The 142,976-nt window shown below is 41.3% G+C and overlaps 4 protein-coding genes across 12 annotated transcripts; all 4 read right to left on the bottom strand.

Annotated features, from left to right (window-relative positions):
* Positions 1–22,390: 22,390 nt before the first annotated feature.
* Positions 22,391–24,575, bottom strand: LOC136764450 (galactose-specific lectin nattectin). Its single transcript, XM_066718521.1, has 5 exons — positions 24,252–24,575; positions 23,933–24,060; positions 23,144–23,284; positions 22,911–23,022; positions 22,391–22,830 (listed from the first exon to the last, which is right to left on the bottom strand). Exons 1-5 carry the CDS (start codon positions 24,307–24,309, stop codon positions 22,739–22,741), a joined length of 531 nt encoding a protein of 176 aa, XP_066574618.1. The 5' UTR covers positions 24,310–24,575; the 3' UTR covers positions 22,391–22,738.
* Positions 24,576–35,131: 10,556 nt separating this feature from the next.
* On the bottom strand, positions 35,132–74,399 carry LOC136764443 (uncharacterized). Of its 2 annotated transcripts, none has more exons than XM_066718508.1 (13): positions 74,086–74,399; positions 60,649–60,719; positions 60,335–60,501; positions 54,885–54,946; positions 54,451–54,593; positions 54,100–54,284; positions 53,916–53,983; positions 53,588–53,745; positions 50,904–51,548; positions 41,325–41,560; positions 40,960–41,024; positions 36,282–36,427; positions 35,132–35,707 (listed from the first exon to the last, which is right to left on the bottom strand). In XM_066718508.1, the coding sequence occupies exons 2-13, from the start codon at positions 60,689–60,691 to the stop codon at positions 35,616–35,618; spliced, it is 2,010 nt and encodes a 669-aa protein (XP_066574605.1). In that variant the 5' UTR covers positions 60,692–60,719; positions 74,086–74,399; the 3' UTR covers positions 35,132–35,615. The 2 variants fall into 2 exon arrangements, with proteins under 2 accessions (XP_066574605.1, XP_066574606.1); XM_066718509.1 differs by having other exon boundaries at positions 51,465–51,548; positions 74,086–74,381.
* Positions 74,400–76,265: 1,866 nt separating this feature from the next.
* LOC136764442 (mucin-22) lies at positions 76,266–96,840 on the bottom strand. 2 transcript variants are annotated; one of them, XM_066718506.1, is made up of 10 exons: positions 96,482–96,840; positions 85,762–85,838; positions 84,461–84,666; positions 84,173–84,240; positions 83,873–84,030; positions 82,627–83,610; positions 78,609–78,805; positions 78,372–78,436; positions 77,224–77,369; positions 76,266–77,043 (listed from the first exon to the last, which is right to left on the bottom strand). In XM_066718506.1, exons 1-10 carry the CDS (start codon positions 96,547–96,549, stop codon positions 76,916–76,918), a joined length of 2,097 nt encoding a protein of 698 aa, XP_066574603.1. In that variant the 5' UTR covers positions 96,550–96,840; the 3' UTR covers positions 76,266–76,915. The 2 variants fall into 2 exon arrangements, with proteins under 2 accessions (XP_066574603.1, XP_066574604.1); XM_066718507.1 differs by lacking the exon at positions 96,482–96,840 and adding an exon at positions 96,337–96,474.
* Positions 96,841–104,973: 8,133 nt separating this feature from the next.
* On the bottom strand, positions 104,974–134,962 carry LOC136764441 (uncharacterized). 7 transcript variants are annotated; one of them, XM_066718503.1, is made up of 21 exons: positions 134,783–134,962; positions 126,832–126,902; positions 122,169–122,335; positions 121,318–121,382; positions 120,464–120,615; positions 120,002–120,118; positions 119,533–119,649; positions 119,056–119,172; positions 118,043–118,159; positions 117,586–117,702; positions 116,573–116,689; positions 116,108–116,224; positions 115,095–115,211; positions 114,642–114,758; positions 113,629–113,742; positions 113,176–113,292; positions 110,321–110,437; positions 109,872–110,059; positions 108,627–108,691; positions 107,839–107,972; positions 104,974–107,414 (listed from the first exon to the last, which is right to left on the bottom strand). In XM_066718503.1, exons 2-21 carry the CDS (start codon positions 126,872–126,874, stop codon positions 107,299–107,301), a joined length of 2,331 nt encoding a protein of 776 aa, XP_066574600.1. In that variant the 5' UTR covers positions 126,875–126,902; positions 134,783–134,962; the 3' UTR covers positions 104,974–107,298. The 7 variants fall into 7 exon arrangements, with proteins under 7 accessions (XP_066574600.1, XP_066574597.1, XP_066574599.1 ...); XM_066718500.1 differs by having other exon boundaries at positions 113,629–113,745; positions 115,095–115,208; XM_066718502.1 differs by having other exon boundaries at positions 113,629–113,745; positions 116,573–116,686.
* Positions 134,963–142,976: the final 8,014 nt, after the last annotated feature.

Genomic DNA, 142,976 nt, shown 5'->3' with positions numbered 1-142,976 from the left:
GCCTGTAATTGAACCCACAATTGCAGATGCTCCAGATACTCAACTAGTCTAAAGAAGGCCAGTTTTATTGCTTCATAAATTAGCACAACAGTTTTCAGCTGTGCTAACATAATTGCAAAAGGGTTTTCTAATGATCAATTAGTCTTTTAAAATTCTAAACTTGGATTAGTAAACACAATGTGCCGTTGGAACACAGGGCTGATGGTTGCTGATTATGGGCCTCTGTACGATTGTAGAGATTGTAGAGATTCCATTACAAATCAGCCATTTCCAGCTATAATAGTCATTTACAACATTAAAAAAATGGGATAGAGCCCCTTAGTATTTGGCAAATGGGGAAGTGTGTACCCCTGTTGGAAGTTATTGTATGAAGCACATAATTATGGTTGGTCCGTGCCCACCTTGGTATTACCAGTAGGAACGTTGGCATATGCCTGTGTGCTTGGTCTTGATTTTATCACAAAAAGTGGAATACAAATGGATGTTCAGAATCAGATTTATAGTTTTTCTGGGGACAAAAGGGAAAGGAAGTTTCCTTTCCAAGTGGGTAGAGTTGAGGAAGCTGCTTGGTCTTTCTTGGATAGGGACATCTCACCTGTGACTAGTGTGTATTCCGCTATTAAGCCCCCGGATGCATTCTATTTGTCTAAAGTTGTAATTCCACAAAGGGAACAACAGGAACAGTTAATTGAAGATGCTGTTAGTCAAGCTGATTTGTCAGTGAATGAATCGGGAGAACTTAAACAGATCTTAAACGGCAGAAACACCCAACAGTATGTACTCTTACTTTGGGGCAAACTTCAGTCTTGCAGCATATAATCCATACTAGAAATCTGGTGTCTATTAGACAAAAACCTTATAGAATATCCGCCAGTAAACAGCAGACTGTGAAGGAACACATCAGTTATGTTGGAGAAGGACCTCATTGAACCCTCATTTTCTTCTTGGGCTGCACCTGTAGTTTTAGTCCTAAAGAAAGACGGGTCCACTAGGTTCTGTATAGACTATAGGAAATTAAATGCGGAAACTGAAGATGCATTCCCCATGCCACCCATCACTGAGATTCTTGAATCCTTGTCTGGAGCCACTATTTTTACCACTCTGGATTTGAATAGTGGATATTTGCAAGTGGAGATGCGAGAGGATAGTAAAGACATTTTAAAGTAATGCCATTTGGTCTAAAGAATGCACCGGCTACCTTCCAGCGCCTAATGGAAAGGGTGCTAGGAGAGTTGAAGGGAGATCAAGTTCTTTGGGCATGTGATGACTGGAGATGGGATTGAAGCTGATCCTGAGAAGGTGGAGACTGTTAGGATTTTCCAGAACCACAGACTGTTAAAGAGCTCCAAAGGTTTTTAGGCATGGCAGAATGGTAACATAGGTTTGTGACAGGTTTGTTTCACAGATAGCTGAACCTTTGAATGCTTTGAAGAAGAATGCCACTTTTAAGTGGTCAGCGGCATGTGGAAGAGCTTTTCAGACTTTGAAGGATTGTCTGACTTCTCCAGTGTTGGGTCATCCTGACCTACAATTTCCTTTTGTGTATACTGACGCCAGTAGTCTTGGTCTTGGTGCTATTTTAACCCAACAAGCCCCTCAGTTGTCGGAGAAGGTCATTGCCTATGCCAGCAGGTCTTTGACAGTGCCTGAAAGGAATTACTCTGTGACTGAACGGGAGTGTTTGGCTGTGGTTTGGGCCCTAGAGGCAACACTATTTGGGCCCTAGAGGCAACACTATTTGAAAGGAACATGCTCCACTGTTGTAACTGATCATTCGTCACTGTTGTGGGTCTTCAATACAACCAAAACTACCGCTTGATTAGATGGGCAATCCACCTACAAGAATTCAACTTCTTGGTAGAGTACCAGAAAGGATAATTGAATTGTGCTCCTGATGCTCTCTCACGAGCGCCTGCGGATATTAAGGAAAATATATTGCTGTACAACCAACAACTAAAACTCATGTAGTATTTAAGCCTTTCCCACTCAGCAATGAGGACATCTGGAAAGCCCAGCAGGGTGATTGTGAAGTACAAGAATTGTATGATCAACTTCTTGCTGAAACTGAAGACAATAAACCAGGTAGTGATGCTGCTGTTTCCTATAAAATTCTAGAGGATAAGGTCTATAGGAAAATAAAGCACAGAGATCAGGGTCATCATCAGGGTTTGGTTGTCTGCAGTATTGTTGGGAGATCAAGGATAGGGTAGTGGAATTGACTTATCTCTTTTGTTCAACTGTATGGCAGACGCAGCTGTGAGACTATAACATCAACATTAGGAATTAATTCAAGGAGAACTGCGGAGAAGTATTCTGGGACATGAGGATCTTAGAAAACAACTGTGGTAACGATTTTGTTTTGTTCACGGGATAACTGGAGTATCAATCAATGAGTGGCGGGCGCATATGGGTATACTAGTATGTTGCAGATATCTGTGTTGTGGTGGGTACATATATGCTTGCTTATATCTGTCTGCCCTGACGTTATGTGTTTCCTATGAAGTCTTGCTTATTTGCACAATTCTAACATTGCTATGCTAACTGAAACGTTCTAACTAATGCCTGCATATTTATGTTTGCTTGTGATTTGCATATTTGCACATGTCTAGAGTGGTTATGCTATTCTCTAGGTATGTTGCATATTTCCACATTACTATAGCTGTGTTATGCTACCGTTCCCTATGAAGTCTTGCCTATTTGCACACCATTCTAGAGTTGTTATGCTAAGCTAATGAGATGTAAGAAATAGATAGTACATATGTTTGTGTGTTATTTGTAATATGATTAAGTGCATATTCTTAGAGTTGTGATGCGTTTAAATATAAATTCGACCTTTACAGTGTATTGTCTTATCTTAAGCTAGTGAATGCCAGATAATGTGGGTGTAAAGGGTTTCACGGGGGGGTTCTGTGAGTAGAAACATTGTTTTGCTACATGGTCCTACGTAACTGGTTTTTGTATGGTCTTTTATTTAATTTGGTGGGACTAAAATGCTCACCTGGCACCCAACATTATTTAACCCATACAAATTCTGTTACATATACAATCACCTAAAGGATTATTAGGAACGCCATACTAATACTGTGTTTGACCCCCTTTCGCCTTCAGAACTGCCTTAATTCTACGTGGCATTGATTCAACAAGGTGCTGAAAGCATTCTTTAGAAATGTTGGCCCATATTGATAGGATAGCATCTTGCAGTTGATGGAGATTTATGGGATGCACATCCAGGGCACTAAGCTCCCGTTCCACCACATCCCAAAGATGCTCTATTGGGTTGAGATCTGGTGACTGTGGGGCCAGTTTAGTACAGTGAACTCATTGTCATGTTCAAGAAACCAATTTGAAATGATTCGACCTTTTTGACATGGTGCATTATCCTGCTGGAAGTAGCCATCAGAGGATGGGCACATGGTGGTCATAAAGGGATGGACATGGTCAGAAACAATGCTCAGGTAGGCCGTGGCATTTAAACCCTAGAAATGGTTGTGCGTGAAAATCCCAGTAACTGAGCAGATTGTGAAATACTCAGACCGGCCCGCCTGGCACCAACAACCATGCCACGCTCAAAATTGCTTAAATCACCTTTCTTTCCCATTCAGACATTCAGTTTGGAGTTCAGGAGATTGTCTTGACCAGGACCACACCCCTAAATGCATTGAAGCAACTGCCATGTGATTGGTTGGTTAGATATTTGCATTAATGAGAAATTGAACAGGTGTTCCTAATAATCCTTTAGGTGAGTGTATATACTGTGGGCGAAAATGCCTTGTTGATGCTAGAGGTCAGAGGAGAATGGGCCGACTGATTCAAGCTGATAGAAGAGCAACTTTGACTGAAATAACCACTCGTTACAACCGAGGTATGCAGCAAAGCATTTGTGAAGCCACAACACGTACAACCTTGAGGCGGATAGGCTACAACAGCAGAAGACCCCACCGGGTACCACTCATCTCCACTACAAATAGGAAAAAGAGGCTACAATTTGCACAAGCTCACCAAAATTGGACAGTTGAAGACTGGAAAAATGTTGCCTGGTCTGATGAGTCTCGATTTCTGTTGAGACATTCAGATGGTAGAGTCAGACTTTGGCGTAAACAGAATGAGAACATGGATCCATCATGCCTTGTTACCACTGTGCAGGCTGGTGGTGGTGGTGTAATGGTGTGGGGGATGTCTTCTTGGCACACTTTAGGCCCCTTAGTGCCAATTGGGCATCGTTTAAATGCCACGGCCTACCTGAGCATTGTTTCTGACCATGTCCATCCCTTTATGACCACCATGTACCCATCCTCTGATGGCTACTTCCAGCAGGATAATGCACCATGTCACAAAGGTCGAATCATTTCAAATTGGTTTCTTGAACATGACAATGAGTTCACTGTACTAAACTGGCCCCCGCAGTCACCAGATCTCAACCCAATAGAGCATCTTTGGGATGTGGTGGAACGGGAGCTTCGTGCCCTGGATGTGCATCCCACAAATCTCCATCAACTGCAAGATGCTATCCTATTAATATGGGCCAACATTTCTAAAGAATGCTTTCAGCACCTTGTTGAATCAATGCCACGTAGAATTAAGGCAGTTCTGAAGGCGAAAGGGGGTCAAACACAGTATTAGTATGGTGTTCCTAATAATCCTTTAGGTGAGTGTATATACACACACACACACAACCACACACACATTTTTTGTATTTATGATGTTTTAATTATGTATTATGCTTAATATATACGTGAATTTGCATTACTCCAATAATTCAGCCATATACGACTAATCAGGACAATTGGCTGCGCTGGCTGCAGGTGACTTAAAATGAGTTTTAAAAACATGTGTATGTCAGCCCGCATAGTGGTTAAGACTTCCCCCTCTAAACCCGGAGTTGTGGGTTCGATTCCTGATGGGCAGATGTAATTTCCTCCCTCCCCGCTACTTCACTCTGTGGCCTGTGGAACTGCCACTCAGCTTCCAACAAAGCCGACTTCATCTCTGCCTCTTGCCTCCCACCAGTCTCTGGATTTTCTCGCTCTCACTGAGACATGGATCTCCCCGGACAACTCTACCACCCCTGCTGCCTTATCCTCTCTCTGTCCTGTCCCACTCCCCTCGTCTTACCAGCAGGGAGGAGGAACAGGGCTCCTGCTCTCCCCTTCTCTCCTCTTCTCTGTCCCCCCTCTCTCTCCTCTATCTCAACCCACAGTCTTTTCCCTCTTCTGACCCTCTCATCCCCTCTTGCATCTCTTCCTGCTTGTCTGCTATTTCCGCCTGGATGCACTCACACCACCTCAAGCTCAACCTCTCCAAATTGGATATTTAGTTTTTCCCCCACCTCTTCCTCACCTTCTGCTGACCTCCCCATCTCGATCCCCTTGGAATCCACCACACTCTCTCCTTCTTCTGCTAAAAATCTAGGAGTCACCCTCGATCCTGCGCTCTCCTACACCCAGCACATCGCCACTCTGACACGCACCTGTAGATTCTTCCTGAGCAACATACGCCTGATCCGTCCCTTCCTCACTGACTACTCGACTCAGCTACTCGTCCAGTCCCTGGTTCTCTCTCGCCTGGACTACTGCAACTCCCTCCTGGCCGGCCTGCCTGCATCTACTACCCGCCGCTCCAGCTCATCCAGAACTCTGCGACTTGTCTGGTATTCTCTTTGCCATGGTTCGCACACACTACTCCACTGCTCTGCTCCCTCCACTGGCTCCCGATACTGGCACTCATTCAGTTCAAGACTTTGACCCTCACCTACCGCTGTCTCGACCACACTGCACTGAGTTACCTTCAGTCACTCGTCTCTCCATACATCCCCTACAGACCACTGCATTCCTCCAGTGCCAGAAGACTAACTCTGCCTCCTCTCCACTCTCCTTCCTCCAGAACCGCTCCTTCTCATCCCTGGCCCCTAAATAGTGGAACAACCTGCCCACCAAAGTCAAAACAGCAGAGTCCTTGACCTCATTCTGGCGCTTACTCAAGATGCATCTTTTCCGACTGTACTTGTAATATTAGTCCTCTATCCCTGCTAGATAGCACTTCACAGTTTTTATTATGCTTCTCGCATTCTTGATTGTTTTCCTCCTTGCTCCCTTTCCCGTAGCCCTTGACTGTGACCCTATATCTTGACAGCACTTGGCTTTCACCGTCCAGGATGTAGGAAGTCACTTACTGTACTTGTGTAAATTGTAAATTGGAATTTGTAAAATGTATTTTGAATTGCTGTTTTAGCTAAATTATTTTTTTAATGATTGATGCCTTGTATTTAAGGTTGTCTGCCAAGAAATAATAATAATAAAGTATTGAAACTCACAACTTAATTCATGATTATCTTAGTTTGTCCAATTACTTTTGAGACCCTAAAATTGTGGGGACCACATATAAAAATTGGTGTAATTCCTACACCGTTCACCCAATTTGGATGTAACTACCCTCAAATTAAAGATGAAAGTCTACACTTAAAGCACATCTTGATTGTTTACTTTCAAATCCATTGTGGTGGCATGCAGAGCCAAAATGATGACAATGGTGTCACTGTCCAAATATTTATGGACCTAACTATATATATGTGTGTGTGTACTGTATATGTGTGTGTGTAAGAGAGAGAGACAGGGAGAGACATTCTTTGGAAACTGCCTATTGAAGACTAACCCTTTTATTTGCAATGAAAAATTAGTTCTGCATTCCTCTATAGAAAAGTTTAATATAACTCTGCAGTACAGTACAGGATAGCTGAGGTCACCATCCCACATCCTAGAGAACAACAGTACAGTAGTGTGTATGTGCATCTTATCAGATACCTTATCACACTGCACCACACCTGTCACACCCTATTGCTTTATCTGTCTATGTCATAACCAACACGCAGGGATATTTTTGGCTGTATGATTCATGGGGCATTGGAATGCGGAAAGGTCAATTTCCATCCCAAATTCCAGCTTTCAAGCAAAGGGCAGCAGGTTTTCCACAAGGACTTTTCTGTATTTTGCTCCATTCATTCATTCTACCTTCTATACTGACAAGTGCCCTACTGCCTGCTGATGTATAAAGAATCTCCCGAGTGTTTTTTTTGCAAATACAAATGGGATTCAATGTGGGCTTTTTGGAGTACCATACAAGGCAGGTTTGTGAAGTACTTGGGATATTGTTGTCACACTTTGACCAGTCTTGGCCATAAAATCCTGTACCTCCTGCAAAGTTGCCATTAGCCTCATTGTAGCCTGGTCATCCAGTTTGGAGGGGTGGCCTGATCTAAGCAGGGTCTTGGTGGTGTCACTTACCTTCTAGTTCATCTTGACCGTGCTCCAAGGGATATTCAAGGCCTTTTATATTTTGTATACCCATCCCTTGATCTGTGCCTTTCAACAACTTTGTCTCTGAGTCTTTGCATGACCCAGTAGTGGGAACCTACAGGAACTGCTGAATTTATCCTGAAATCAAGTGAATCCCTCTAATTGTATTTATGTGGAGGCCACATAACTCATTAGATTTTGAAGGTGATTGCTCACACCTGAGCATATTTTGGATACATTTTCTACAGACTTTCTAGAGATTTCTATAATATATTTTTTAACTTGGAAGTTGTGGGGTTGGATGTGTGTGTGTGTATATATATATATATATATATATATATATATATATATATTACATGTATATATTTTTAATTACATTGTAGTTCCAGGTTATAAGGCAAAAAGGTGAACACTTTGAAAGGGTGTGTACCGGGGATGTAGGGGGGTGGGGGGTCGTCAGGGGGGCCGCGAGCCACTGGCCCTTTGGTCTGCAGAGCACTAAATGTCCTCTACACCCCCCGCAAGTGCCCACTCCACGCCCAATGGCCACAAATGCTGTTCTGATTGAGCAATGGTAGGGGCCTGGTTGCCTATAAACAGGCGTAGCTATCTAATGGCTTAGTAGATAGGTGCATGTCTGTGCAGTAGATGGTGGCTAGGACCCCACCATGGCCTGATGGATGGGCCTTCTGGCAGTAAGAGAAGTCATTAAGGGAGGCTTCTACTATCGAAATTAATCTTTTAATCTGGTTTCAGTCAAGGTACGTATATCTATGTGCATGTCACTTATAGTGCAGTGCTGCTTTGCTAGGTAGCTTATACATGGGAGAAGTAGGGTGATCAGGTAATTTCTGTTGTGCAGTTATATACAAGCCTGGGAATAATGACTGTTTTAATAGGATAATTATTCATTGTGTTGGTATTATATTTAATTTCAGGACTATGTATTTTATTGGATGCCCCCGGGCAGGGATCTAGGGTCAGGGTAAAGCTATGCTGGGAGTTACAGGCAGAGTGCATGTAAAACTGCTAGGCTGCAGACTGACTGGTGCTCTGAAGAGTCAAGTTTTCAGGTGACTATCTATGTTATCAGATAAGGGATCCCTTCTATGGGATGGATCCCATCTCTTCTCTAAAAGCCGGGTATTTCCCAAAAACAGACCCTCTCTGCTGCGCTCTGTCTTCCGTGTCTTTTTGGTCTCTTAAACTCTATGTATTTCTGTGTCTCCACCATGACCACATGCAATCTGCAGTTTCAAAGAGTTTGATTTTCACTCCCATAACTGGAGCACTTTTTTATTGTTCCAAAAATAATCAATGCTTTAATCCTGATTATCGATTTTAAACAGCTGTTTAAATCCTCCTGACAATTCTTATGAAAGTGTCTTATGAAAAGAAAAGAAAGTGAAAAATGAAAAGAAGTGCTTAATATATATTATTTTGTATTAAAAGCTCATAGTGTCTACCTTAAGAAAATACAATTATTGTCACTGGCGCCTTCATGTAGGCATTTTGCAGCTGATGGGGAGGAAAACAAGTGCTTTTAAATTAGCAAGACCACTGCATACAGTGGGGGAAAAAAGAATTTGATCGCCTGCTGATTTTGTACGTTTGCCCACTTACAAAGAAATGATCAGTCTATAATTTTAATGGTAGGTGTATTTTAACAGTGAGAGACAGAATAACAACAAAAAAATCCAGAAAAATGCATTTCAAAAAAGTTATAAATTGATTTGCATGTTAATAAGGGAAATAAGTATTTGACCCCTTCGACTTAGTACTTGGTGGCAAACCCTTGTTGGCAATCACAGAGGTCAGACGTTTCTTGTAGTTGGCCACCAGGTTTACACACATCTCAGGAGGGATTTTGTCCCACTCCTCTTTGCAGATCCTCTCCAAGTCATTAAGGTTTCGAGGCTGACGTTTGGCAACTCGAACCTTCAGCTCCCTCCACAGATTTTCTATGGGATTAAGGTCTGGAGACTGGCTAGGCCACTCCAGGACCTTAATGTGCTTCTTCTTGAGCCACTCCTTTGTTGGCTTGGCTGTGTGTTTTGGGTCATTGTCATGCTGGAATACCCATCCACGACCCATTTTCAATGCCCTGGCTGAGGGAAGGAGGTTCTTACCCAAGATTTGACGGTACATGGCCCCGTCCATTGTCCCTTTGATGCAGTGCAGTTGTCCTGTCCCCTTAGCAGAAAAACACCCCCAAAGCATAATGTTTCCACCTCCATGTTTGATGGTGGGGATGGTGTTCTTGGGGTCATTCCTCCTCCTCCTAAAACGGTGAGTTGAGTTGATGCCAAAGAGCTTGATTTTGGTCTCATCTGACCACAACACTTTCACCCAGTTCTCCTCTGAATCATTCAGATGTTCATTGGCAAACTTCAGACGGGCCTGTACATGTGCTTTCTTGAGCAGGGGGACCTTGCGGGCGCTGCAGGATTTCAGTCCTTCACAGCGTAGTGTGATACCAATTGTTTCCTTGGTGACTATGGTCCCAGCTGCCTTGAGATCATTAACAAGATTTAACTGATCTGAGTAAACATATTAGGACCTATATTTAACCTAAAAGCTTAAAGAAGCAACAGACCACAAACTGTTCGATTCACAAGCACAAATTTGTATTGAACTTACTCTGACTCACCTCAACAGTGAGTCATAAGAACATAAGAAAGTTTACAAACAAGAGGAGGCCATTCAACCCATCATGTTCGTTTGTTGTCCATTAGTAATTAATTGATCCAAGGATACTATCCAGTCTATTTTTGAATGTTCCCAAAATTGTTGGCTTCAACCACATCACTGGGGAGTTTGTTCCAAATTGTGACAACTCTGTGTGTGAAGAAGTGTCTCCTGTTTTCCATCTTGAATGCCTTTCCATTTGTGTCCCTGGGTGCGTGTGTCCCTGCTGATCTGTAAAAGCTCCTCTGGTTTGATGTGGTCGATGCCTTTCATGATTTTGAAGACTTGAATCAATTCCCCACGAAGTCTCCTCTGTTCCAGGGTGAAAAGGTTCAGTTCCCTCAGTCTCTCAGTAGGACATTCCCTTCAGACCTGGAATAAGTCTCGTTGCTCTCCTCTGAACTGCCTCTAGAGCAGCAATATCTTTATTGAAATGTGGAGCCCAGAACTGTACACCTTGTTCTCAATTCTACACTTTTGACAATATACCCTAACATTCTGTTTGCCTTTTTTATTGCTTCCCCACATTGTTTGGATGGAGAAAGTGAGGATAGATCTCTCTCCTTTCGATCTATCTGGGTTTTTTAACCCATGCACTTTAAATTGTCGGCACCTGCGTTTGCACAGGAGTCGGAGCCTGCATGCTGCCCCAATTAGCACCACCAGATTCCCCACATTTACACGCGTATTAGAAAAGTCTAAATTACGTCTAAAACAGACAGTGACTCTGCATTGTCAAAAAGACGTTGTATGTTGCTTATATTTTGTTTGTGTGTAAGAGTCACCGAGGGAAAATGTACAATTTCACACAGAAACTGAAGTCAGCTAAATCTCCTGTTTACGATGTCATAGACTGATGTGGAAAGAGTACCAGTTCAGTAAGTGTCCGAAACAAAACATTTTGATTGTGTTAAGGAAGTGGTTGTCTAGTGTGTTGCTCTGGGTTTTGTAAACGCGCACACACGTAATCCCTTAATCACACACTAAATCACACATAGTACTACTACAAATAATAATAATAATGTTAATAGTAATACTTATTACTTATACAATATATGTTGGTGTCAACACCTACTGGGTGTTTAGGGGGGACATGCCACACGACCAGGCCACCTATTTTGTTTAACGAGAGAGAGGACCTCGTTCACCCACGCTAATTCCCTCCTGGCTCGACTGGACCCCAGAACACAAAAAGGCAAGTTTCCAACAATAATCATTTATTACTTATACAGCTAGGACAGGGCATGAAGACTGTACCATAGCAGGAAACACAAATAAGGAATTGGGAAGCTAAATGTATAAAACCTAAATCTAAAATTGCATTTAATAAATGGGGCACTAAAACTAATACAAACTCTAACCAAAATAACACAAAATAAATTAAGAAAGCAGCTAAGCTAAAAAAACATAAAAACCAATTTCCTATGCTAAAAATTATTATAGCAACCAATAATCTACAATCTCTTGGTCCAATTATAAACAGGTGCAATGGCGCAAGACAGAGTCCCCCTTCTTTTTGGAGGAGACTGCCGCAGGCCCATTCAGCGATGACCTGAGCCCCGTCAGCCAACTGCGACCTACACCATGCTACAGGTAAGAGCACGTATAATTATTAAATCTTAAAAATTGTACAAGCCCAAAATGATTGTTCACTCTCTCAGTTTACTTGCAGGCACGGATCCACAGGGGGCTATAAACAAGAAAATCTGACGACAGTTTTCACAATCCAGCACAGGGACCCTTCTCCGTCCTGGTAAACAGCACTAGGAAATCACTGTCTAACCAGTCTCAATAAAGAAGCCTTTAATCTTCATTCCATGCATGTGTCACAGGAATGACTATATCCCACTGTCTGAGCACCTTCTTAGTTATTTGAACACGGGTTTTATTTTTTGTTATTTTGTTATTGAAGCACTTATATATTTGTTTTATTATATTTTTTAGTTGTCACATTTGATTGATCACCTTTTTTTTGTGCACGGACAGGACTGGTGGATAGTCTCGTTTATGACCTGAGAATGTTGAGAATGTGTGTTGAAGCTCATTGGTTATCGGCCAGGGGAAAGAAAAGTATCTGTACTGGATAGGTTGATGAAATAGAAGAGAGGGCCTTTTTGCATTTAGGTTGGATGGAGACTGGGAGAAGGAGGATCCGCTAGGGAGGAAGCGAGCGCAGGGGAGCATTGCGGGGAACGAGAGGGAGGCGGACCTGACCGAAGGCAGAGACTTGAGGTCCGCGCTGGTACCGACATCGGAGTGGAGGACCGACAGACCGCCCGACCGCCCGACCGACCGACTGACTGACAGGCGGACAGAACGCACAGAGAGAAGATCGCAGGATCACACCAGAAGTCGTTGGCTATAGCGGATAGCCTGCATGGAGATAAGGAAGTGCTGACACTTATTTAATTTGACTTTGAGCCTGTGATCACCAATGCAATAGTTTATTCTCGTGATTTCTCCCTACCTATACTGGGCAGTTTTCTCTATCTTAGACAGGGTTTTAATATTTTAGTATTTTAAATCACGGTCTGTTTTAACCTAAGATTGATGATTTTATTGAATTTGTCCATTGTATGGGAGAAGGTTGTTTAGTAAAGTGCAATAAACCAACTTTTTTTATTCAATTTTATTCTAGAGAGGCCACGCAGGACCATCCTTGTTTGCATGTCTTTGATGTATGCTGCCCTTACCCCCTTGGTGGTCCTGGATGTGTACTGCCAGCCTACAAGCTCTTGTGGTTTCACTAGATTGTTCTTTTATCTTATTTTTTGCTACTTTGCACCCTAGCCAGTGGGTGTTTATTATGTATTTAACATTTTAATAAACCCTGTTTCAAACTTTATGGAGTCTTGTCTCCGAGTGTTGGCCTCTGGTGCTACTTCCCACTCTCACAAAATAACGGACCTTGGGAGAAATCTAATTTGAATTAAATGTCTTACTGGGTCCTGGTGCCCTAATCTTACCACCAGGTAACGTAGTTGACTACAGTGTACCCCCTGACACATGCTCCTTCACTTTGAACTACCCTTAAGAAACAAACCAGTATATTTCATGCTCTGTAGACTTCTTGGACATATCCAACGTTTTAAGCCTCCTTCTCTGTCGTCGGCACTCGGTTTCCAACGGTAATCCTTCTTCTGGGGAGATCTTCACTGTTCTTCACAGGGAAGTGATAAAGACTTGAATCTAATAAGACACAAAATGCTTGAAAGTTTGTATTATGTTTATTTATATGCCTACAATAATCTCTAACAAATTCAAACAATTAAAAGTGGTCTGAAAGCGCTTTAATAGTTATATTTACATTCATTTAAATGTCTTATTTTTATCCCGTGTTAAATGAATGTACTAAATATAAGCAACAGGGTATATTACTAATTCACATAATTGTGTGCGTGTTTGTGTCTGGAAAGGGGTATTTAGACTCCCTCTGGAGGTCTGGACCTTGATTATATCTTGACCAAGAAATGTGGACCCTGACAAAAAATAATTTGCTTGTTGCGTATTGTTGCCATGAATCTTTTTTGTTTTAGTCCAAGACCATTTGTAGTTCTTTTGGGTAATCTCGCAATACGACAGAACTGGATAGGAAGTATCGGACATTATTAGACTTACCAACATATTACTTGTGTGAGACATTCAAACATGACTCCTTCAGGATGCATTGTGTGAAGAAGGCGTCTGGTGGCTTGAGTTTCCACAAAGCCCTGTTGAATGCATTTAAGGTGCACCATTTTATACCCATGTAGCCATGCGACAACCAATGGGAGGCAGATGTGCTCGCCAGTTTAAAAATAAACTGCCAGCAAGCGGGCAGTGTGCACACAGTGTAGGTCAGCGACAGCGCGCCAGACTGAGCGACTTGCCAGTGGAGGGAGTGGGCAGTGTGCACGTAGGGTTACAGTCGCGGCCCCTGCGACATTTTGTCTCCGAGCGGAGCCCCGCCCCCTGTCGCCGAGAGTGGCAGCTCTCATTGGAAATGAATGGGAGCTCTGTTGCGCTAGCGAGCGGGCAGTGTGACGCACCTTGAGTCCAGCACAGTGCAGCGCAAAGCTGCCTCCCAGCCCATTTCATTGGTCAACTCAAGCAAGCAGTCACTTGAGAAGGTCGGTTATCTTTGCATTGTACGATCTTTGCGGCACCAAATAGTTATTAGGCAATTATTTTATCACTTTTAATATACACATCGAAAAAAAAATACAGAGGTTCGGACCTCGCTGTCCTCAATGGTGGATACGGCCATGTTCAGGCCTACACAGGGCAGGCTTCCTGTAAAAGCGAGTGCGAGTGAAATCAATCAATCAATTTCCATAATAATTTGTTTGCATACACAGCAATTCCTTTTTTTAATGTATTGTCTTTTCCAGTGATGTCTTCAGGCCTTTCTCCAATTTGTTTTCTGAAATATACAATTATGTTAGTTTCAGCATCAGAAATTAAACGTTAATGCTCTGTCCACCTATTCCTGGGCATTGCCAGCTTCCTGTTGCAATCAGCAGAGGAATAGCAACCTATGGGAGATATTCAGTCTCACTGGCTCCTGTGAAGACAGATAATAGTAATTAGTTTCCTATCCATCAGTACCAGCATCAATATTTTTAGCATTAGTAATGTAACTACTCTTCATACCCCAGGACATTACACTGCTTAATTTATGTATTTCCTCTGAGGGTAGCAGGGGAAGCCCAGGCCACAGACCAGTTCCAACCAACCCCCCCCCCGCTGGGGGGGTTTCCCATCCTAATATCTCATTCAATTATTTATTAAAATATTTTTCATCACGTTATAACTTCAGTAACAGCCTTATTTTCAACTTTGGTATGCTCTGCAGTCTAACAGCTATTCTTTCTCCTATTCTTGATTTCTTACATGAAATGTATTCAGACTTGTATCAATATATTTTATTTATATTTATATAGATGTCACTCCATTATTCGTTTATTGAAGTAATATACACTCACCTAAAGGATTATTAGGAACACCTGTTCAATTTCAATGTATAAGGGGTGTGGTCCTGGTCAAGACAATCTCCTGAACTCCAAACTGAATGTCTGAATGGGAAAGAAAGGTGATTTAAGCAATTTTGAGCGTGGCATGGTTGTTGGTGCCAGACGGGCCGGTCTGAGTATTTTACAATCTGCTCAGTTACTGGGATTTTCACGCACAACCATTTCTAGGGTTTACAAAGAATGGTGTGAAAAGGGAAAAACATCCAGTATGCAGCAGTCCTGTGGGCGAAAATGCCTTGTTGATGCTAGAGGTCAGAGGAGAATGGGCCGACTGATTCGAGCTGATAGAAGAGCAACTTTGACTGAAATAACCACTCATTACAACCGAGATAAGCAGCAAAGCATTTGTGAAGCCACAACATGTACAACCTTGAGGCGGATGGGCTACAACAGCAGAAGACCCCACCGGGTACCACTCATCTCCACTACAAATAGGAAAAAGAGGCTACAATTTGCACAAGCTCACCAAAATTGGACAGTTGAAGACTGGAAAAATGTTTCCTGGTCTGATGAGTCTCTGTTGAGACATTCAGATGGTAGAGTCAGAATTTGGCATAAACAGAATGAGAACATGGATCCATCATGCCTTGTTACCACTGTGCAGGCTGGTGGTGGTGGTGTAATGGTGTGGGGGATGTTTTCTTGGTACACTTTAGGCCCCTTAGTGCCAATTGGGCATCGTTTAAATGCCACGGCATACCTGAGCATTGTTTCTGACCATGTCCATCCCTTTATGACCACCATGTACCCATCCTCTGATGGCTACTTCCAGCAGGATAATGCACCATGTCACAAAGGTCGAATCATTTCAAATTGGTTTCTTGAACATGACAATGAGTTCACTGTACTAAACTGGCTTTATATCACCTTCAAAAGATATAAAACACATACATCTGTGGCATGTTTTATTGACCCTGCAGTGTCTCAAACAGCCCTTATAACCTCTTATGATGGTATTTTTATAATTATGAACCTTATTATTTAGAACAAAATATCAAATAATCCCACTTTATTTCATTATTTCACTGCCTCAGTTTTCTTGATCCCTTGTGATCAAGTTCTTCTCTAAATTCGTATTATTCTGACAAAGACTTATGGAAACGTTGTCGGTTTTATCTTGTGTTTCCTTGATTCCACCAATTCCTATGATTCTGTGGAGACCATTCCTTAGTCCATCCATTATCAATCATGGACTGTTCTGTCTTTTTATTCTTGTCTTTAAGGAAATCTATAATACTCTGATCAGACAATTATATGAATATTGATTAAATTATTTTGTATACAATATTCTTTTCGATGTCTTTCACATGGACTTTACACGTCAAACAATATAAACCCCTATCTGTATCCGTAACCACCACAAAAAATCTACTTTAGAATACAGATCTGTCACACAAAACACAACACAAATGTTTATGACCGACTCTGGGGTCCGTAGATCCACTTAGGACCACTGAGTCAAAGACACAAAACACTGTTTGTCACAAAATATATAGTTCAAAACTTCCCGAGGTATTCCAAAAGACACAAAACACTGTTTGTTACAAAATATATTGATCAAACCTTCCCGGGGTAATCCACAATTAAACACAATATATCTGCGCCAGAATTAATTCTGTGCAGACCCACTCGGGACAGCCAAGTGTAAATTATTCTCTAGAATATAATAAAACCTGTATAGATCAACTATTCCAACAGTTTGTCTGGTTTTAGTTTCGTTTTTATATTGCTATAATGTGGAAATGTGGGACTTTCCCAGATAAGTCTCTTTTAATCTATATAGGTGGTAAATTAACCTACTCACCCATTTGGAATTCCCGGTTTTCCAGCAATATCCTGCCAACTACGCCAATTGAAGAATCCCCTAAATTATTTTCAGAAACCAGACTGTAGAGTTGATTGAATTAAACAGAGTCTTTCTGGGAGGAAGGTTGACTGGTGACACGCAGGTCTTTATCTCAACTTATGTATATGTGTGCCAGTAAGGTGTAAAGAGAAGCCCCCCAATATAATGTCAAGCCTCAGCCCCCCATTGAGAAGAGGCTGGCACAACCCCTGCAATCAAGGATCCAATCTATTTTGAAATAAATATAACCCATTAATGCATGGCCTTTCACGGAGTAAAGACTGCAAGTACGATTTTACATCTCCCAGTCAAAATTGATACAGTTTTATTGTTTTAGTATTTTACATTACAAAGATAAGACAATTTTAATTCTCGTGATCAAAACTTAATTAGAATCAATCACCAAACTACAGGTACAGAAAAAGGGTCAGGGCAGGGTTTATATACAGTGAGGGGCCAGCGGAGCAGGTCCCACGATGTGTAGTATAACTCACAGAGAGTTGTTTGAGACACTGGCCAACATACCAGCAGATTGGATTTATAATAAATAACACACAGTCGTGGTCATCAATGGTCCACTCACTGAACCAGCGCACTGTGATAGTGGCCGGTCATACTTGTAGCCAGATGCATTGTTGGATACTGGTGTTTTTAACACTCAATACAGGAAAGATTGTGAGATTCAGAAAAGTTTTCTTTAGAATGCCTTGTAAGATATGCATTTATGAGGTTTCAACATGTTTTTAATGTCACAAGCTATAGGGTGACTTAATAGTGACACTATGCCACCTTGTGTTGAGTCAAGGAACTCACGCCACACTCTCCCCGCACAGAGCCTTCGGATCTTGGCACACCAACACAGGACAGCCAGGTAAATACAGTTATATTTATTTTTACAACACACACAGGACAATTTGATAAGGGAGATAACGCTATCCTCAGGGCAGGTAGTCGGAGGGAGCGCAAAAAGGAACAATTTTACATTTTCATAAAAACTACCTAAAACCACCTTTATACAATATGGCACCAACTAAAACCCAATATAATAATGAAAAATATTTGTATTTCTAAACTAAGATCTGGAGCTATCAATCTCACACAGCTTCCTGAACAAATTAGTGGTTCCACTTATATCAACACCAACACCAATAGATAACAACTGATTCTCCTCCCCGTGTTGAATTCACCAGACACATGTAGGACTCCAATCACCAACAAGCAAGTAGAATTGCAAAATAAAACAAATACCACTGTTAACAGTAATAATCCGTCCAATTGTCAAAAGCTGCAGCTGAAAGATAAAATGACAGGTGACATGTGTCAATAAACACATCCCAGTTCATTAGCTCCGCCAGATAGGAACAATGTCTCGGCGCGGGGAAAAGAGAGATCCAAAGTACAGTAAAGCCAGTTCAACACACTCAATCCGATCACCGTCTTCTTTATCCCAGAAAGAGCGAAATCCAGTTCACCTATCTCGCCACAGTCTCGATCCTTGTAGCCTGTCCCGTAGGGCTCCCCTACACCGCCGCTCCGCCGTGATTCCCTTCAGGTCCGCTCGATACCACCACCACAAACATAAGTGATAATATCATACAAAATTAAAGATAACAGCAAGAACACAACAATAAAATATAAAAATAAAAGCGTCAAAGCAAAGTTGCAAACAATATAAGAAATAAAATAAGAATAATAGTGTGTCAGGTTCCGTCTGTGACATTAATTTCCCCGAAGTTAATTTCATTATAGAAAAACTGAGCTTTGTGAGCTGCATTTCCTAGCACTGATGAAAGCTGAAACGTTTGCTGCTTTTTCTCTTGAGCCTTTAAGACCTGATTCCACAAAGAAATACATGTCTGACTTTGTTTCCTTTTCAATGCTGCTTTCGGACAGGATCTCTTATTAACAGACACACTATACATTGCACTCGCTGTCACTACAGTTCAGCCAACGCCATTTAAGAGATCATGCCCCACTGCTGAGAGAGGCTGAGCTGACCAGAGGGGTGAGGCTGTATTTGCATGTTATGTGTGTTGATGTGGAGGGGACGATATATTGTGTAGTACCAGTTTACTGTGTAAAGATCCCCGCGTGTAACTCAAGTTGTTCCATCTGTTATGTTTTACATAGAGACAATAAACCATTGAAATTACACCTCCGAAATTAACTTTGAAAAGGACAAAACAATACAGTCGGACAGTGCCACACAAGGATCAATTGTTTGGAGCAGTAAGACATTTAAAGGTGTTTGAAAAGATCGCAAAAATCCTACTGTAGGAAAGACATATGCACATATGGTGCAGCGGGGAGAAACTGGAAGGAGCTGCACAGGGCTGCAGGATGACAATGTGGTAGATGGGGGGAGGGGCACAAGCCACAAAGGGCTGCAGGGGGATCGCTGGGCTAACAAACAAGGCTATGGGTGAGGCAGGGAAACAGCTGCCCGGGGCTGCAGGGAGGGCGCCAGCGAAAGAGGGGTTTGGGAGGGTGGGGCCCACTGCCAGCACTGGGCACATGAGCTGGGGTCATGCAGAGCAAGGCAAGTGATGGGGGCAGTGGGGGCCATGGAAGAGGAAACCGGGGTCCTAGGGTGGGACGCGGCCAATGCTAAGCGGCACACCACTTGGGACAGAAGGCAGTGGGGAGACAGGAGGGAGGATAGAGGAAAAAGACGTAGAGTAGACATGGAGGACAGGCTGGGCCCAGGGGAGTGGAGGGGGAAGGGGAGGGGAAAGGCAGGGGAGGAGCGAGGGGGGGAAGCCAGAAACAAGGATGCTGGACAGGAACAAAGAAAGCAAAAACATATAAACAGCAGCGGTGGGGGATAGTGGGCAGGAGCCACCGCGGGAGGTAGTGTTGTACTGTTGTTGTTGTTGGTGGCATTATTAAGCGAGCTGGGGGGTGAGGCCAAAGGAAGGATGGAGACGTCATCAGGAGCGGGGAGCTGACGTCCAGGTGGTGGGAGGAGGGGGGCGCAGGCCCAGCATCATTGAGTGTACCTTTGTGGAGGAAAAGACCTAGAGCAGAGGAAGACGGCAAGAGTGCATGAACCGCAAAAACCTGGGTAGGTGAGCCCGGAGTTGGAGCTGGCATTGCTGGAGCTGGAGCTGGAGCTGGAGCGGAGCTCATCGGAGCACTCCAGAGCCTGGAGCTGGAGCTGAGGTCATGGAGCTCCTCCACTCATTCCCCACCTCCATTAAACTCACCCAGATATTAACTCCAGTTTCCTTAAATTAACAAAATATATAACTTCATAGGTATTGTTGTGTGTTGGGGGTTATAAAATAAGATCAGTTCTCACTCCAGCTATTATAAATTAATATATTATGTTTTATTAATTGTAATTATATGACACCTTGGGTGGCACGGTGGCGTGGTTGGCACAGTGGTTAGTGCTGCTGCCTCACAGCTCCAGGGGTCATGGGTGCGAGTCCTGGCTTGGGGGGGCCTGTCTGTGTAGAGCATGCATGTTCTCCCTGTGTCTGCATGGGTTTCCTCTGGGCACTCCAGTTTCCTCCCACTGTCCAAAGACATGTGGGTTAGGTTAATTGGCTATGCTAAATTGCCCTGTGTGTGTTTCCCAGCGATGGTGTGGTGTCCTGTCCTGGGTGTATTCCTGTCTTGTGCCCTATGCCTGCCAGGATCAGCTCTGTGACCCTCACCAGGATGTGAGTGTTTTCAAAAATGGATGGCTGGATGGATATATGACACCTTCACTTTCTCACTCTGTTCAACAAGTGATTCTATAATATTAGGGCATCTCTCATAAACCACTTGCAAAAGAAGTAAAGTCCATTTTAACTCTAATGTTCTACGTATTTCCAAATTATTTGATTCCAACCCAATTAAATTAAATTAACCTCATTTTACAGCCATCAGTTATCTGAAATGTCCTGACTAGTTTGTCCAAAAGTTGGTTGCCAGGGAGTTCACATGCTGGAGTCATGTCCCATGCACCTTGTTTGAAACTTTTGAGATACGAAAATACTGGGGCGGTTGGGGGTGGTGGTGTTGTGAAATGTCAAACATCTCATTCCAAAATTATGGCCATTACTATGGAGTTGGTCCCCCCTGCAGTAACACCCTCCACTCTTCTAGGAAGGCTTTCCACTAGCTGTTGGAACACTGTTGAGGGGATTTCAGCCATAAGAGCATTAGTGAGGTCCGGCACTGATGTTGGGCGACATTTCATCTTAACAATAACAGCACTTACAGCTCACCAGGGCAGCTCTAGCAGGGCAGACATTTGACAAACAGACTTGTTGGTGCCACGTTGAAAGTCTTCATTCTACTGCCAATGATTGTCTAAGTAGATTGCTGTGTGGCTTGATTTTACAGCGGCTCTCAAAAGTATTCACCCCTCTTGGACTTTTCCACATGTCATTTTGTTATAACATGAAATCAGAATGGATTTAATCAGGAGTTTTTGCCACTGATCAACAACGAAAATGTTCAGAGTTGTTCACTCCTGAAATTAATTTATAAATTCCACTTGGTCTGAGCAACAACTTGACAGTGTTCATGCAATGACCTCGAATTAACCCATTCAGACGCCAAAATGGAGGTTTTCTGCAGACTTAGTTTTGTGCTCGTAATAATTATCTTCAGATTTTTCACAGTTACAAACATACATACACCATTCAGATACACTGAAATACAGAAGGTATCAAGAACTTATCAAAATGTCATAAAGTTAGTGGTATTGTAGCAGCTGAGTTATGGTTAATGACAGCAATAGTGCCATTAGCCCAGGTGAAAAAAGCAGTTGAAAAACATGATATGAATGTTCTTGTACTTAAGGAGGCAAACATTATTGAATGAATCAATGATTTGCATTTTCTTACACTTTGCACTCGAATTGGATGTCATGTATCACATTGTTTGCTTATATTTCCACATTCGTGGAACACACACAAAGACAGAGATAATTGCATAACTTTGTTCTGCTCTAATTAAGTCTCATCACTGCAGGACAATATAGAAATTAGTTTCTAGGGTTTCAGCTTCACTCCAGTACATTCTTTGATTCTTTGTATTAACATTTTAAACACTTACTCTCTTTTTTATTGCATAATACACAGATAAAACAAGACATTTTCAACTCAATAAAGCTAGTAATGTAAACTTAAAATAAATAGGTCAAATATGAGGGAATGTTGGGGGGGACAATATAACCCAGGTATTGTTTGAATTATTTTGTGGCGATTATTTTGTGTATCTTATTGTTCATGTGTGTTAGGTGTGTAATGTGTTTTGTTGCCTTCTTTTATACAATCATACTTGGGTATGTGACAATCTAGGGTTAAATTAATTAATACAATTGCAGGTGTCCAGGTTCTTTCTCTATCTGACTCACCGACATTAATTCATTTTAGTTTTATTTTCAAGTATCTGTGTGTGTGTTCAGTTTCGTACACTTCAGAGAGCCCCAACTACCAGAGCTTAAACTTATATCAACTCTTCCTGAAATAGGCACACACTATGAGATCAGATAAACAGTACAGACAGATATATGGACAGACACACAAACACAAAAACACAGATGACAGCCAGGCTGCAGTCTGAATGCTTCAGAGCACTTTATTGGCAAGATGAGCTACAGAGATACAATACAATCAGGGGGTGACTTTTCACACAATTCAATCACATAGTGTTTATGTGCAGTGTTAGAAGGCAGTGTTATATGTCAGTGTGTACTGTGTGTGCAGTATCTGTCTCTAGTGTGTCTGTGTGTGGAGTATCTGTCTCCAGAGTGTCTGTGTGTGGAGTATCTGTCTCCAGTGTGTGTGTGTGTGTGGAGTATCTGTGTTCATTGTGTCTGTGTGTGGAATATCCATGGGCAGTGTGTCTATGTGTGCAGTATCAGTATGAAGTGTGTCTGTATATACAGTAACAGCGCTAGCTCACTCTTTGTTTTCCTCAGCTCTGCGAAGTGGGAATCTGCAGACGAAGGGTTTGAGGTTATTGCAGTCATGGTCGTTCCATTTCTCATTCTCTGAAACACATCACATTTTCAGTTAGATATATTCTCTAATACACAGGCACACACAGGCACACACAGGCACACACACTTACGGGACCAGTTCATCTCAGTGCAGTGCTCTTCCAAATATTCATTATTGGGGTTCCCAGGGGTCCAGTTCTCATAGGTCCAGTTACTCCCATCAATCCACATAAACTTATTAGACTGGAGGAATAGGAAAAGAGGAGAGTGAGTGTACAGCAACAGAGGAGAGACAGTTCAATTCAGCAGGGTCTCCAGCCCTGGTCATGGAGAGAGACAGTCCAGTTCTACTCTGGGTTGCTACCTGAGGAAAGCGGAAGCCCCCTAGCCAGGTTCGAGGGTTCCGCCGGTTGCTGCGAGAGATAAGCAGGAAGATCTGCCTGTCCTCATAGCGTGAGTGGACCGAAGCCAGGTGAGCTGACCTCCTCTGAGCCCTGCAGGTCAGCTGAGAGAGAGAGAGTGAGAGAGAGTCTGTCTGTACATTGATATAAAATCTCTGCAGGAACTGTGAAGTCTAATTTAATTCTGTATATTTTTGTCTTGATGTTTTATATACTTCATGTAATTTTTACTCTGCTTCATTGTGTCTGTTTTAGCAAAACCTGTGTGAACTTGCCGTGTCAATAAAGTTGGCTTTGAGTTTGAATTTGAGAGGGACAGAGTTCATACAGTACTGATTGACTGGATACTGTTGAGACAGAGGGAGAGATGGGGGGAGTTAATTAATTAGTGTTCAGACACATTGATTAACTGGACACTGTACTACTTTAAAACTGCACCAAGAGAGAGTGTCTGCCTGAGACTAGGTATTTGCAATTATAGCAAATGTATCTATTGATCTAAATGTACACACACTCACACTCATACTATACTATTTTCTGTAGTTTATTGTGCTGTACTACACAATAATACACTATACTTTAATATATTACAGTGTATTGTGTACTATATTATAATATACTATAGTGCATGTTGTGCTGTACTATACTGTATAATACTATACTCTATTGTGTGCTGTTGTTCAGTACGTAAAGCTTTTTGGCTGGGTGGTAATTAGGTGTGATGCTGATGACAATGACAACAATGTCAGTACCTCAGCCTGTATGAAGCTCTTTGCAGTGTTAAAGTAGTGGAAGCAGCTCCTTCCGACTCTCCTCCAGTGTCTGAACCCCCAGACTGGACAGCGCGCAGTGCAGCTTCCAGCTGCACAGTCAGGGAGATCTGATATATGAAAGAGAGAGAGAGACAGAAAGAAAGAAAGAAAGAAAGAAAGAAAGAAAGAAAGAAAGAAGGAGACAGTCAGTAAATGTGTCAGTCAATGTATCACTCAGTCAGTGTGTCAGTATACCATTGTATCAGTCAGTGAATCAGCCAGTAGGTGCATAAGTTAGTGTTAGAGTGCATGTCTTTACCTGTAGTCGATGCCATGGCAACAGTGCCCACCAGACACAGCAGATACAGTGACTTCATCCCGTAGAAAACTAACAAAAAGTAGATAGTGGATACTCTACTATACTATATTGTATTGTACTATACTACTGAAGAGTCAAAAATAATCCATAGAAAGAGTTTCAGGGTCTATAAAAGGAATGTATTAGGAGCAGCTGGAACAAGGTACATTTATGGGGCTAGCCCATAAACAGTCCTAAAGAAGTAAGAAGTACACACATTTTTATGCTGGCAAGACAAGAGATAACAAGAATCACATGGTGTCCTGTGTATGTCTGCTTCATTCTGCCTGGAAACTCCGGCAGAGTACCCGTATATGGTCAAGCATGAGCACAGTTGTTGTTGACATATACGGGGACGCATAGGCACCGAGGGGGCTGAGTTACTAACCCTAACCCCCTACAACCATTGTCAGATATAATCACTAATATAAAAACCGCTGCTTTTAGCTTATAGCTACATTCTAGGCCAGGGTTCGTCAACGGGACAGAACATAATTAGCAGACGGTGTTTTCTCCAGTAAAAGTGTGGGGGGGTGGGGGAACAAAACGCAATTTATAGTTCTATGTGGGAGAATTTATCAACGCAACTAACAGGGACTATTGTAATTACTGCAGTATAAAAGACAATCTAATTGGAATCGTGTTTTTTGTTTTATTTTCTTCCTTGAATGATTAAGTAGTTGGCGCCTATGCGGGGACATCATATGATGTATTAGCCCAAAACTGCTAGCTTAAATTGGTTCTTATCAAACCCTCCTCTTCTGGGTATCAAGGTTGAACTATGGCACAGTACAGTAACACAGTAAGACAGTGACCTTGTTCACGGACACACAAGGAAAAACATGCATGTCTTCAGTCCCTCGTCGGTACATGAAGGGAATGAGTGAAAACCAAAACAATATTTCCGGTCTGTCTATATGCATCACAAGTGATAGTCCACCAATTGATCAATACATACACTTGTACATACATTTGTACAGCAATCCTTATAAGCACTTAATTGACCACAGCATTCAATAACATATCACAGTTGCAAATGATAGAACTTGCATAGTACAAAGTTTCTATAATGTGAAAGTCAGGAAGTTAAATCCTAATATGGTCTTCTTTCGGCCTGGCACAGTTAGTTATCTAAAGAAATTGGTTCATCAGCACAGAAATAAAAAAAAAACATGCCAGGCTTGCTGTGCAGCTGAAATTCCTGAAGGACACAAACTTAATCAACAGAATGTCAACTGGAACACTGTGTACATTAACAAACTCAGAGAGTGAGATAGAGAGAGATAGAAAGGGAGGAAAGATTGACATTTTTCAGAATTAACATTAAAAAAGAGAGCATAACCTAACACATTATTATAATTCTAATAATAATTCTGGGTTTTCAGATCCTCCTATTGTTCAATTCATGTTGATCCTATTGTTGAAGTCACCAGAGCCACAAACAAATCACAAAGCAGCGAGTTGGGAGCAGACCGCTACAAAATACATAAGAGAATGTGTGCATGCAAACCATGAAGTGGAGTTCTCTAAGGCTTGCCTAAAGCAGAAGCACATTCCTAGATTGATAATCATTGCTGCATACTAAAGCTACTGCTATACCCCAGACAAAGCAATCCCCCTTAGTGCCGTGATATCATCCTTTGTCCACACTATTGTCCAGTCCACTTCACAGTGACCTTGGCAGTGTTCACCCTTATTCTTCTTTACTTTTGTTTCTTCTAGTCCTCTTTACAGTTAGTATTCACTTCCCCATTCTCTTTTCTTTCATTCACAGTGTTCTGTACTGACTGTACCAGCTCTAAAGCACTCATGTCGGTCTCAGATATAATATTTTGGCAGTGATCCAGGCAAAAGGATTGATCAGTCTGACAATGGAGCCCTCCACAGAGGTACTGTTTGAGAGGGGACACCAGTGTTCAAATTGAGCGGGGGCTGGGGGGTCCGGGACCCCCCATAAGAGAGAAAACTTTGAACTTGGGGGGTCCCGATATTTCATTGAGTACAAATATTTTTGTCAAAATGAGTGCATTGACACGAGACAACTTTGTCGGCTTCTTCAAATTTTCATCAGTGTTCCAGATTCTATATTTTTTTTCTTCAGTGACGTTCTAAACATGTGCATGTGGGGAGCACGTCAATTCATCCCCATCATGGACCCACGCAAGTGTTTGAACTCACAGTTTTATTAATCAGTTTACAGCAGGCAACTGACACAGCGGAGGCTTCTGGAGTTTTCACCAACAAATTAAGTATATACAAAATTCTTCTCTGATTTAAGATTGTTTACACTTTAGTTACTATAACTATCAAATGTTTCACCTTCGTGCTGAACAGCAGCTAGTTTGTGAAGTAGCTGCTAGCTGATTTTTTTAAATCTAATCTATCAGACAATTGTAGGTAGCTATGCAAATGCTACAAAGCAAACTTTGTCATTCTGAATGAAATTATTCAAGTTATAAATTTCTCCTCATTATGACTGAAGAGAAAATACACTAATCTTTAATTTAATGTCAGCCAATTTGCATGTCATCTGTTTGCACTCTGCTAAGAAATGTTTTACTGCCTAAACCTAAATCTTCCTTATTTTATCATTGTGAGATCTAGGAACACTAAAAACTAATTTAAATTATAATTACTGTCAAGTATTCAGGAAATGTAAAATTACACTATGTTGCATAAGAAACACAGCTGTGATGCCTCTGCATGTTTGTTCAGCTAGATCTAGCAGAGGTTAGACAATGGTAACTAGTTAAATATTGAATTGAAAATGCAAATGCACAGAAATGGACAAGGGAAAGGGAGAGAAAAGGAGGCTGATAAATTATTTGGTGAAGGGGTGATGTTGAAACTATCAAGAAAAAGTTTGTGAACATCACTGAGTTGTTTGGGGTTAATGGTTTCATTGAAACATAGGATGTTTTGTTTAGGTATGGGTATCATTGTAATGGTTATTATAAGAGATTAACATATTTATGCCCATAGTCGTTTCTTGAAGGATAATGTCATTAGAGTTAAGTGATAAGGGCCGCATTGTGTGGCAGCTACAGAGTGTTCAGGAGGATGTATCATGGCAATGACGCAATGGGCATGAGTGTGAACCTGTCCTGGCAACAATATAACCAGGCATGGGCTGGAGGGGTTGGGGGTGACCAAGTGTGTAGCAGGGGGTGGGGATTTGGGGGGACTGTAAACCTAATTGTTAATTTTCAGTTTGGGGTGGCGTGCGTGCGTATAGAATCAGAAAGTCTGCCAATCGTGTCTGCAACCATCCCACAGTGTCTGACACAGAAAAAAAACGAAAGATTCAAAGCAAAGATTACAAAGAGTGTCACTAATTAGGGGTGGCCAATTTAGCTGATGCACTTAACCACACCACTCTTGGTTTTGTGAGGGAAGGAACTGGTAACACCTTACAATAAATACCCCTTATCAGACATTAACTCATATGTTATTTAACATGAACAAGCCAGTAAATAATGCATCAAGAAGTTATGGAGTCATTTGTTAATGATAACTAATTAACTACTGCATGAATTAATGAATTGGTTTGTCTTTCTTCATGTCTGAATATTCAGAGGTAGTACTTAAGGTGAAGAAATAACGGTTAACATGAATAAACATTACTCATTTCAAGGACAACATATTTAGAGGTTTGCTAATTCTAAGAGTTATCAAAGTAGTCACCAGATTTTCCGTAACGAATGTAACAATCTTATGAAATAACATTAAATACCTTTGTTTACATAAAGGAATACATTTACTAAACATGATCAGTGCTTATTCATGTTAACTAATTCATCAGCAAATTGTTTATTAGATGTCTTCTGGGACCTTTGTGCATCATGGTTAATGAGATTTGTGGGGCAATGACTTAGTCCAAATATTTAACAGGAATATTATATTCTCACAAAGTAGTAGTAGTAAGTATTGAGATTAACAGTGTTCTTGCTAATTGTTTAAACTCTACACAGCACACAGAATATGATGTCTTATTAAACACATTTTTCAGGAATTATGGGATTGCATTGTGTACTACATAGTAGAAAGAGAGAAGAAAGTATGGTGAATACATGGGTTGCATCCCAAATCACACATTTGCTCCCTACACCCTTTGACAAGTGAACACTTTGCTTGACATTGTGCTGACGTGTGAGTATGCACTTGAATGAGCGAGGGTGTAGGGTGCAGGGGGGTCCATGACAATTCGTCCCCATCAATTCATTCCAGTGACAATTCAGCCCCATGTTCTCCACTTGGGCATTTGTAACCATTCACTGCATTCACTTATTGTAGAGCCATAGAACACATGTATACACCGATCAGCCATAACACTATGACCACCTGCCTAATATTGTGTAGGTCTCAAAACAGCCCTGGCCCGTCGTGGCATTGACTCCACTAGACCTCTGAAGGTGTGCTGTGGTATCTGGTACCAAGACATTAGCAGCAGATCCTTTAAGTCCTGTAAGTTGCGAGGTGGGGCATCCATGGATCACAGTTGTTTGTCCATCAAATCCCACAGATGCTCAATTGGATTGAGATCTGGGGAATTTGGAGGTCAAGTCAACACCTTGAACTCGCGATTCATCAGACCAGGCCACTTTCTTCCATTGCTCCATGGTCCAGTTCTGATGCTCACGTGCCCATTATTGACGCTTTCGGCAGTGGACAGGGTTCAGCATGGGCGCCCTGACTGGTCTGCGGCTACGCAGCCCCATACGCAACAAACTGCGATGCACTGTGTGTTCTGACACCTTTCTATCAGAACCAGCATTCACTTTTTCAGCAATTTGAGCTACAGTAGGTTGTTTGTTGCATTGGACCACACGGGCCAGCCTTCACTCCCCACGTGCATCAGTGAGTCTTGGCCGCCCATGAGCCTGTCGCCGATTCACCGCTTTTCCTTCCTTGGACTACTTTTGATAGGTACTGACCACTGCAGACTGGGAACACCCCACAAGAACTGCAGTTTTGGAGATGATCTGACCAAGTCATCTAGCCATCACAATTTGTCAAAGTCGCTCAGATCCTTACGCTTGCCCATTTTTCCTGCTTCTAACACATCAACTTTGAGAACAAAATGTTCACTTGCTGCCTAATATATCCCACCCACTGACAGGTGCCATGATAACGAGATTATCAGTGTTATTCACGTCACCTGTCAGTGGTCATAATGTTATGGCTGATCGGTGTATATAGTAGGCAGGCTATATAAATATTGTGTGTGTGTATATATATATATATATATTTACAAAAACTATTTTGTATTATTTATTATAATCTATGATTTTAATTGATACATTCATTTGAGACTTTAACCCCAATAATTAAGTTGTATACAATTATTCACGACAGCTAAAGGCTGTATATCAGTTGGGGCAGTGCTTAAGGAACACTGGTGATCTGGGTTTGATTACTGATCAGTACTATTTTCTTATGTGTACATTATTGTATTATTGTTATTATATACACTCACCTAAAGGATTATTAGGAACACCATACTAATACTGTGTTTGACCCCCTTTCGCCTTCAGAACTGCCTTAATTCTACGTGGCATTGATTCAACAAGGTGCTGAAAGCATTCTTTAGAAATGTTGGCCCATATTGATAGGATAGCATCTTGCAGTTGATGGAGATTTGTGGGATGCACATCCAGGGCACGAAGCTCCCGTTCCACCACATCCCAAAGATGCTCTATTGGGTTGAGATCTGGTGACTGTGGGGGCCAGTTTAGTACAGTGAACTCATTGTCATGTTCAAGAAACCAATTTGAAATGATTCGACCTTTGTGACATGGTGCATTATCCTGCTGGAAGTAGCCATCAGAGGATGGGTACATGGTGGTCATAAAGGGATGGACATGGTCAGAAACAATGCTCAGGTAGGCCGTGGCATTTAAACGATGCCCGATTGGCACTAAGGGGCCTAAAGTGTGCCAAGAAAACATCCCCCACACCATTACACCACCACCACCAGCCTGCACAGTGGTAACAAGGCATGATGGATCCATGTTCTCATTCTGTTTACGCCAAATTCTGACTCTACCATCTGAATGTCTCAACAGAAATCGAGACTCATCAGACCAGGCAACATTTTTCCAGTCTTCAACTGTCCAATTTTGGCGAGCTTGTGCAAATTGTAGCCTCTTTTTCCTATTTGTAGTGGAGATGAGTGGTACCCGGTGGGGTCTTCTGCTGTTGTAGCCCATCCACCTCAAGGTTGTACGTGTTGTGGCTTCACAAATGCTTTGCTGCATACCTCGGTTGTAACGAGTGGTTATTTCAGTCAAAGTTGCTCTTCTATCAGCTTGAATCAGTCGGCCCATTCTCCTCTGACCTCTAGCATCAACAAGGCATTTTCGCCCACAGGACTGCCGCATACTGGATGTTTTTCCCTTTTCACACCATTCTTTGTAAACCCTAGAAATGGTTGTGCGTGAAAATCCCAGTAACTGAGCAGATTGTGAAATACTCAGACCGGCCCGTCTGGCACCAACAACCATGCCACGCTCAAAATTGCTTAAATCACCTTTCTTTCCCATTCAGACATTCAGTTTGGAGTTCAGGAGATTGTCTTGACCAGGACCACACCCCTAAATGCATTGAAGCAACTGCCATGTGATTGGTTGGTTAGATAATTGCATTAATGAGAAATTGAACAGGTGTTCCTAATAATCCTTTAGGTGAGTGTATATATATATATATATATATATATATAAATACATTTTATACAATTTCATTTGTTTGCATTTAAAAAAAAAACAATCCCAATCTCGCCAAAATGCCAATAGAAGCCGATTGTAAAACCGTATAATACTGAGCATGTGCAGGGCATACAAACTGAACATTCCAGTCTTCTGATATATTTATAGGGAATTTCACATTCACATGTGGAATCGTTTCAAACATTCTGTAGAAACTTTAAAGTAAAAATGAAAAAGATGGAATATTGTAAAAGATAAAATGCAAACAAAATCGTTCTAAATTGGATGTAGGAATATTATAACTATGTCGACTACAAAATACCTTTATTGTATTTCACAAGTCGACATTAAATAGTTATGTAAAATTGTTACGCATCCAATTAAAAACAATTGTTTGTGTAGGCTAGTTATTTATTTCTTCCATGTTTCCCCCACTTCCCCACTTCCTTCAAAATGTCTGCAAGATTTCTATTTGATAGACTGACCAGATTTTCAAAATTAGAACCTGGGACATATATGAAAAAAATATTTATTAAACACTTACTTAAAATGATGTTATTTGTTCAAGTGTTAATTTCCACATATCTGCTGCTGTAACTGTTACATATTTATTGAGTAACGTTTACAAAAATAACAAATGTATACGACTTTTCCCTCATGATCCCGATTACACTGACAATAAGTATCCCAGATATTGTCTATTATGATTTATCTGCGAATTAAATTCGTAGTTCTGCAATTAAAAGTGTCAATTTTCGTTACTTAAATCTGTCCTGTGTAGCCATGTGTCTTAGCAGTATGAAATATACAGTCGCAGCCTGTAGGCTATGTTGCTAACTGGTTATAACTAACATGGCAGAACTTACTCTTAATGACATTTAAAACTTTATAATTATGAATACGCCTACAATACTCTGGGATCCATAACTTACTCATACTGTGTTTAACAGATTCAGTGTCAGCACTGTTCCCTGTGTAACGCACCCCCAGTGGGTGTTTTAGCTATCGGTTTCACTACCACCCCCTTTTTATACCCTGTAACGTCCGAACTACAGGATTAAACCAAGACAGAAGGATACCAATTTTACTATACAAAACCAGGTAAAAAGTACAGAATGCAAGAGAACAGTTTATAAAAAGAGTAATTTGGACACCATATAAAAGTAGAAATGAATCCTTGGGTTATGTGGAAAACAAGGTCAGAGGCAGTGTCAATATCAGTCAAAATACACACCAAATCATAAGAAAACCACCCCACACTTCAAAAGAGAACGTAACATTCATCTAAATAAACCACTCACTCATAAGGCAACCAATAAATGCAAAATAATATAAAATAACCACCCAATAAAACAATATAAAGATACACCACTGACCTACACTCACCCAACCCTGCCCCAGATGTAAATGAAAAACACTTGTTACACACCTAAGCTAATGCCTAATAAATCGTAAAAAATAGGCAATTACTAAATAACCCTATTATTTCTATAATAAATAGTAATCTAAAATGCAATGACCTAAAATAGAAGCTAAGATAGTTAAACCATACAAGGCAATACAATTAAACCGTAGAAAATACATCTTAGGGCAAAATTACATTACAATGACTAAATGTGTATGGCTAAGCTCACGGTCAATGTCACAAGTGACTATATTTCGTTTTTATTCTTTCTATAATCAGTTCTTGTCTCGGTTAATGTTTTGGTAATGTATTGTCACCAAGTATATGTGTGGTTTGTGTTTCTCATGTGCGAATTTGATTTGTAAAACCCTAAATTGATAGGACACTTACCTTGAAGGATTGATCACTTGCAGATTGTCTCGATTGGGCACCTGTTTTCTCTAATTACATTAGCAGTTTAAAAATGACACTGGGGGCACCAAAGGCTGGTGATGTGAAAGAGGAGTACCCTGAGCAGTTACGGACCCGAACGAAGCGAAATGAAGTTAAAGCGGAATCGGAGGCAGAGATCCATGCCTAGTTACAGGAGCCGAGGGGACGCTGGTTTATGAACGAAGAGAATAGTCTGTTTTCGTAAACTGAGCAACTTTATTTTTCTTTTTAACGCATTTTATTGAAGGACGTTATTTTAAGGTTCTGTCTTTACTCTGAACTGATTTTAATTGGTTGATTTCTCTCCCAGGTTAGAACAGATAACAGTACAGCAGGGAAGGATAGTTGAGCTTATTCCAGCTTTCAGTGCGCCTCTAGAGGCAGTTGTGGAGAAGAGTTCCAAGACTGATTCTGTTTAATTTTAGATTTGGTTCCTTTGTTACTTTTTGTGTTGGTTGAAGTTCCTTTCTTTATTCGTTCACTGGATAATTTGTTTAATAGATGGTTATTAATTACTATTATTGTTAGTTGTGTTCAGATACTGGGGTGTCTTTTTTTTTTTTTTTTTTTTTTTTCTCCCCCCTTAGTCTTGGGCTGACATCCCCATTGCTCCTCTCATCCCGCTGATTCCCGTCGAGATTTAGGTTTAATAAAATTGCTTTTAAAACATTCAAATCTATTCTGCTATGGTATTTTATGGGGATTTCCGAATCTGTTAGAGATCTAAGTTTTAAGGACCTTCTCTCTAAAGGTGTAGTCAAGAACAGACCATTCTAAGGGCCATTTGTGGCATCTCCAGCAGAGGGGAGTGAAGAACAGACTACTTCGCTGTCGGGCTCCAGCAAAGGGACCGCAATACGGAGTGGGGTCAGTCCAAGCACGGCCGTCGAGGATGATCAATTAGGCGCTCCCGTGTCCGCAGGGCAATTACCGACTCAAAGTGCGCAATCTTCGCTGTCTGGCTCCAGCCAAGGGTCCGTAATGGGCAATAAGGTCGGTCTTAACCGGCAGGCAGGGCGCCAAGCCAAGCTACAGTATCCCCATGCTGAGAGTGTACAAAGTTTAAGTATAACATACATTCAAATGCAGTAGTCTACATTACAATAAGTTTCACAACAGTAGCTTTAGACTTACTAACATAAAATACATTGTATTATTTACTACGGAGACATTAAACGTGATGGGGATTTGGCTATGATTAATATGAACCTGCTGTAATATATGGCACCCTCTGGAGCGCATGCGCTAAATCCATCTAGCGCGGTCTGTGCATGTGCGAAATCAAGGTGATGGCTAGAGGATGCAAGAGAGCCAGAGGGTGTCGGATTCATCATTACACTTGCACATGTAAATAGTTCAGAGAATTTGAGTCTGGAAATCTGGACGTTTCATTAAAATCCACGACTGGCCCGGTAAAACACGGATGTATGGTCACCCTACTATTGAGGAAATAGAAATTAGCTCATAACTTGTCAACTTACCGCAAAATGTTCGGTTTGTGAGCCTGCACATGCGTATCTTTTACAATAGTGCAGTTTGTGAACAACTCGTTCTTTCCAGTTCAAACATATCTAACCAATCCTGATTCGGTCTGCATTTTTTGGTTTCATGTAACTGAATCGGTTTATCAAATGATTGAAATTAAATCAATTCACCAAACTGAACTGAATCAAATTAATCGAGTCACTAAAAATAACAATGCAACACAATTTTTGTTCCTGTGTAGTAAGTGTTATTTCTTAATTGCTTATGCCTCAAAAGTATAGAAAATTACTATTATTCCCCAAAAAACTTTGCTTTTGTGACCAGGACAGTGATATTTTGAAATGTACCTTTTTCCAGTGAGAAAACTGGCGAATTTGTCTTTTTGTTCACATATTTCCTATTCATCCCAAAGGTGGGATGGGGTTGAGGTCAGGGCTCTGTGCAGGCCAGTCAAGTTCTTCCATCACAGCAAGGGGGGTGATTACTTATGCATTCAAGTATTTTCTGTTTTGTATTTGTAATTAATTGTGGAAAATGTGCAGATTATATTTTTCACTTCACTCCAGATGAAATCCATGTTGTAACACAATGAAATGTGGAAAAGTCCAAGGGGGGTGATTACTTTTGAGAGCAACTGTATACAATATAATTTAAGCCATGATGCATAAATAATCACCCTGAATTGCACAATGACCCCAAATGGGTATGGTACGACAGCCATAGTGGTGGTTCCGTGTTTTGGTGTGTATCTGCATTCCCAGTTTCATCATGAAAGGAAAGCACAGGACTAAGAAGACTCCACAAAACTTGAAAAGTGCTGGAAACCATCGGATTTCATTTTAATTAGGAAATGCCAAAACTACAACTAGTAACTATTCAATGCATAATTTATTAACTTTTTAGTTATTTTATTGCATCATAATATTGTTACCGTAATAGTTTGGCTATTATTATTAGCATATTTGTATTTAATCACAGACTGGGATTTCTAAGGAGGCATAGTTATACGCCAGATGCTAGCTTTCAACCAATGCAAATAAAACTTCTTTAAAATAAATGGTACTAAAATCATGTCATTTTCAGAAGAATGTGCAACAGTGGTGAAAAGTAAAAAAGTTGGTTACATGAGCTGAATGCGGGTCAGTTTCTTCATTTTGTAAGAAGAAGGGGGTGACATTTTAACCCTAAGATCTCCATGCCTTTTGTGGGGGGAAAAAACAATAGCATGATTTTGACTCAGGTCTCCTTGGGGGGGTGGTCAGGGTGTTTCGTGGAAAGGCAGAAGGACCATGGGAGAGTCTAGTGCAGGAACTGCCTGGATGAGAGGAGCGCAGTGAAGATAGAGACCAGTAGAGCTATGAAGGGACTGGAGGGGCCTGCAGCATTATTGGCTGTGAAGGAAATTGAGAAAAAATCACAAACAAATACAAAATACCCAAATTAATTACAATACCAAAGGGCATAGGTTTTAATTCAGAATTAGGGGATATGCGGTCTAAATTGTGGGGGGGGGGGAAGTGACATTATTGGGGGGGACAATTTAACATACTCTCAACATTGCAACTTGGGCACCCCCCCCTAAATCTACAACAACTACAGCTAGCACTACCACCACAATTGCAAACACCAAAAAAGCAGGAAGTGAGAGAGACCCCAGTTTGTACAGAAGTGACACATAAAAACAATAAAATATATTGTTCTGGAAAGAATTAAGAGACCACTATTTTTTGCTTAAATCAGCATCAGCATGTATGGCAGCCATTTCTTTCCATTCATATTTTCATTTGGGATTTGGGGGAAATGTTGTCAGTAGGTTATATAATAAAACAAAAATGTTCAGTTTACCTAAACACATACCTATAAATAGTAAAACCAGAGAGACTGATAATTTTGCAGTAGTCTCTTAATTTCTTCCAGAGCTGTATGTTAAAAACAAATTAATCAATCAACAGTCTATATACTTACAAATGTAAATGGAATTCAGATCAATTGCAAATGGAAATGTTCCATTCTGTGCTGCTTTCATGAAAGTCTGGATGATGTCATTATTTGGGGGGATGGAGGTCTGGCTGGCAAACTCCACTTGCAGATTGGTAATGGTCGAGCCGTTGCTGCAAGAGAGAGACAGATAGATAGAAGGAATGCAAACAAGAACACACAGGCACACTACAAAGTTGCCTTAGTATAGGACTTTGTTAAGTCTGGGCTTATTATAAGACAAACCTCTCCAGCGATGTGGTTGAAGCTGAACATTTGGGAACATTTAAGAGAGAGAGAGAGAGAGAGAGAGAGAGAGAGAGAGAGAGCTTTTCCACCGACAAGGAGCCAGTGCCTAATTTGGAACCATTTTTTGGTTTTCCACCGCAAAAGAACTGGTCATGTGACCCGGGTTGGTTTGCGCATGATTAATACATTATTAATAAATTCATTTTCTTAGCACAGGGCAAATTACACAAATTATACATATTTCACAGTAAGAGAAGGTAAAATACACAGTAAGTGCTGTTATAGATATGCGCTTTGCGCGCAATCACACACCAGCAGTGCTGTGAATGGATTCTTCTTATTATTATTATTATTATTGTGTATTTGTTAGCAGATGCTCTTATCCAGGGCGACTTTCAGAACATAAGAGCATTGCTGCGTGTCTGGCAACAGTGATTTGGGACCATCATCCCAGACTTCATCAATAAGCAGTTTCCCATCAAACCATTATCATCACCCGAGATCGTCCGACAGTTTATTGATCTGCCCACGACTGCGCCGCCGCATACATAATCAATAGGCTAGCCTATAGTGATTGTTTTTTTAATCAAGAATAAAAGTAAAAATATTCCACAAAATGAATGAAAATGTGAACTGTGTGCACGATGATGAATGCATGTTAACTATCTTGTATTTTTTACAATACAGTAAAAGTGACTGAAATGGTGAATCGGTGTAAATCCCTTAATGCATCAATAAAAACAAACGGCTGAGTTATCTTTGCACATTCGTATAGTTGTATTTTTGTTTCTGCTACATGTGTGATCTCGCATTTTTTGTTTTGTTTCTACAGTGTATCTGTGCTGTGTGCAGACGTTGAATGAGTTTTATTGTGATGTTAAATAGGGTTTAAAGATGCAGTCGCCTTGGTTCTGATTATTACTGCTGTGTTTCTCTTCTACTCCGTGCTTGGGAACGCCCACATCCAGTGACGTCAGTGTTCGAGTCCAAAACCGGTGGAAAAGCGGGCCAGTTTCCAAAAAGTTCACCTGCTTCCCAGGCTGAGCACCGGCTCCAGCACCGGCTCTTTGTCGGTGGAAAAGCGCCAAGAGAGAGACAGAGTTCGGGAGGCGGCCACTGGACAGAGGCAGGATCCGGAGGACTGGGAGGCAGCCACCGGACAGAGGCAGGGTTCGGGTCAGGCAGAGGAGGTGCTGGACACTCGGAAGGCAGAGCCGAGCAGGCCTCAGGAGGCAGAGACTTGAAGCCTTGACAGGATGAGCCGTGGAAATCGAAACCTCAAGAGGCAGAGTTTTGGAAGGCGGAGCCGTGGAAGGTGGAGTCCTACAAGCCTCAAGAGGATGAGCTGTTGAAGGCGAAACCTCAGGAGGCGGAGTCCTGGGATCCTCAGGAGGTGGAGCCGTGGGAAGCGAAGCCTCAGGATGTGAAGCCTCAGGATGCGAAATCCTGAAAGCCTCGAGAGGTGGAGCCGTGGAAGGCAAAGCCTCAGGAGGCGGAGTCCTGGAAGCTGAAGAAGGCGCGGAAGGCGGAGCAGCAGGAACCGTGGAAGGTTCAGAGGGTGGATCTGTGGTAGGCTCCAGGATAAGCGAGGCTGGCGCAGGTGCTGGTTCGCAGACCGTGGGAGGCATAAGCACTGGCTTGACGGCAGCGGCCGGGACTGGAACTGGGGCCTTGGGCTGGACGGCGGCTGTGGCGGCGGCCGGGCACTAGGGCTGGGCGGCGATGGCTGGGACCCCTGGCTGGGCAGACGGGACCAGAACCGGAAACTCTGGTTCGGCGGACGGGAAAGAGACCTCTGGTTCAACAGACACTGACGGGAATAGGACCGGGACCTCTGACCTCACTGACAGGTGAAGTGAATAACACTGATAATCTCATTATCATGGCACCTGTCAGTGGGTGGGATATATTAGGCAGCAAGTGAACATTTTGTTCTCAAAGTTGATGTGTTAGAAACAGGAAAAATGGGCAAGCGTAAGGATCTGAGCGACTATGACAAGGGCCAAATTGTGATGGCTAGACGACTTGGTCAGAGCATCTCCAATACTGCAGCTCTTGTGGGGTGTTCCCGGTCTGCAGTGGTCAGTACCTATCAAAAGTGGTCCAAGGAAGGAAAAGCAGTGAACCAGCGACAGGGTCATGGGCGGCCAAGGCTCATTGATGCACGCGGGGAGCGAAGGCTAGCCTGTGTGGTCCGATCCAACAGATAACCTACTGTAGCTCAAATTGCTGAAAAAGTGAATGCTGGTTCTGATAGAAAGGTGTCAGAACACACAGTGCATCGCAGTTTGTTGCGTATGGGGTTGCATAGCCGCAGACCAGTCAGGGTGCCCATGCTGACCCCTGTCCACTGCCCAAAGCGCCTAAAATGGGCACGTGAGCATCAGAACTGGACCACAGAGCAATGGAAGAAGGTGGCCTGGTCTGATGAATCACAAGTTCTAGGTGTTGACTTGGCCTCCAAATTCCCCAGATCTCAATCCAATTGAGCATCTGTGGGATGTGCTGGACAAACAAGTTCGATCCATGGAGGCCCCACCTCGCAACTTACAGGACTTAAAGGATCTGCTGCTAACGTCTTGGTGCCAGATACCACAGCACACCTTCAGAAGTCTAGTGGAGTCCATGCCTCGACGGGTCAGGGCTGTTTTGGTGGCAAAAGGGGGACCTACACAATATTAGGCAGATGGTCAAAATGTTATGGCTGATCGGTGTATATATATATATATATATATATAGAGAGAGAGAGAGCTTCTATATTTTCCTTGAAAGTAATCTCAACCCTTTTACAGCCAAAGCTTTCTAATATAATGTAAAAATGTGCTTGTTCAATGGGGAATCGAATTCATATATTTCCCTTTTCAAATGTTTCTGCAAGTCTAAAAGTGCTGATATACAATTCACCCGAAAGTGAAGCACATTTAGTAGGACATCTGCAATAAATCACAATAAATTGTATGCATTAGTTATCAATAGAAAATTGAGATTTATAACCTGAAAATGTGTATTACATACACACACACTGCATTTGTTGTAATTTTTAAAGTCTGAACTTTGCATTTTTATTTTTTGAGTTAAATGTGAACAGGGTCATAGTGTAAGAATTATAAGTCACCCTGGATAAGGATGTCTGCTAAGAAAATGAGTAATAATAAATAAACTCACTTGTTTATTCTTTTTTGCAGTATCCAGGTTTGTATTTATGGATGTATTATTGATATTCTGTTCCCTTTACACTGTGTGGTTTTGGTTTCACTTTATAGATTAATTGTTTCATTATTAGCATGTGGTTGTTTCTTTGAGCCAATCACCTGTTTCCCCTGGGACTGCCTGCATGCTTTTGCTGAAATGTTTCAGCTGCACCACGACCCATGTGAGTGAATTTAAACTGGTTGTTCCAGTTTAACAAGAGTTCCAAGACCCAGACCATGAGAGAGAACAAAGTGTGAGAGTGAGGGGAAATGAAGGTGGGCTCTCCCTGGGCAGGAGAAGTGGGCTGGGAAGTACATGGAGACAGGGCAGGGAAGAGAGGTGGCCAGAGAACTGGACAGAGACAGAGGAGAGCAAGACAATCAGAGGTAGCAAGAGAGCGAGAAGGAGCGCAGACTGAGACACAGTGCTACAGGGGAGCCAGCCAGTGCAAATTGTTCCAGTTGGAGGAGGGTGTGGTTGAGTTCTCTGACTCAAATTTAAATCAAGGTGACAGTCAGGTGATCCCATGCCAGTGCACCCATGGCATGGGACAGTATTCCAATATGAAAAGGACCTCAAAATAAGCATGGGTTTTTAGTGCAACTGGAAGGCCTGATCTGCTGCAGGATGGAAACTAGTGCATAATTTGTAAATGCCAGATCTAAATATGAATGTCAGAGAGTGGATGTACAAGGGCTTGAGGTGCAAACATAGCTCTTTGAGGGTGAGCAGAGGGGTGGTGGGGTGAAGGGGGGTGTGGTTGCCAATTTGTCAACTGTGGGAGGGGGTGTTATCTCTTTAAGTTGTTGCCGTCTTCACAAGTCCTTTAAACATTATTTTTTTCAGTCTGAAATTAAGCCCTGACAATAACTAACAGTTATGTAATTTTTAGGTTCACGTCTGCCATTTTAAGAACTTCCACTCCAGACTTACACATCTATTAAACATACATGCATTGGGAAACTGTGCGATTAGCATTGCAGAGGGTAGTAATGGGCACTGAACAACATTAGATTTTTAATGCTTGATAGACAACTACATTAAAGAAAACATGAAAAAAAGCTGTACTTTTTTTGGAATTGTCACAAGACAGATAAAAAGAATATGGAGCACACCCACAATAACACTAATAATACACATAATAATAGTTTTATGATAATTATAATATACACATGATTGATAAATAAATAATTAAGTAAATCATTAGAAGAAGTTCTATACATACGTGAACTTCTGCACGAAGGTACTGATGAAGCTGCTGCCAAACTGTGCACTGAAAATCTTATCACACTGTGAATGGGGGAGGGGGGAGACCAAAAGAAAGAGAGATTATTAATAGATTTATTTATCAGGTTTGGTAGCAGACATTAATAGAACACTAGTCACAAGTGGACTCTCCCTCCCCTTCTATCCCCCAAAACGCCTCTTCTCCCACTTCCTCCTCTCCTTCTATTCCCCCTCCTGCTCTCCTTCCCCCAATCCCCCTCTCCCACACCTGCCTTCTCCCTCTCCCAATCTCCCTCTCCCTCCCTCAATCACTCTCTCTCAGAAATTACACTTAGTGCAAAAAGGATAACATTTTATTTTTACCTCGCTTATCAGCTGTTGGGACAATTCAATAAATTCCTTAGACTTTCTGTCACTCAATGCTGAGACAAAGTCTCGAAATATTCTGAAGATCAATATGACTGTGTTCTGAGGCACTGGGGTGGAGAGTATGGCATCTGTGGAGCTTGTAGCAGCAGCTGTAGTGGCAGTTGAGGTGGCAGTTATACTGGTAGGTGTAGTGGTAGTGGAGCTGGGGGCCGTGGTCATGGTACTGGGTGCTGGAAAGAATGTATGTGAGAGAGAGAGACAAGGGATTAATATAGTACAATACTGACAGACTGGCTGGACAATACAGTACATTAACACTGCACCGAGAGAGAGAGAAAGAGAGAGAAAGAATATATATGATAATTATATATGTGTAAATATGTATAAGGTGTATAAATATATGTATATAGATACCATGATACTGAAGAAAAAGTTAAAATATTTCCTGTTTGGGGGCTGACACTGCAGGATAAATGGTGCTGGGCAAACCACAGTACCCTCTCATAGTGTCCTATATAAAGCTCCTAAAGCTCCTAAAGAGGAGCTCATAAGCCACATCTCTCCAGTACAGAGGGGGGAGATGTGCGCCTTCTAATTTTTATTTTTACCCTGATACCATTTAACTAGGACATTATCTATTTAAAAAAAGAATAATAATGTACACATAAGAAAATAAAAGTACTAACCAGGAATTGAACCTAGATCACCAGGTTCACAGTGCTGTTTCTTAAGCACTGTACTAACTTTAATATGAAACCTATTTTAAGCAGCCTGCAGCCATCACTGCCAGCTGTCCTGACTAATTGTATAAAATTAGTATTGGGGTTATAGTCTCAAATTAATGTATCAATAAACAACATACATTATAATAAATAATACAAAATAGTGTGTGTGTGTGTGTGTGTGTGTGTGTATTTATATATTTATATAGCCTGCCTGCTATATATACACATATGTGTGTTCTATGGCTCTACAATAACTGAATACACTCATGGTTACAAATGCTCAAGTGGAGAACGTATAATGATTGGGGTGAATTGATGTGGGGACGAATTGTCATCGGGACAAATTGGTATAGGGGCGAATTGATGCGGGGACAAATTGTCGTGGGATGAATTGTCAGAGATGAATTGACGTGCTCCTGAGTTATGGTATTGCAGAAGAAAGACAGATCTCAGGAAAGCAGATATCGCTTTACCCTGGACAATAACCCCTACAAGCACTGCATCAGATATACTTACCTCTGACCATCAGTGCTTCTGGGAAATTCAACCTGGCAAGCATGCAGGGCTTTCTATGCAATAAAGAATCGGCTAAACAATATTAAACTATGGATACAAATCTGGCCTGATTACAAAAAAATTTATCAAATACACCCATAGAAATATTTCATCCTGAAATTTGTAAACACCTCTTGCAGGTTCACATGAGTGCCGCCAACAGCACATGCAGGGCCAAACTTGGCCATTTTCCATTACTTCATTCCATACAGAAATGAGCACTAAACAACTGGGTCCACCTGCAGCAGGCTGACCCACAGTCCTACCACCACACAGCCCTACGGAGCTGCACACAGCCCCCACAAGAGCATGCCCTCAGAAATATGGTACCAGAAAAAAACTCCCAGCACAAACAATGAAACAAATTAATCTAAATCTGGAAGAAGGGGGGAAGGATTCTATCTGTGTTCTGTGAATATTTGTTGTAAGCTTTGGCAACACCTGAACGTCATGCCAATTAAGCTAATTTTAATGAATTTAATTTAATTGAGAATTGCTATTATTGAGCAGCACCTATATTGAACACAACCCAATAATTCACTCTGATGAATACCCTAGTGTGTATCTGGTTTCACTCTGGTACAGTTATTTGTGTGTCTTGAGGATTCTGAAGCAACAGAGACTAGAGATACGCCGATCCGATAATCCGTATGGGTTTCGGTCCGATACAGGCCAAAAACACTGGATCAGATATCAGAAATAATACATGTTGTAATCCGATACAATCAACGACAAATCTAGCCTTAAACTTCGCCTTAAAGGGGAACTCTGCCGAAAATCCATATTTTCTCAGGTTATTCTATAAGTAGAAACAAATTCTGTGCAGTGAGTTTTTTATGTCAAGCTGATTCTATGTATTCTATGCTGCTTTCCTGAGAGTCAATAGGGATAATCAGAAAAAGCACGAAAATCATTAAAAATAACGTTTTATGCACATTCGATTGGACCCATCATACTATTTTTCCGAAAGAACCATCGGTTTGTAGTCATAAACACAACTGTCGCTATTATTGAACATAATTATTTTATTCCAGCACCGCAGTGCGGCTACAGCGCAGTGCGAACTGCGCACACGTGTTCTCCACAGAGCTGCACTGTGCTGGAGCCACACGGCGGTGCTGGGATAAAATAATCCTGTTCAATAATAGCAACCTCAGGAAAACTCAGTCACATAGAGGGCATAGAGGGCATAACAGTCACATTAGAGCAAGGGTCTTGCAGGTTAAGGATGTGGAAAAATAATTACTTTTAATGACTTTTCATAGTCTTAATGACTGACTTTTTAATGACCTGGTGTTCTACGATTATAATAGTTGCATTGACAAATTCCATACAAGCACAATCGGTGGAATTCTGCAGATCTGCGGATATCTGCGGAAATCTGCGCTACAAGAATGGCTTCCTCACAGAGACGAAAACACTGTTAAAGTGTGTAATATGTGCAGTGCAATTAAAATGCCACACATCTACAGCTGGTGTTTTAACCCACCTAGTACTAAAAAAGGAAAGACGAGCAACAAACACATTCATATTATTAAACTACACACACAGCCAGCTACTGCCGTTTATTATAACTCGAGCGCACAGGTGTGTTTCTGAGCACAGAGCAGTGTCTGTGTGTTGAGTGTGGTTTGGAAACATGGCAAATTAAATCATTTAGTTAAGTAGATTGTATAAATTAGTTACATACATACATTGCCACAAGGACGCTAATGTTAATGCATTTTCGGTGCAGCTCACATTGCTAAACTGTTAGGCTATTGAATGAAAAATAAATTAAAACAAATTGAAGATCTTTAAGTGAAAACTTAAATGTATGATTAAGGAATAACACAGGAGATGCTATTCACATTAATGTTAAGTTGAGTTACATTCTACATTGAAAATTATATTTTTTTACTGGAAATGCTTATATATATATATATATATATATATATATATAGTGAGGGAAAAAAGTATTTGATCCCCAGCTGATTTTGTACGTTTGCCCACTGACAAAGAAATTATCAGTCTATAATTTTAATGGTAGGTGTAGTTTAACACATTTAAAAAAAGTTATAAATTGATTTGCATGTTAATGAGGGAAATAAGTATTTGATCCCCTATCAATCAGCAAGATTTCTGGCTCCCAGGTGTCTTTTATACAGGTAACGAGCCGAGATTAGGAGCACTCTCTTAAAGGGAGAGCTCCTAATCTCAGCTCGTTACCTGTATAAAAGACACCTGTCCACAGAAGCCATCAATCAATCAGATTCCAAACTCTCCACCATGGCCAAGACCAAAGAGCTGTCCAAGGATGTCAGGGACAAGATTGTAGACCTACACAAGGCTGGAATGGGCTACAAGACCATCGCCAAGCAGCTTGGTGAGAAGGTGACAACAGTTGGTGCGATTATTCGCAAATGGAAGAAACGTAAAATAACTGTCAGTCTCCCTTGGTCTGGGGCTCCATGCAAGATCTCACCTCGTGGAGTTTCAATGATCATGAGAACGGTGAGGAATCAGCCCAGAACTACATGGGAGGATCTTGTTAATGATCTCAAGGCAGCTGGGACCATTGTCACCAAGAAAACAATTGTTACACACTACGCCGTGAAGGACTGAAATCCTGCAGCGCCCGCAAGGTCCCCCTGCTCAAGAAAGCACATGTACAGGCCCGTCTGAAGTTTGCCAATGAACATCTGAATGATTCAGAGGAGAACTGGGTGAAAGTGTTCTGCTCTGATGAGACAAAAATCGAGCTCTTTGGCATCAACTCAACTCGCCGTGTTTGGAGGAGGAGGAATGCTGCCTATGACCCCAAGAACACCATCCCCACCGTCAAACATGGAGGTGGAAACATTATGCTTTGGGGGTGTTTTTCTGCTAAGGGGATAGGACAACTGCACCGCATCAAAGGGACGATGGACGGGGCCATGTACAGTCAAATCTTGGATGAGAACCTCCTTCCCTCAGCCAGGGCATTGAAAATGGGTCGTGGATGGGTATTCCAGCATGACAATGACCCAAAACACACAGCCAAGGCAACAAAGGAGTGGCTCAAGAAGAAGCACATTAAGGTCCTGGAGTGGCCTAGCCAGTCTCCAGACCATAATCCCATAGAAAATCTGTGGAGGGAGCTGAAGGTTTGAGTTGCCAAACGTCAGCCTCGAAACCTTAATGACTTCGAGAGGATCTGCAAAGAGGAGTGGGACAAAATCCCTCCTGAGATGTGTGCAAACCTGGTGGCCAACTACAAGAAACATCTGACCTCTGTGATTGCCAACAAGGGTCTTGCCACCAAGTACTAAGTTGAAGGGGTCAAATACTTATTTCCCTCATTAACATGCAAATCAAATTATAACTTTTTTAAAATGCATTTTTCTGGATTTTTTTGTTGTTATTCTGTCTCTCACTGTTAAAATACACCTACCATTAAAATTATAGACTGATCATTTCTTTGTCAATGGGCATTTCCATATAAATTTGTTTGAGTTATTTAAATTGTCATATTTTAATCCAGTGTATGACACTAGAATTATATATAATTATATATATTGTGTTAACTAAATATATATATATATATATATATATATATATATATATATATATATATACTCACCTAAAGGATTATTAGGAACACCATACTAATACTGTGTTTGACCCCCTTTCGCCTTCAGAACTGCCTTAATTCTACGTGGCATTGATTCAACAAGGTGCTGAAAGCATTCTTTAGAAATGTTGGCCCATATTGATAGGATAGCATCTTGCAGTTGATGGAGATTTGTGGGATGCACATCCAGGGCACGAAGCTCCCGTTCCACCACATCCCAAAGATGCTCTATTGGGTTGAGATCTGGTGACTGTGGGGGCCAGTTTAGTACAGTGAACTCATTGTCATGTTCAAGAAACCAATTTGAAATGATTCGACCTTTGTGACATGGTGCATTATCCTGCTGGAAGTAGCCATCAGAGGATGGGTACATGGTGGTCATAAAGGGATGGACATGGTCAGAAACAATGCTCAGGTAGGCCGTGGCATTTAAACGATGCCCGATTGGCACTAAGGGGCCTAAAGTGTGCCAAGAAAACATCCCCCACACCATTACACCACCACCACCAGCCTGCACAGTGGTAACAAGGCATGATGGATCCATGTTCTCATTCTGTTTACGCCAAATTCTGACTCTACCATCTGAATGTCTCAACAGAAATCGAGACTCATCAGACCAGGCAACATTTTTCCAGTCTTCAACTGTCCAATTTTGGTGAGCTTGTGCAAATTGTAGCCTCTTTTTCCTATTTGTAGTGGAGATGAGTGGTACCCGGTGGGGTCTTCTGCTGTTGTAGCCCATCCGCCTCAAGGTTGTACGTGTTGTGGCTTCACAAATGCTTTGCTGCATACCTCGGTTGTAACGAGTGGTTATTTCAGTCAAAGTTGCTCTTCTATCAGCTTGAATCAGTCGGCCCATTCTCCTCTGACCTCTAGCATCAACAAGGCATTTTCGCCCACAGGACTGCCGCATACTGGATGTTTTTCCCTTTTCACACCATTCTTTGTAAACCCTAGAAATGGTTGTGCGTGAAAATCCCAGTAACTGAGCAGATTGTGAAATACTCAGACCGGCCCGCCTGGCACCAACAACCATGCCACGCTCAAAATTGCTTAAATCACCTTTCTTTCCCATTCAGACATTCAGTTTGGAGTTCAGGAGATTGTCTTGACCAGGACCACACCCCTAAATGCATTGAAGCAACTGCCATGTGATTGGTTGGTTAGATAATTGCATTAATGAGAAATTGAACGGGTGTTCCTAATAATCCTTTAGGTGAGTGTATATATATATATATATATATATATATATATATATATATATATATATATATATTCATTTAAATGAGTTTCACTAAATCCAATCCAGACTATTTTTAAATGTTCCCAAACTTTCAGCTTCAACCACATTGCTGGGTAGTTTATTCCAGATTGTGACGACTCTCTGTGTAAAGAAGTGTCGCCTGTTTTCCGTTTTGAATGCCTTGAAGCCCAATTTGCATTTGTGTCCCCGGGTGCGTGTGTCCTGCTGATCTGGAAAAGCTCCTCTGGTTTGATGTGGTCGATGCCTTTCATGATTTTGAAGACTTGGATCAAGTCCCCACATAGTCTCCTCTGTTCCAGGGTGAAAAGGTTCAGTTCCCTCAGTCTCTCCGAGCAGGACTTTCCCTTCAGACCTGGAATAAGTTTGGTTGCTCTCCTGTGAACTGCCTCTAAAGCAGCAATATCCTTCTTGAAGTGTGGAGCCCAGAACTGTACACAGTATCCAGATGAGGTCTAACTAGCGCATTGTACAGTCTGAATATTACTGCCCTTGTTTTAAATTCTACACTTTTGACAATATACCATAACATTCTGTTTGCCGTTTTTATTGCTTCCCCACATTGCTTGGATAGAGAAAGTGAGGAGTCCACATAGACTCCTAGGTCTTTCTCATGCGTTACTTCATCTAGATCTGTACCTCCCATAGTGTAATTATAGTGGACATTTTTGTTACCTGCATGTATTACCTTGCACTTGTCCACATTGAATTTAATTTTCCAGGTGTCAGCCCACAACTGAATATTATCTAAGTCCCTCTGAATAGCCTGTGCTGCCAAGATTGTATCTGCTGAGCCACCTATTTTAGTATCATCAGCAAATTTGACAAGTTTGCTAACTATCCCAGAGTCCAGATCATTAATATAGATTAGAAAAAGCAAAGGCCCTAGTACTGATCCCTGTGGAACTCCACTAACAACCTCACTCCAGTTAGAAGTGACTCCTCTAATCGACACCCTCTGTTTCCTATACATCAACCAGTTCATAATCCATCTACTTACATTACCCTGAATGCCTACAGCTTCCAATTTGAGGATCAGTCTTTGGTGTGGAACCTTATCAAAAGCTTTTTGGAAATCTAAGTATATCATATCATATGCTTTCACGTGATCTACAGCTGCAGTTGCATGTTCAATTTTTTTTGTAAGTTAGTAAGACATGATCTGCCTCGTCTAAACCCATGTTGACTATCTCCAAGAATATGGTTTTCATTGAGATGCTCCTCTATTTTCTGTCTAATCATTTTTTCCTACATTTTACAGGTGATGCAGGTGAGACTGATTGGTCTGTAATTTCCTGGCTCAGTTTTGTCCCCTTTCTTGTGGATTGGTATGACATTTGCTGTCTTCCAGTCAGTTGACACATCCCCTGTTCTAAGTGTCATTTGGAATAATCGAGTTAGAGGCCTATAAATAATTTCCCTCATTTCTTTAAGTACTGTTGGAAATATCCCATCTGGCCCAGGTGATTTGTTTGTTTTTAATTCTTCTAGTCCCTTTAGTACCTCCTCCTCATTTATCCTGATCTCTCTTAGGGTTTGACTGGACTGATTGTCAACCTGTGGCATGTCATCTGTTTTTTCTTTTGTAAAAACCTCTGTGAAATACACAATTAGAATATTTGCCTCATCTTGTTCGTTTTCCAAGATACCTCAATTTTTGCCCTTTATCTGTTTCACCTCCTCCTTTATTGACCTCTTGCTGTTGTAATATTGAAAAAAGCTCTTTGCATTGGTTTTAGCTCCAATAGATGTTTCTTTCTATTTCCCTCTTTGCTTTCCTGATCCCTTTCTTAAGATCTCTTTGCAGCTCAACATATTCTATGTATTTTGTTTCGTCACCATCCCTTTTGTATGAGCTATACAACATTTTCTTCCTCTTTATATTTTTTTGCATACCTCTATTAAACCATTTTGGCCATAAGTCATGTTGTTGTGGGCTTTGTATTTTTTCCTTTAAGGAAATAGAGAATTTGTTTCACATCATCCATACATATGGCATATTAACAGCTAGTACTAAACAAAAATATCAGATTGGTAGATATTAAAGGTTGAGGTATCGGTATCGGATCGGAAAAGAAAAAGTGGTATCGAGCCATCCCTAACAGAGACACTTGGATCCCAAAACATGTAATGTTCCTTGCATTGACACTTTCAGGGGATGAGGTGAACACACTGCTAAATTTATAACAAACCTTGCTGTTGTTTCTAACAGTCGTTCATATGGGGGGCCAAATGTAAAACAGTGCACTTTTTTCCAGTGTCTTTTTTTCACATATTTAACTTAAACCTTGTGTTTTTTCCACATTTAGTAAATACTTAAGCCATTTTTTCCACATTTATAAATATTTCATTTTTTTAAATAAATACTTAAATAAATGCTTAATCTCCATTATTAAAAAATAAATATTTATCGTTTGATTAAATATTGAACTAAATTCTAAATCTCTGAGTCACAAAATAAATATATAGTTTAAAATATATATATATTTAGTCTAAATATACATGTTGAATATAAATTGTTTCCTTATCAATGCAGTGTGCAGACAGGATCTATTTTCTTAACAACAGAACACATCATATATTGCACTGGCTGTCACTACACTACACTACCGCCATTTAAGGGATCATACTCCACCCTCACTGCTGTGAGAGGCTGACCTGACCAGAGGGGTGGGGCTTCATTTGCATGTTAGCTATATATTTATTTAGCAAACTCCACATTTAACATTTATATTTAACATTTATATGTAACTTTTACATGTAACATTAATATTTAACATTTATTTAAAAACTAAATATTTATTTTGTGACTTAAACACAAGGTTTAATTTAAAGGTTAGACATTACAATAATAACGAACGTAAACATCTTATTTACGGTTATTATGTTTTTAAAAATAGTAGCTGCGGCTCACCTTCCATTCTCGCGCTCGCTCTGCACAGCGTAAGGGTTCCCGCGCTGATGACGTGTGATTGTCTGCGCGAACAAGTTGCGCGGCGGTATGCAAATATAGATTGACAGACAGGAACGACATCCTATCATTACATTCGGACCGAATGCAATGATTGGTCGATCCTTTTTTAGTCCTGTCCCTTCCACAGAAGATATATGTATATTTTTTTTACATTTAGACCACTTCAATTATTGATTGCTATCAGGATGTGAAGAGACTTTCAACCAGTTTAACAAAAATGTTTCTGGAAAAGATTGCATACCCTACCGTTAAATGTGTGAAAAAAGACACTCATAAAAAAAGTGTGTGCTGTTTTACATTTGGTGCCCCATATGTTCACAAAGTCCCAGCAGAGGTGTGGTGGAATGGTACCAAAGGGGGTTACATAGGGGCATTATATTTATTAATCAGGTTTAGTAAATCTAATCTCCAGTCTTGGTTCCTTATGACTTTATTGCATTTGTTTGCTGCCAGTTGCATTCCGTACCTGTATCTGTGTGGGTCGTTTCCCCAGTTGCAGTTGCCGCTGGGGGGGTACTGGCTGTTGTAGTTGTATCTGTGTGGGTCATATTCCTAGTTGCAGTTGCTGCTGGGGGGGTACTGGCTGTTGTAGTTGTATCTGTGTGGTTCATATCTCCAGGTGCAGTTGCCGCTGGGGGAGTACTGGTTGATATAGCTGTACCTGTGGTCGTATTCCCAGTTGCAGTTGCTGCTGGGGGGGTACTGGCTGTTGTAGTTGTATCTGTGTGGGTCATATTCCTAGTTGCAGTTGCTGCTGGGGGGGTACTGGCTGTTGTAGTTGTATCTGTGTGGTTCATATCTCCAGGTGCAGTTGCCGCTGGGGGAGTACTGGTTGATGTAGCTGTACCTGTGGTCGTATTCCCAGTTGCAGTTGCTGCTGGGGGGGTACTGGTTGATGTAGCTGTACCTGTGGTCGTATTCCCAGTTGCAGTTGCTGCTGGGGGGGTACTGGCTGTTGTAGTTGTATCTTTAGTCGTATCTCCAGTTGCAGTTGCTGCAGGGGGGGTACTGGCGGTTGTACCTGTACCTTTGCTGGTATTCCCAGTTGCAGTTGCCGCAGGGGGAGTACTGGGTGGTGTAGCTGTGGTGGGAGGAGCCTCCGACGTCACTCCTGTGAGCAAACAGGTGGAACAATATAAAACACACAAGGATTTGAGAGAATACTTTTTCAAAATTAGACAGTTTGATTAGTTAGATAAGCTAGATTATTGACTATGTATAGATATAAGATATACAGTATATAAAAATATATACAGTATTCATCCCCTTAGACGTTTTCACAATTTGTTGCATTGTAACCTGAAATCTTGATAGATTTAAATGGGATTGTTTTCTTCTAATCTACACAATGTACTCCACACTTTCAATGGGGGCACACAAATCATTTTGAAACATTGACCCGAAAAGAGATCAATTTCATTCCCTTTGCTTTGATACTCTGGTGGAATATGAGTTACCCTGGATAAGGGTCCCTATCAATAAATAAATAAATAAATAAATAAACAAATAAAGTAAAAATAATAATTAAAAAAGCACAGGTGTAACCAATTGCTTTCAATAATTCTCACAATAGGTTGAATGGAGTTGATCTGTGTGCAATAAAAGTAATTCACATGATTTCAGATCACACATTTGGGTAGTGCATTCAAATCAAAGATACTAACTACCATGACGTAAGACACATTTCAAAACAACTCTGGGATAAAGTTATGGAAAGGCACAGATCACGGGAGGGATATAATAACATTCTAACATTCTACTACTACTGATGCTTCTACTACTACTACTACTACTACTACTACTACTACTACTATTACTTCTAATATAATATTACTTCTACTACCACCAATACTACTACTTCTGCTACTACCAATAGTAATAAAAACAGCAATAATGACAATTGAAATAATACGATCTACGACAATGACAACAATGTAAATAATGACTGCTAATAATAATAATCACTAGTAAGAATAATAACAGACTACAAATATTCTACCTGTCAGAAAGAGTTAATTCAGTAAATCGTTGAGCACTTCTGTTTGTAAAGACGTTTCTGTTTAGTTTAGTTTAGTTTAGTTTAGTTTAGTTTTCCTCATAACCACACATTTCTCTACCCATCTGACATTGCCTGTGTTCCCACATTTTTGTTTTGTCTCCTTGCATCTTTTGGTGACCGTCCAATACTTTAAATACTTACAAATGTGGATTCACATAAATGCAGCCAGAGAAATGTTGTGCTGTGCCTATTAAAGCATCACATTGCATTACGGACTCTACTGATATAATCAATGCCGTGTAATTGCATATCATCATTATTTATACTGGCTGCCTAAACTTCATTGCTCTGTGGACTGTCAAAAATAAACACACAACAAGGTTTGAATCAATCTGCCTCTCTCTAACTGGTTCCTATCCTGTGGTGTTGTTCATTATAGCCAGAACCCACTTTATTGTCAGAGATTCCTGCCCTTTTATTACACTATCACTACATATATTACACACACCTACTAGTGGTACTACTACAGGGATAACTACTAATATTAAATCTAGATACTACTACTGACAACAACAGCATTTGTTCTGACCTCTCTGTTGAATGGAGTTGAAGACCATGGCCAGAGGGAACTGGACAGTGCTAATGGAATTGTGGTTTGGATTGTTTGCTAGGCATGTGTGACAGGCTGCTGTCTGTTTTGGCTGCTGCTGACGCTCGCTAGTTAGGTGCTCATAGTATGGCTGTGTTGTCCGCTCCCTCGCAAGCCCGGACACTACCGGAACTCGAGACTCTCTCTCCCCATTGTTTGTGTCCGGCTTTCACAGCGTGTTTTTCTTTTATTACTGTTTGTGCTAAGAGAAGGACCTGTTACAACTGTGGTTAGACTCCAGAGGAGTAGGAGTCAGAGATTATTTTATTTTGTTTCTCTCTGCCTGTTTCTACTGATTCACCCCAGCACTGAAAATATTACATTCACCTCCATTTCACTTTATTTTTGACTGCTTATGCTTCCTAGACCCCTTCAACATACCAAGCCTCCATGGTGGACTTCTCCCTACAGTACCACAAATGTATGCAGAGCAAGAGGGAAATGCTATGTGTGTGAACGAGTGATATGTGGAGAGGAAGGAAGAGATCATATCGAAACTGACCTCTGTGCTCAAAGAAGCAGGGGTCGAGGGGTAGTGCAGTCTGGTTACTGTAGATGGCCACCATCAGCTCTGTGATAGCACTGTTGATATGGGGGACAGGGTAGCTACTGTTGAACACCAGGTCAAAGTCTACAAGGAAGGATCCTGAGAGCTGAGAGCTGAGAGACAGGGAGAGAAGGTTAATACAGTACACTACAGTATAGATACACTGACTGACAGGACACTGCAGTACTACTGTACTAAGACAAAGAGAGAGAGAGGTAAGAGACAGATTAGTTTAGACTTGCTACTCAGAAATAAACCTAATAAATAAAATACAAAAATGTACCTCAATGTGATGACTTCAGTGCGAAGGAACGACTCTTTAAACTTTGAATTTTTAAAATTATTTTCGATCTGCAGAGAGGGAAGGAGAGAGAGTGAACGAGAGGGTTAATACAGTACAGACACACACACGCATACTCCCACACACAGACACACACACACACACACACCCATGCACACTCACTCACCTCAACTGTGAAGTACTGTGCTGTGTTCTTTAAGGCTGCTGTGCTCTGATTGGACAGATCTGCACTGAACAGCTCCATCAGCGCTGCCTGCAGCTCAAGCCTGGTCTCCATGACAGCTGTTGTCATGATAATGTTGGCTGTGGTCGCGTTCATGGTGATGGGAGGAGCCAGAGTGCCAGGGGTTACTGTGGAGTGGGAGGATGATGAGAAGGGATTATAATTGTTAATCAGTCATGAAATAACAATACAGCCTCTCTATCCACTCTGATGTTCTCAGGCATCTCCATGTTACTGCAGATGCAGAATGCACTGGACACAAAGTGATGGAAACCCTGGTACAGGATGACCCACCTCCTCTCCCCTTAATTGAAGGCAGGATGATAGGCAGAAAGGATTGTGAGGAAAAGCGGAGCCTGGAGACGACCTCATCAATACTGGGGACTGAACCGGTGCTGTTGAATACCAAATCCAGGTCAACCTGGATGGAGCCGCTCCTGAGAGTGAGAGAGAAAGGGGGCAGTGGTTAAAAGTGAATAGACACTGGACTGGACTGGAGAGGGAGAGAGAGAGAGAATGTATATGATAATTATATATGTGTAAATATGTATATAGATACCATAATAAAGAAAAAAGACAGAGAGAGAGAGGGATAGGAAGAGGGAAACAGGAAGTGAGCCTTTTCAGAGTCACAAGAGAGATGCAGCCTGAAGAACCTCAGATAAACATAAATAGATACATAAATCAATGAAAGGATTAATTTGAATGAATTAATGAATAAAACTCACCCAAAGCCGATCACTTCTGACAGAAGGAAAGATGAATAGGATCCTCTGTAAATCTTATTAATCTGCAGAGGGAGAGTGTGAGAGGTAGAGAGAGAGAAATAAAGAGATCTATATTATATAATATCTATATTATTCCTGTTCCTGTAGATGTGTGTTTCCTTTTGTATTGCTTTGGCAATACATTATATATGGCATGCCAGCAAAGCACATTAAATTGAATTGAAATTAAGAGAGAGAGAAATCTTACCTGCCCCAAATCAGAGTCAACTAAATTATAAAGATAACCAAAACCTCCTATCTAGAACAATAGAACATTAGAACTTTAGAACCGCAGTAGAACTCACCTCTCCCTTCTAGTCCTCTACCGCCCTCCCGGTCTTGTCTCATCCCTCCCCTCACTGTCCTCACCTACCATCCTCCTGGGAGACTTCAACATTCACCTCTCCAACCCCTCCCACTCTGCTGGATTTCTTCCCCTCCTCCACTCTTTTAACTTCTCTCTCTTCCCATCTCCCCCGACTCACAGGGCAGTCTGCCAGCTAAACCTCATCTTCTCTAGAGGCTGCTCCCCTCTCCGTGGCACCCCTGGACATCTCATACCACCATTGCATCTCCTTCTTCTTTTCTCTCCCCTCCCTCCTCACCTCACCCACTCCCTCTGTCACCTTCCGCCGTAATCTCCGCTCCGTCTCCCCCTTCACAATTGCCTCCACTGCTCTCACTCTCTTACTTTCCATTGATTGTTTTTCCCATCTATCTGTTAACTGTGCTACCTCTACTTTGTTCTCCTCCCTCACCTCCTCCCGTGATTTTCTCTGTCCTATCACATCCCATCCTGTCTGTCCCTCACCTCCTCCACCTTGGATCTCTTCCATTCTCTGCTCAACCCAATCCAGTCTGCGCGCCGCTGAACAGAAGTGGAAGAGATCCAAACTCCCAGCTGCCCTCAAACTTTACTGCTCTCTATTGTCCACATTCTCCTCCTCACTCACCTCAGCCAAGAAGTCTTACTTCCAGTCACTCTTTGAACCCCCACAAACTCTATTCCACCTTCTCCTCCCTCTCCCCACCCCCCCTCATCTCTCACTGCAGGTGATTTTGCCTCCTTCTTCTCCACCAAGATACAGAAATCCGCAAGCTCTTCAACAGTCCCCCTGCTCTCCCACCATGCCCAAGTCTCCCACCAACCAACCTTCCTTTTCTTCATTCTCACCTCTCTCAGACTCTCCTCTGAACTTTCCTCTCTCCTCCTAGGTCACAAACCTACAACGTGTGCCCTGGAACCTCTCCCCACTCGCCTCCTCCAAGCAACTGCTCCTGATCTACTCCTGGTTCTCCTCCAACCTCAACGACAAGAACCTCAAGTGACATGTTGAGATTCCTCATCCACCCCCCAACTTCTCCTCACAGGCGCACCCCAAGGCCCTGGGCCCCCTCCTGTTCTCTGTCTACACTCGCTCCCTTGGCCCCCTCATCGCATTTCATGGCTTCTCTTACCATTTCTTTGCAGATGATGCCCAGATCTTCCTGTCTTTTCCCTCCTTTAACCCTCACATCCCCTCTTGCATCTCTTCCTGTTTTTCTGCTATCTCTGCGTGGATGCACTCGCACCACCTCAAGTTCAGCCTCTCCAAATCTGATCTCCTCTTTTTTCCTTCATCTTCCTCACCTTCTGCTGATCTCTCCCTCTCAATCCCCTTTGAATCTGTGACACTCTCTCCCTCTTAGGAACCTAGGAGTCACCCTCGATCCTGTGCTCTCCCACACTCTGCACATCACCACACTGACACACACCTGCACTTTCTTCCTAAGCAACATATGCCGAATCTGTCCCTTCCTCACCAACTACTCGACTCAGCTGCTTGTCCAGTCACTGGTCCTCTAACGCCAGGACTACTGCAATTCCCTCCTGGCCGGCACTGTATTATTGCACTTTGTATAGCTCTTATATTTTGTAAGTTGAACTGGACAAGGCCATCTGCTAAGAAATACATAATAATAATAATAATAATAATAATAATAACATTGGAACAATGAAACTAAATCCCAAAGTAAACTGGATTGCTATCTGGCCCTAAACAGAGAATACACCCTGGCAGAGTATCTCTTCACTGTCAGATACCAAGTACAGGCTCTGTGACCACAGCCTGGCCATAGAGACGGGCCGACAGAGGCAGACCTGGTTGCCCAGAGAGGAACGGATCTGTGGTCACTGTGAGACAGGAGAGGTGGAGACAGAGATGCACTTTCTCTTGCACTGCAATTAATATACTCAAATTAGGGAAATATTATTTAATAAAAATAAAAATGATCTTTTTTTTTCAGAATTGATAAATGAAAAAAATCTATCCTCCTGGGGGAGGGACACACAGTCCCCCTGGCTGCTCAATATGCAACCACCTGCCAGAGACTGAGGGGTACAGTGTGAAAATGTACACAAGCACAGCCTGTAAACGTATTAGTTCGGTTTTTGATTATAAAAATTAATAAAGTAAATATTAATGTATTAAGATTGTATTAAGATTTTATATTGTATTAAGATTGTATTTATAAATTATATCGTACTTTTATTTTTTTAACTAATATATTTTAAGAAAAACACAGACTTTTTTCATATCTTTTATGTTTTCCACATACAGTATGTATGTAATGTTTATTGCTTCGGCAATACTGCAGACCTGTTTGTCATGTCATTAAACCACCCATGAATTGAACTGCATTACATTATTTGTCATTTAGCAGACACTCTTATCCAGGGCAACTTACATTTGTACTCATTTATACAGCTAGACATTTTACAGAAGCAATCTAAGTGAAGTACCTTGCTCAAGGGTACAACAGCACTGCCCCACCCAGGATTTGAACCCACACACGTCTGGTGTACCTTCCAGAGCCCTAACCACTACTCCACAGTGCTGCCTAGGGCAATTGCATTGGAATCCACAGAACCACCCCAAATAATGCATGCAGTGCTGAACTGGGAGTTTTCCTGTTAATGAACCCAATCCAGAAGAGTGCAGCCACATTCTGGGTCCACCTGAATCAGGTCAACACACAAAGCTATTCTGATGCATTCACCCCACACTTCTCCAGTCAGCCACCAGAGGTCATCATCCCCAGAATTCTAACTAAAGCTTCTGACATTCCACACCAAAGTGTGCAATTATCCAAATTAACATTCTTAATCACCATGTGCACTTCTTCCATCAACCCTCTTCTCCAATTGGACTACAATCCCTCCTCCATCTCCAGCCTCCCTCTGCTGCACACATATAAATCCCTTGGCTGCAGTCACTTATTGGTGGCATGTCTGAGCCTTGTAGTCCAGTGTTTAGCCTTCTTGGGTACCAGTACCTTGTGTTTGACCTTTGACCTTTGACCTCTGACCCTTGGATTCTCCTGACCATGAATACTGCTTTACCCCTATTGTTCCTGTTTCCTGGCCCTTGACTTCTTGCCCGACCTGACCTATCTCCTGTGCTCTGCACCTGGGTTCATCACACCTGGTGTTCCCTTCATGACAGCAACTGTGACACAGCCCTGATGAGCACCACACTCCCCCAGAGGCAGACCCCTTGGGCAGCTTGTACTGGCACTGTCACACTGCACAGAGAACAGTGACACTGAGCAAAACCAACACACAAATACAGAACTATATAAGAAACATAAGAACGTTTACAAACAAGAAGAGGCCATTTGACCCATCGTGCTCATTTGGTGATCCAAGGATCATATCCAGTCTATTCACATTGAGAAATGGAAAGTGTAAATTGTATCACAAAATAAATTAGAGTGTTATCTTTTCCAACTGTCAGATTATTCAATCAAGATTAAAAACAGAAAAAAATGACAAACATTGACAAAGCACAGACTCAGTGGCCACAGCCTGGCAGAAACAGATGCATATTCTGCTGTCCTGCTCCATATGCATTCAAACACATACAGGAGATATAGGCTACATGCCTGCAAGAACCAAATACTAGAACCACCTGTCTGGGAGAGGAGGAGTGGAGTGCTGGTCTAGCAGCCAAATATCTGTCTGCCTACCACTGGTGGACAGCGGGACACCCTAACTGCCTTCAGCAAACTGTTACTCCCATCGCTCTCGCTCTTGCAATTGAAGCACTTAATCCCCTTGGTAATTACAAAAATAGTAAGTACAAAAATAGTATAATCATGATTGTCAATCTTACATTTTAAACAAATGTTTAAATCCTCATGACTTTTATTAAGAATCATGTATGCTTGTCTCAAAAAGAGACTAAATGCTTCAATTGGTATAAGAGGACTGGCCATCGGGCAATTCTGGCAAATGGCAGATGGGCCGGTCCATTTTTTAGTTTGGTGGACTGGTCGCTTCCCATGTGGGCCAGTCACCCTGTGTAGACACCCAGACCGCACATCACCAACACCCTTCCCCACCCAGACTGCACTTTGTCAGCACCCAGAACCACACTTTGGAAACCCCCCTCCCCCCCAGGACAACACTTTATTGGGACCCAGTCCATATCACCAAATCAGTAGATGCCAAAAACATCACCACCACACTATTAATGCGAGAGGCTGAGTGTATGCTCTTGCACCCTATCACCTCTCCCATGGCGAGGACACACTCCTCTACGGAGAAGGAGACCTCAGAAACGATTTTCAGTCCACACCGGCACGTCAGCTGCTCAAAGGGGATTCCCTGACCCAGGGCTTCCCTAGTCGAGGCAATCATAAATAGCCCACCCCCCCGGTCCGGCAACAATCTATGTTTTGTAAGTCGCTCTGGACAAGGGCGTCTGCTAATACATAAATAATAATAATACTAATTATACTATTTAATCCACCTCCTGGAACTCAAAGGGACAATCCAAAACACTAAAAAAACAATAACAATGCATAAAACCAAAGCAAATCAAACATGGGTAAACAGTATAGACATCCAGTGGCATGCACTCACTTGCCTACTCACACGAGCTCCGCCCTCACATAAGCGAGAGACACAGAGAGGGGTAGAAATAATGAAATTCAAAGTGCTCATGAAGTGCTGATACACCACAAGTTTTAAACTATCACCCAGCTGCCATCCTGACACAGAATGTTACATATTTCCATCTGTAATTGACATATTATATATGTTTATAATATATTATAGGAATTAACCCCACCCTATATTTTGAACATACAAAGTAAAAAGATGGAAAACAGATTAAACTATATTTCAAAATGTTATTATAGGCTTATGCATCTTATACCATCACTGCACAATCAGTGACGCTAACCTACTAAGTCTATGTAACTATGTGCTTTATTGTTGTATTATTTATTATTATCCAATTCCTTAGCAGACACCCTTATCCAGGGTGACTTACAACATAGACGAGTTCGGGGCAGTTTATCACTATTGCATACACACAGAGACACTCTCACACACACTCACTCATCACTCACTTGCACACACTCACCGTAGATGTTATGTTGGAGGCCAGGGCTCTGAATACTGTAGAAGTATGATTGTTGAGATCCAGGGTGTAGGTCTGACTGAGTGTGAACTGGATCTCCAGCCTGGTGCCATTGGCTGTTGGAGTGGTTAGGACAGGGTCTGCAGTTGTAGGAGGTTGAAACACCACCACTAAGATTAATGAGAGAAAGAGAGAGAGGGTTAACACAGTACACTGCAGACACACTGACTGACTGACCATTACATTGGACCATAACAGTGGTCTGTGAGAGAAACACTCACACTTTTAAACACACACACACACACATGCAGACTCACCTGTCAGTAGTACTGTAAGCAGTGCTGCCTCAGAAGCTCTCATCCTGACAATTGTGAGACTTGGTACTAACCTAAGGTAGAAGGAACAACCATTGAAAATTGGAAAATTGGAAAACAGTACAGTTCCTTAACAACAACAACAACAACAACAACAATAATCATCATCATCATCATAACAAAAAACTGCTGTTTGATGTTGATGTATCAATATTGATAAATTGATTGAAGTCTCTTCTTATACATTATTATTATTATTATTATTATTATTATTATTATTATTATTATTATTATTATTATTATTATTATTATTATTATTATTATTATTTCTTGGCAGACGCCCTTATCCAGGGTGGCTTACAACATAAGTGCAATACAAAGTGCAAGAATACAGTTAAGTACAAGGCATCAAACATTACAAATTCAAATTTACATTAAACAGAGCAATTCAAAATATAATACATTTTACATCATATTAACAACTCCACTACATTGCTAACTTAAGTCTAAGTCTACTGCAGGCACAAAGACGCACACAAGTCTATTCCATGCACACAGAGACACAGACACACTTAGACACACATAAAAAAGTTGTAGATCTTCAAAGCATTGTTTTCTGTAATCTGCAACCATATTGGACAGCTTTGAAGTTGGGTTGGTAATGCACCGGCTCTATAGCCAGAGCGGAGCTGGACAGTTTTTGTTAGTTGTGCCCCGGAGCCGGAGTGGAGCTGGAGCTGGCAGTGCTGGAGCCGGGGCAGAGCTGGACTCATTGGAGCACTCCGGAGTCTGCAGCTGGAGCTGAGGTCATGGAGCTGCTCCACTCTCTCCCCCTTCCATTAAACTCTCCTATATATTAAAGTACAGTTTTCCTGAATTAACAAAATATGTAACATCATAGGTATTGTGGGTTATAAAATAATATCAGTTCTCACTGCAGCTATTAGATCATAATTTATTATGTGTATTAATTGTAATTATGACACCTTCACTTTCTCACTCCACTCAAGAAATGATTATATAATCTTAGTGCACATCTTTCGTGAACCAGTTGCACAAGAAGTGTTAAGTAACTCCAAATTATTTCAACCAAATTCTCCATCTGCCTAAATTAACCTAATTTTATAGACATCTGTTAGCTGAAATGTCCTGACTTTAGTTTGTCCAAACGTTGCTAGCCAGGGAGATAAGGTCACCTTCAGGATTCATGTCCGCTGCACATTGTTTGCCACTAGGGTTGCCACTTTTGAGATGCAAAAATACCATACCGCTGGAGGGGAGGGGCATTGGCAAAATGTGATATGTGATATATAGTAACAATTGTAAGTCACTCTGGATAAGGGTGTATGTTAAGAAATCAAGTAATTATGAGGACCGAACAGTACATCCCCACATGAAGCTGCCACCACCATGCTTCACAGTTGTGATGGTGTTCTTAGGATGATGAGCAGTGTTAGGCTTGTGCTAAACGTAGCGCTAAGTGTTGAGGCCAAAAAGCTCTATTTTGATCTCATCAGACTATAGAATCTTTCTCTATAGGTCTCAGTCTCCCACATGCCTTCTGGCAAACTCTAGCCAAGATTTGATGAGAGTTTTTTTCAACAATGGCTTTTGTTCTGCCACTCTCCCATAAAGGTCACTTTTGTGAAGCACCCGGGCTATTGTTGCAGTATGCACAGTGTCTCCCAGCTCAGCTGTGGAAGACTGTAACACCTTTAGAGTTGCCATAGGCCTCTTGGTGGCCTCCCTGACTAAGACCCTTCTTGCCCGGATACTCAGTTTTTGAGGATGGCCTGATTTCGGCAGATTCACAGTTGTGCTATATTCTCTCCATTTCTCAATAATGGACTTTAGTGTGCTCTGGGGGATATTCAGTGCCTTGGAAATGTTCTTATATCCTACCCCTGATTGGTGCTTTTGAAGAACCTTATTCCAGATTTGATTTGATTTGATTTGATTTGATTCGATTTGATTGTTCCTTCATTTTCATGATGTAGTTTTTTCAGGAATTGTACTAACCAACTGTGGGACATCCCAGAGACAGGTGTATTTAACCTTAAATTCATGTGACCTTAATTGCACAGAGGTGGACTTCATTCAACTAATTATGTGACTTCTAAAGACAATTGGTTTCACCACAGCTCAATTATAGACTGTATTGCAATTTTATAATAAGGGCCTCTGCTAATAAATAAATAAATAAATAAATAAATAAATAAATAATAATAATAATAATAATAATAATAATAATAATAATAAAGGGGGAGTTTACTTATGCAATCAATTATTTTCGGTTTTGTATTTGTAATTAATTTAGGACAATTTGCAGATTATATTTTTCACTTTGACATTATGGATATTATGTGTTGATCCTTGTCAAAAACTCCTGATTAAATCCATTCTGATTTCATGTTGTAACACAATGAAATGTGGAAGTCCAAGGGGGGTGAATACTTTTGAGAGCCACTGTATACACCTGTCACCAATGGGTGTGGCTGAAATAGCCAAATCCACTAATTAGAAGGGATGTCCACATACTTATAGCCATGTAGTATAAAAATACCGGACAGTCTGATAAAATACTGGCCGGATGGCAACCCTAACTGCCACAGACATCTTTATAATTTTCTACTTTTTCATGTATGAATGGTTAAACAGATGTTTGTTATTAATATTTTGGTGTTGTTAAACAGTTATTTTAAAAGTTATAATGATCCCATCCTAGTTTGCACTGTTTTTTGTGGCTCCGGAGCTGGATCTGGTTAAAAGCAGCCAGAGCTGGAGCAGCAGTGTGGAGCTGCACCAGAGCCACTCTGTAGCTGGAGCCAACAAACCCTGAGCATTGCCAACCCTACTTTGAAATGCTTCCAAAATGTTCACAAAAAATTTACAGATAGAGCGAAAAACCGCTACGCCAAGAGACCAGGCCTCCTGATGCAGGAGGCTTATCACTGTACTGATTTTACAGAGGAGGTACGTCAACTGTAACAAGCGGGTCCATGACAATTAATCCCTGACCATTCGCCCCGGTGACAATTCGTCCCCACGATAATTGGTCCCCACGTCAATTTGTCCCGGCGATAATTGGTCCCCACAATTCACCCCCATCATTACACGTTCTCCAATTGAGCATTTGTAATCATGAGTGCATTCACTTATTACAGAGCCATAGAACAATAGAACACACACATGTGTATATATAGCAGGCAGACTATATAAATATATATTTAAATATACACAGACACACAACTATTTTGTATTATTTATTGTACTTTATGTTTTTAATTCATACATTCACTGGAGACTATAACCCCAATAATTCAGTTTTATACAAATAGTCACCACAGCTGGCAGCGAGGGCTGCAGGCTACTTAAAATGGGTTTCATGTTATTAATGTATGTCAGTTGGTGCAGTGGTTAGGGAACAAAGCTGAGAACCTGGCAATCTGGGTTTGAGTCCTGATCAGAACTCATTCTTTTCTTATGTGTACATTAGAGGTCTTCACGGGTCCACCCGAACCTGAGGACCTGGGACCCGACCCGGGACCCGTACAGGTTCGGGTCCATATTTCAAACAGTCAGCCGGGTCCGGGTCGGGTCCCATTCTTGTTCTTCGGGTCCTGGGTCTGTTTAACATTGTGTGTGATACCCAAGTGACGCAATGACTTTACCAATTGACGATTGGCTCTTTTATTTAGAAGGCGGGAATTATTATTATATATTAATATATTATTTCCTGGATTTACACAGTATCAGAGTAGAACGAACAAGTGTGCAGGTGAAAAAAAAACACACACCTGATGAACAGATGACATTTTGCATATTTTAGAAGGAGGGGGGAAACCAGTGAAAAAAAAAAAATTCAGGATTTTTTTCTGTACCCTATTGGTGGGAGTAAAGTGTGAGAGAAAGTGTTTTGGATCACTGAAGCTTTCTGATAAGCAGATTATTCGTCCCCACGACAATTGGTTCCAGCGATAATTGGTCAAGCGATGCGTTGCTCCACACCCTTTTGCTGGAAAGATTTTGTTTTGCTTGGGTGAATTCAGCAGCAGACTGGCCATCTGGATCACTGGGAGAATTCCCTGGGGGCTGGTGTTCTGAGAAACTGAGCTTCCCTCTCAGGATGAGCACTACCACTCAGGATGAGCTGCCCCAATTCAAAACATTGGGAAGCTCATCCTGTCAGATAGAAAGGACCTATCAGAATGGGCTACCCTCTGCTTTTAAACATTTGTGATGGATTAGCTTCCTGGTATGGTCAAAAATCTGAAAACTCACACTACCAGATATAGTTGTAAATGTTTTTATTGACAAAAACAAACAAACATAAACCTAGCCTGTCTCTGGGATCTCAAATAAACATCAAATGAAAAGAACTGGCCAGGGACAGCTATGTCTGTTTACCCTGTAACAAAAACCCTTCTGTTTCCTCCACCAAGCCACACTGTGTTATTTTTGTTTTTTAAATACTTCTCCCCAAGTGAATTCAATTTTCCAATTACCCCAATCGGACCACACCAATCATAGCCTAAAGATGCCCTACCAAGATGGCAGCCCTGTCTTCAGCCTCCTTCCCCAAAGATGGAGTGCACCTTCCTCAATCCGCAGGGTCCCAGAGCCTCCCACTCCACTTCTTGGAATGTACACTCCATCACACATTCTTACTGTATTTTAATATAATATGTATTTTAACTGGTCATGTCAAAAGTACAGCATTCAAAGGCTACACAGAGAAGCTTGAGGTCTGTAGTGTCTATGCATAATTTTATATCTGATACTTATGTGATGCAGTCCATTGATGATTTCTGTAAATTAAAAGAACATGCAAGTTATGTGTGTATCCACTGTAAACATCAGCCAAATATCTGAAATTCGGTGATTAAAAAAGGATGTGCTTAAAGATGGTCATAGGTTAATTATGTTATATAAGGCAAGGGTTCTCAAACTGTGGTCCATGACCCCCAAGGGGTTCACGAGAGAGTGTTAAAGGGTTCGCGGTAAAATGTCCCTCAAAGAAAAATTATGTAAGCGATCAAGCATTTTGGCGAATATACTGCCATCACCTCAATACCCCCCTTCTGCCCCACCACTGTGGCATGGGTGTACTGTCTGCAACACTCCCTCCCCCCCCCCTCTTGCAAGTTTTTACCGTCCCCCCCACCCCCGTCATCGTTTGGTAGGTGGGTACGTTCTGAAAAACTAAGCTTCTCTCTCAGAATGAGCTACCCGGTACCTCTAAAAATATGCGCTACCGCTCAGTATGAGCTGGCCCTATTGAATACATTAGGAAGCTCATTCTGTCAGACAGAAAGGACCTATCAGAATGGGCTACCCTCTGCTTTTAAAGATTCATACTGTATTTTAACCCTTCAAAACCAAGGAAGCTCATCCTGTCGGACAGACCTGTCAGAATGGGCTACCCTCTGCTTTTCAACACTCGTACTGTATTTCAATAGAATATGTTTTTTTAACAGGTCATGTCAAAAGTACAGCATTAAAAAGCTACACAGAGAAGCTTGAGGTCTGTAGTGTCTAGATGCAAAACTGGGGCTGAAAAGGGAGAACAATGTCCCCTGTGGTGGATCATGTTCAATGACAGTTTAAACTTTTTGCACTTTTATTTTTATTGTTTAAACATTTACTATACTTTAACATCCCTATTAGTTAACCAACTGTAGCAGTAAGATGATGCCAGATAGTTTGTTGATTGATGTACAGTACTGTGCAAAAGTTTTAGGCAGGTGTGAAAAAATGCTGTAAAGTAAGATTGCTTTCAAAATTAGACATGTTAATAGGTTATAATTATCAATTAACTAAATGCAAAGTGAGTGAACAGAAGACAAATCTAAATCAAATCAATATTTTGTGTGACCACCCTTTGCCTTCAAAACAGCATCAATTCTTCTAGTGTACTAACAAAGTCAGGGATTATGTAGGCATATAATCAGCTATATGATTATACAATTATACCAAACAGGTGCTAATGATCATCAATTCAGTATGTAGGTTGAAACACAATCATTAACTGCAACATAAACAGCTGTGTAGGAGGAATAACACTGGGTGAGGAACAGCCAAACTCAGCTATATATATCAACGAGGTGAGGTTGCTGAAAACAGTTTACTGTCAAAAGTTATACACCATGGCAAGACTGAGCACAGCAACAAGACACAAGGTAGTTATACTGCATCAGCAAGGTCTCTCCCAGGCAGAAATTTCAAGGCAGACAGGTGTTCCCAGATGTGCTGTCCAAGCTCTTTTGAAGATGCACAAAGAAGCGGGCAATGTTGAGAACCATAGACAGTGGTCGGCCAAGGAAACTTACTGCTGCAGATGAAAGACACATCATGCTTACTTCCCTTCGCAATCGGAAGATGTCCAGCAGTGCCATCAGCTCAAAATTGGCAGAAAACAGTGGGACCCTGGTACATCCATCTAGTGTCCAGAGAAGTCTGGTCAGAAGTGGCCTTCATGGAAGACATGTGGCCAAAAAGCCATACCTCCAATGTGGCAACAAGGCCAAGTGACTCAACTATGAACAAAACAAAAACACAGGAACTGGGGTGCAGACAAATGGCAGCAGGTGCTCTGGACTGATGAGTCAAAATCTGAAATATTTGGCTGTAGCAGAAGGCAGTTTTTTCAACGAAGGGCTGGAGAGCAGTACACGAATGAGTGTCTGCAGGCAACAGTGAAGCATGGTGGAGGTTCCTTGCAAGTTTGGGGCTGCATTTCTGCAAATGGAGTTGGGGATTTGGTCAGAATTAATGGTCTCCTCAGTGCTGAGAAGTACAGGCAGATACTTATCCATCATGCAATACCATCAGGGAGGCATCTGATTGGCCCCAAATTTATTCTGCAGCATGACAACGACCCCAAATATACAGCAAAAGTCATTAAGAACTATCTTCAGTGTAAAGAAGAACAAGGGGTCTTAGAAGTGATGGTATGGCCCCCACAGAACCCTGATCTCAACATCATCAAGTCCATCTGGGATTACATGAAGAGAGAGAAGCAACTGAGGCTGCCTAACTCTACAGAAGAATTGTGGTTAGTTCTCCAAGATGTTTGGTCCAAACCTACCTGCCAAGTTCCTTCAAAAATTGTGTGCAAGTGTACCTAGAAGAATTGATGCTGTTTCAAAGGCAAAGGATGGTCACAGCAAATATTGGTTTGATGTAGATTTTTCTTCTGTTCACTCACTTTGTATTTAGTTAATTGATAAGTATAATCTATTAACATGTATATTTTTGAAAGCATTCTTACTTTACAGCATTTTTTCACACCTGCCTACATCTTTTGCACAGTACTGTACATGCCAGCCATATGAGTTATTTCAATCCTATTAAATTTTTGTTGAATAGGAACTACACCATATGATATTTCATATTTTCTTCATATTTTACTATGTACTTGAGCTTTTGTCCTCAAAAGGGAGTAGACCTACATCTCAGCAATTTATAACATGATTTTTATATTTCTTGTAGTGTGCATCATTATAGTTATTGTATTTGGCCTCTCGTGATAAATATGCCTATTTAGGCAGAGATCTGCACTTTTATATTCAACAGGTTATTTTTGGTTAGGTTTGAAGCTCTACTCTTTAGTCAGTCCTTGATGCAACAATCTGACCCTTCCTCACCAATTACTTGACTCAGCTGCTCGTCCAGTCACTGGTGCTCTCCCGCCTGGACTACTGCTACTCCCTCCTGGCTGGCACACGCTACTCCAGTGCTCCGCTCCCTCCACTGGCTCCTGATACTGGCACGCATTCAGTTCAAGTCACTGACCCTCACCTACCGCTGTCTCGACCACACTGCACCAAGCTACCTTCAGACCTTTGTCTCCCCATACATCCCATCCAGACCACTGCGGTCTTCCAGTGCCAAAAGACTAACTCTGCCTCCTCTCCACTCCCCTTCCTCCAGAGCCGCTCCTTCTCATTCCTGGCCCCTAAGTGGTGGAACAACCTTCCCACTGAAATCAAAACAGCAGAGTCCTCGACCTCCTTCCGGCGTTTACTCAAAACACATCTTTTCATACATAATTTAGCCATTCCTGTAAGATAGCACTTATACAATGTTTTATCATACTACTTTTCTTGCATTACTAGTACTCATATTGTTTATTTTGATTTCCCCTATGCTCCCTTTCCCTTGGCCCTTGACTGTGACCTAACATCTTTTCTGTACTCATCAGCTTTTACAATCCAGGATGTAAGACCCCTCTCCCTTCTTGTGTCCGACTTCTACAACCACAAATAAGGATTAACTGGTCTTGGGGGAGCCCCATAGATCCACAGGGGACCCCAGGAGTCCATGCACTCAGTAGCGCTCACTGACCAAACAAATGCATCTGGCCAGCAGGACTCAAATCTGCCCTTGGGAAACTAAAGGGAGCCAGGCTCATGAGGGCTTGGCTTGCACATCTGAGAAAAATGCCTCCAAAGCAGTAAGTCCCACCATAGCAACTACAGCAGCCAGCTCTAAAAGGAGATGCAACCCATCGCAGATGTGGACCCTACCCATTGTCTGCTAGCCAGGGAGAGCACGCCACCTCAGTCACTATCTTGCATGCTGATGTGCTGGAAAGAGGCAAGCAGAGGTGGAGACAAAGGGACACACGCACCCGGGGACGCAAATGGAAATTGGGCTTCAAGGCATTCAAAACGGAAAACAGGAGACACTTCTTCACACAGAGAGTAGTCACAATCTGGAATAAACTACCCAGCGATGTGGTTGAAGCTGAAAGTTTGAGAACATTTAAAAATAGTCTGGATAGGATCCTTGGATCACTTAGATATTAATGAACACCAAACGAGCACGATGGGTCGAATGGCCCCCTCTCGTTTGTAAAAAAAACGGCCCTGGACTTTGACCCTGACAGGCTCACAACAACCAGCTTGTGGATATGCCCCGCCGAAGTGCACATTCATACACCAGCTCCTAATACTACCACCTAGCTGCATCATAGCTATTAGACTCGGGTTTCCCTCCAATATTATGATGCAGCTAGGTGGTAGTATTAGGAGCTGGTGTATGAATGTGCACTTCGGCGGGGCATATCCACAAGCTGGTTGTTGTGAGCCTGTCAGGGTCAAAGTCCAGGGCCGTTTTTTAGTCCCAGTCCGTCCCTGGGTGAATTGGTAGTAGTGAATTAGGAACAAGTGATGAATGACAGAGCAATAAATGCTTTGAGCTGGAAACGAAATTATAATGATAACATTAGAAGACAGTATAATCCACAAAAGCAAGAGTAGAATAAATGAATGAACAAGTAAGTAAAAACTGAAGTAAAATATTAAATTAATACATTGAATTGACACATTGATGCACACATTTAAAATTCAATATCAAAATAATTGTATCTGTACATATATACAGTAGATCTGGAAAGTATTCATAGCGCTTCACTTTTTCCACATTTTGTTATGTTACAGCCATATTCCAAAATGGATTAAATTATTTTCCTCAGAATTCTACAAACAATACCCCATAATGACAACGTGAAAGAAGATGGTTTGAAATCTTTGCAGATTTATTAAAAATAAAAAAGCACATGTACATAAGTATTCACAGCCTTTTCTCAATAATTTGTTGTAGCACCTTTGGCACCAATTACAGCCTCAAGTCTTTTTGAGTATGATGCTACACGCTTGGCACACCTATTTTTGGGCAGTTTCTCCCATTCTTCTTTGCAGGACCTCTCAAGCTCCATCAGGTTGGATGGGGAGCGTCGGTGCACAGACATTTTCAGACCTCTCCAGAGATGTTCAATCGGGTTCAAGTCTGGGCCACTCAAGGACATTCACAGAGTTGTCCTGTAGCCACTGCTTTGTTATCTTGGCTGTGTGCTTAGGGTCACTGTCCTGTTGGAAGATGAACCTTTGCCCCAGTCTGAGGTCCAGAGCGCTCTGGAAGAGGTTTTCATCAAGGATGTCTCTGTACATTGCTGCATTCATCTTTCCCTCGATCCTGACTAGTCTCCCAGTTCCTGCCGCTGAAAAACATCCCCACAGCATGATGCTGCCACCACCATGCTTCACTGTAGGGATGGTATTGGCCAGGTGATGAGCGGTGCCTGGTTTCCTCCAGACAGGAGTTCAATCTTTGTTTCATCAGACCAGAGAATTTTGTTTCTCATGGTCTGAGAGTCCTTCAGGTGCCTTTTGGCAGACTCCAGGCGGGCTGTCATGTGCCTTTACTGAGGAGTGTCTTCCGTCTGGCCACTCTACCATACAGGCCTGATTGGTGGAGTGCTGCAGAGATTGTTGTTCTTCTGGAAGGTTCTCCTGTCTCCACAGAGACAGGCTGGAGCTCTGTCAGAGTGACCATCAGGTTCTTGGTCACCTCCCTGACTAAGGCCCTTCTCCTCCGATCGCTCAGTTTGGCCAGGTGGCTAGCTCTAGGAAGAGTCCTGGTGGTTCCAAACTTCTTCCATTTACGGATGATGGAGGCCACGGTGCTCATTGGGACCTTCAATGCTGCAGACATTTTTCTGTACTCTTCCCCAGATCTGTGCCTCGATACAATCCTGTCTCGGAGGTCTACAGACAATTCCTTGGACTTCATGGCTTGGTTTGTGCTCTGACATGCACTGTTAACTGTGGGACCTTATATAGACAGGTGTGTGCCTTTCCAAATCATGTCCAATCAACTGAATTTACCACAGGTGGACTCCAATCAAGTTGTAGAAACATCTCAAGGATGATCAGTGGAAACAGGATGCACCTGAGCTCAATTTTGCGTGTCATGGCAAAGGCTGTGAATACTTATGTACATGTGCTTTTTTTGTTTTTTATTTTTTATAAATTTGCAAAGATTTCAAACAAACTTCTTTCACGTTGTCATTATGGGGTATTATTTGTAAAATTTTGAGGAAAATAATTAATTTAATTCATTTTGGAATAAGGCTGTAACATAACAAAATGTGGAAAAAGTGAAGCACTGTGAATACTTTCCGGATGCACTGTATATATAAATATATATTTTATTTGTATGGATCACATTTGATACCCCTTTTGCAGTTACGATAAGCCTTCTGTATTTGAAATGGGAACTATTTAAGTGTGAAGATATGCAGATGTAACTCTTTAATATTTGCTTAAATGGCTTGCTTTATATTTGTTGTAACTGGCCCGGTACAGGCTTTTAGACAAATCCCTAAGAGGAGGAGAGGAAGGAGCTAGAACATTTGCAGGATGTTTTCTTGTGAGTATTTCCTTGATTTAATACTGCTAGAATATGACCACTCCCACAGCATTGTTGTGCGAAATATGATCTGCCAGAAGGTCTTTTGCCACTCCAAATCATTTTGATTTGATAACATGAAAGTTTAGCAAGGTACAGTAATGTCACTAATGCTTTATGCAAGGAACAGCGTAAACATGTTTTCTTTAAATGGTCCCTAGAAGTAGGAGCAGTAGTACCAGCAGCAATTGAAGCAACAGCCGTAGCATTAGTGTCGTATTTCTCATATTTCTCGTCTGTCTTGTTTCAGTGTATACTTGGCCATCTGTTTATGTGATAATCATGTGATGTCAGTGTGACTCAATATCTGACAGTGTTCGATTTAGTTAAATAGAAAAATGCACTTTTAACCTTTGTAGCCTATTTCTATTCTAATCTTTATGTTCCATGTAACAATAATGCTGATTATAATAATGATAATGACAACTGTTTGTCTACAATGTTTATTAGCCGTTATTAGAGTTCACAGTGTTTAGCATCAGAACGTGATGTCATATACTTAAATGGAAAAATGTATGAGATTAACTCTGACATCTCTAGATTTTGGGATTTGAATAAATAGATAATGAAATATGTGAACATTCCAAAATGCAATGTAAAACATACCTGTAAAAGGATTTAGTTTTAAACTTCAGATTTTACAACTAACCTGAGAAACCTTTTATTTTACTAATGTATTAAAATATTTAAAACTCCATTTTTGTTTCCTTCATTCATTTGCAGGGGCTTCCTCTATATACTGTAATGTTGTGTGGGGTGGTGTGGTGCAGACCAGACAGATCTACTCTGTCCCTCCCCAGATCCCAGGGGAGAGAAATTATGGGGGAACACCTGACCCCCCTGATTTGTATCAGAATAGGAACTATTTATTGAATATGCACAGTAGATATTTCTGTTTACTTTATGTATCTGTTGCCATTAAAAAATAAATGAAATTGAGAAATATTTAAACGTATGTAACACAATAAAGTCCCAATGGCTTTTACTGTGCAAACATTCAGCATGTCCACATACAAATATAGAGAAACCAGGCAGAAGTGAGTGCATAGGGAAATACATGGACTCTCGGAAAGACTACCACACCCAAATGCTGCATCATAATAAGCCTGTGATGTCATGTAATGTGTGAATTTCTATAGAAACAACTTACTTGGTTGGAACAACAACTTGAGAGTGTTCACACAGTTGACCTTACCTGAACCCATTCAGATGCTAAGATGGGGGTTTTGCTAAGTAACTAAGTAAACAATGTACTGTGTTGTTTAATGCTCATTCAAAGTACATCCAGACTATTGAACTTTTGTCTATATGTTTGTTTCATGCAGAAGAATGTTTGCTTTTTCACCTTCCACCATTTTGAAAATATTGCGAATACACTTGACAAATTGTATCATTACTGTGCTGTACTGTACAATGCTGGACTGTATAGTGTAATGTGCTGGACTGTGCGGTACTGTAGTGTAGTGGACTGTGCTGTACTGTAATATACTGTAGTTTGCTATACTGTAGTGTGCAATAACATAGTTTATGGTAATTTACACTTGGTTGTACTGCAGTGTTCTGAGCTGTAGTATAGTGTACGGTGGTGTACTTTACTGTAGTGTGGTGTAGTGTAGTGTAGTGTAGTGTAGTGTAGTGTGGTCTGTATTATACTTAACTATGTTGTAGTGTGCTGTTCACTGTACTAGTCCCTCTTTCATTGGACTAAAAGTTTGCATGTATATGTCCCTCTGAGAGAGGGGGTAGGGTTGGTTAATGAAATAAGTTGTAAGGAACACACCCAAAAAGCAGTTGATGTGGTGAACATAAATAAATAAATAAATACAATAAAAATAAACCAAAAATAAATCTTACAAACAAGTACATTTCAATCGTTGTAGTTTGAGTTTTGTAAAAACAAACAAAAAAACATCTATTTTTTGCGGGAAATACTACAATAAACTAATAAAAACAAATACATGTTATAATAAATACATAAATAAAAGTTAAAATTGGATTGCGCTCAAATATTTGAACAAGATAAATACATTAAGCATACTCTCTCTCTCTCTCTCTCTCTCTCACACACACACACACACAAACAGGCTTACATAAAATACAATTAAACTAATTTAAAAAATCATAATCTCAACTATTTGTCAAATCAAATTAATAATAAAAACACACGCGCACAAAGCGCTTACTTACAGAGAAGAACAAATGTTCACGATTTGAAATCAGAGAGTCCAGTCAGGTTCCAATTGCTCTGCTATTACAGCCCTGGTGAAGGACACTTCTATACTTTAACATACCCTGATGCTTTCACCTGTCGCATACCTCACATGGCAGATAAGGTGGAGGAACGATAACAATGCAAGAACATTGTGTAATATAACAAAAGACTGAACTTTTAAAACAACTTTTGTTTGAAGTCATGACATCCTCATTCCAATCATTGTAAGTAAAAGCAAAATTGTTCTCTCTCTCTCTCTCCTTCTCTCTCTCTCTCTCTCTCTCTCTCTCTCTCTCTCTCTCTCTCTCTCTCTCTCTCTCTCTCTCTCAACCTTTTGCAACACAAGCACCCATTTGAAAAAACAGATCTGTCAGATAAGGTAATTATCAATATGTTTCTATGTCTTATCTTCCAATACTGATTTACTAATTTAAAACACTTGTCTCCAGACCTAGTCTTGTTTTTATTTATTTATTTATTTATTTTTCTGTGCGTTGTGTTTATTTGCTCAGACAGTTCAATTTAATTGCTTATACTACCTTGTGTGGAAACAGGTGTCACATGCAGTAATATCTGCAAAGGTCTGTTGTACAAATGTAAAAAGAAATTATTTAATTTGAAATTAATTATATTAGTTGTTCAGTAAATCTGTACCTAATACGTGATAATTGCAACCTTTCATAATCTTACAGAGATGACAGTATGAGCTTCAGTTGAACTGCAGATCTGTTGGAACATGCGAAAAACAGTTACAAACAATTGATGGAAATTAGTTTAAATTATCAGTATCAATTTTGTATAATTTTACATCACCACCTGATGTCTTGTACTCTCCATTTGAATTAATCACCTGAAATGTTGGCTTCAAGCCAGGCTCTTTGAAAAAAGTTTAAATTCCTCCTCATGTTACATTCTGTCTTCAATAAGAGCCAACAGTCATCCACAAGGTCACAGATTTTTTTCTTCCAAATGGACCTGACAAAGGGGTATCATATTTCCTCATTTATATTGTAGATCTTTCAGTAGCCAGTTTAATATATTACATTATTAATCAGTATTTAATGAATATTAATTGAATCAATATTCTTTCAATGAATCCCACTGCACCTATGTTTCTTGGGACTCAGAACCCTAGCTTCTGTATCTCGGATGCCTGTTTCTTTATATTATTTTATTAACATTATCTAATAAACATTGATTCACTGTGGTCCTGTGGATTCCTTACACATTCTCACACCATATATTAAAATAAAATATAGCTTTGTTCTGTAAGATTAAGCAGTTCCCTCAGGCTTTCACTCAACGTACACACAGCTCAACCTGTCATCTCTCTTCACATTACATTGTCTTAATGTTACCACTGAAACTTTGCCAAATTTCACATGCTTAAATGCCTTTAATTTATCTTATTGAAATTAATTAATAAATTGAACTGACAGAATAAGCATAAGCATACTAGCGTATCTAGATTTGTGGAGCAAAAGGGTGATAGATCTGATTACAGAAAGCTCCCAAACGCATCGTGTCTCGCTGCTTCTTGTTTTCGGACTGGGATTCATCAACATGAACTGTTTCTACTTTCATATATATATATTTTTTATTGTTCTTATAATTATCATTATTATTACTGTATTATATTTTGGAAATAGTTTTTCAAGTCCCAGCCTACTGATTGTGAGCAGCAGCTCAGGAACACAGAAAGCACTTTTGGTCATGAAATGAAAGGTGGGTCATGCATTAATTAAACAATTAATACATAAACAATAAAACACACTGATGATTTTCCTTTCAATGATAGTTCAAACTTCCTAATACAGCAGGGTTGTGTTAGAGAATTATTGTACTTGCCTGAAATCCCATTTTAACAGTTTTCTCTCAGCCCAAAATCCTTCACAGACAACACAACCATGTTTCACCCTGAAATCACACTGATTGCAACGACCCCGAATAATGTTGATACCACAGCAGTAGTGATGGTTCCCCATGCATGTTTTGGTTCATATCTGCATTCCTAGTTTACTTATGAAAGTGTTCAAGATTTTGAAAGGAAATCGCTGAGATTATAAAATGACGATAAAGTGAGTTTTCTCAAAGGAGTCTCCTCGAATCTGAAATAATTGTACTGATTTTGAAAAAAAATATTTGGTCAGAAAAATGCACCAGAAAAATAGTTTTAATTAGGACATTACATTATTTGTCATTTAGCAGACACTCTTATCCAGGGCAACTTACATTCATACCCATTTATACAGCTGGGCATTTTACTGGAGCAATCTATGTGAAGTACCTTGCTTAAGGGTATAACAGTACTGCCCCACCCAGGATTTGAACCCATAATCTTCCACTTATGAGTCCGGTGCCCTAATCACTACTCCATAGTGCATGCCGAAATTGCAACTGTTAAATGCAATATATCTATTTACTTTTTCATGTGTCATGTGGATTTGCTAGTTTTAATATTAGCACATTACTGTATTTAATCACAAATTGGGATTTCTAAGGAGGTGCAGTTACTCAGATGTTAGCTTTCAACCAATGCAACTAAAATGTGTTAAAATAAATGGGACTAAAATTATGTCATTTTCAGAAGAATGTGTAACAGGGGTTAAAAGTACAGCTTTGGTTGTGGCTGATATCTTAATTTCATAGAAAACAAGGCTGACGTTTTAACCCCAATTTCTCCTGGTCATGGTAGGGAGGAGTGGATTAAATATACTCTGGTCTCCTCACGGGAAAACTGTTGTATTTCCTGCAATGCCCAAAAGACCGTGTGGCTTCTGGTGGCACGATCTCCAACAGGAGAGTCTAGCGCAGAAACAGCCTGGCTGAGAGGAGTGTAGCGAGGAGAGAGAACAGCATAGCTGGGAAGGGACTGGAGGGGCTGAGAGGAGCTGCAGCACCTGTGGTATTCTGGGATGTCGTCACATTGCGGGCTGTTGAGGAAAGGAAGAGGGGGAAAAAATTGCAAAAGGATGCAAAATCAATTACACCTCCCACTACCACCACAAATGCAGACACCAAAAGAGCAGGAAGTGAATGAGCCCCCAGTTTGTTACAAGAGTAAGACACTAAACAAAAACAAGAAAATATATATCAACGTTCTCTATACTCACAGATGTAAATTATATTAGGATTGATTGGAAATGAAAATGATTGGTCCTGTGCCGCTTTCCTGAAAGTCTGGATGATGTCATTGTCCGGGGGGATGGAGCTCCGACTGGTAAACTCCATGTCCAGAGCAGTAATGATCGAGCCATTGCTGCAAGATAGAGACATGGATAGAAGGAAATGCAAACAAGAATCACATAGACAGGCACAGAGCATATCATAAAATACTGAGTTAGATGGTAAACAAATCAGAGTTAATTTTTTAGTTAGCTGACATTTTAAAGCTTGGCTTAATCTAAGACTTCGTTAAGTCAGGCTTATTATAAGAAAAAGACAGACTGGACAAAGTGATATGTTACAAACACACTTCTGTTTGTGCTTCAGGGTTGCTGTATTGTTCAAAGGGGATCATGTGTAAATAAGGCAAGGTTGGCATCATATTCTTGCTTCAGATTAATCTGCATCTGCGTTTATTAAGAATGGATCATTAACTGTGTCTGAAGCAAGAGTGTAGGAGTGGAAACAGGTTATCCTGTCAGCTGACTGAAGTCATGCAGCTATATTGGAAGCTGTAGTAATATTCCATCTGAAAAGGACCTCAATAAGCAAAAACGATTAATGAAGGATTTTAGTGCTACTGATGGAAGGCCATTATCATTTAGCCCAGCCTTGGCCTGTGGCTAAACTGAGTTCCTTTGCACTTCAGTACAATACAGTCCAATGGCATGTTTATATTGCTAGGTATGAATGTTTGACATTGTCTTGTAATTTTGTATTAGTGCTAATTCATGCCAAATCCCATTGTGCAAGAGGGCACATTTAAACTCTGATCAGACCAGCTGCTCCCTCAGTGGAAGCAGTAGTGGACTGGTCTACTGCAAGACAGTAACTAACAATTCTGTCATTTTCAGGTTCACTTCCGCCACATTAAGGGCAACTTCCACCCCATACTTACACATCTATAAAACATACATGCATTGGAAAGCCAACCACATTAAAGAAAACATGATAAAAAGCCATTTTTTGTCACAGGTCAAATTAAATGAATAGGAAGCAAAAACACCCACACAAAAACAGTAATATAATAATAATTATAGACACATAATTACATTCAAATACATTCAAGTTTTTTACTAAATAAATCTATACATACCTGAACTTCGCCAAGAAAGTGCTGATGAAGATGCTGCCAAACCGTGCTTGGAAAATCGTATTACACTGTGAATGGGGGTGGGGGGAACAAGAGAAAGAGAGATTGATTGACTTATTGATCACAGCTTAGAGCAGACTTTAGTAGAACACTGTAGTAACACTGTATCCCTCCTCCTTCCCCCTTCCATCTCTCTCAGAAATGACATTCAGTGCAGAAAGGATAAAACAGTATTTTTACCTCACTTGTCACTTCCTGGGCCAATTTTATAAATTCCTGAGAGTTTCTGTCATTCAATGCCAAGGTGAAATCCCACAATATACTGAAGAACAGTATGACTGTGTTCTGAGGCACTGGGGTGGTAAGGATGGTATTTGTGGTACTTGTAGCAGCAGCTGTAGTAGTGAAGCTGGGGGCCATGGACGCAGTAGTGGGTGCTGGAAGGAATAGGAAGGTACAAACAGACTGGCTAGACAATACAGATCATTAACATTGCAGGAGAGAGCAGGCCATATATTGGACATATTACATTACATTATTTGTTATTTAGCAGACACTCTTAGAAAGGAGAAAGGAAGCACTGCCCAAGGGGGAGTGGTTTTAACTAATTTCCATTGGAACCTCATTGAAACATCTTTCTATCAAAATTGCCTATAGGCCCCTCTGTCCGTTACTCAACCAGACCCATTCCTGTTTCCTGTTTTATATAACATGATGCACACACAGGAACTTTCTCTTTGCCGGGAGACTTGGTCTCCCACGTGACCTTGCAACCTGTGGGCAGTGCATCCTTATCGTTATCTTTTAAGTCAAAAGCACTGCCCAAGGGGGAGGGGTTAATGTATAACCAAACCGTCACAAGGGAGGAGGCAGCGACCTAGTAAGGGAGCCTGCCCATTGGCATACCTGTTAGGGGGGCCTCGCTGAACCAGCTCTAGATAGAGGCCACAGGGGCCCCTTAGGGTCACATCTGGGCTGCCCAGAAGCGAAGAATGGTGTACATAGTAGGGCAACAAAAGTCACTTCTTGTGCCTTCCACTCAACCACAGTAGCAGTGGCCTCCTGCTCCACTAGCGTAGCTAAGGGTGGGGACACAGATCTACACCATACAACGTGGGCCCAAACCTACTGTTACAGAACTTTTAAGCAAATTGAACAGAGCGGGGCGACAACAAGTATTATGTTTTTATTAGGATCCCCATTAGTTGATGCATATACATCAGCTACTCTTCCTGGGGTCCACACAAAACACATAAAACATGACCAACAAAAGAAAACATATTTACAAACATAGCAGCTGACTCCTGCTCCATTGGCACAGCCAGGAGTGGGCCACAGACCTACTGTACAAATTAACAGAATGGAAACAGAGCGGGGCAACAAACATTCTCGTGCCCTCAGCTTCCCATCACATTGGCCTCCTGCTCGATTAACGCAGTTAGGAGCAGGCCACAGATGTGTCATAAGAAAATATACACACAGTGGGCTAGCAAGACACTGGGATAGCCTCTGCTGGATACAACAAGTATATACAGGATGGCAACAGGAGAACACTCATGTAGCCACCGCACAGCACAGGAGCAGTAACCTTCTGCTCAACCAGAACTGCTAGGAGCGAGGCGAAAGCAATCTTTACTGGATCCTGTTATCAAAGAAACTATATACAGACCAGGGCAACAGAGACCAACTCACATGCCCTCCTCTAATGACAGGAGCAAAATCTCTCACTCAACACAGTAAGGAGCGGCCAGCTCTACTGTATTGTAACAAAGTAACTATATATACCATGAGGTGCAGGGAACCATCTCTTGCACCTTCAGTGCAACACAAGAACAGTTGCCACCTGCTGCCTTAGCGTAGCTAGAAGCAGGACAACAGCAAGCTCAACCATGTCTTAACAACTAACTATGTGCACAGAGGGGCAACAAGAGCCAGCTCAAGTGCCCTCTGCTAGAAACAGCGGCAGCAGCCCCCTGCTCCACTTAGCTAGGAGGGGGCCACAGACTTGCTGTCCAAGGAACTATGTACATAGCGGGGTACAGGGACATACCTGACGGTTGCGTGACAGTCCCTGGGAGCAATGTTTACAGGGCAGTCACAAAAACCAGGAGCAGCACCCATGGGTGCTCGACTAGAAGGCTTAATCTGGTAGGAAGGGAAGCGGTTCAGCATAGCTCCATCCAAGGTAGTCACCAGGATGCACCAACAGGGGCAAACAGGGATACAAGAGGCCAGCAGGAACCTGTCTGTCACAGGCTGCTGAGGCTCAACAGAAGCCAAAAACTGTGTTCCCAATGGAGGGGGCTGGTCTGTTCACATCCAGCCTGTAGAACCAAACAAAGGTGTGCGGCAAGGCCCAGCTCACACCCGTACAAATGTCTGCCATGGGGGCGCCTTGAAAAAGGGCCCAGGATGTGGCTACATCTCGAGTAGAGTGTGCCACCAGGTGCTCAAGCATTGGGACTGCAGTCGATTTGCAGGCTATGCTAATGGTGTCCACAGTCCAGTGCGAGTGGCGCTGCTTTCTAAGCACCTGGCCCTGTGTCCACACTCCGTACGACACAAACAACTGGTATGAGCTTTGAAAGTCCTAAGTGCACTCCAAATAGCCCAAATAATAACCATATACAGAGCGGGGGTGACAGGAGATCTGCTCCTGAGGGCCTGCATGGGGCATAGATGCAGCTGACTCTCCTCCTCCGAAGAGAAGGGAGGAGGATGGAAAGCCATCCACTCAATAGGCCTGTTCATGTGGAGACAGCACTATTGGGACCCATCTCCCACAAAACAGACACACACAGGGTGTACAGACAGGGTGTGTAACTTGCTCATGCATTTAGCAGATGTGATCACCAGCAGAAACAGAGTCCTTAGCAACACTAGCCTGAGGTCAGTTGATTACAGTGGTTCAAATAGGGCCTTGGAAAGTGCATCCAGCACTACATTAAGGCATCATGTGGGCGGGGAGGGGAGTGAGGTGGCCACAGCCTGCATGCTCCCATCTGGAACTGCGTAGCCAAAAAATGAGACATGGGGGGCTCGCCATCAATATGGACATGAATGTGGAGATGGCCACCAAATACACTTTGAGTATGGACGGGGGTTTTCCCTGGTCCAGCAGCTCTTGCAAAAATTGTAATATAGCCCCAATATGGGAGGTGACTGGGTCTTGACACGAAGTTTGAAATGTCCGCCAGCGGTAGGAATACTGCGACATTGTAGAGGGAACGCTCGCCGACTGAATAGTGGCTACTACCACATTTGACAGACCCCAGGCCATCAGGTGGTCTGGGCTAGGCCCAGAGCTGGAGCATGCCTGGGTTGGTTTATAAGGAGACAGGTCTGTCACACCTGATACAGCACGTCGATCCCCTAGCTAAAAAGGCCACGGGGCCTCTTGGGTCCACATCTGAGCCACCTACAGTAGGAGCAAGGACATCAGTCACACTTTACGGGGAACAGTAATGCAGAGAGGGAAGGGCGATGTACTCCTCTGCTGGACACAGTAACACTGACCTTCTGCCAACTAGCACAGCTAGGGGTGGGGCAATAGCAGCTTTTCTGTGCAGTAGAATACAAAGCAGGCCATCAAGAGCCAGCTCTTGTGCTCTCGCTTAACACAGGAACAATCACCCCGTCCTTGACTAGCATTCTAAGTTCCTGTGGTGGAAAAAGCCCTGTGGACTAGAAACCAGCACAGTGTCTAGTCTGTAATTAATACATATATATTTTTTAAAAATTAAGATTTATTTTTCCTGTGTATATGAAACCGAAACTGAGCTGATGTGTAGCATGGCAGAGGACTGTATAGTTATACTTCTCTGTAATTTTGTACTTTGTTTGCACTTATGTTGTAAGTCGCCCTGGATAAGGGCGTCTGCCAAGAAATAAAAATAATAATAATAATAAAAGACATGACAAATGTAGCAAACCGGTAGTGAACAGCACTATTTGTGCAACCAGCCGACCAATAAACACCAGTTTTTGCACAAAAAGATAACAACATATAGAGCTTATCTCACATCTCAATGATCCAAGGCACAAGAGGCAAAGAGGAACTTCCTGTGTGCTCGTTATGTTATATACAAACCGGAAACAGGAAAGGGACTGTTTGAGTAACTGACACAGGGGCTGTTTTGGTGTTTTTCGATTAGGAAAATATATAAAACCCTCCCCCTTGGGCATTGCTTCCTTTCTCAGATAAGTGGTCTGCAGTCATGGTTCCCTTTGACTTTGGGCTACCAGTTGCATTCAGTACCTGTTCCTTTGGTCGTATCTCCAGTTGCAGTTGCCCCAGGGGGGGTAGTGGCTGTTGTACCTGTACCTTTGGTGGTATCTCCAGCTGCAGTTGCCCCAGGGGGGGTAGTGGCTGTTGTACCAGTACCTTTGGTGGTATCTCCAGCTGCAGTTGCCCCAGGGGGGGTAGTGGCTGTTGTACCAGTACCTTTGGTGGTATCTCCAGCTGCAGTTGCCCCAGGGGGGGTAGTGTCTGTTGTACCTGTACCTTTGGTGGTATCTCCAGCTGCAGTTGCCCCAGGGAGGGTAGTGGCTGTTGTACCAGTACCTTTGGTGGTATCTCCAGCTGCAGTTGCCCCAGGGGGGGTAGTGTCTGTTGTACCTGTACCTTTGGTGGTATCTCCAGCTGCAGTTGCCCCAGGGAGGGTAGTGTCTGTTGTACCTGTACCTTTGGTGGTATCTCCAGCTGCAGTTGCCCCAGGGAGGGTAGTGGCTGTTGTACCAGTACCTTTGGTGGTATCTCCAGCTGCAGTTGCCCCAGGGGGGGTAGTGTCTGTTGTACCTGTACCTTTGGTGGTATCTCCAGCTGCAGTTGCCCCAGGGAGGGTAGTGGCTGTTGTACCGGTACCTTTGGTGGTATCTCCAGCTGCAGTTGCCCCAGGGGGGGTAGTGGCTGTTGTACCAGTACCTTTGGTGGTATCTCCAGCTGCAGTTGCCCCAGGGAGGGTAGTGGCTGTTGTACCTGTACCTTTGGTGGTATCTCCAGCTGCAGTTGCCCCAGGGGGGGTAGTGGCTGTTGTACCAGTACCTTTGGTGGTATCTCCAGCTGCAGTTGCCCCAGGGGGGGTAGTGGCTGTTGTACCAGTACCTTTGGTGGTATCTCCAGCTGCAGTTGCCCCAGGGGGGGTACTGATTGTTGTAGTTGAACCTTTGGTTGTATTCCCAGTCGCCATTGGCGGGGTACTGACTGGAGTAAGTGTGGTGGGAGGAACCACAGTCGTCACTCCTGTAAGCAAACAAGTCGGAAACAAAAGAATATGAGAGAATATTTTTTTGATATACAGCATATACATTGTAAACAATACATTAATCTCCTTTTCACAATACCTTTGCCTGTTTGTGATTGCTAGACCCTGTCAATATACCAAGCCTCTATGGTGTACATCCCCCCATGGTGCCACCAAAATATATAGAGCAAGAGAGAATGACTGTGTGTGAATGAGTGAGAAGTGGAGAGGGAGGGAAGGAGAGATCATATTGACACTGACCTCTGTGCTCAAAGAAGCAGGGGTTGAGGGGTAGTGCAGTCTGGTTACTGTAGATGGCCACCATCAGCTCTGTGATAGCACTGTTGATATGGGGGACAGGGTAGCTACTGTTGAACACCAGGTCAAAGTCTACAAGGAAGGCTCTTGAGAGATGAGAGCTGAGAGACAGAGAGAGAAGGTTAATACAGTACACTACAGTATAGATACACTGACTGACAGGACACTGCAGTACTGTGTCAAAGAGTTTAGGTTTGCAACTCAGAATGGAAATATAATAAATACATAAAATACAAAATTAACCTGAATGTGATGACTTCAGTGTACAGGAACGACTCTTTAAACTTAGAATTTTTAAATATATTTTCAATCTACAGAGAGAGAGGGAGAGAGAGAGAACAAGAGGGTTAATTCAGTACAGACACACCGACTGACTGGAAAATACAGTGTGACATACACACACTCACTCCCACACACAGACACACAGATACACACTCACATTCACACACACGCACACTCCCACACACAGACACACACTCACATGCACACAGACACACACTCACATACACAGACACTCGTACACTCATTCACCTCAGCTGTAAAGTACTGTGTTTCGTCCTTGAAGTCTGCTGTGCTCTGATTGGTCAGATTTGCACTGAACAGCTCCATCAGCGCTGCCTGTATCTCCAGCCTGGTTTCCATGGCAGCTGTTGTCATGGTCATGTTGGCGGTCCTTGGAGTGACATTGACATTTGACACGTTCGCAGTGATTGGAGGAGCCAGAGTGCTGAGGGTTACTGTAGAATGGGAGGATGATGGGAAAGGATTATATTTAACAATACTATTTAAGATATTGTTTTCGAGTGTTGCCACTTCTGCCACTTTTTTATGTTTGTAGTTTTATTTAGTTTATGTTATTTTGTTGTTGTTATGTTTTTACCTGCACCTTGAGATTTGTTCAATTTGGTGATTTGTATTCTAAAGATAATTGTAAAGAAACACTCTGGGCCCTATTCATCAAAGAGTCGGTTTCAAAAATCCTTATTATGGACAGAATAAGAACGGTTTAAGAACTGGTTGTGATTCTTCAAATTTTGTTTTTCCCCACAACTGAGTGACATCATGTCATGGTAAATAGCTATTGTTTTCCACGATCAGACAAATCCTAAAAGCAGAGAGTTTCCTAATTAGCATATAATTGCCTATGGAAGTAGGGAAAGGGGAGTGATTAATCAAACATTTCAGGTGCAAAGAAGGACTGTTTTTCTGTCCTACTTCTTCTGTCCAAGTTACAGCTGTCCTTAACACGGACAAAACACAGATGGGGCTGTTGCAGAAAATGCAAATGCATTTCCAATGGTAGCCCTCACCGACTTCAGATAACAGAGAACAACTTCATACAATGGTAAATTACTTTTGGAAAATATTGTATGCATACTTGTTAAGACCATTATTGTGTACACACATACACCAGAGTTTCATATGGGAAAACAAATGCTAGTTATACCAGTGGTTTTATTTTTCTTACACAAAACACCCTGTCAGGCACACACACACACACACACGCATTCTTATTCACATACACTCACTCTCACACACCTCAGTTTTTATATTCGCACACTCACTAACATACTTTCACACTGTGGGGTGTAGTGTTGTGACGAGGGGCAGAAGTGAGTGCATCTGTCTCTCATCAGGAGCTGCATATCAGGGGAGACTTTGGGACTTTGGAGTGTGAGCCCACCACATACATACACATATTTATAGTGCATATAGAAGCATAATGTCCCATAGTCCCTTTGAGAACTGTTTTCTAATTGAATGATAACTGTGTGTGTCTCTCTCTCTGTGTGTGCATGCTGCTGTTTGGGGTGTGGCTTGTACAGACTCACCTGTCAGCAGTACCGTAAGCTGTGCTGCCTCAGAGGCTCTCATCCTCACAACTGGGAGATTCTGTAGTAACCTGAGGCTGAAGGAACAAGCATTGAAAAGATGGCATTCAGTATAAGCTCTGGAAACAGTACAGTACAGTACAGTTCAGCAGGGTCTCCAGCCCTGGTCCTGGACAAAGGATTTTAGCTGTTTATAAATAAGAGTGAGTGAGTACCAGAATATTCTGCATCCCCTGGAATCCGGCATTGCCTGACAGATTACATATGCGCAGTTTCAAACATTCCAATATTACTACTTGTAATACTACTATTAAAATCAAATTTAAATATACTTCTCAGAAAAAATAAGGGAACACTTAACATTGATTTCTGAACTTGGAGTGTTCCCTTATTTTTGAGAAGTATACATCATTATTATTTACTGCTGAAGTAACTGCTACTAATAGTACTACAAATAAAATTATAATAATAATACAAGAATAATAATAACAAGAATAATAAAAATAATACACAGTGGGAAAAATGTAATAATGGCTGTAATCTTCAATGTTAATAAGGTGTGTCTTTGTTTTTTGTTTATTTTTATAACAGAGGTCATCTCTCATCCTGTGGTGTGTGTATTTTAGGTTTGGTATTCCTTTGTGTTTTGTTAAGCAACAATCTGATTAGATGTGTGTGTGAGAGCGAGAGTAATAGAGCGCATGTTAGGAGACCTGTTTTACATTGACTTACTTTAAGTATTAAATCAGAAGTTTGGTTCACAAAACTGTACTGAGCAGTTGTTTCATTTTTTGTAAGATGCTTCTTCTATTCATAAATGTAACAGCTATAAAGTATAGCTTTGTATTTTGTTATTATTGAGTCAAAGAATTGATATAATCTGAAGGGCAAAGACCGCCAAAGTGCTGTCTGATGTGGTCATTCAGTCAGCAACAGTCAGCAACAGCTCCCTCTATGAGGTCGCAGTACTCTTATTGTTTCCATTCCTTCCAGACATGGTGTCTATAGAACTCAAAATTTTGTCACCTCCCCATGGCAGTTTGTGCAGGAGCTGTTGGATGCTTAAAAGTTCGCATCCACATTTCCACTTTTCATGTCCAGATCGATTGTGAGTCACCAGGAGCCCATTTCCTGCCTCCTAGATCTTGAGCGGTGTGCAAACACTTGGGCCTCTCCACTTACCTGCTTGGCACCTTGGTGTAATGCCGAACGCACTTTCCAAGCCCTCATTGAGCCACTTAATTTAGTTGATCTGGAACTGCTCTCTTTTAAGGCTGCATTTTTGCTGGCCATTGTATCTGCAAAATGTGTGAGCAACCTGCACGTACTGTGGTGTATTCTTCTTGTGCCCGCTTTGCTGTAGATGGTTTCAGGCTCCTGCCTCTGTTCAATCGGTTCCAAGTGATTGGTTCGATTGGTGGTGTGCATGAACCTACTAGTTCATATGCCCCAGTCAGTGTGGTGTTGTCTAGTTGAGCTCTTTTCCTGGAATATCTTTACTTCTCAGTAGAGCATGGCCATGTGGCCCCTGCTCCTGGTCTGTTGATTGTTGGTAGTAAACATTAATTTATGTATTATGCATATAAAGAATTACAGAAAACCTTGGCAACAGTTTTTTTGGATTACCTCGCCAGCAGACCTAGGACAAAGGTTCTTCTTGTTGTCACTTGCTGTTACAGTTCTGTCTCCATTATTAGCATTGAAATGTGATTTGTTTTGTTTTTAAAAGAAAAATATTGAAAAAAGAAAGGATTGGTGGTAAAAAAAAAGTCTTCACCTTCCTTATTTACGTTGGTAACACATTTTCCTGAATTAAAGCAAGTGATTTGTTCAAATCATACACTTGCTAAAACAAACAAATCAACCAAACAAAAAACAACATATTTCTTTAAAATAGCAAATTTTATAAGAGGATACATGCAGTTCCAACAGATCATCATAAATGGAAGGGCAGTGTGGGACTTGAATCATAATTGTCAAGACACAGAGCACCTACTACTCTTGTTTGATCTATTGAGATTGCCTTGCCAACAGTAGATCTTGAAAGTGCTTGGACTTAGGGCAAGATTAAATAAAAAATGTTCACGCTGTGAGTCGTTTGCAGAAGAATTAGCAGCATATCTGCAAATTAATATCGCACTGCTCAACTTTCCTGGTATTAAATCTAATGTAGCGTCAATCCTGCATTAAATAATTTGCCAGGGTGAAGTAGTTTTCACAAAACACAATCTGAATATCCATATTTAGAAGAACATAAGAAAGTTTACAAAATGGAGAGGCTATTCGACCCATTGTGCTCGTTTGGTGTCCATTAATAACTGAGTGATCCAAGGATCTTATCCAGTCTATTTTGAAATGTTCCTAAATTTTCAGCTTCAGCCACATTGCACAGGAGTTTGTTCCAGATTGTGACAACTCTCTGTGTGAAGAAGTGTCTCCTGTTTTCCATCTTGAATGCCTTGAAGCCCAATTTCCATTTGTGTCTCCAGGTCCATGTCTCCCTGCTGATCTGGAAAAGCTCCTCTGGTTTGATGTGGTCGATGCCTTTCATGATTTTGAAGACTTGGATCAAGTCCCCACATAGTCTCCTCTGTTCCAGGGTGAAAAGGTTCAGTTCCCTCAGTCTCTCCGAGCAGGACTTTCCCTTCAGACCTGGAATAAGTCTGGTTGCTCTCCTCTGAACTGCCTCTAGAGCAGCGATATCTTTCTTGAAGTGTGGAGCCCAGAACTGTACACAGTATCCAGATGAGCTCTAACTAGTGCATTATACAGTCTTAACATTACTGCCCTTGTTTTAGTGAGGAGTCCACATAGACTTTTAGGTCTTTCTCATGCGTTACTTCATCTAGTTCTATTCCTCCCATAGTGTAATTATAGTGGACATTTTTGTTACCTGCATGTAATACCTTGCACTTGTCCACATTGAATTTCATCTGCCAGGTATCGGCCCACAACTGAATATTATCCAAGTCCCTTTGAATAACCTTAGTATCATCTGCACACTTGACAAGTTTGCTAACTATCCCAGAGTCCAGATCATTAACATAGATTAGAAAAAACAAAGGCCCTAATACTGATCCCTGTGGAACTCCACTAACAACCTCACTCCAGTTAGAAGCAACTCCTCTAATCCACACCCTCTGTTTCCTATACATCAACCAGTTCAAAATCCATCTACTTACATTACCCTGAATGCCTACAGCTTCCAATTTGAGGATCAGTCTTTGTTGTGGAACCTTGTCAATAGCTTTCTGAAAATCTAAGTATATCATATCATATGCTTTCATGTGATCTACAGCTACAGTTGCATGTTCAAAGAACTCTAATAGATTAGTAAAATATAGGGCCAGATTAAATCAAAACTTTGGCCCACCCGCTAATAGAAAACTACACAACTGTACACAGTTGCGGCTTAATTTTTAGTAAGATGCCACTTTCTTCTAATCATAAATGTAACTGCTATTATGGATATTTGTGTAGTTTTCTATTAGCGGGTGGGTCAAAGTTTTGATTTAATCTGGCCCATGATCTGCCTCGTCTAAACCCATGTTGACTATCTCCAAGAATATGGTTTTCAGTAAAATGCTCCTCTATTTTCTGTCTAATCATTTTTTCCAACATTTTACAGGTGATGCAGGTGAGACTGATTGGGCTGTAATTTCCTGTCTCAGTTTTGTCCCCTTTCTTGTGGATTGGTATGACATTTGCTGTCTTCCAGTCAGTTGGCACATCCCCTTTTTCTAAGTGTCATTTGGAATATTTGAGTTAGTGGCCTATAAATAATTTCTCTCATTTCTTTAAGTACTGTTGGAAATATCCCATCTGGCCCAGGTGATTTGTTTGTTTTTAATTCTGCTAGTCCCTTTAGTACCTCCTCCTCATTTATCCTGATCTCTCTTAGGGTTTGACTGGACTGGTTGTTAACCTGTGGCATGTTATCTGTTTTTTTTTTGTGTGTAAAATACTAATTTAGAACATTTGCCACATCTTGTTCGTTTTCCAAGATACTTACATTTTTGCCCTTTATCTGTTTCACTTCCTCCTTTATTGACCGCTTGCTGTTCTCTTCATCAAAACTCTTTGCATTAGGTTTAGCTCCAAGAGCTATGTTTCTTTCTATTTCCCTCTTTGCTTTCCTGATCCCTTTCTTAAGATCTCTTTGCAGCTCAACATATTATTTGTATTTTGTTTAGCCTCTCCCTTTTGTATGCGTTGATATTTGTTTGCATACTTCTATTAAACCATTTTCGCCAATGTCTTTTGGTCCTCCATTTGTCACGTTTTGGTACAAATTTCTCTTGAGCCTGAAGTAGTATATTCTTAAAATATAACCATCCATTTTCAACTGAATCTGTATCCAGTGTGCTCCATTCTATCTCTTCTAGGTGCCACCTCATACCTTCAAGGTTTGCTTTTCTAAAATTGTAGATCATTTGTCCCTCTGACTCTATCTTGGTCATTTGAAAAGATCAAGTAAATGCATACGCACTCTCTGGTTGGTTCCCTGACAAACTGAGTTAGAAAGCAGTCATTTACCATCTCAACCATTTCCATTTCTGCTTCCGTAGTCCCCACTGGGCTTTCCCAGTCTAAGTTTGGGAAATTGAAATCCCCCATTATAACAGCCACATCCTTGCTACATGCTGTCCTGATTACACTGTACAATGCAACATCTTTCTGAATATCTGAATTGGGTATTCTGTAACACACTGCTACCGTTAATCCTCCAGAACTTTTATTCATTACTAAGATCTAATTTCAGTTCTGCCTCAAAGTCATTTCTGACATATAATGCTACCCCACCACCTTTTGCATGTCTCTCCTAAACTGTGTGTATCCTTTCAACTTGTATTCATCCCCATAATTTTAGTTTCTGTCACTCCTACAACATCATAGTCACATGCCAGCACTGTGGCTTCTGCGTCTAACATCTTGTTCCTAATACTCCTGGCATTGAGGTACAAACATTTCAGGACTTTCCTACTAGCAGTTTCCCTTTGTTTTCTTTCTTTAGTGGAACATCTCCAATTGTCAGAGCTCCCTGCCCGTAGTCTTTATTTTTGTCCAGCAAACTTGAAGTGAAAACTTTAATAGCATAATAGCTCACTTTTATATTAACATTCACTCTCATGTATTACAATCAAACTTGAAAGATATGGCATTAAAAACAGGAATGTCACAATTTTTCGTCACTCTATGCAAATACCTGTTGGGACTGAGGGGCTGTAGCGCAGTTGCGTTCCGGTTTGTTTTGCCCCTCACATTAGGAAAATAACTACTGAAAATGAATTGAACATATCAAGTTTGTACCCCCCCAACTTCCGCCCATGTGTACAGTGCTTAGATGAACAACTTACAGTGGGGGGAAAAAGTTTTTGATCCCCTGCTGATTTTGTACGTTTGCCCATTGACAAAGAAATGATCAGTCTATAATTTTAATGGTAGGTGTATTTTAGCAGTGAGAGACAGAATAACAACAACAAAATCCAGAAAAATGCATTTCAAAAAAGTTATAAATTGATTTGCATGTTAATGAGGGAAATAAGTATTTGACCCCTTCGACTTAGTACTTGGTGGTAAAACCCTTGTTGGCAATCACAGAGGTCAGACGTTTCTTGTAGTTGGCCACCAGGTTTGCACACATCTCAGGAGGGATTTTGTCCCACTCCTCTTTGCAGATCCTCTCCAAGTCATTAAGGTTTCGAGGCTGATGCAATATTATTGTCTGAAGCTGTTTTGTGTGAGCCTGGATTTGTATTGGTTAAAATAGGCATGTCTACTCCGATTGGCCAGAAGGACTGAAGTGGGTTTGGCATAGTGCATGATTGATAGTTGGTCTGTTCATCTGGAAGTTCATTGGTTTGTCTGTAAGTTTGTCTGTTCGTCTGGAAGTTCATCGGTTATTCTGGAAGTTTGCATGGAAGTTGGTCTGTTTGTCTATTTGTCTATTACTACTGTATGACCAAATTGATGAATTTCTGAATTAATTTCCGAACGAACTACCAAATTGACGGACGAACACTTTTGGCACAAACGGCGCTCCATATGATGGGGAAGTTTTGTCAGAACACCTGCCCAACGTACAGGCGAAATAGGTGATCATCTAGGGCCCTGGAATTTCAAAGGGCCCCTAAAATATGACAAATAATATTTAAAACCCTATATGTCGGCTACGAGTGGAGTGACAGATGTAGCATGAAAACATCTAAAAACGTGAACTAGTTCAGGAAGGGTTAGGTGAAGCGCAGGTTACAATGGTGCTGCTGATGAGAGAGGGACATTTTAAAAGAGTTCAGAAAAAAGGACGAAGTCAAGAAGGTGCAAGGTAGAGGCATGCATCAGACGTTATTCATAATTTCACCTCGCTTGTGTCGAGTGATGCTCATATGTGACCTCAATCCATGCAACAAGCTAGCTATTATCGAACTCATTTTCAATTGGAATCAGTAGTTTTGAAATCAACATACCATGTAAGTAGATAACCAAATGTTAAGGTGCAATGAGAGTGTAACAGGTAAGCAGTTACTTGAAGTATTTAGCTGAACTAGGCCTCCTTGCGTTTAAAGAGGACAAGGACTTGTTCCCCACCCAGCTCTTTTTCAGGAAGAAGTGAAGGCACCATACTCCAGATTGTTAATTATCAAATTGATTACATTTAATTAAAACCAATAAACATTGCCACTGGTCTCGAATAAACAATTGGTAAAAAATGAATAAAGCATGGTTTAACATAATAATAAACAATTGGTTTTATACAGGATAAGATTATCAGTGTTTGGAATGAAGAACAAATATACTAATTAAAACAGACCACAAATCAGTTCCATAAAACAGTATAACTATAGTGGTAGATAGCACCTAAATAACCCCAACTTATTTTAGACTATTCATGTTACCAATTATGAATTCCGGACATAGCAGAACCACACACATTGATATAAAAAAAAGAGAGAGAGGAATAAAACAGCTGCGTGCACGCGCTATAAAACCCATAGAAAGTTCCCTGTTGCAGGAGCGGGAGAGCGTATTTCTAATGATCAGATATAATTCCATAAAACAACCCCAACAGAAAGCTTACAGACCGGGAACCCCAAACTCAAGTAGACCCAAACCATGCCTGGAAAATGCCTCCAGACCACACTGTAGGGGTCAAGCAGTCAGGCCTGTACCGTTCTCTTGGTGGCCCACACATGCACTCACCCACTTGTCAAGAATATGGTGAAGGATGACTCATCTGACCACTTTTTTCACATCTCTGTAGCCAAGTGCCTATGGTTTTTGCACCACTGAACTCTCAAATGTGCATTTGTCTTTGTAATGAGGGGTTTATACACTGCAAGCCTACTATAATATCCCTCTTTGTGTAGTTCTCAATGGACTGTTCTTGCTGACACAGTTTGATCACGTCCTGCATTGACATTCTCAGGCACAGAGTTGCTCTTCTGTTTTTCCTAACATATCGCAGTAATGCATGAGCATCACAGTCATCGAATGTGTGCTTTCAACCACAATTTCCAACCCTATTTACTGATGTCTTTCCCATAGATCTAAATGCAGATGTAACTTTAGTCACTGTTCCTACTGAAACACTAGCCAGTTGAGCAGTCTTTGTGACTGAAGCTCCTGCCATTCATGCCCCAATAATGAATTATCTTTCAAAGTAATTTAGATCCTTTCCTCTTGCCTTCTTGATCCACAATCGAGGTCAATTGGGCCTGCTCAGCATTTTAATACGTGCCACAGAAGAATATTGGATGTTAATTGCTTAATTGTATCATGCAGTACACCTGTTTGGAGGCATCTGCATTCGTTATGTTATTCCAATCATTTATTCAGTTTTTTTCCTTTAATTAGTCATCTGTCTGAATATGTATTTTATTTAAATATCAGCAACAGCCATTTAGAAATAATAATAATACAAACTTTTAAATATAACCATTACTTTATTGTAACATATCTGTGCACTCTATGCACATATCTTAGCAGACATATACAATTATAAAACATAAAGAACCAGTTATAAAATTAGCATAAAACTGAAACATAGCCTAGCAACGTGAAAGCGCTTTGAAATGGCTCAGTCTTACAAATGCGAACATTAATGCAGAAAACGCGCTTTTCAACACTACAGTGCCCTAATAGAAAATAATTAGCATCAAACAGATCGAGACATTGAGCCAGATACCTGGGTTTCAAGTGATCAAGATTGAATTCCAAAGGAAAGCTAATCAGAAGATAGACAGATGACAGCTATAGCAGGTGCAATTCTGCATAATAATAATAATAATAATTATTATTATTATTATTATTATTATTATTATTATTATTATTATTATTATTATTATAATAACAAAAATATTGTGTAGAAAATCACTTTTCAGGAATCAACACGATTATAACTCTTTATTACACAGCCCTGATCGGCTATATTATATTCAGTATAGCCTACCGCATAAACTGCAGGTACAGTGGCTGGATAAGAAAGTGTTCTGAGGAGTTCATAGCTGAAATACAGTATAGGTATTTAATTAAAATATTTAGTAACATATGAACGGATAAGCGGGAGAAATGCACATTCGCAGAGGTAATTACTGTCTGCTGACATTTTGTTTTTGCTGATACTTAAATTAATTTTGGTTTGGTAAGCCAAATAAATAAATAAATTACCACCCCTTCTTTAAATTTGATGGTCGAAATCAAATCGTTTCAATCGATCTTCGATTTGCATTACAAAATGTACACCCCTACTCACTAATACTCATGGCTAACTAACTAGCTAATTAACTTACCTTAGCTACTGCTGCTGGACTGGATGACTGACTTGACAGACCAGTGATTAGTGTGATTAGGACACACAATTTGATTGGCCTGTTGAGTGTTGTGGGCGGAATGCTTGACATTTGAATGCATTGTTCCTTCATTTATTGGTCTATTTGTCTGTCTGTCACCTTCACTTCAGCCTACAAAATGTGTACTCTGTAACGAATAACTTTATAAAAGTAACTAAGTACGATACTAACTCAAAACATACTTGAGTAGAAGTAAAATGACCAAATTTGAAAAATACTCGAAAAAGTACAAGTCCATGAAAAAGCTACTCAATTACAGGAATGAGAGTAGTTGTAATTCGTTACTTTCCACCCCTGATGGACACTAACTGTGCAATGTGTGCGTGTCGCTGCATGTGAAAGGACTGGACGGGTTGGGGAAGAGGTGCTTAGAAGGGGGGCCTTCATCGCCCCAGGGCCCAATGTTGTTTAATGCGGGCCTGGCTACAGTACACACATTCTATGGCGACAATTTGACGAGTGCGCAGGTGTGCTGTATCTGCAGGGCTCTGATAAGTACTGCCCCTTGTGACAGTAGTGGTTTTGTAGTGGTGTATAATTGACTGTTCAGTATCAAAGGATGATAATAAAAAAATCACATTACAATAAGGTGTTTATATCACAATACCATGTCCACGTGTCTGCTCTGAGTATATAAACCCCTTTGTTGCTCATACTCTTTGTGAAGTCTTGTTTGTTTTCAGTAATAAATCATAGTGTATCTTCCTGTGTTCCCCCACTAGTGTTTCTGACCTTTGCGTATTCTCTCAACTCCGGACACTTGGATCTCACTTGTTATTCCTGTTTGCCTGTTCTTTGACTTCTTGCCTGTTTTCAAGACCACAACTCTTGGATTTCCCGTATTGCTGTTTTACGGTTCTCAACCCTTGCCTGTTTCCAACCTATTCTAACTGCTCTGTTTTCACATTCTACTCTTGGCTTTGAAGGGCTTTGCTAGCATTAGCTTCGTTACTGCACTTGTCTAATTGTGAACCTGGAATTTTATGTTTTGATCTGTAATTTTATACCGTATTATGTTCTTATATTTTGTAAGTCACCGTGATTAAAGGGTCTGCTAAAAAATCAATAAGAAGAATAAAACATACATATACATATATACATACTTGCATACATAAGTATTTACATATACATATGAAATAGTGAAAAAAAACAATGTGAAGAATAATCTGCAAAATTGTTAACTTAAAAACACCTACAACTAATCTGAAAATGTCTTTTTCCTCTTCATCACAATATGTACCTACTGTACAATCACCCACTTGAAGTGAGTCCTTCATTCCCATTTCTTTGAAGTTATCTGTATCCAAACTGACTAACTTAAAACATCTACAACATTGACTGACTAAGAGTTTGCCTGCACAGAGTTATACAAGTATTTAGTAAGAAATAAGGTAAAATTAAAACAATGCAGCTTCTAATAATCATTTAAGCTATTGTAGCTTCCATTACTTAAAATAAATGCATCTCTAAGTTGTTTAAAATACTAGAATAAACAAGTATAAACAAAGTACATAAATACATACATGCATATATTAAAATGTTAAAAAGAAGAATAATTGTATTTGGCTTCATCTCAAACATATGACCAAGAAGATGAATAAATAATAAACATACACATAACATTTTTTTTTAAAGTGTTTTGGCTTAATCTGAACAATTTCACAAAACAAATACATGATATATATACACATACCAATACATACACGCACACAAAGTGCTTACTTACAGATGATTTGTTTTTTTAAATCGGACAGTCCAGCCAGGATCCAAATGCACTCTGCTATTGCGGTGCTGGTACAGGACAGCTCTATACCACTGAATTAACCTCTTTCGACTTTAAGACAAGCCTGATTCTTTTACCTGGCACATACCTGTGGATTGGGACATGCATTGTGGGAGGAATGGCGACTGAAGAGACGCATTGTGATAAATGACTCATGGAACAAGAAAAAATATATTTTTAGTGGAAGCGATGACAGTTTGAAATCAATTTTCATTCCGACCATTGTAAGAAATGAAAAGAAAAATGTAGGTGTGTTATATATTTCTTAATAGTTTTTGTCTTTTGTTGCAGTAACCTGTACTACAGCTCCGCCCACATGAAAAAACACAGACCAGTTGGTTAAGGTAATAAGCAAGTTCACACTTACTGAGTGTGATTAAGGACAACACATTTTAACACAGGTTGTGTGTAGGAATATTTACACAAAAATGTTATTGGCCTATTAAAGCTAAACAAAATATTAATTTAACAATGGAAAATATGTGGTAGTTTAATGTAAACAGCAAAACTTTTATACAAATTATTACTACTACAAACATGTAGCAGATGCCTTTGTCTTATTAATAAGTAATGTATTCAGTACACAACAAAATTACAATCACAAACAATTAATGTAAGATATAGTACAGTATATAAAAAATGCAATCATTTGAATTAATTTGACTTATTTACCTAAAATATGCTTTTCTGAAAATGAGTTATATCATGTCAAATAATGGATAATAGTAATAGTGAAGTAACATGATAAAGTATTTGTTTCTATGTTTTATTAAACAAGTAAGTATTATTTAAATTTCACTATATACATTACAGCCACCCTGAGACACAGTACCAAAACACATTGTAACGATAGGTTATTATCATAACCCCGGTTCCCTGAGATAGAAAGACAACCATTACCTAATGGGAAGAGCCTGCCTGGCTGTCTTTCCTTTTCAGGGAACCGGGGTTATAATAACCTATCGTTCCCTTTCGAATTGAAAGACAGCCATTACTTAATGGGAATACTATACCAGATCTGACGCGAGTCCTGACACCTGATTAAGCCCAACCCATAATGTCAAGGATAGCAGAGCCTCACAGCGCCTGAGGGCTAGCAGTTTGAAGTACCTGGGTGCCCAAGCTTGGGTGCAGCTGGTTCATCACGTAGAATTTCGTGATGGTCAGTTGACCGGACCAGGTCACAGCTTTGCACAAATCTTAAAGTATGGCACCGTGAAATAGAGCCCACGATGTGGCCTGTCCCCTTGTTAAGTAAGCGGAGATGTGTTCAGGCGTGGAAATGTTGGCAGTCTCATAGGTGAGCCGGATCACGTCCACCTCCCAGTGCACCAGTCGTTGTTTTGAAACCACCGTAGCAGACAAACAGCAACTTTCAGTGTGGATGCAGATGTCTTCAAGCAGCTGTTGTAGGAAGCACAGGATGGTTGATATGGGGCACGATACAGGATCCACACATCTCTCTAGACACCAGCTCTGGAATGCTGACCACTTATGATGATACACACAGTTAAGGAGAGACAGGCAAAATCAAAGAGTGGGGTAGCATTATACAGTGAGGGAAAAAAGTATTTGATCCCCTGCTGATTTTGTACGTTTGCCCACTGACAAAGAAATGATCAGTCTATCATTTTAATGGTAGGTGTATTTTAACAGTGAGAGACAGAATAACAACAAAAAAATCCAGAAAAATGCATTTCAAAAAAGTTATAAATTGATTTGCATGTTAATGAGGAAAATAAGTATTTGATCCCCTATCAATCAGCAAGATTTCTGTGGTCAAGGTGTCTCTTAAAGGAAGTGCTCCTAATCTCAGCTCGTTACCTGTATAAAAGACACCTGTCCACAGAAGCAATCAATCAATCAGATTCCAAACTCTCCACCATGGCCAAGACCAAAGAGCTGTCCAAGGATGTCAGGGACAAGATTGTAAACCTACATTATTCGCAAATGGAAGAAACACAAAATAACTGTCAGTCTCCCTGGGTCTGGGGCTCCATGCAAGATCTCACCTCGTGGACTTTCAATGATCATGAGAACGGTGAGGAATCAGCCCAGAACTACACGGAAGGATCTTGTTAATGATCTCAAGGCAGCTGGGACCATAGTCACCAAGAAAACAATTGGTAACACACTACGCCGTGAAGGACTGAAATCCTGCAGCGCCCGCAAGGTCCCCCTGCTCAAGAAAGTACATGTACAGGCCCGTCTGAAGTTTGCCAATGAACATCTGAATGATTCAGAGGAGAACTGGGTGAAAGTGTTGTGGTCAGATGAGACCGAAATCAAGCTCTTTGGCATCAACTCAACTCGCCATGTTTGGAGGAGGAGGAATGACCCCAAGAACACTATCCCCACCATCAAACATGGAGGTGGAAACATTATGCTTTGGGCGTGTTTTTCTGCTAAGGGGACAGGACAATTGCACCACATCAAAGGGACGATGGATGGGGCCATGTACCGTCAAATCTTGGGTGAGAACCTCCTTCCCTCAGCCAGGGCATTGAAAATGGGTCGTGGATGGGTATTCCAGCATGACAATGACCCAAAACACACAGCCAAGGCAACAAAGGAGGGGCTCAAGAAGAAGCACATTAAGGTCCTGGAGTGGCCTAGCCAGTTTCCAGACCTTAATCCCATAGAAAATCTGTGGAGGGAGTTGAAGGTTCGAGTTGCCAAACATCAGCCTCGAAACCTTAATGACTTGGAGAGGATCTGCAAAGAGAAGTGGGACAAAATCCATCCTGAGATGTGTGCAAACCTGGTGGCCAACTACAAGAAACGTCTGACCTCTGTGATTGCCAACAAGGGTTTTACCACCAAGTACTAAGTCGAAGGGGTCAAATACTTATTTCCCTCATTAACATGCAAATCAATTCATAACTTTTTTGAAATGCATTTTTCTGGATTTTGTTGTTGTTATTCTGTCTCTCACTGCTAAAATACACCTACCATTAATCATTTCTTTGTCAATGGGCAAACATACAAAATCAGCAGGGGATCAAAAACTTTTTCCCCCCCCTGTAAGTTGTTCATCTAAGCACTGTACACATGGGCGGAAGTTGGGGGGGTACAAACTTGATATGTTCAATTCATTTTCAGTAGTTATTTTCCTAATGTGAGGGGCAAAACAAACTGGAACGCAACTGCGCTACAGCCCCTCAGTCCCAACAGGTATTTGCATAGAGTGACGAGAAATTGTGACATTCCTGTTTTTAATGCCATATCTTTCAAGTTTGATTGTAATACATGAGAGTGAATGTTAATATAAAAGTGAGCTATTATGCTATTAAAGTTTTCACTTCAAGTTTGCTGGACAAAAATAAAGACTACGGGCAGGGAGCTCTGACAATTGGAGATGTTCCACTAAAGAAAGAAAACAAAGAGAAACTGCTAGTAGGAAAGTCCTGAAATGTTTGTACCTCAATGCCAGGAGTATTAGGAACAAGATGTTAGACGCAGAAGCCACAGTGCTGGCATGTGACTATGATGTTGTAGGAGTGACAGAAACTAAAATTATGGGGATGAATACAAGTTGAAAGGATACACACAGTTTAGGAGAGACATGCAAAAGGTGGTGGGGTAGCATTATATGTCAGAAATGACTTTGAGGCAGAACTGAAATTAGATCTTAGTAATGAATAAAAGTTCTGGAGGATTAACGGTAGCAGTGTGTTACAGAATACCCAATTCAGATATTCAGAAAGATGTTGCATTGTACAGTGTAATCAGGACTGCATGTAGCAAGGATGTGGCTGTTATAATGGGGGATTTCAATTTCCCAAACTTAGACTGGGAAAGCCCAGTGGGGACTACGGAAGCAGAAATGGAAATGGTTGAGATGGTAAATGACTGCTTTCTAACTCAGTTTGTCTCATTAAGGTCCATTAAGGTTCGAGTTGCCAATCGTCAGCCTAAAAACCTTAATGACTTGGAGAGGATCTGCAAAGAGGAGTGGGACAAAATCCCTCCTGAGATGTGTGCAAACCTGGTGGCCAACTACAAGAAACGTCTGACCTCTGTGATTGCCAACAAGGGTTTTGCCACCAAGTACTAAAGTACTAATACTTTTTTCCCTCACTGTATGTGAAAAATGACATTGAGGCAGAAGAACTCATATTAGATTCCAGTAACAGAACAGAATAATTGTGGGTGAAACTTTTGGACAAGAGATCTGGAGGATTAGGAGTGGTAGGAGTGTGTTACAAGCCACCCAACTCAGATATTCAGAAAGATGTTGCATTGTACAGTGTAATCAGGACTGCATGTAGCAAGGATGTGGCTGTTATAATGGGGGATTTCAATTTCCCAAACGTAGACTGGGAAAGCCCGGTTGGGACAGAGTCAGAGGGACAGTAGTTAGAGAACCAATGGCAAATTGTGATCACAATATGGTTAGCTTTGAGGCATTCTTTCAAAAAACAAGGTCCAAGTCTAAAACAATGGTCTACAAATTTAAGAAAAGCAAACCTTGAAGGTATGAGGCGGCACTTAGAAGAGTTAGACTGGAGCATATTGGATACAGAGTCCGTCGAAAATGGATGGGTATATTTTAAGAATATACTACTTCAGGCTCAGGAGCAATTTGTACCAAAACTTAGCAAATTGAGGACCAAAAAACACTGGCCAAAATGGTTTAATAGAAGTATGCAAAAAATATCAAGAGAAAGAAAATGTTGTATAGCGCATACAAAAGGGATGGAGACGAAACAAAATACATAGAATATGTTGAGCTGCAAAGAGATCTTAAGAAAGGGATCAGGAAAGCAAACAGGGAAATAGAAAGAAACATAGCTCTTGGAGCTAAAACTAATGCAAAGAGCTTTTTTCAATATTACAACAGCAAGAGGACAATAAGGGAGTAAGTGAAACAGATAAAGGGCAAAAATGGAAGTATCTTGGAAAACGAACAAGATGTGGCAAATGTTCTAAATGAGTTTTTCACAAAGGTTTTCACAAAAGAAAAAAACAGATAACATGCCACAGGTTAACAATCAGTCCAGTCAAATCCTAAGAGAGATCAGGATAAACGAGGAGGAGGTACTAAAGGGACTAGCATAATTAAAAACAAACAAATCACCTGGACCAGATGGGATATTTCCAACAGTACTTAAAGAAATGAGAGAAATTTATAGGCCACTAACTCAAATATTCCAAATGCCAACTGACTGGAAGACAGCAAACGTCATACCAATCCACAAGAAAGGGGACAAAACTGAGCCAGGAAATTACAGGCCAATCAGTCTCACTTGTAAAATGTTGTAAAAAATGATTAGACAGAAAATAGAGGAGCATCTTATGAAAACCATATTCTTGGAGATAGTCAACATGGGTTTAGACGAGGCAGATCATGTCTTACTAATTTATTCGATTTTTTTGAACATGCAACTGTAGCTGTAGATCACGTGAAAGCATATGATATGATATACTTAGATTTTCAAAAAGCTTTTGATAAGGTTCCACAACAAAGACTGATCCTCAAATTGGAAGCTGTAGGCATTCAGGGAAATGTAAGTAGATGGATTATGAACTGGTTGATGTATAGGAAACAGAGGGTGTCGATTAGAGGAGTTGCTTCTAACTGGAGTGAGGTTGTTAGTGGAGTTCCACAGGTGTCAGTACTAGGGCCTTTGCTTTTTCTAACTTGTCAAATTTGCAGATGATTGTGGACTGACACCTGGCAGATGAAATTCAATGTGGACAAGTGCAAGGTAATACATGCAGGTAACAAAAATGTCCAATATAAGTACACTATAGGAGGTACAGATCTATATAAAGTAACACATGAGAAAGACCTAGCAGTCTATGTGGACTCCTCACTTTCTGCATCCAAACAATGTGGGGAAGCAATAAAAAAGGCAAACAGAATGCTAGGGTATATTGTCAAAAGTGTAGAATTTAAAACAAGGGAAGTAATGTTAAGATTGTACAATGCACTAGTTAGACCTCATCTGGAATACTGTGTGCAGTTCTGGGCACCACAATTCAAGAAGGATATTGCTGCTCTAGAGGCAGTTCAGAGGAGAGCAACCAGACTTATTCCAGGTCTGAAGGGAATGTCCTACTGAGAGACTGAGGCAACTGAACCTTTTCACCCTGGAACAGAGGAGACTACGTGGGGACTTGATCCAAGTCTTCAAAATCATGAAAGGCATCGACCACATCAAACCAGAGGAGCTTTTCCAGATCAGCAGGGACACACGCACCCGGGGACACAAATGGAAATTGGGCTTCAAGGCATTCAAAACAGAAAACAGGAGACACTTCTTCACAAAGAGAGTTGTCACAATCTGGAACAAACTCCCCAGCAATGTAGTAGAAGCTGAAAGTTTGGGAACATTTCAAAATAGACTGGATAGGATCCTTGGATTACTTAGATATTAATGGAAACCAAACGATCCAAATGGGTCGAATGGCCTCCTCTCGTTTGTAATCTTTCTTATGTTCATATGTTCTTATATTATGGTGGAGGGGCCCCTGGCTGACTGCAGCTTTTCCACAACATTAACAGGCAGCCTCAGAGACATCAGGTGGTGCCTTTCAGGGGCCAAACCCACAACTGCAGCTGTGCTGGGTTGGGGTGCCACAGAAGTCCCTCTGCTTGGCTCAGCAAGTCCTGTCGAAGCGGAAGCTGCCATGGATACTGATCATCATGTGTTTCTGGACCTGCTCCCTCGAGTGAGAACAAACCAGCCAGTCATCTAGATAATTGAGGACGCAGACCCCCTGACAATGCAAGGGGGCTACCATGACGTTCATGCACTTGGAAAAAGTGCATGGGGCAAGTGACATGCCGGAGGGGAGAACAGCAACTCGAACACTTGGCCCTCAAAGGCAAAGCGGAGAAACTTCCTGTGCGCCTGTGCAACGGGGATGTGAAAGTAAGCATCTTTCAGATCCACCCTGGTGAACCAGTCTCCAGGCTTGATGGCCTGGGACATGGTGCGCAGGTTGAACATCTTGAAGCGCAACACCTTGACCATCTTTCTTGGGCACAAGGAAGTATGGGGAATAGAATCGCTCGTGCTGCCCCGGCGGGGGCACTTTGTGGATTGCTCGCTTCTAAAGGAGAGTGGCAATTTTGACACGAAGCACCGCACACTGTAACGGGTCCCTCACTCGAGTCCACACCACACCCTGGAAGGGAGATGGACGTGTCTGAAATTGTAGGGAGAAGCCAACTGATATAATTTGCCAATTCAAGAGTTGCTGGGGGGTGTAAAGGTGGGCCAGAGGCTTCTGGAACACCTCAGTGACGGGGCTCGGGTGGTGGAGCCCCATCCCTGAGGGGTTGCCGTGTGCTGCCATGGGCTGCCAGGGGCCAGGGCAGTGATCCTGGGGGGGTGCCTGCCTGCCAGTGAGATGCTGGTGGAGATCGACAGGTGGGCGGGGCTGTGACCTGGGCTGTGGTCCGGCCTGTGGCCTGAACTGTGGCCTGGGAGCCACAGTCAGGGGGCCTCTCGCCTGCGCTGCTGGGCCTGAGGTGCAACGGGGTAAACCCGGGACAGCTGCAGGGACTGCTCCCTCTCCTGGAGCGTATGTATCAGCATCGCCTCCACAGAAGGGCCAAAAGTGAAGCCCGGTGAAATAGGGGTGTCCATGAGGTCAGTCCTTTCTGCCTCAGGGACCCGCCATGCCTGGGACAGCCAAAGCTGGTGGCGTGTCGTGGGCACTGCAGGCAGGAGGGGCGCAGCTGCCGTGGCAGGTGCAGAATGGCAGCCGGCGAAGCAGCGGAAGCAGGAGGACACACAAGCGCGGGGGGCGCACTGCAACCCTGGAGGAGGAGACGGAGGGGCTCGCGGAGAGGCGTAGATCCAGCATCCCCGATGTCCCCCCGTCACTCGCCAGAGTGGGAGATCTTTGGGCGTGGCAGCGAGTGTGGCGGCGCCTGGTGGAATGCCGTAGCGGACCCGGAAGTCGCAGCCAAATTGTGCCCGCTGTTGGTGCCCAGACAAACAGGGTATAAGACCTCCCCACTCCAGGCGGGCAAGGTGCACTGGCCGCAAGCAGCACAGTGGTGGGGGCAAGAGGAGCTCATCACTGAGCACTGAGCGCTCAGCGCATACACGCATGCACAGGGAAACGTGCAGCAGAGGCGCTATAAGGCACTATATAAACACGACTATTATTTTTAAAGTGTACTATTTGTAGCCGAAAATGAAACCTAAGCACAGCGGAGCCCCGGAGCGCGGACGGAACAGAGTCGGATTAGCTATTAATAATAACTAAACAATACAAATAGACACGGTAATAAACGGTGGTGACAGCACAGCCGTGAAGCAAACCAACCGAGTAATAATAATTATTGTAAATAACAATAAGGTCTAATGCATGGACAAGACACAGAGAGCTCACGTTCTCAGTCCAGGCGAAGTGGCAAAAGAGGACAAACCTGCACTGATGTCACGTTTTATGGAACAAGATGGGTGAAGGGACCTGTTCTGAGTGACGAGCACAGGGGCCAATGACAGCTTTGATAGAGTGACGTTTCGATTCCTATGGCAGTGCGCAGAAACCCCTCCCCCTTGGGCAGTGCTTCCGACTTGAAAGATAACTAAAAACAACACAAGGACAAGCAAAGGCAGACAGCTGTGCTTTATTAACTACAGGAGTGGACAACGGTGGTACAGTTGGATTCAAGGCAGTTTTCATTAATCAACACAGTGGCACAGAGGACAGGACACACCAGCACAGAACTGAGGGACAATGTCACTCACAGAGGACTTTAAACTCTACTATCAAATGTGCAATCAATCTATGTCGCTCAAACTGTGAGGGCATATCTGTGAGCCACGTCCTTATAAGGAACAAACCTATATTTGAAATTATGGTACAAATGTGGAAATCCTTTTATTTTTAATTTGCCAGTAGTGTCCCAATTTGTTGTGTAATTAGAATGCATTGGATACATATTACATATGTTAGTCTGTAATTTATGTATGGTGAGGTTAACGTCAAAGATATGTTTTCAACATATAAAATAAACATATGGATATGAAATATGCACACAATATATTAAAATAACTATAGCTTTGTTCTGTAAGGTTAAGTGGTTCCCTCAGGCTTTCAGTCGCTAAACAAACACATTCCTCACTGTCTCTCTCCTCACGTTACTTTGCCTTATGGGGCATATCTGAAAGCTATTTTAGTCTGCAATCCTTATGCTTATTTTGTCAGTTCAATGTATTAGTATTTAAATACTATATCTTGCATATATACATTTAGATATATGATCGCTCTACCATACATTACAATTTTCATAAGATGAATGACATAAAGTCATTAAAGCATGTGAAAATTGTCTGGGGATCTGTGGTGACCCATACTATATTTTAATCAAGCATCAAAGGGATCCACTTTGTGTTTGGGAGAGTGAGGCAGCTGTGGTGTTGAGAGGCCTGGTCGGCATCTGGCATCTGTGTGTACAGTGAACACGGTAATGGGACACTTTAATGAACCAGACAAAACCAAAAATGTGCGGTTGAGTTAAAACTCTCCCTCCCCTTTCGCTATCATGATATAAACTTACCAGCATCATTTAATGCTCATCCAGTGTGACAAACAGAGGAGCTACCATTAACTTAAATGTGTTAGATATTATTATGAATACAAGGATTAAGTTACATTGCTGCATATATGTTAATTTGTAAATTCAATTAACTGCGGACATCTGCACTTCACGAACGTGTTTGTTGGCCTTTTATCTGTGTGGAACACGCGTGTTTCTGTGGGATGTGGGAGTTTGCAGGCTGTGACGCAGATCGACGACAAGCATGTCAGATCAGTCAGTGTGTGTCTGTACTGTGTGCGCTCCTTCATGACGCAAAAGACACAAATTCGGTGCAAAATAGTCGTTAAGTGTGAGTCGCCTACTGTTCACAAAATCGTGTCTGATTGTAGAAATCGTGTAGTGTGACCCCAGCATTAGTCTCATTGCGTCACTTGTGCATAGATCTAATTTTTTTGTAGTTTTATGGTAGCCTAACTAGAAATTGTACTACCTCAAAATAGCAGATGCACGTTTGGGAATGAGGGGATGGTTTGCATAGCGGTTTGACAATTTCATGCAATAACGTTGTTCCACGTGTTAATGTTAATGTTTTATGTTTACTTAATAAAAGAGTAACTTAAATTTAAATTGTGTTGACCTGTTTTTTTTATTTCAAAATGTGTATAGCAATTTAGAGTTGGTTACCTAATGCATTAGTTTGTACATCTTAATTTAAAAACCAAGTAAACTGTGGACAATTTGTTGATGAGAAATTAAATGTTTTTTGATAAAGGTAATAAAAATGTTTTACCTGTACTTAATTTTAATTTGTACTATGAACACAAAATACCTAGTAAAAATTACTTAATCAAGAAGGTTTCTTTAAATTATCAAATTAACCTAAATGTCACTTAAAATCACTTAGTAAAAGCAACATAATAAAGAATGCTTCTTTAATTTAAAATAATTAGTTAGTGTCACTTAAAGTTACCTGTTTAAACCTACTTACTAAAGAATGTTGCTTTAACTTATAAAATTGAATTAGTGTTACTTTTCGATGTAATCAGTTTCAAAAAAAATTTTGAGTTCAATTAACTTATTGGGTTTTACAGTGTAGTGTTAGTTTTGCTATTATCAATATTGGCACAGTACTGCATTTAAATGTAAACTGGGATTTCTAAGGAACAGGGGTTAAAAAGCAAATGTTGGTTTATTTGAGCCTGATGTTTGTCGACCCCTTAGTTTTTTAGGATACCGAGGGTGACTTTTTAACAGAAATTCTGCTCTATTTTTGCAGGCGGAGAAAACAATGGCATGGATTTAACTCTGGTCACCTCTGGGGAAAAACAGGAGTGTTTCTTGCAATGCCAGAAGGAACACTTGCTTTCTGGCAGGACGGTCTCTGACAGGAGAGTTTAGTGCAGGAACAGCCTGGCTGAGAGGAGCGCAGCAAGGAGAGAGAACAGCAGAGCTGGGAAGGGACTGGAGGGGCTGAGAGGAGCTGCAGAGCCTGTGGTGTTCTCATTGCGGGCTGTTGAGAAAAGGAAGAGGGAAATAAAATCACAAAAAGATACAGTAAATACAAAAATGAACTGCAGCTCCCACTACCACCACAGCTGTATCTTGTCCAGACTATCCGCCCACTCCAGCTCGTCTGGTGTTCTCTCTGCCCTATTTCACACTAGCTACTTCACTGCTCTGCCCCCTCCACTGGCTCCACTAAGCCGCCCTAGATAAGACCGTCTGCCAATAAATTATTAGTAATTATAATCTCCCACTACTACCGACACTACAGCTCCAGCTCCCACTACCACCACATCTTCAGATGCCAAGAGAGGAGGAAGTGAGAGTCCTCAGTTTGTTAGAGGAGCGAGACACAAAACAAAAAACAGAATATGCTATTTATATACTAATTATTTATTTTTAATTAATGAATAAATGGTCTCTATACTCACTGATGTTAATGGTGTTAAAATCGACTTGAAGTGAAAAATTTACACTCCTGAAGGTCTGGATGATGTCATTGTCCATGGGAATGTCCTTTGTGCTGTTAAACTCCACGTCCAGATCAGTAATGACTGAGCCACTCCTGCAAGAGAGACATATAGAAGATAATGAAAAGAAAAAAACAGAAAGGCTTGCATCATCAAAAGATATCGCTGCTCTAGAGGCAGTTCAGAGGAGAGCATATTTATTCCAGGTCAGACTTATTCCAGGTCTGAAGGGAATGTCCTACTGAGAGACTGAGGGAACTGAACCTTTTCACACAAGACAGAAAACAGGAGACACTTATTCACACAAAAAATACTTTTTACAATCTGTAACAAACTCCACAGAGATGTGGTTGAAGCCGATAATTTGAAAAAAATAAAATAAAATAGACTGGTCGTGATCCCTGGATCACTTAGCACAATGGGTCAAATGGCCTCCTCTCGTTTGTAAACTTTCTAATGTTTCTTTTGTTTCTAATTATTACTTTGAGTCCTGTTGGTGGGTTATATGTATTGCTTCTTGATGTTTATGTGGTAGGTGTAACGTACTTTTGGCCCAAACTAAATCTCGATGTTTATAGTTTTTTCAATACATCGCCACAGAATATCAAACAAACCCACAGAAAGTCAAGATTACATTAGTGCTGAAGTCATAATAATAGCAGATAAACTGTTAATATATACAAAAATATAAAAAGAAATATGGGATTTGAAAGGAATATTCTTGCACTTGAAAAACTCCCAGTACTTACCTAAACTTCACCACAAAGGTGCGGATGAATCTACGGGCATACCGTGAACGGAAAACCATGTCACACTGAACGGGGGGAAAAAGGGAGGGAGAGGGAGAGGGAGAGGGAGAGGGAGAGAGAGAGAGAGAGAGAGAGTATTGATTTACTTATTGATGAGGTGTGAAGAAGGTAGATATGGCCGGGTGACCAATCATATTAATTATGCAGCAATAATGGCAAGAATGTCAAAAAACACCAGGGTTTATGCAGGAATTAGGTGAGTACGTGAGGCACCAGCAAATCAGCCAAGTGTCAGCTGAATAATAATAATAATAATAACTACCCTCAATATAGAAAAGGGGGAAAAAACACTTTCCAAAAACAATTTAATAAAAAATTGTTTCCTAGCAGACAAAATACAAACAAACAAGGAAGACAAAAACAAAATGAGCTCACTCTTGCTTTACAACTTTACTAAGAGTGTATTCATTGTATGTTTCTCTTCACAACCACCTCCCCTGCAGCACAGACTTGAACTGCTGCTCAAGGTCCACTCACATCTGGACTCACCACATTTAAATACATAAAATTATTATTTTAAACTAAAACTACCTTAAAAAAATACAATATTGTATACAAAATACCATCTTCACTTTATACATCAGAACCACATATGAAAACAGGCACCAAGAAATAACACATAATGGTTTGCTCCTCCATATGAGGAGCCTCAAACAGGAAGTGAGGAACCTTGATGCTATGCGTTTTAATTTTAAAAAATAAACATATTTCTTAAGCTAGTTAAGAGGTTGCAATAGTCATATTAGACTGTATTAGACAAACTGTATGTGACAACTAACAAATGAAGCAAACATTAATACAACAGATTTTTAATATTGTCAATATGCCTCCATTGTAAGGTAGGTAATATTTCTCCCTAACATTACTTTTACAAAGATGTGTACAGACCTGGGATTGGCCTTCCAGCATACCAGACAAATGCCCAGTAGGCCGGTGGACTTTGTGGGCCAGATTTGAATTCCAAAAAATACAATTTAAAAAAATCACGAATGGCCTCACAGTAACATAATGCCAATCCATACTTCCCCCACCTCTCTCTCTCTCTTCTTTCTCTCCTCCCCCCATTTCTTTCTCTCTCCTATTCCACACTCTTTCTCCTTCTCCCCCTATCCCTTTCTTCCCCCCTCCCACTCAAGCAACACTCACAAACATCAGTGCATGAAGGCTAAAAGAGACAATTTTTACCTCACTTGTTACATTTGTGGCCAGGTTGATAAATTCCAGAGAGTTTCTATTATTCAAAGCCTCTGTAAAATTCTTCACAATTTTGAAGATCAGCATGATTGTGTTCTGAGGTACTGGGGTGGCAGGGAGGGTAGTGGTGGAACTGGGGGAGGTTGTGCTGGTATTAATAGTGGTAGGAGTGCTGAATGCTGAAAGAAACAGGTTACAGAGAGACTGAGAGGGTTAGTAAAGTACAATATCGATAGACACATTAACTCACCGAATGGACACAGATAGCTCGGTCCTGGAGAGCTACAGTACAGCATAGCAGGGGTCAATAGCCCTTGTCCTAAAGAACTACAGTACAGTATAGCAGGGGTCAGTAGCCCTGGTCTGAGAGATCTATCAGTAGATCTGGTATCGATTAATGGTTCCCTTTGACTTCATGATGCCAGGTGCATTGACAGTACCTGTGCTGGTATTGGCAGAGGCAGATGTGCTGTTGCTCACAGAGCCAGTGCTATGCATAGTCACAGCCGGGGTCGTAGTTGCAGCAGCTGTGGTGGGTGCAGCTGATGTTGTCGCTACTATGAGCAAATAAGTGAAAGAAATAATAAAGTTAGAGAATCCATCAATATTTCAAAAATGTGAGATTTCAAGTTAGACTACTGTGTATATCTGTTGATCTATCTATCTATACATACAGTGAGGGAAAAAAGTATTTGATCCCCTACTGATTTTGTACGTTTGCCCACTGACAAAGAAATGATCAGACTATTTGCAGAAATGTAGCCCCAAACTTGCAAGGAACCGCCACCATGCTTCACTGTTGCCTGCAGACACTCATTCGTGTACCGCTCTCCAGCCCTTCAGCGAACAAACTGCTACAGCCAAATATTTCAAATTCAAAGAAACAGCTGTTTCTGTTGCAGTTAATGATTGTGTTTCAACCTACAGTGAGGGAAAAAGTATTTGATCCCTTGCTGATTTTGTACGTTTGCCCACTGACAAAGAAAAGATCAGTCTATAATTTTAATGGTAGTTGTATTTTAACAGTGAGAGACAGAATAACAACAAAATAATCCAGAAAAATGCATTTCAAAAAAGTTATAAATTGATTTGCATGTTAATGAGTGAAATAAGTATTTGACCCCTAAGACTTAGTACTTGGTGGCAAAACCCTTGTTGGCAATCACAGAGGTCAGATGTTTCTTGTAGTTGGCCACCAGGTTTGCACACATCTCAGGAGGGATTTTGTCCCACTCTTCTTTGCAGATCCTCTCCAAGTCATTAAGGTTTCGAGTCTGACAATTGGCAACTCGAACCTTCAGCTCCCTCCACAGATTTTCTATGGGATTAAGGTCTGGAGACTGGCTAGGCCACTCCAGGACCTTAATATGCATCTTCTTGAGCCACTCCTTTGTTGCCTTGGCTTTGTGTTTTGGGTCAATGTCATGCTGGAATACCCATCCACGACCCATTTTCAATGCCCTGGCTGAGGGAAGGAGGTTCTCACCCAAGATTTGACGATACATGACCCCGTCCATCGTCCCTTTGATGCGGTGCAGTTGTCCTGTCCCCTTAGCAGAAAAACACGCCCAAAGCATAATGTTTCCACCTCCATGTTTGATGGTGGGGATGGTGTTCTTGGGGTCATAGGCAGCATTCCTCCTCCTCCAAACACGGCGAGTTGAGTTGATGCCAAAGAGCTCGATTTTGGTCTCATCTGACCACAACACTTTCACCCAGTTCTCCTCTGAATCATTCAGATGTTCATTGGCAAACTTCAGACGGGCCTGTACATGTGCTTTCTTGAGCAGGGAGACCTTGCGGGCGCTGCAGGATTTCAGTCCTTCACGGCGTACTGTGTTACCAATTGTTTTCTTGGTGACTATGGTCCCAGCTGCCTTGAGATCATTAACAAGATCCTTCCGTGTAGTTCTGGGCTGATTCCTCACCGTTCTCATGATCATTGAAACTCCACCAGGTGAGATCTTCCATGGAGCCCCAGACCGAGGGAGACTGACAGTTATTTTGTGTTTGCGAATAATCGCACCAACTGTTGTCACCTTCTCACCAAGCTGTTACCTGTATAAAAGAAACCTTGGAGCAAGAAATCTTGTTGATTGATAGGGGATCAAATACTTATTTCCATCACTAACATGCAAATCAATGTATAACTTTTTTGAAATGCGTTTTTCTGGATTTTTTTGTTGTTATTCTGTCTCTCACTGTTAAAATACACCTACCATTAAAATTATAGACTGATCATTTCTTTGTCAGTGGGCAAACGTACAAAATCAGCAGGGGATCAAATACTTTGTCCCTCACTGTACATACATATATGTCTATATATCCAGTGCTATGCATAGTCACAGCTGGGGAAGTAGTTGCAGCAGCTGTGGTGGGTGGAGCCGATGTTGTCACTACTATGAGCAAACAAGTGAAATTAATAATAATGTAAGAGAATCCATTAATAATTCAAACATTTGTGAGATTTCAAGTTAGACTACTGTGTATATCAATCAATCTATCTACCTATACATTGAAGAGGCCCCAAATACCTCACCCGTACATGAGGTTACCAAAGAGCACATAATGAGACCAGCTTCTACCGGTTTGTAGTAGATGCATCTCTCTGCAGACACACAATACAAATTTAGTACAGAACGTACGTTCTAGTAAAACCACAAGAAGATGGGGAAGTGGGAACACAAGCCCCCTTTGCCTATCTAGATGCGTTAGATACGTGTGGAATGTAAATAACGAAATGGCCACAGATGTCTCCATATTTGGGCATACAATAGAAAACATTGTGTTTAAGCTTAATCAGGGAGATAGTGAGGATATCATAAGATAGAGAGTTGTCACCCCCTTAATGGTTCAAACTCACCCTGTCCAGGATATCGCAGTATGAAAATAACATAATGTAAGCTCTATGATTTTAGGGAAGTAAGGACAGAGACCTGCGTGTCTGTGTGTATTACTTTTCTCCAAGCGGCTTGAATAAAGACTCTGTTTGATTCAATCTACTCTAGTCTGATTTCTTAAAAAAGGGGATTCTTCAACATACATACATATGTATATGTATATATATATCTATAGATGTTTCAACTGAACTGCATTCTGTGACTGTTCTCTTGTTCAGATCTGTAGCCCTGGTCCTAGAGATCTACAGTATAGTAGGGGTCAACAGACCTGGTCCTGGAGAGCTATAGTACAGTATAGCAGAGGTCAGTAGCCCTGGTCTGGGAGACCTTTCAGTAGATCTGGTATCGATTAATGGTTCCCTTTGACTTTGTGTTGCCCGGTGTATTAACAGTACCTGTGCTGGTATTGGCAGAGGCAGATGTGCTGTTGCTCACAGATCCAGTGCTATGCATAGTCACAGCCGGGGTCGTAGTTGCAGCAGCTGTGGTGGGTGGAGCCAATGTTGTCGCTACTATGAGCAAACAAGTGAAAGAATTAATAATATAAGAGAATCCATTAATAATTCAAACATTTGTGAGATTTCAAGTTAGACTACTGTGTATATCAATCTTTCAATCTATCTATACATACATACACACATACATACATACATACATACATATATATCTATAGATGTTTCATCTGAACTGCATTCTGTGACTGTGCTCTTGTTCAGATCTGTAGCCCTGGTCCTAGAGATCTACAGTATACCAGTGGTCAGTAGCCCTGGTCTGGGAGAGCTATCAGTAGATCTGGTAGCGATTAATGGTTCCCTTTGACTTCGTGTTGCCAGGTGTATTAACAGTACCTGTGCTGGTATTGGCAGTGGCAGTTGTGCTGTTGCTCACAGATCCAGTGCTATGCATAGTCACAGCTGGGGAAGTAGTTGCAGCAGCTGTGGTGGGTGGAGCCGATGTTGTCACTACTATGAGCAAACAAGTGCAATTAATAATAATGTAAGAGAATCCATTAATAATTCAAACATTTGTGAGATTTCAAGTTAGACTACTGTGTATATCAATCAATCTATCTACCTATACATTGAAGAGGCCCCAAATACCTCACCCGTACATGAGGTTACCAAAGAGCACATAATGAGACCAGCTTCTACCGGTTTGTAGTAGATGCATCTCTCTGCAGACACACAATACAAATTTAGTACAGAACGTACGTTCTAGTAAAACCACAAGAAGATGGGGAAGTGGGAACACAAGCCCCCTTTGCCTATCTAGATGCGTTAGATACGTGTGGAATGTAAATAACGAAATGGCCACAGATGTCTCCATATTTGGGCATACAATAGAAAACATTGTGTTTAAGCTTAATCAGGGAGATAGTGAGGATATCATAAGATAGAGAGTTGTCACCCCCTTAATGGTTCAAACTCACCCTGTCCAGGATATCGCAGTATGAAAATAACATAATGTAAGCTCTATGATTTTAGGGAAGTAAGGACAGAGACCTGCGTGTCTGTGTGTATTACTTTTCTCCAAGCGGCTTGAATAAAGACTCTGTTTGATTCAATCTACTCTAGTCTGATTTCTTAAAAAAGGGGATTCTTCAACATACATACATATGTATATGTATATATATATCTATAGATGTTTCAACTGAACTGCATTCTGTGACTGTTCTCTTGTTCAGATCTGTAGCCCTGGTCCTAGAGATCTACAGTATAGTAGGGGTCAACAGACCTGGTCCTGGAGAGCTATAGTACAGTATAGCAGAGGTCAGTAGCCCTGGTCTGGGAGACCTTTCAGTAGATCTGGTATCGATTAATGGTTCCCTTTGACTTTGTGTTGCCCGGTGTATTAACAGTACCTGTGCTGGTATTGGCAGAGGCAGATGTGCTGTTGCTCACAGATCCAGTGCTATGCATAGTCACAGCCGGGGTCGTAGTTGCAGCAGCTGTGGTGGGTGGAGCCAATGTTGTCGCTACTATGAGCAAACAAGTGAAAGAATTAATAATATAAGAGAATCCATTAATAATTCAAACATTTGTGAGATTTCAAGTTAGACTACTGTGTATATCAATCTTTCAATCTATCTATACATACATACACACATACATACATACATACATACATATATATTTATAGATGTTTCATCTGAACTGCATTCTGTGACTGTGCTCTTGTTCAGATCTGTAGCCCTGGTCCTAGAGATCTACAGTATACCAGTGGTCAGTAGCCCTGGTCTGGGAGAGCTATCAGTAGATCTGGTAGCGATTAATGGTTCCCTTTGACTTCGTGTTGCCAGGTGTATTAACAGTACCTGTGCTGGTATTGGCAGTGGCAGTTGTGCTGTTGCTCACAGATCCAGTGCTATGCATAGTCACAGCTGGGGAAGTAGTTGCAGCAGCTGTGGTGGGTGGAGCCGATGTTGTCACTACTATGAGCAAACAAGTGCAATTAATAATAATGTAAGAGAATCCATTAATAATTCAAACATTTGTGAGATTTCAAGTTAGACTACTGTGTATATCAATCAATCTATCTACCTATACATTGAAGAGGCCCCAAATACCTCACCCGTACATGAGGTTACCAAAGAGCACATAATGAGACCAGCTTCTACCGGTTTGTAGTAGATGCATCTCTCTGCAGACACACAATACAAATTTAGTACAGAACGTACGTTCTAGTAAAACCACAAGAAGATGGGGAAGTGGGAACACAAGCCCCCTTTGCCTATCTAGATGCGTTAGATACGTGTGGAATGTAAATAACGAAATGGCCACAGATGTCTCCATATTTGGGCATACAATAGAAAACATTGTGTTTAAGCTTAATCAGGGAGATAGTGAGGATATCATAAGATAGAGAGTTGTCACCCCCTTAATGGTTCAAACTCACCCTGTCCAGGATATCGCAGTATGAAAATAACATAATGTAAGCTCTATGATTTTAGGGAAGTAAGGACAGAGACCTGCGTGTCTGTGTGTATTACTTTTCTCCAAGCGGCTTGAATAAAGACTCTGTTTGATTCAATCTACTCTAGTCTGATTTCTTAAAAAAGGGGATTCTTCAACATACATACATATGTATATGTATATATATATCTATAGATGTTTCAACTGAACTGCATTCTGTGACTGTTCTCTTGTTCAGATCTGTAGCCCTGGTCCTAGAGATCTACAGTATAGTAGGGGTCAACAGACCTGGTCCTGGAGAGCTATAGTACAGTATAGCAGAGGTCAGTAGCCCTGGTCTGGGAGACCTTTCAGTAGATCTGGTATCGATTAATGGTTCCCTTTGACTTTGTGTTGCCCGGTGTATTAACAGTACCTGTGCTGGTATTGGCAGAGGCAGATGTGCTGTTGCTCACAGATCCAGTGCTATGCATAGTCACAGCCGGGGTCGTAGTTGCAGCAGCTGTGGTGGGTGGAGCCAATGTTGTCGCTACTATGAGCAAACAAGTGAAAGAAATAATAATATAAGAGAATCCATTAATAATTCAAACATTTGTGAGATTTCAAGTTAGACTACTGTGTATATCAATCTTTCAATCTATCTATACATACATACACACATACATACATACATACATACATACATACATACATATATGTCTATAGATGTTTCCTCTGAACTGCATTCTGTGACTGTGCTCTTGTTCAGATCTGTAGCCCTGGTCCTAGAGATCTACAGTATACCAGTGGTCAGTAGCCCTGGTCTGGGAGAGCTATCAGTAGATCTGGTAGCGATTAATGGTTCCCTTTGACTTCGTGTTGCCAGGTGTATTAACAGTACCTGTGCTGGTATTGGCAGTGGCAGTTGTGCTGTTGCTCACAGATCCAGTGCTATGCATAGTCACAGCTGGGGAAGTAGTTGCAGCAGCTGTGGTGGGTGGAGCCGATGTTGTCACTACTATGAGCAAACAAGTGCAATTAATAATAATGTAAGAGAATCCATTAATAATTCAAACATTTGTGAGATTTCAAGTTAGACTACTGTGTATATCAATCAATCTATCTACCTATACATTGAAGAGGCCCCAAATACCTCACCCGTACATGAGGTTACCAAAGAGCACATAATGAGACCAGCTTCTACCGGTTTGTAGTAGATGCATCTCTCTGCAGACACACAATACAAATTTAGTACAGAACGTACGTTCTAGTAAAACCACAAGAAGATGGGGAAGTGGGAACACAAGCCCCCTTTGCCTATCTAGATGCGTTAGATACGTGTGGAATGTAAATAACGAAATGGCCACAGATGTCTCCATATTTGGGCATACAATAGAAAACATTGTGTTTAAGCTTAATCAGGGAGATAGTGAGGATATCATAAGATAGAGAGTTGTCACCCCCTTAATGGTTCAAACTCACCCTGTCCAGGATATCGCAGTATGAAAATAACATAATGTAAGCTCTATGATTTTAGGGAAGTAAGGACAGAGACCTGCGTGTCTGTGTGTATTACTTTTCTCCAAGCGGCTTGAATAAAGACTCTGTTTGATTCAATCTACTCTAGTCTGATTTCTTAAAAAAGGGGATTCTTCAACATACATACATATGTATATGTATATATATATCTATAGATGTTTCAACTGAACTGCATTCTGTGACTGTTCTCTTGTTCAGATCTGTAGCCCTGGTCCTAGAGATCTACAGTATAGTAGGGGTCAACAGACCTGGTCCTGGAGAGCTATAGTACAGTATAGCAGAGGTCAGTAGCCCTGGTCTGGGAGACCTTTCAGTAGATCTGGTATCGATTAATGGTTCCCTTTGACTTTGTGTTGCCCGGTGTATTAACAGTACCTGTGCTGGTATTGGCAGAGGCAGATGTGCTGTTGCTCACAGATCCAGTGCTATGCATAGTCACAGCCGGGGTCGTAGTTGCAGCAGCTGTGGTGGGTGGAGCCAATGTTGTCGCTACTATGAGCAAACAAGTGAAAGAATTAATAATATAAGAGAATCCATTAATAATTCAAACATTTGTGAGATTTCAAGTTAGACTACTGTGTATATCAATCTTTCAATCTATCTATACATACATACACACATACATACATACATACATACATACATATATATCTATAGATGTTTCATCTGAACTGCATTCTGTGACTGTGCTCTTGTTCAGATCTGTAGCCCTGGTCCTAGAGATCTACAGTATACCAGTGGTCAGTAGCCCTGGTCTGGGAGAGCTATCAGTAGATCTGGTAGCGATTAATGGTTCCCTTTGACTTCGTGTTGCCAGGTGTATTAACAGTACCTGTGCTGGTATTGGCAGTGGCAGTTGTGCTGTTGCTCACAGATCCAGTGCTATGCATAGTCACAGCTGGGGAAGTAGTTGCAGCAGCTGTGGTGGGTGGAGCCGATGTTGTCACTACTATGAGCAAACAAGTGCAATTAATAATAATGTCAGAGAATCCATTAATAATTCAAACATTTGTGAGATTTCAAGTTAGACTACTGTGTATATCAATCAATCTATCTACCTATACATTGAAGAGGCCCCAAATACCTCACCCGTACATGAGGTTACCAAAGAGCACATAATGAGACCAGCTTCTACCGGTTTGTAGTAGATGCATCTCTCTGCAGACACACAATACAAATTTAGTACAGAACGTACGTTCTAGTAAAACCACAAGAAGATGGGGAAGTGGGAACACAAGCCCCCTTTGCCTATCTAGATGCGTTAGATACGTGTGGAATGTAAATAACGAAATGGCCACAGATGTCTCCATATTTGGGCATACAATAGAAAACATTGTGTTTAAGCTTAATCAGGGAGATAGTGAGGATATCATAAGATAGAGAGTTGTCACCCCCTTAATGGTTCAAACTCACCCTGTCCAGGATATCGCAGTATGAAAATAACATAATGTAAGCTCTATGATTTTAGGGAAGTAAGGACAGAGACCTGCGTGTCTGTGTGTATTACTTTTCTCCAAGCGGCTTGAATAAAGACTCTGTTTGATTCAATCTACTCTAGTCTGATTTCTTAAAAAAGGGGATTCTTCAACATACATACATATGTATATGTATATATATATCTATAGATGTTTCAACTGAACTGCATTCTGTGACTGTTCTCTTGTTCAGATCTGTAGCCCTGGTCCTAGAGATCTACAGTATAGTAGGGGTCAACAGACCTGGTCCTGGAGAGCTATAGTACAGTATAGCAGAGGTCAGTAGCCCTGGTCTGGGAGACCTTTCAGTAGATCTGGTATCGATTAATGGTTCCCTTTGACTTTGTGTTGCCCGGTGTATTAACAGTACCTGTGCTGGTATTGGCAGAGGCAGATGTGCTGTTGCTCACAGATCCAGTGCTATGCATAGTCACAGCCGGGGTCGTAGTTGCAGCAGCTGTGGTGGGTGGAGCCAATGTTGTCGCTACTATGAGCAAACAAGTGAAAGAAATAATAATATAAGAGAATCCATTAATAATTCAAACATTTGTGAGATTTCAAGTTAGACTACTGTGTATATCAATCTTTCAATCTATCTATACATACATACATACATACATACATACATACATACATACATACATACATACATACATACATATATGTCTATAGATGTTTCCTCTGAACTGCATTCTGTGACTGTGCTCTTGTTCAGATCTGTAGCCCTGGTCCTAGAGATCTACAGTATACCAGTGGTCAGTAGCCCTGGTCTGGGAGAGCTATCAGTAGATCTGGTAGCGATTAATGGTTCCCTTTGACTTCGTGTTGCCCGGTGCATTAACAGTACCTGTGCTGGTATTGGCAGTGGCAGTTGTGCTGTTGCTCACAGAGCCAGTGCTATGCACAGTCACAGTTGGGGTAGTAGTTGCAGCAGCTGTGGTGGGTGGAGCCGATGTTGTCACTACTATGAGCAAACAAGTGAAAGAAATAATAACGTAAGAGAATCCATTAATATTTCAAACATTTGTGAGATTTCAATTTAGACTACTGTGTATATCTATCAATCTTTCTATCTATGCATACATATATATCTACAGATGTTTAGTCAGAACTGCATTCTGTGACTGTGCTCTTGTTCAGATCTGTAGCCCTGGTCCTAGAGATCTACAGTATAGCAGGGGTCAATAGCCCTTTGCCTGGAGAGCTACCGTACAGTATAATGGGGTCAGTAGCCCTGGTCTAGGAGAGCTATCAGTAGATCTGGTAGCGATTAATGGTTCCCTTTGACTTTGTGTTGCCCGGTGTATTAACAGTACCTGTGCTGGTATTGGCAGAGGCAGATGTGCTGTTGCTCACAGATCCAGTGCTATGCATAGTCACAGCTGGGGTCGTAGTTGCAGCAGCTGTGGTGGGTGGAGCCGATGTTGTCGCTACTATGAGCAAACAAGTGAAAGAAATATTAATGTAAGAGAATTAATTTGTGAGACAACTGTCATATTGGCAGCGGCTGCGCTGTTGGTGGGGAAGCTTGGGGTAGGGAGATTGGGAAAGGGAGAGAAAGGGAGGTAAGAGGAAAGCTAGTTACTATACTGCAATAATATTGTAACTATGCTGTAATAACGAGATGAAATAGTATTATTTTTATTATTTTTATTTAGCCATGCTCAAATAACTCTATCTACTCTCAAATGTTCTCACACAGCGCTATGTTACACAGCAATACTACAGATGCAGAATTAGCTGGACACACAATTCTGGACACCCTGGCCCAGACCCACCTTCTCTTCCTTTAATGGACATTGGGTCAATGGGCAGAGAGATATTGCCCTGGTCAATGGCCATCAGGAGAACACTGATGACTGTGGTTATATTGGGGACTGAACCGGTGCTGTTGAACACCAGGTCTAGGTCAACCTGGATGGAGCCGTTGCTGTGCGTGAGAGAGTGAGAGAGAGAGAGAGAGAGAGAGAGAGAGAGAGAGAGAGAGAGAGAGAGAGAGAGAGAGAGAGAGAGAGAGATTATTGATTGATGAGGTGTGAAGAGGGTGACCAATCATATTAATAAAGCAGCAATGATGGCAAGAATGTCAAAAAACACCAAGGTTTATGCAGGAATGAGGTGAATAGGTGAGGCCCCAGCAAGTCAGCCAAGTGTCAGCTGAATAATAATAATAATAATAATAATAATAATAATAATAATAATAATAACTACCCTCAATATAGAAAAGGGGAAAAAACACTTTCCAAAAACAATGTATAAAAAATATTTTCCTAGCCGACAAAATGCAAACAAACAAGGAAGACAAAAACAAAATGAGCTCACTCTTGGTTTACACCTTTACTAAGAGAGGATTCATTATATGTCTCTTTCTCTCTATGTTTCACCTACCCTGGAGGACCAACTTGAACTGCTGCTCAAGGTCTAAGGTAGACCTAATCTATCTTTCCCAATGCCCCACTCACATCTGGACTCACTACATTGAAATACATAATATTATTGTTTTAAACTAAAACTACCTAAAAAAAAATGCAACATTGTATACAAAATACTGTTTCCCCTGATCACACATATATACATATCGGAATTAATTAATTCATATTAATTAATTAATTAATTAATTAACACAACTCACCTAAAGCTTATAACTTCAGATTGAAGGAAAGACACAGAATATTGAATGCTGTACACTTTGTCAATCTGCAGAGAGAGAGAGAGAGAGAGAGAGAGAGAGAGAGAGAACACTTTGTTGAACCAAACATGAAATCTGCTCACAGAATATTTACAAGAGAAAAGTAAACAGTGAGAGAATCCCAGGAGAATGCTGAAGAGCAGCTATCCCTGCCTGATGCAGCAGATCACAGAATACAGTCTGTGGGAGGAGTCCAGATCCTCAGTGAGTCTAAAATCTGTGGTCTATCAGTACTCTGGCCTGTGTGAGCACGTTGAACGTCAATATGGTAAGAGTGTGATCTTGATATCCTGATATCTGAATATTTCAAAATTGGACCCTCTCTTGTATATAATATGTGTAATATATTTGAAATATATTTCAAATCTGTCTGTAATCTATATACTTACTATAATTGTTAAAAAATATGTTGTAGGAATTAAGCTCACCCTATGTTTTAAACGTAATTAAATGGGAAACAGATGAAAATATATTTCGCGTACATCTAATATATGTTACAGATACACAAGAAGGGCTCAGTTGTGGTGTATGGGAAATATAAGGATTACATATTTCTACAATAGATGGAATATAGGTTTGGTCACAGGGCACTGAGAAAACTACCATTTCACAGATTGCTGGGAAAGACTGAAATTTGCTAACAATATTATGCTTGCACACTGTTCTTGCACACAGAGACTGACACTCACACTCACACACACACATTCTAACAGTCAGAGGACACTCTCAGAAACACGGACTCACATTTACACAAACTCACTCATACATACAAACACAAATCAAAGGACATTCACCAGAGATGTTATGTTGGAGGAAAGGTCTCTGAATGCTGTAGAAGTATGATTGTTCAGATCCAGGGTGAAGGTCTGATTTAGTGTGAACTGGATCTCCAGCCTGGTGCCATTGGCTGCTAGAGTGGTGAAGGCAGGGCCTGCAGTCTTGGAAGGTTGAAACACCACCACTAGGATTCATGAGAGAAAGTGTGAGAGAGATAGAGAGAGAGAGAGAGAGAGAGAGAGAGAGAGAGAGGGTAAATACAATACAATACAGTGGCAACACAGTCTGCATGGTGTGGATGGAGCCCCACATTGCTCTTCACAAAATGGCCATAGAACTATAAACTGTGTTCCTGGGCTTCCAGTAATTCCTGCAGCCCAACAGAAAAGGCACATACTGATCCAGATGGGTAATACCTCTGTTGTGGCCTACATCAACAGGCAAGGTGTTCTATGGTCACACACGATTAATTGCCTAAACCGTAGACTTCTCTGGGTGCAGCGTCATCTCCATTTAGTCAGAGCTGTTCACCTCCGTGGCTTAACCAACACAGTGGTGGACTTCCTGTCTCAGGCGGCGTAGCGCATTTGGAACCAGTTCGGCAGGGCAGGCGTCAATCTCTTTGCCACATTAGACTCCACTCAAATCCCACTATGGTTCTGTGTCCGAGAACACACAGGGACACAGATCTCCTGTCCCAGGTGCAGGGTACGCTGCGGTATCAGAACCCAGCCATCCTACATCCTTGGGTCTGGCCCCTGAGTGGGAGTACTTTACAACCCTAGGGCTGTCAGATGCTATAGTGGGGACTATTCAGTGAGTGAGTGCTCCCTCTACAAGTTTGCAGTACTCCTACCACTGGCTTTCCAGACATGCTGTCTGGACAGAAAACATGACCCGGCCACCTGCCCTATGGCAGTGATTCTCACAGTGGCCCTGAAGTGCAAAACACATGCAAATAAAAAAAGATGACTTCACAATTAAATCAAAACACCAGCAAACTTAAAAAGTGTCTGCAACATAAACAAATGTCAGCAAACTTAAAAAAGTTGCTGCAAACTTTAAAAAGTGTCTGCAAACTTAAAAAAGATGCTGCACTGATGAGTCTGACACAGACGAAGTCCCTCCAGAACAGAGAGCAGCAATCCAGGATACTTATGGATGCATTAACTGGGATTTAAAATTCCTGCCCCTTGGAGAGACCCCAGAGAGCCAGCAGGAAAAGAAAGAAAAACTGAAGATGATGTCTCAGCAAACTGATGCAAATCGAGAGGCGGTCAAATCTAATAAAGTTGACTTTCTACACACACCATAAACAAGTCAAACAGGGGGAAAATATAAAATGCCTCCTGGAAGAGTGGCCGTTTTGGTTCATCGAACTTGGCATGGCAGTCCACTTCAAGGAACTTACCAGAATTGGGCTTAAATAAACTTTCACACGGAATGTGGATCTGAAGGTGAAATGGCTCTTGAACTACTTAAATACTGTTGGTGTGAACAAGAACAAAATGTTCCTACAGGCTGTAACAAACTTGAGAATCATGAGGGGAGAGCTGAGTGGTTGCTCTGAAGATGTCAAAGAGATGTTGCTGCTTTTGCTGTCCTACTTTAATGAGAAGGAAGATGCAATGTTCTGTAATGTGGAGGACACCTGCCTGGCAGGGGAAGTACAGATGGACCAAGTTAATTTGACACCCACCATTGTTGTGTGTGGTAAGTTAATATTGTTTTCCTTTCTTGGTCTTTCTGTGTATTTGGACACAGATTCTTTTTTTTGTTTTGTTACTGTAATATATGTTTTTTATAATTTTGTTAGAATTATTTTTTTCTTTTTACAATAGGTCCCAGACATGCTCAATGGCATTGAGATCCGGGCTCTTCCCTGGGACCCTGGGCATCTTTCTTTTGGTGTTTTCACAGTCAGTAGAAAGGTCTCTTTAGTGTCCTCAGTTTTTATAACTGTGACCTTAATTGCCTACCGTCTGTAAGCTGTTCCGTTCCACAGGTGCATGTTCATTAATTGTTTATGTTTCATTAAACAAGCACGGAAAACATTGTTTAAACCCTTTACAACAAAGATCTGTAAAGTTAATTGGATTTTTACAAAATTATCTTTAAAATAAAGTGTCAGGGATGTTTCTTTTTTTGCTGAGTATATGTATATATATATATATATATACACAGTGAGGGAAAAAAGTATTTGATCCCCTGCTGATTTTGTAGGTTTGCCCACTGACAAAGAAATGATCAGTCTATAATTTTAATGGTAGGTGTATTTTGACAGTGAGAGACAGAATAACAACAAAAAAATCCAGAAAAACGCATTTCAAAAAAGTTATAAATTGATTTGCATGTTAATGAGGGAAATAAGTATTTGATCCCCTATCAATCAGCAAGATTTCTGGCTCCCAGGTGTCTTTTATACAGGTAACGAGCTGAGATTAGGAGCACTCTCTTAAAGGGAGTGCTCCTAATCTCAGCTCGTTACCTGTATAAAAGACACCTGTCCACAGAAGCCATCAATCAATCAGATTCCAAACTCTCCACCATGGCCAAGACCAAAGAGCTGTCCAAGGATGTCAGGGACAAGATTGTAGACCTACACAAGGCTGGAATGGGCTACAAGACCATCACCAAGCAGCTTGGTGAGAAGGTGACAACAGTTGGTGCAATTATTCGCAAATGGAAGAAACACAAAATAACTGTCAGTCTCCCTCGCTCTGGGGCTCCATGCAAGATCTCACCTCGTGGAGTTTCAATGATCATGAGAACGGTGAGGAATCAGCCCAGAACTACACGGGAGGATCTTGTTAATGATCTCAAGGCAGCTGGGACCATAGTCAGCAAGAAAACAATTGGTAACACACCACGCCGTGATGGACTGGAATCCTGCAGCACCCGCAAGGTTCCCCTGCTCAAGAAAGCACATGTACAGGACCGTCTGAAGTTTGCCAACATCTGAATGGTTCAGAGGAGAACTGGGTGAAAGTGTTGTGGTCAGATGAGACCAAAATCGAGCTCTTTGGCATCAACTCAACTCGCCATGTTTGGAGGAGGAGGAATGACCCCAAGAACACCATCCCCACCGTCAAACATGGAGGTGGAAACATTATGCGTTGGGGGTGTTTTTCTGCTATGGGGACAGGACAACTGCACCGCATCAAAGGGACGATGGACGGGGCCATGTACCATCAAATCTTGGGTGAGAACCTCCTTCCCTCAGCCAGGGCATTGAAAATGGGTCGTGGATGGGTATTCCAGCATGACAATGACCCAAAACACACAGCCAAGGCAACAAAGGAGTGGCTTATGAAGAAGCACATTAAGGTCCTGGAGTGGCCTAGCCAGTCTCCAGACCTTAATCCCATAGAAAATCTGTGGAGGGAGCTGAAGGTTCGAGTTGCCAAACGTCAGCTTCGAAACCTTAATGACTTGGAGAGGATCTGCAAAGAGGAGTGGGACAAAATCCCTCCTGAGATGTGTGCAAACCTGGTGGCCAACTACAAGAAACGTCTGACGTCTTTGATTGCCAGCAAGGGTTTTGCCACCAAGTACTAAGTTGAAGGGGTCAAATACTTATTTCCCTCATTAACATGCAAATCAATTTATAACTTTTTTGAAATGCGTTTTTTCTGGATTTTTTTGTTGTTATTCTGTCTCTCACTGTTAAAACACACCTACCATTAAAATGATAGACTGATCATTTCTTTGTCAGTGGGCAAACGTACAAAATCAGCAAGGGATCAAATACTTTTTTCCCCCACTGTATATCATATCACATGCTTTTACATGATCTACAGTTGCAGTTGCATGATCAAAAAACAAAACAACAAGACATGATCTGCCTCATCTAATCCCATGTTGACCATCACCAAGAACATGGTTTTCATTAAGATACTCCTCTATTTTCTGTCTAATAATTTTTTCAACATTTTACAGGTGATGCAGGTGAGATTGATTGGTCTGCAATTTCCTGGCTCAGTTTTGTCCCATTTCTTGTGGATTGGTATGACATTTACTGTCTTCCAGTCAGTTGGCACATCCCCTGTTCTAAGTGTCATTTAGAATATTTCAGTTAGTGACCTATAAATACATTCCCTAATTTATTTGGCCCAGGTGGTTTGTTCATTTTAGACTGCTAGTCCCTTTAGTTCCTCAGTTTTGCATTAGTTTTAGGTACAAGAGCTATGTTTCTTTCTATTTCCCTATTTATTTCTTGATCACTCTCTTAACATCTCTTTGCAGATCTATATATTCTTTGAATTTAGTTTTGTCTCCATCCCTTTTGTATGTGCTGAAAACTGAATATTTGTCTGTTTAAAAAAAACAATTATGATACATAAACATCCAAAATAAGAAAATTCACCCAAGTTTTAATCAGTGAACCGATTGAACCGAAAGATTGATCTTATAGTTAAACTGAGGTTGTTAAGTGAGCAGTATTGTATTTTTCTGAATGTTGCACAACAATAAAGTGAATACACTGATGAGAAGTGTGGGGGCTCTCCTTCCTGAACTGCAATGCAGCTTCACAGTTTAGCAAACTGATTCTGAAAGGCAAATAGCCTGCTGAATACACAATTAAACTCTCTCAGTCTCTGTATGTGTGTGTGTGCATGCTGCTGTTTGTGCTCCAGTACCACCTGTGAAAGAAAGGGGGTGTTGTCAGTGTAGACTCACCTGTCAGCAGAACCGTAAGCAGTGCTGCCTCAGAGGCTCTCATCCTCACAACCGGGGGATTCGATAGTAACCTGAGGCAGAAGGAACAAGCATTGAAGAGATGGCATTCAGTATTATATATGGAAACAGTACAGTCTAGTACAGCAGGGTTTCTAGCCCTGGTCCTGCAGAGATAGAGTATAGTATGGTGTGGAGCATTGTTTGTGCCAAAGGTGTTCGTCGGTCAATTTGGTAGCTCAATCTGAAATTCTTTTTAGAAATACATCAATTTGGCCATTCATCCAGGATTTATAAATTTGTCATATTCGTGTGTCAATTATTCCATAATTACATATGTTACTTTATCATCTATGTAATTCATGAATGTGGCTATTCAGAACTCTGAATAGCTTCTGAGTCAGTGAACTGAAAGAACCAAAGTCTCCAGTTCTTTGGTGAACTGAAAGAGAAAGACAGATCTTGAATGTGAGGCTTGCTGCTGCGCTATTCGCATGCATGAAACCCTGGTGATCAATTTCAAAAAAATATGTGCATGTAGTTATGCTTTCACAAACTTGATTGTGTTTATTTAAATAATAATAATAATAATAATAATAATAATAATAATAATAATAATAATAATAATAATGTATGTAGCAGACACTTATTGTAATTGATTAAGCTTATGTGGAGGTTATTCAGGAAAAATGTTAACACTGAATTTGTGAAAAACAGTTTGAGTAAGTTATGGATACCATAATGTTGTAAGGCAAGTCCATAATACTATATAACACGAGTTAGTTCTTCTTAAGAATAAGTTCTCCAAGTAGGCTGTTCGTATTTTAATTTATCTATGAAATGTCGACATAAATGGCTTTAGAACTGTTGCTATTTGAAACTGGAAGTTTGGAAGGTGTAAATCCTTAAACAGTTCAAAATAGCGACACTTTGATGAATAATGTAGGAGAAATCCCCTTCAACTGCCTCACTTTATTTAATTTATTTATTCTGGAACTCTGTCATAGTTTGCACTCATTTCAAAACATCAGTGAATTCTCACCTTCCTCTGATGAGATTGAGATTTTGGATATTAAAAAGAGGTAATGCCTTCTTAATACTTAATTTAATGTATTATTATTATTATTATTATTATTATTATTATTATTATTATTATTATTATTATTATTATCATCAAAATAACCTTACTGAATTATATTACCAAGCTATGTTAAGGACAGTTTACTAGTAATATCATCCTTTAGTCATTTGTATTGTATTTGTAATAAATTCATAAATTAAATGAATTCCACTGTCTACCAAAAGGATTACTGGTTCATTCTTTTTAAGATGCTTTAGTCTGGTTTTGCTGAAAGTTTCATTTAATTATCTTTAATTTTAATGGAGATATGAGCTTTTGTAATGTTTTCGATCACAGTACTTTTTCTTCCAATTTAAATCCAATGGTAAATCAATGGAAGAAAATAGTACAATTATCCAAAATAGTTTGTATTTAATCTGTACCGCTACACATAAGTGGACGCTGAATAAAATATTTACATCTGTGTGGCAGGGAGGGGTTAATTGTCCCTCCCTGCCTGCTCATGGACTGCAGGTGCTATTTACCTGCTATATAAGGAGGCCTCAGCCTCCCATTAGGATTGGGGTGTTGGAGAGGTAGGTGAGAGCTGGGGGAAGCAAGCATGGCTTGTTGCTTGTGGTGTTTTTCAATAGTTCCATGTCACAGTGAAGTCCTTGACCAGCCTGTGTTATCTGGTTTATTTGTTGTCGTTTATCTATCTATTGGTTGGCCCTCATGCCGGTTGATTTTGTTTGGTGTTTATTTAATTAAAGACTTACTTTGTACCTGTGGTGCATCTCCAAGCCTCCACTACTGGCTACCCCACCACATATGGTGTCAGCAGTGGGATAGCGCCACTGGGAGGCATGGAGCTGTACCACCGGCTTGGTTTTGGAAAAAAAAAAAAAAAATGCAGCAGGAGGATGGCTGGGAGGTGTACAGGGTAAACCTTGTGACAGAGGTGTGCCCTGGCTGTCGGGCATATGGGCACACAGGGATATGAGAAGGGGGGGAGCCCGTGCGTCCAGTGCCCAGAGGGGGGGAGCCTGTGCATCCAGCGCCCAGGCCTCAGGCAGCAAAGGAAGAATACCTGCTGCCTCTGCCTCCACCACCAGGAGCAGAGCAGCAAGAGCTGCCTCGGCCTCTGCCATCTCCACCGCTTGCACCACCAGGAGCGGAGCAGAGGGAGCTGCCTCAACCTCCGCCACCTTCACCGCCAGTAGCAGAGCAGCAGGAGCTGCCTCTACCTCCACCAGCAGAGGGTGAATGCCTGCTGGTTCCGTCCCAACTGTCGTGGGAGGACTGCTTGATCCTTCCACCACCACCAGCAGAGGGTGAATACCTGCTGGTTCCACGTTCACCAGTTACAGGAAACGAGGGAGAAGTGGAGCTCCTGCTGCCGCCTCCATGGCCAGGGGCTCCCCTCCTGAGTTCACCGTTGGAGGTTCCACTGCTGGTGCTGTTGCCTCCCGAGGGCCCTGTATGGCCTGGGGTTGCTACCAGTCCTGCCATGGGGGAGGAGCTGGAGCTGCCGTCTCTGTCCCCGGAGCCAGAGGGGGAGGAGCTGGAGGCCGCACCCCCTGGAATTTTTTTGGGGGGACGGGGGCAGGCACGGTCTCCTCCTCAGCAGCCTTTGCATGTGCTGCTGAGGGGAGCCCAGTGGATGCGTGCCCAGTTGCCAGGGCTGAAACCATCCCCAGCAATTGAGGGGGACATTCCACCCTCTCTGCCATCTGCGGGGGACGTTCTGCCACTCCCGCCACCGCCCTCTGAGGCGGAACTGCGGCTGCTTCTGCATCAGCAGCCTGAGGAGAATGACTTTCCGGAGCTCAAGAGGGAAGTCAGCCTGCTGCCGCAACCCGGGGAGGACGCTCCCGTACCGCCCGGGGTCATCAGCCTGCTGCCGCCCAGGGATGAAGTACCTGTGTCGTGGCTGCTATGTGCCCTGAGGGGGCACCGCCACTGCCAGGGAGATTACCTCACCCGGAGCTGGAATCTGGAGGGGAGGGAGAACCCGGACGGGGAGAGGGACCATTGCCTCACCCAGGGTCAGAGAACAGGGAGGACAGTGCCAGAGTGTATGACCCTGGGGGAGGAGGTAGCTTCCCATTCGGCCCTCCCGCCCTCCCCTCGACGTTGGGTTCCAGCTGGGGAGGGGGTGGCTGATGGCGGCCTTACGTACTTTATAAGGGTAGGGGAGGTGTGTGGCAGGGAGGGTGTTAATTGTCCCTCCCTACCTGCTCATGGACTGCAGGTGGCTGCGGTGATTGATCAATTAAGGTCAATCAACCCCAGCCACCTGCTATATTAGGAGGCCTCAGCCTCCCATTAGGGGTTGGGGTGTTGGAGAGGTAGGTGAGAGCTGGGGGAAGCAAGCATGGCTTGTTGCTTGTGGTGTTTTTGAATAGTTCCATGTCACAGTGAAGTCCTTGACCAGTCTGTGTTATCTGTTTTTTTTTTTTTTTTTGTTTATCTATCTATTGGTTGGCCCTCGTGACGGCTGATTTTGTTTGGTGTTTATTTAATTAAAGACTTACTTTGTACCTGTGGTCCGTCTCCAAGCCTCCACTACTGGCCACAATCTGTTATTCACATATGAGCGAACACATCAACAGTGATCCACCTGCTAATACACCGATCAGCCATAACATTATGACCACCTGCCTAATATTGTGTAGGTCCCCCTTTTGCCACCAAAACAGCCCTGACCCGTCGAGGCATGGACTCCACTAGACCTCTGAAGGTGTGCTGTGGAATCTGGCACCAAGACAACAGCAGCAGATCCTTTAAGTCCTGTAAGTTGCGAGGTGGGGCCTCCATGGATCGGACTTGTTTGTCCAGCACATCCCACATGCTGGATTGGATTAAGATCTGGGGAATTTGGAGGCCAAGTCAACATCTTGAACTCATGATTCATCAGACCAGGCCACCTTCCTCCATTACTCTGTGGTCCAGTTCTGATGCTCACATGCCCATTGTAGGTGCTATCGGCAGTGGACAGGGGTCAGCATGGGCACCCTGACTGGTCTGCGGCTACGCAGCCCTGTAAGCAACAAACTGCGATGCACTGTGTGTTCTGACACCTTTCTATCAGAACCAGCATTCACTTTTTCAGCAATTTGAGCTACAGTAGCTCGTCTGTTGGATCGGACCACACAGGCCAGCCTTCGCTCCCCATGTGCATCAGTGAGCCTTGGCCGCCCATGACCCTGTCGCCAGTTCACTGCTTTTCCTTCCTTGGACCACTTTTAATAGGTACTGACTACTGCAGACCGGGAACACCCCACAAGAGCTGCAGTTTTGGAGATGCTCTGACCCAGTCGTCTAGCCATCACAATTTGGCCCTTATCAAAGTCCCTCAGATCCTTACGCTTGCCCATTTTTCCTGCTTCTAACACATCGAATTGAGGACAAAATGTTCACTTGCTGCCTAATATATCCCACCCACTGACAGGTGCCATGATAACGAGATTATCAGTGTTATTCACTTCACCTGTCAGTGGTCATAATGTTATGGCTGATCGATGTAGATAACGCCTAGATAAGGGCGTCTGCCAAGAAATAGCCTAACAGCCTCTGCAGCAGTCTACAATTGTCTGGTGATATTTTCTGATATTTTCTATTATTTTATTTTTTCCTTCTGCCAAATCTTCAAATGCCCATACAACGCTCATACACGCATGAAAGGTAACAAAACTCGCAAGTGTTGTAGATACCTACAAATGCAGTGAAAACTAAACATGCTGGTCACATGATGCTACCCATATTGGTTTTAGCAGTGAAATTGGGAAATGCTACAAAACTCTTCTTCTCCAAAACCAACTGACATATGCACATTCCACGTCATACACATGCATACCTTATGCCCCACTACTATGCTTGTTCATCACAATATGCATGCTTTTCTGTAATGTTGCATTCTCTGATTCACCATGGTGCATTCTACTCCAGACCGTGAATACCCACTGTGCCACAAACTGGTATGCATGAAACTAATAGAAAGTACTACCAAGGCTGTTAAAGGTGAGTGGGCCTAGTGAATAACATGGGTGACAAAAAACATATGTGCCACTTCAGACATGTTACACATTTCCTGTGCACTGGAATACAGTACACACATGAAACTGCACATATCTTTATGCCTGTACCTTGAACATAAAACCAGAGAATGAAGTTTGTGGGGTACATGGTTAAGCCACCATATTGGATTTAATCTTCATTCGTATGCGAATATTAAAAGGACTGCTGCTCTGGAACAATAAAGCCCAGTGTCCTGAATGTAAAAAAGAAGCAATGTTACGTAGATACTGCTGTCTGTCAAATTTGTAAAAGGCAAGTGAATGCACTCTAAAACATGGCTGCCACAATCCAATAACTGAATGTATGTTAAATATGCGTATTTTCAAACGTGTGAAATTTGACCTCAGAATAAATCGACAACCCATATTGAAAATCTAAACAAACTTGGTACAATAATAAATTGCAATCTTATGCTTGATTGTGGTGAGCTTCATCACCATTGGTAATGTGGTGCGGTGGCCACTTTGTCCATGTTACATCCAGCAGTGAATATCTACAGGACCGTCAAGCCTACGGTGCTTACATTTTCTTACACTAGTTGATGAAGACGAGTTGATATGACACAGAACATGGCTGCTGTACACAAATAAAAATGACAGCATTTCATTTGAGCCGCATAGTGACATTCCTTATATAGACCTCTACTACCATCTTGTGGACAACTCTGGAAATTGCATTCTGCATCTTGAATGATACAAGCATTCAAACTTCACATATATGCTACAAATCTACCTTATATAATTGAAGCATGCAATCGATAAATGTTACATTACACTGGAATTTAAATGCATATCTCAAATACCACAAGCCTGCAAACTATACATGTATAATAAACACCACTGACAATTAAATGCACACATTCAACAACACAAACTACAAATGCGTGCTAGAATCTGAAACCTACTGATATAGTTTGGAAGCCTTAAACGTTGAAGGCAACTTCTAGCTATTATTGTTGTTATTGTATGTATGCAAATTAAACCGATGACTGGCCGGGAGCACCTAGGCTGCAAGTGCTCAACTTACCCCCCCACCCCCCATCGCACTTCTTTTCTTGGTCCCAGTCCGCCACTGAGCTCACCCCACCCCTACCCCCTATACCCTACCTTCTCCCTAATCGGATCTACATACCAAAACTGTACATACCGCTGCAGGATAAGATTAAATTGTATCTAAACGGTCAATTCACCCCGACTGGATTTACCGGCTGTGTTGGTTCGGATTTTCTTTTTTTTTTGTACCTGAGTCACTACAGTAAACTACTCCACATCCGTCGCTAGGAATCGCATGATAAAATGAAATAAGTACAATAATAATAGCAAGACAGAAAAAATGATGAAGAATACACAAGTAGTAATGTCTGCATCAACATTTTGCACATTTGTATTTAGTTCAACTTTTGAGTCACTTGCTAATCGCAAATTGTAACGGATTTTAAGGCACATCCATACACTTGTATTGCACTGTGTGACAATAAAGAAATATTTGCAAGTGATCTTTCTTTTTTGGTCACACTTTACAATAAGGTACCATAATTCCTCATTGATTAATATATGAATACAACAGGATAAACACATTAATATGTCATGCACTTAATCTGAGTATTTATGTTATTCACATGTATAACAGGGTTAGGGTTAGGTTTTAGAGTTAGAGTTAGGGTTCATGTGCTCAACGTCAGAACTCAGGTGTCATGATGTATTGTTTAAATCCTAAGGTAGTCATATATTAATTCATGAGGCTTTACGGTACCTCATTGTAAAGTGACACCGATTTATTTTGTTTTGTTTTGTTTTCAATAAATAATTCCAATATTGTAACCACATATCGGGAATAGTTGCGTATCAAATTATTGTAATGTTGCTATAGGTATTCACACGTATGATTTTACAATTTAGAATGCTTTGTACAGAAACATATTTAAAATCAGTGTAGACAACAGCTCGGTGTTGTTTCAGTAAACTATTTTGTTTGTGTAGCCAAAAAGCCCCATGTATTACTAATTTAACAACACTTACGCCATTCTCTTTTTTTAAATGTCATTGTTGGATTAGTACTGAACAGTTAGTATTCTCAAACATGTCACTTGGTTTCATTTAATGTTTTCGGAAGAAAGATTAAATGTTATGCACTTGTTTTGCTTATACGCTACGTGTACAATGTCAGGCACTGGCTATCTAATATACATACAAAACCCCCATAACCTTTGAATTTCTCGGAAAAACTGGTGAGATGCGAAAGTAGATTAACGGAGCGCATACGCCACTGCTTCTTTGGCAAGAATCAGTGGCAATTGTTGTAGCAGCAGAAGATTTTTGAGAGAGAGAGAGAGAGAGAGAGAGAGAGAGAGAGAGAGAGAGAGAGAGAGAGAGAGAGACAGACAGAGTAGAGGGGGAGAGACTGAAAAGGATTATGTATTGATTGTGGAGCGAGTGTTTCATTTCTAGTATTAATAAGTTATCTGTATACAATTTGCAAACTGGCTGATACTAAAACACTGTCTGATACATCAAGACTTTCAATAATATAGTTAAGAAAAGGGTAAATGGAAAAAGATGCAGCATCTTGCAGCATCCTTTAAATAATGTGTAATTTCCATTACTTCAAAAAATGTGTAGATTGTTGAAAATATTAGGAGACACCATTTCAAACAAATAAAATACATAAATAAATAAATAATTTCAAATAAAGACACATACATAAATTGTACAACAAAAATACTTACAAATAAATGTGTATTTGGCTTAATCTAAAACATATGACAAACAATAACGAGCTATACAGACACACACAACACACATACAAAGCACTTACTTGCAATTACGACCACTTTTGAACGTTATAAACTAGGTCAGTCCTGCCCGATTCCAAACGGCTCTGTCTGCTGTCCTGCGCTCCTCAGGTGCAGCTCTGAACCTCCTGTCAATCTCTGGATTGTAAATCCACTTGGCACTGTTACCTGCTGCTTACCTGCGCTCACACCACACAGCGGGAAGAGGATGGTGAGGGCACTTCAGGGGAGGCGCATTGTCTGAAATGACGCATATATATATTCTTTTTTTTAAGTCTGTAGATTGGTATGCACATTATCCTTTCCTAATTTTTTTTCTTTCTTTCTTTGTCTCTATTGCTTTGATTGTTACACAATCATCCACCGGCATACCCGTCGGGCATGTAACTTAACAAGTCGATTCTTCCAGCATAATCTGCCAATTTAAAACGGATGTCTGTGGCCCTGAGTCTGGAGATCTACAGTGCATAGGGGGTCTATAGCCATTATAATTTATTTTTATTTTGTGTTTTGTTGGCTGACTGAATGACTGACACATTGACGATTCTTAGTATTCACAGGTAAAACGGAGACTGTGAAACGATTCACAACTCGTCTTCTTCACGTTAAAGTTGATTTGGAGCCTCTAGCTGCTGTGGTTGGGGAAAGGGAAATAAATCCCTTTTACACGTGCCAGGTTGTCTGTGTACGTGTGATACTGCTTTTCACAGATTATCCAGTGTTCACTGGTCAAACAGAGGCTGTGAAACAATTCACAACTGATTTCCTTTAAATAACAAATGTTTTTGTGGCACTGCAATCGTGAGTATCAATACACGTTAGATGTACCAGGTAAGGATGTTGCAGCTTTTACTTATGTTTACTTACTTATTTTATTGGTTTTCTCAAATAATTCTTAGTATTCACAGGTAGAATAGACTAATTGGTCTTTTATACGCTAGCTATTATGCCCGAGGAGATACAGACAATTTACACATGCTAGGCTACATACACTCACCTAAAGGATTATTAGGAACACCTGTTCAATTTCTCATTAATGAAATTATCTAACCAACCAATCACATGGCAGTTGCTTCAATGCATTTAGGGGTGTGGTCCTGGTCAAGACAATCTCCTGAACTCCAAACTGAATGTCTGAATGGGAAAGAAAGGTGATTTAAGCAATTTTGAGCGTGGCATGGTTGTTGGTGCCTGACGGGCCGGTCTGAGTATTTCACAATCTGCTCAGTTACTGGGATTTTCACGCACAACCATTTCTAGGGTTTACAAAGAATGGTGTGAAAAGGGAAAAACATCCAGTATGCGGCAGTCCTGTGGGCGAAAATGCCTTGTTGATGCTAGAGGTCAGAGGAGAATGGGCCGACTGATTCAAGCTGATAGAAGAGCAACTTTGACTGAAATAACCACACGTTACAACCGAGGTATGCAGCAAAGCATTTGTGAAGCCACAACACGTACAACCTTGAGGCGGATGGGCTACAACAGCAGAAGACCCCACCGGGTACCACTCATCTCCACTACAAATAGGAAAAAGAGGCTACAATTTGCACAAGCTCACCAAAATTGGACAGTTGAAGACTGGAAAAATGTTGCCTGGTCTGATGAGTCTCGATTTCTGTTGAGACATTCAGATGGTAGAGTCAGAATTTGGCGTAAACAGAATGAGAACATGGATCCATCATGCCTTGTTACCACTGTGCAGGCTGGTGGTGGTGGTGTAATGGTGTGGGGGATGTTTTCTTGGCACACTTTAGGCCCCTTAGTGCCAATTGGGCATCGTTTAAATGCCACGACCTACCTGAGCATTGTTTCTGACCATGTCCATCCCTTTATGACCACCATGTACCCATCCTCTGATGGCTACTTCCAGTAGGATAATGCACCATGTCACAAAGGTCGAATCATTTCAAATTGGTTTCTTGAACATGACAATGAGTTCACTGTACTAAACTGGCCCCCACAGTCACCAGATCTCAACCCAATAGAGCATCTTTGGGATGTGGTGGAACGGGAGCTTCGTGCCCTGGATGTGCATCCCACAAATCTCCATCAACTGCAAGATGCTATCCTATCAATATGGGCCAACATTTCTAAACAATGCTTTCAGCACCTTGTTGAATCAATGCCACGTAGAATTAAGGCAGTTCTGAAGGCGAAAGGGGGTCAAACACAGTATTAGTATGGTGTTCCTAATAATCCTTTAGGTGAGTGTATATGTTATTGATTTTCAAAAATTATTCCTATGATTCACATGTAAAACAAAGTCTGTGAAAGTATTCGATCGGTCGTCTTTATATTACAGTTGGTCTGAAAACGCTAGCTTTGTGGTTCGGGAGATAAAGCCATTTTACGCATGTCAGATAGGCTGTATGGGGTATGTTATTGATTTTCACAAATTATTCTTATGCTTCACAATTAAAACAGACACTGTGAAATAATTCACAATTGGACTTTTATACGTGAAAGTTGGTTTGAACACGCTATCTATTATGGTTGGGGAGCTACAAGCATTTTACGCATGCAAGATACAGTGGCGGCTCCAGGATTTGAATATTGACCGGGCAAGACAAAATCATTGATGGGCAACAAAAAACAAAACAAAACCTAAGGTCCCTGGGCCACTGACACGCAATGAAGGAAACCTATATATTTTTAAAAAATGCATCTAGGGCTGCAAAATCAATCTAACAGAATTTTGCTATACTGATAATTGACCTGCTTTTTTGCGTGCAACAAATTAAGGGCTCAAAGTACATAAGGCAATAGGCAGCATTGAATACACATGGTTTTAAAACACTATGCCATTGATATTTTTTTATTTTGTTTTTCTGTTTTATTATTTTATTTTATAAGACACAACTATATAGCCTACTTTGTGGTTAACATACTTAATCCCTTTCCCGTTATTGTACGGAATAATAACAGTAAACATATTATTATTATTATATATATTTTTTTTAATTATTATTATTATTATTATTATTATTATTATTATTATTATTATTATTATTATTATTATTATTATTATTATCATCATCATCATCACCATTATAACAGTAGGGCTAATAGTAATTATAAGAGCAATATTATATGTTTATGATTATTATGATTGTAGTTTGGATATGTGCAAGTCGACAATATATTTTACATTAAACGTATTTTAGACGATGTGTCCAAGAAAACAAAACAAAACCTCGGACTACAAAATGCTACAACCCCTCAGTCGCTGCTGTAACTGATTCACAAAACTGCGAGTTTTCGCACGTGCGCGTGTCAAGGCATTCATTTAGATAAAAAATAATATTTTTATTCAATTAAATATCGGGACCCCACAAGTTAAAAGTTTTCTCTGTTATGGGGGGTCCCTTACCTCTTATGGGGGGTCCCATCCCTTCCCAAATTCTCCCCAAAATGCCGTCACATTTGACAAAATACAACATCTTTTGATGTGCTATATTCAACCCATTTGAATTCTTTAAACCAATGGGATGAAAAGCAGCAGGTCTTACCGGCTCTGCCCATTGTTGTTGGATAGTGCTTCATCTACAGATGATAGGTTAGAGGCTGGGCCTGGGCCTGGGGCTGGAGCTGGAGCTGAAAAACCGGCATTGCTGGGTCCCTCGATGGTGGGTGGGATAATCGACCCGTTTGTCCCGTTATTTTCACCCTTTTGTTCCACTGATGATTGTGTTTCTAATTTATCATGGACAAGGTATGCTGCGGAGCTGGGGGCAGTATGGGTGGTACTACCTGCACTGTCCGCTGCGGCTGTTCCCTCAGGTTGAGGTCGGGAGTGGACTGGCGATGGTTGCTCAATGCGTGCGCTTTTTACAAATTGAAATAGGCTCATCTGTTTTGACATCTTCTCTGCAATCAGGTTAATATTGTCACAATACCGCGTTTCATGAGGGAAAATGCTTGGTAATTCGATGTTAAATAGCCTATAACTAAGAGGGTGCTTTTCTAATGTATACTGTAGGTAAATACAATTTGAATATAGCAAGTCTACTCTATGATTGGTTAATGCATGCAATGATGTCTTCTAGCACGTACTATACACGTATTTGTACTGTTTCATAGCAACAGCAAAATAACAAATTTCATTTTTGATTGCAGAGACGTTAAACTATAATCTCTCTAGATGGCTCTGGATTGAATTGGCCGCGATAATTCTAATATTTGACATGTTTATCTTCTGTTTCATAACAACTACAGAAGGACAACATGATTGGGTATTGTTTCGATCCAGATCCTTACAAGTTTTTAGGCGGGCCAATGAGTAAATGTGGGAACATTTAAAATCAGACTGGATAGGATCCTTGGATCACTTACATACTAAAGGACACCAAACAAGCACGATGGGTCGCATGGCAGGGGCGTCGCTAGACTTCAGGTTTTAACCAGTCTTGACCCCGGTGATCCAGGCTGACAGTGATCTCTCCGGTATGAGCAGGGGGGTGGGGGTGTTTTCGTATTAAGTTTTCACGTCTGTATAATATAATCACGCAGAAATGTCGTTATGGTAAATAATCTAAATTGGATCAAAAGACCCGGGGCTGTTACTAAGAGACCCGGGGCTTAAGCCCGGAAGCCCGGGTCTAACGATGCCGATGTCGCATGGCTTCCTCTCATTTGTAAACTTTCTTATGTTCTTAAAAAAAATCACACATTTTGGTATTGATATACACAACAATGTAATGTGTCTGGTTTATTATCATTAAGTTTAGTTAATTTAACTTTGCTGGAGCATGTCAAGACTAAAATTTAACCTTTTTACAAATATCTTAAAAGTATCCCACAATACCTCTGGTTACGACCGTGAACCAAGAAACGAGTATCTACTGGGTTCACTGGTTCCGCGAGGCTGCGGTTCCAACCCAAAACACAGTAACAAAAGTGTTCAAAAATGTCAAATCCACATCATTTCTACAAAAAAACAAAACACTTTCCACATTATTCTAGCAACAGGCAGAATGGTGTCCCCTCACCTACATTCCAGCACTATGTTCAGGTTCAGAGTGCTACAGATCACACACTCTGTGTACTGTATAAGAGTTATACAGTACACACACTGGATTGTTATATCTTTCTCCCATGCAGGTTCTTCAATGGGTATAAAATGACAATACATTTATTTTCCATTTCTAATTCACAGGACATGTCAAAGGCACTTCAGGAAGCACTTTAAATAAATTAGCTAAAACACTAAAACTACTCCTAAAATCCTAGTGCCTATCCTACCATAACTTAAACATTTAAATATTTAAAGATATCCGTAATTTTAACAATATTTTGAAGTGCAATTGAAGATCTCTAAAGCATAACATGGCTTGTCATACAGTCTCTTTTTCTCAGATGCTTGGTGGTCAGTAGCTGAGAGCAGGGATTCTCCCTTCCATGGATGTGGGATGGCGAGAGCTAACTGTAAGAAAACTGGGTCTGCTGACTAATCCACAGAATCACTCTAAGTTCTTAGTCCAAAGAATACTTAGCTTAGTTATCTGGAAACCCTCACAGCAACGTTCAGCAAACCAACAGACCCAGAGAGACCCAGCAGTTCTCAGCTCCCGGCTTCCCTGCCCACACGGAAAATCAGAAGTGGTGATATACCATGTCCCCACTGGGGATAATATATAATGATGGGGGGGATACAAAAAGCAGAGGGGGGGAAATCACACCCAGCACATATATAAGGCTAGACAAAGGTGCCTACAGAGTCTCAGAACTCTCACAATATCTGTGCTGAGTTGGGGTATCCTACTGACTTTAGTCCATGGCTTAAATGAACACTAGATTGATTTGCCTTATATTCTTCTTCTCCCAGATGCCAAGAGTGGCCAGGAGTGGTAAACCCTGGTCCCAGAGAGCCACAGGGACTACAGAGTTTGGTTTTATCCAGAAAATGTACTGTTTAATTGAGCCAGTCGTGGGTCTTAATTAGTCTAAATATCCATGTGTTCCAGGTGTCCTGTGATTGGTGATTTAGAGACCTGGAAAATTTGTAGTATTGTGACCCCCTGGTCACAAGATGATTTCTAGAATAAATAAATTAAAATTAAAAAGTGCTATTTTTTATAAACCTGAAAAATTCTATACTATATATAAGGGGGAATACAACTAGAATAGGCTAAATATGTAAAATTTTTATATTTTTTAATTTATGTCATGTCACAGAACGAAAACTGGTTGGTCAAAACTGTTGCGCGGGTTAACAGAACATCTACGTAGCACGCTTTTAGTTAGCTAGCAAATATACATAGCCTACAACATGGATTGGTGGCTAATCTGTAGCTCTACAAATGAGAAGACATTACATGACAGCATTACATGAATTAATGACATTGCTGCTGATATAAAGTGTCAGCTTATTGAACAAGTGAAGGATGAAAAATATACTTTGCAACTAGACGAGTCAACGGACATATCAAACGCTGCCCAGTTACTTGTATTCATCAGATACAGTTTTAATGGAACACTTCAAGAGGACATGGTATTTTATTTTGCTTTGGAAGGTTCTTGCACAGGCAATGACATTTTCACAAAGCTGGATACCAAAATATAAGAGGAGGGCCTCTCTTGGGACAAGTGTGTCGGTGTCGGCACGGACGGTGCAGGAGCAATGTTGGGTAGAAAAAAGGACTTAAAGCAAGTGGCACCTTACGTTAATTTTACGCACTGTATTATACACAGAGAAGCTCTCGCTAGCAAATCACTTAATTAAATCAGATTTAAACCGTGTTCTCCAAAGTGCTATTAAAATAGTAAACTCCTAAATCACGTCCCAGGAACACCAGGCTGTTCGCCACCCTCTGCCAAGAGATGGGCTCGGAACATGAAACCCTGCTGTACCATACTGAGGTCAGGTGGCTTTTGCGGGGGAAAGTTCTGGGTCCCAACTCACGGACCATTTGACAGACCCCAAATGGTTGGTAAATCTTGCATATTTGGCATGCATAGTTGACAAACTTAATGTACTCAACTCATCACTACAAGGTACAAATACAAATATCTTGTTGTTGTCTGATAAAATCGATGCATTCACAAAAAAGTTGGAGAGATGGGCTGTGCGAGCTAAAGGCGGCAATGTCGGAATGCTTCCCGAGCTGGAAGAATTTGTGTAGGACAATTAACTGGATCTCAATAACATGACGGAAATGATCACTTCACATCTCCAAGGCCTTCTGGATCATTTTATGAAGTACTTCCCAAAGGAGACAACTCCACAACGATATGACTGGATACGACAACCATTCACGGCAACTGGGGATCACCTGTCATCCGACCTGGAGGACCTGCTGATGGAGCTGTCCAGTGATCAGACCTTAAAGGCAATGTTTGCTGCAACCACACATACTGATTTCTGGATTTCAGATTCAGAGGAGTACCCAGGACTATCCAAAGCAGTGATGAATGTACTGATTCCATTTGGATCAACTACTTATGTGAGGCAACATTTTCCACACTGACATACACTCACCTAAAGGATTATTAGGAACACCATACTAATACTGTGTTTGACCCCCTTTCGCCTTCAGAACTGCCTTAATTCTACGTGGCATTGATTCAACAAGGTGCTGAAAGCATTCTTTAGAAATGTTGGCCCATATTGATAGGATAGCATCTTACAGTTGATGGAGATTTGTGGGATGCACATCCAGGGCACGAAGCTCCCGTTCCACCACATCCCAAAGATGCTCTATTGGGCTGAGATCTGGTGACTGTGGGGGCCAGTTTAGTACAGTGAACTCATTGTCATGTTCAAGAAACCAATTTGAAATGATTCGACCTTTGTGACATGGTGCATTATCCTGCTGGAAGTAGCCATCAGAGGATGGGTACATGGTGGTCATAAAGGCATGGACATGGTCAGAAACAATGCTCAGGTAGGCCGTGGCATTTAAACGATGCCCAATTGGCACTAAGGGGCCTAAAGTGTGCCAAGAAAACATCCCCCACACCATTACACCACCACCACCAGCCTGCACAGTGGTAACAAGGCATGATGGATCCATGTTCTCATTCTGTTTACGCCAAATTCTGACTCTACCATCTGAATGTCTCAACAGAAATCGAGACTCATCAGACCAGGCAACATTTTTCCAGTCTTCAACTGTCCAATTTTGGTGAGCTTGTGCAAATTGTAGCCTCTTTTTCCTATTTGTAGTGGAGATGAGTGGTACCCGGTGGGGTCTTCTGCTGTTGTAGCCCATCTGCCTC

The sequence above is a fragment of the Amia ocellicauda genome, chromosome 12 (assembly GCF_036373705.1).
Source record: "Amia ocellicauda isolate fAmiCal2 chromosome 12, fAmiCal2.hap1, whole genome shotgun sequence".
In the NCBI taxonomy this organism is placed as follows: Eukaryota; Metazoa; Chordata; class Actinopteri; order Amiiformes; family Amiidae; genus Amia; species Amia ocellicauda.
This window is presented reverse-complemented; position numbering and strand designations above follow the sequence as displayed.

What these genes read in the sequence shown, in the direction of transcription:
- LOC136764450 (XM_066718521.1), bottom strand. Translation starts at nt 24,309, where the DNA reads ATGAAGTCACTGTATCTGCTGTGTCTGGTGGGCACTGTTGCCATGGCA. An exon ending in TGCCATGGCATCGACTACAG is followed by an intron (nt 24,061 to 24,251) that starts GTAAAGACATGC and finishes TTCATATATCAG; the next exon opens with ATCTCCCTGACTGTGCAGCT. An exon ending in AGAGCTTCATACAGGCTGAG is followed by an intron (nt 23,285 to 23,932) that starts GTACTGACATTG and finishes TCTCTCTCTCAG; the next exon opens with CTGACCTGCAGGGCTCAGAG.
- LOC136764443 (XM_066718508.1), bottom strand. Translation starts at nt 60,691, where the DNA reads ATGAGAGCTTCTGAGGCAGCACTGCTTACAGTACTACTGACAG. An exon ending in CACAGTACTTCACAGTTGAG is followed by an intron (nt 53,984 to 54,099) that starts GTGAGTGAGTGT and finishes CCCTCTCTGCAG; the next exon opens with ATCGAAAATAATTTTAAAAA. An exon ending in ACTGAAGTCATCACATTGAG is followed by an intron (nt 53,746 to 53,915) that starts GTACATTTTTGT and finishes CCTGTCTCTCAG; the next exon opens with CTCTCAGCTCTCAGGATCCT.
- LOC136764442 (XM_066718506.1), bottom strand. Translation starts at nt 96,549, where the DNA reads ATGAGTCATTTATCACAATGCGTCTCTTCAGTCGCCATTCCTCCCACA. An exon ending in GCTTACGGTACTGCTGACAG is followed by an intron (nt 84,667 to 85,761) that starts GTGAGTCTGTAC and finishes CCCATTCTACAG; the next exon opens with TAACCCTCAGCACTCTGGCT. An exon ending in ACTGAAGTCATCACATTCAG is followed by an intron (nt 84,031 to 84,172) that starts GTTAATTTTGTA and finishes TCTGTCTCTCAG; the next exon opens with CTCTCATCTCTCAAGAGCCT.
- LOC136764441 (XM_066718498.1), bottom strand. Translation starts at nt 126,874, where the DNA reads ATGAGAGCCTCTGAGGCAGCACTGCTTACGGTTCTGCTGACAG. An exon ending in CTCTGCCAATACCAGCACAG is followed by an intron (nt 118,160 to 119,055) that starts GTACTGTTAATA and finishes GTTTGCTCATAG; the next exon opens with TAGTGACAACATCGGCTCCA. An exon ending in TTTTAACACCATTAACATCA is followed by an intron (nt 107,415 to 107,838) that starts GTGAGTATAGAG and finishes TTTTCTCAACAG; the next exon opens with CCCGCAATGAGAACACCACA.